This window comes from Oenanthe melanoleuca, chromosome 2 (genome assembly GCF_029582105.1).
Source record: "Oenanthe melanoleuca isolate GR-GAL-2019-014 chromosome 2, OMel1.0, whole genome shotgun sequence".
NCBI classification, from domain to species: Eukaryota; Metazoa; Chordata; class Aves; order Passeriformes; family Muscicapidae; genus Oenanthe; species Oenanthe melanoleuca.
This window is the reverse complement of record NC_079335.1, coordinates 17506430-17650608: the sequence shown is the minus strand read 5'-3', so window position 1 is coordinate 17650608 and position 144179 is coordinate 17506430. Positions and strand designations below refer to the sequence as shown.

At 40.3% G+C, this 144179-nt stretch overlaps 4 protein-coding genes across 8 annotated transcripts in view; 2 read left to right on the top strand and 2 right to left on the bottom strand.

Annotated features, from left to right (window-relative positions):
* Positions 1-34509, bottom strand: part of NUDCD1 (NudC domain containing 1) — a 37396-nt gene extending 2887 nt beyond the window's left edge. Inside the window, exons 1-11 of one of the 2 annotated variants that reach the window (XM_056484257.1) lie at positions 34243-34320; positions 29211-29304; positions 25192-25346; positions 18538-18723; positions 16610-16787; positions 14133-14318; positions 11523-11730; positions 9316-9460; positions 8023-8148; positions 6208-6367; positions 1-4986 (exon numbers count right to left, since the gene is read on the bottom strand). The exon at positions 1-4986 is cut by the window's left edge and continues 2887 nt beyond it. In XM_056484257.1, the coding sequence (XP_056340232.1) occupies positions 4694-4986; positions 6208-6367; positions 8023-8148; positions 9316-9460; positions 11523-11730; positions 14133-14318; positions 16610-16787; positions 18538-18723; positions 25192-25299 (1590 nt within the window). In that variant the 5' untranslated portion in view covers positions 25300-25346; positions 29211-29304; positions 34243-34320 and the 3' untranslated portion in view covers positions 1-4693. Of the gene's footprint in view, positions 4987-6207; positions 6368-8022; positions 8149-9315; positions 9461-11522; positions 11731-14132; positions 14319-16609; positions 16788-18537; positions 18724-25191; positions 25347-29210; positions 29305-34242 lie in introns of both variants that reach the window. The other variant, XM_056484256.1, reaches the window with a different exon arrangement.
* ENY2 (ENY2 transcription and export complex 2 subunit) lies at positions 34493-38928 on the top strand. Of its 2 annotated transcripts, XM_056484259.1 has the most exons (5): positions 34493-34666; positions 34961-35054; positions 36880-36950; positions 37718-37792; positions 38696-38928. In XM_056484259.1, exons 2-5 carry the CDS (start codon positions 34987-34989, stop codon positions 38770-38772), a joined length of 291 nt encoding a protein of 96 aa, XP_056340234.1. In that variant the 5' UTR covers positions 34493-34666; positions 34961-34986; the 3' UTR covers positions 38773-38928. The 2 variants fall into 2 exon arrangements, with proteins under 2 accessions (XP_056340234.1, XP_056340233.1); XM_056484258.1 differs by lacking the exon at positions 34493-34666 and having other exon boundaries at positions 34679-35054.
* Positions 38929-59478: 20550 nt separating this feature from the next.
* On the top strand, positions 59479-76499 carry EBAG9 (estrogen receptor binding site associated antigen 9). Of its 2 annotated transcripts, XM_056484860.1 has the most exons (8): positions 59479-59645; positions 65265-65440; positions 66349-66446; positions 68703-68781; positions 68978-69136; positions 71087-71194; positions 72168-72259; positions 75968-76499. In XM_056484860.1, the coding sequence occupies exons 3-8, from the start codon at positions 66364-66366 to the stop codon at positions 76086-76088; spliced, it is 642 nt and encodes a 213-aa protein (XP_056340835.1). In that variant the 5' UTR covers positions 59479-59645; positions 65265-65440; positions 66349-66363; the 3' UTR covers positions 76089-76499. The 2 variants fall into 2 exon arrangements, with proteins under 2 accessions (XP_056340835.1, XP_056340834.1); XM_056484859.1 differs by lacking the exon at positions 65265-65440.
* A 4753-nt stretch (positions 76500-81252) lies between these two features.
* On the bottom strand, positions 81253-121710 carry SYBU (syntabulin). Of its 2 annotated transcripts, XM_056485104.1 has the most exons (7): positions 121233-121710; positions 120870-121056; positions 108247-108444; positions 88105-88207; positions 85525-85728; positions 84451-84600; positions 81253-83305 (listed from the first exon to the last, which is right to left on the bottom strand). In XM_056485104.1, the coding sequence occupies exons 1-7, from the start codon at positions 121257-121259 to the stop codon at positions 82207-82209; spliced, it is 1968 nt and encodes a 655-aa protein (XP_056341079.1). In that variant the 5' UTR covers positions 121260-121710; the 3' UTR covers positions 81253-82206. The 2 variants fall into 2 exon arrangements, with proteins under 2 accessions (XP_056341079.1, XP_056341080.1); XM_056485105.1 differs by lacking the exons at positions 108247-108444; positions 120870-121056; positions 121233-121710 and adding an exon at positions 89987-90207.
* Between the last annotated feature and the right edge of the window lie 22469 nt (positions 121711-144179).

Here is a 144179-nt window from a genome sequence, read left to right as displayed (position 1 = left end):
ATTCATACAGGTGTGTGCATATACAAATGAAAATTCAAATATATATACACAGTCAAGTCCTGCACATTCAGAATATAACCAATACATTAAGAAATTTATTACTGGAATACACTAGAAAGTGTATATTCATCACAGCATAATGAAAGTCATGTTCTAAAATGATTAATTTTTTATTTGCTTTCCTGTGTTTTTTTCCTGAGAATTCCTTGCAACTGACATTAGATTGCAAAAATGCATTATAATGGTTTATAGGGGATATTTTGCATAGAGCATTAGATTGGTAAAGACTATGTCAAGTATTTTCCAGGTCTGCATCTGAAACTGTTAATTAGATCTATTTTAATCCATATCCAGCTACCACTTCATGACAAAGATCTTTGTGTAAAAAAAGTTTCTCAGAAGAACCTTAAACCTTTTATAAAGGAAATACCATTACTCCAGCAAACACTTCTCCAAGAAAAAGGGACTTTATCTTGAGTTTGAAATTATTGCAATAGTATTGACAAAAAGGTTTGCTTGATGCTTGTCTCTTCTATGCCAAAGATGTCAAGTAATCTTTAGACCTTGCTGAGTTTTATCCATAGCACAAATAAACTTGTATTGCATAGGGAGCAGGGGAAACAAATCCAATCAGATTTCCAGAAATGTGTTAAAAATGGCACGTACGACTGACAGCACAAAATTTTAAACCAAAATTTTTATTACATGGCTAATATGTGATTGACTGCAGGCTTCAAGTTCATCTAATCTGCATAATGAGAATAGAAAACATAAATTTACAGGAGGCAAGGAAATGAAAAAAGTTTTAGCGGCTCATTATTGAAACAAAGCACAAAAAATTGAAATAAAATATAAGCTTTAACCTTATTTGTTACTCTCATAGGATCTGTTGTTTCATTAATGAAGAGCCACTTTTTGGCAAAGGACATTCACACAGACAAAATCCTCTTTTCCTGCAAAAAAGCACCCCTGTTGAGGTAGGGGGAGAGGAAGGAAGGACAGATCTCTCTCTTGCCTTTAGAAGGGCTTGTCCAGTTCATTTGGGCTTTGCACACAAAGCCACAGGATCAGAGGCACAGTGTGCACTTTAACACAAGAACACAGCTGGATATTTATCAACCTCCTCCAGTAACTACCTCTGTAAGTTTGTGTTGGCAGAAATGGAACATTAGCAAGGGGATTTCAGAGATAGACAAGGAGTGCAATAGTGCATGTCATGGCAACAGCACTGGCCCTGCAGTACAGACACCTGCTAGAACTTTGTCCTAGCAGAAAACACTTTAACACAAGTTTTATTTTAAGGAATTTCTTATTTCTATTTTTCTCTTTTATTTCAGTAGCATAGGAAGGCTATACATTTGAAATTAATATAAATCCTTTGAAATAATCTTAAAATTTTAACATTTTTCCGATTTATTTACACTTGTAGAAGAATACATTATGCATTCCAAACATGCAGTCAGGGAAAGCACTGAAAAATAATACTAAAATCAAATAATGCAGTAACAGCCAAGTAAGCCAGTAATAGTCAAATATTTCCTCAGAAATTCTGTAAACAGATTGTGATTGGGATCTCTCAGGAAGAACTGTCTGAAAAAGTAAGATTTCAAGAACCAAAATCCTAGAAAAATTGAGGCATGGTTGTCAGAAAACCATCTTTTAAATATCCATATTTTATACCTTGTATAAGCCTATGAGGATATGCTGAACAAATGAGCCTTAAGAATAAATGAATACAGAAATGGAAATACTCATAGGGAGTGTCTCCTAGTGGCTTGCAGCCATTTAATTATTATAGAACATTTGGAAAGGAACCTTAAAGGTCATCTAGCTCCAACCCCACTGCCATGGGCAGGGACACCTTGCACTAAATCAAGTTGCTCAAAGCCTCATCCAGTCTGGTGCTGAATTTCAAGGGATAGGACATCCACAACTTCTCTGGGCAGCTTTGTCCTGTGCCTCACCACTCATACAGTAAATAATTTCATCCAGTATCTAATCTAAACATCCTCTCTTTCAGTTTAAAGCCATTATCCCTTGTCCTACCACTACATGTCCTTGCCCAAAACTCCTCTCCAACACTCTTGCAGGCCCCCTTTATGTACTAGGAGCCTGCTCCAAGGTCTCCCAAAGACTTCTTTCCCAGGCTGAACAACCCCCACGTCTCACAGCCAAGGTGCCCCAGCCCTCTGATGATCCTCATGTCCCTCCTCTGGGCTTGCTCCAACTGGCCCATGTCTCTGTTATGCTGGAGTCCTCAGAGCTGGATGCACTTCTCCAGGTGGCTCTCACCAGAGCAGAGCAGAGGGGCAGAATCACCTCTCTGGCCACGTATTTGACACGATGCAGCCCAGGAAATGTTTGGGTTTCTGGGCTGCAAGTGCACATTGCTGGTCCATGTCCATCCTCTCATCCACGAGCACCCCCAAGTCCTTTTTTCCAGGGCTGCTCTCAATCCATTCTCTGTCCAGCCTGCTTTTGTGCCTGGGATTGCCCTGCCTCAGGTGCACAGTAGCTTGCTGTGCAACAGCACTCCAAGTTCCTCAAGGTAAAAAACAATTTAAATAATATCATTGACTCTCACAGAAGCAAAATAAGAGAGACACTACTTGATACATTGTTCCTGGGAACCATGATTACAGACAGATGAATAACATGGAAAAGGGATGAAGCTTTTCCCTCTGTTATTTCAGATTTCAGTTTCAGATGCAAACAAGACCTCTCTTGAAACAGACACACATTTGGAATGTGAGCTCTAGCCATTGCATATTGTAATACCTTTGAAGAGGTAACCATTTTGCTTTGTTTCCTCTGTTGCAGGAGACAGCAGAGCATGTTCCAGACATGTAACTCACAACAAGAAGAATTTGACAAAGAACAGCTGAATTTCTCATTTATATTGAAGCTGCCTGCAGTAGACCAGAGGTGACAAAAACATATTGACTGTGACTCCTTTACTCTTTCATTGCTCCATTTCCCAAAAACTACATTCTTAAATCTGTGTCTCCAAAGATTAAACCCCAGGTTACTTAGTAATATTCATATACATCTAAAAGCACGTATAGGACCTCTGCAGGAATTCTACCACCTTGTTTGACATTGGGCAACAAATAAAATTTAGATGCAGAACAGTCATGTTATGGTAATACATTCCCTGAGCTTTTCCAAAAAGCATTTTCAAGACAGTTTTAAAAGGACAGAATGAAAAGAGGTTTACAAATCCAGTCTGTTTTAACTTACCCAAGTAAAAGCAAAGAAAAGCTTTTCAATATTGGATTTACAATATAATCCTGCTGTGAGGAGAAGGAAAATCAAGTCCCTGGAAAAGCTTCTGCATTTGGAGGATTTTTGCAAGCCACAACTGCTTGCCTCCCTCTTGCTATTTAATCAGTTCACTGGTACAAATCTGGAGAATTTACAGGAGAGTCAAAACAATCACAACTAAAGAAACACTGTTCTCTGAATTCTTACAGAGTTCTGAAATAATATTGGTAGGGGTATGCAAACTAAAAGGCTGCCTGTATTTGTATCTCTCAGTACTTTGATGACAGCAGCTTTCTTGCCAGTACACAACATATTAGGCATTTTGCTATGGATTTGTAAGCCAACCATGAAAAAAGCCCAACCCAGGGTGGAGTTGTCACAACTGACTCTTTGGTTTCAATGTATTGACAATGCAATTTAAAATAAGAAACAAATCTTCAGATACAACTCAATTAACCACACCAGTTTGTTAAACCAAAGCATCCTCATTGGCCTGAGCACTCTTACATTGCACATATACCACGTTTTGACTTAGGCATCACAGACAGAACAGTTAAGTGACAGAGCAGCATTTGCAGTGGCACCTGAGGCAGAACCTCTGAGTGTCCCATTCCAGGTTACAATACTGGTGCTTTCTCTGTCAGCCGCTGTCTCATTGTAAATGAGTCACTTGAAATCAAGTACAAAGTCAAGTGAAAATGGTGCAACTGAGCATGACAAGACCTTAAGTAACAGCACTCTATGTGTAACTGCCAGCTATATATTGACCCTTATTTTCTTCTGGAAAAAGCTACTAAAGAGTATTCTAGAAATGTGAACTGATTTTACTGCAAGTATAAATAAGTCCCAAACCAATAATTTACAATATGCATAAACAGTAAAATTGCTCCACTTAATTTCCTGTATAAGAAATATAATACCCCATTCATTTCACTCACATTTCACTCAAAACTACTGAATGTCAAAATATCAAATCAGTTTTTTGGTCAACAGTATTTGAACTGGAGATTTGTTTTCTTTATGATACAGTTACTTTCCACATTGTAACTCTTTCTGTGACTACTTTTTTCATAGGTTAACAGTGAAAACAGTAGTGAATTCTCAAAACTCAGAAATATAGCAAATAAAGTCACTTGGAAAAAGCAATGCATAAATCTATTCATCTATGCAATAGCAGCATCTGACAATTACTTTGACAGAGATGTTAATTCAGAAGACATTTTCTCATAGCTCTGAAAAACTTACTTCCATGGCAGGAAAGTAAAAAAATTCACTTTCTTAAAGAAAAAATCCAATGAAGAAATTTGATTCCCTTGTAAAACATCCCCTTTTTGATTTTCAACAAATTGTACTGAACCTGTCAGATTGTCTACCTATTCACTTCTATAACAAATTGTTAACACAAACTACAGCAGAGCACACTGAATAATTAATTTCCAGAGTTCACCTTTATTAAAAACAAGGTTTTTGTTGTGAGAACAAATAATCTCTCACTAGTAGCTTGAAAGCCTAAGATAGGATCATTGGCTTCCAGGGTTGCTACCAGCTGCTTAGCAACCTGTCCTACTTGTCTTCCTTCCTTCCTGTTGTACAGAACTGTGGCCAGAGGAGTCGGCTGGCGATAGATGAAAACGCGTCGCAGGCACTCGCAAAGAGCAGCGTAGGAGTAATCTGGAGCACAAGCCATGAACTTCTTGTCTTGCTTTGATGCTTGGACATAACCTGTATAGCCCAAAACCAAATAGAAGGGATAAGTAATACACGAGTTTTAACAGAACTTTAAGTGACAGATAAAAAAACAAGCTTAACTTAAAAAATAATATGCAATTTGTAACCTAAACAAAAAAACCGCAAAACAAACAGCAACAACAACCAACAAAGCAAAAAAACCCAACATCAACAAAAAAGAACCCCAAACCATCAAAGCACTCTTATTACATAAGCCAGTACTTTCTGAAGGGATGCATTAACCAGTTTAATACCAATATACAGTTCTCGTGTACCTCATCTAACTAGTGTTTTGGATACAGACGTACAAGATACTCTCCCCACATCTGGCTCCTTTCTGCCTCACAAGAGCTTTAATTTTCTCAGATGGATCATAACGCCACAGACATAGTCCATATGGGCAACCTTGGCCCAATATTAGTGGTCTAAGTAGAATAAATCTCTTCTCTCTCCTCATCTCCCAGTGTGTTATTACATTTAAAAATTAGGATTTCTGAGCCTATCTAATCTAGAACAAGCACTTGAAACTTGTCTTCTGTTTAGAACTGACTAAAAAAAAAACGAGTTACTTTTTAACACACTGTAATTTCTTTTAAAATTAACTCAGAAGGAAAAAAAACACCTCTCTTTTCCACTTTAGTTACTGGACTCTAGTATCAAATGGATTCATTTCAGACTGATTTCCTTTCACACTTCTGTAAAGAGAATTGAGATAAAATCATTGCAAAGTGATCTTTCTGCAAGGTTATTTGCTTCACTTCCATTGAAAAACGCATGCCAATGGTTATCACATGGGCCAACAACACAGGAAAAATCTAAAGGTCATTTATTAAAATACCTTACCATAAGATTACACACACATAGACATATAATCAATTAACTGAAGCTATTGCCCTGAAGCTATGATGTCTGTGTGAGTGTTAAGGTGGTGATTATGCTTTTCAGTCTCTAACTCAAAGTCACTTATCCAAGGAACTCTCCTTTTTACTATGCAGTTCTGTGCTTACATTCTATACAAGGTCTGAAAAAGCTTGTTTTCCTCCAAGGGCATAAACATTTTATTTCTACATTCTCTCATTTCTAAAATTAAGCTATCATGCTGCTATCAACAGAATTATAATAACTTTCAATTCAGATTTCAGTAAATGAAATATCAACATGAGCCAAACCAGAACTATTCAGATAGAAAAGTCTCAGAGGTGTGAGACTTCTTACCTAAAGCATTAAAAGTTGCAATATGTTCCCACATATTCTCTGGTTGGTCAGAGTGAGGCTGCCAGAGAAGAGCATCAACATCATGCCTCAGGCAAAAGCATGGCATTTCTTTGGGATTCACAACAACTGAGAAAAGATACTGATTGCTTCCAAGATTAATCTGAAAACAAAACAAATACAGAATATTGATTCAAAGCACAAACAGCAGATTCTGTTACACATACTGCCAAAGTTAGATGATCAACAGTTTTATGTTTGTTACTTGACAAAACGTTTGAATACATTAAGCTGATCCCACTGATGAATACACCAATACACCACAGGTGCCTTACATATTTCAAGGAGATGCAATTAAGTTTGTTAGAGTAATTATTCAGAGAAACATTATGTCCACTACACAAGCAAATGAGAATGTGTTTTGTGCAGGAATTGTTTTCTAGGATAGATCCTAACCAACAATTTCTCATGTTAGGGAAAGATTCTAAGTAATCACATCTGGTTTTCTGCAGGGCTAACAGGGAAGGAAATGCTGTCCCTCTAAGGTAAAAACTGGCAAGCACTGAAACAAGGATTAGCTGGAATATTAAAATTATGAAATGTCAAGATTTTTTCACAATCAAGTAGTTATGAAATTTCAGATTAGCACACTCTTCAATAAAAATGTTTGTAGGAGTTATGGATAAAAAGCCTCATTCTAAAGGAAAAAGGCCCCATAATTGCTAACAAGAAACCCCAAACAACTTGAAAGAAAAACTAAATCAAAGTGAAAATATATTCCTGTATGCTGAAAAATATACTGAAATATTCATATTTCTACATACTCTAATAAGGAACAAAACCACAAGTTCACAAGAGGCTGAAATTAATATTTCCTACCCACAGTAACTGTCCTTTGACCATAATGCTTTAAACACATTAACCTTTGAATCACTTTTATGCCACCCATTTTAAGAACTCTTTACAAGCACCCTGCAGTTCAAACTTGCTCCACAATGTCTTGCTGCCAGCTAGAAAGTGATCCCACGAGCTCATGTTCCTCCTCATCTGTGAAATGTCTCTGGGGCATTTCTTACCCTTCAGTGTGAGAAGTAGTAGTTTAGGCTGAGTTATTTAGAACTTTATCCAGTCTAGCCTTGAAAATCTCAAGGACAGAGGCTGCACAACTTACTAGGCAACCCAAGCCATGCTACAACCACGCTGTAGTTTTTGCTTTCATCCAATTACAAAAAAACCCCAAAACCCCCCACAACAACGAGTTAATCTGTAATGTTTTCATATGATTTTGTTGTTTCCAGCTCTAGGCAACAGCTCAGATCAAATCTTAACTTACTGTTAGTCAGGGTTGCTTACAACCCAGACCAAGCCCACTATTGAAGCATTTTGCCCCCAATCTGTTATTTTCAATGTGACTGACAAAGAAGCATTATCTATGCTCCAGCTTCTTAGTAAAAAAGGTCAGGTTTCTACCAGGCTGTCTGAAAGTTTGCTTTTTCTTCAGTAATTTAAGTAATTTAAAGAAATTTATGCCACTGAAAAAGACCCTTTTCTCATAATTACTTTGATATAACTTAGTTTTTTCAAATGGCTCACTTGAGAAAGTATATGTATTTTTAAAAATCAGAACAAAAGGAGCTTTGTTTTTATATTAAAATGATATTGAAGGACACTTATGGATTGACAATTTCTATTGCTACTATGATTTGATATCATGGGAAACATTTATGTGATTTCAACAGTCTACAGATTTTTTTAACAGAGGTCAAATTCCAAACAAAAATGTTTTAAAGTATTTCTGTACTAATTTGCAGTACTTACTATATGAGTGACTTTCATGGTATTGCCATCAAATCTACACAAGCTTGCTCCATCTTCAAGAAAAGCATCACATTCTTCTAACTCTTGAGCATTACAAGGTGGGTTTTCCTTTTCGGGGTTTGGATTCTGAAAAAAAAACCAAACTACACTGAAAACCAAAACTACTAAAACAATATATGAATAAAAAAACCAAAACAAAACAACAACCAAAGAGCAATTGAACATGAAGAATTACTTGCATATCAATTTATATTGAAAAATTAAGCTATTACGTAGTTACTTAAATTAATAGAACGATTTCTGCAGTAGAGGACAGCAGAAGTGGTAGGTCCAATAAAATCAATTTCAGTTTGAGGAAAGGTACATAAGCCACCAAAACATGGACAATAAATTCCCTTCTCTAAGTAGCAAAAGCATAAGCAGCTCTAAATACAAGATACATTTTAGTTTTGCTAATAATAACTTTAATTTATCAAAATCTATTTAAAATTAATGAAAACTTATGATTAAAAATCATCACATTAAGCTTAGTATGAAGTAAAAAAGAAAAGAAATTTGAAGCTCCAAATAAATCTATGGTCAAAAGATATAGCACAATATCTTGTTCACAAATACTGAGGGAGAGAGGAAAGAAATCAATCTGGAGCACTAAATAGAATTTATTTTAATAACACATTTCAGCCTTATTAAAAACAAAGTAATAATCCAAATCAAAGATATCAAAAGCCACAGGGAGGCACACTTTACAAGTTTCAAATGAGATGCCATTTTCGAATTAAACCAAGTATCAAGCAAATAGCAGCTAAAAATCACAAAACAAAAATGCCAGAAAGTTCATCAGTATTGTTTTCAGTTTCAAACATGTCATTTACACTCATTCTGTAGGTCAAGTACAGTACCCCTAGGAAGACAGTATAAAAGTTTTGCTAACCTGTTGATAAACAAGAAACAGACCTCTTTCATCCACATTTCAAAATCATTTAATTAACTGCTTTGAAACAAACTGGCACATCCCAAATGGTGGAATGAAGTTTATTTTCACTGTTAAATCAGGCTTCTGTTTGTTGCACAGACACCATCATACAGGTTAAATTCAGTCCCTCCTGAAGATAGTTTTACTGTTCAAAGTACATGCACAACTCAAGTGCCATTAGTTTGTTACAGTTTCAATTAAAAATGAATGAATAGTAAATTAACTGATGAGCTGGGTCAGTGCAGTGCACATTAGGGTATCAAGAAAAGACAACATGCAAAAGTACAAGAATTATAAATGTTTGATTCTTGACTCTTTACCATTACTTCAGAGGTAAGATGCATCAGGCTTTCAGCTATTTCAGAGCACTGGGAAGGGTCCATAATGAATTCCCCTCTTGTGTCACCAACAATTAGCTCTGGCCACCGGGATCCCTCATTTTTCTTAATCAGAGAAATTTCCAAACTCAAATGCAAAGAGAAGACAAAGAGTAGCACATGAAAACACTACATCCATTTGTCTGATTCATCAAAAACCTCTAAATGTAGGTAAGAGCACTTCTCTTCAAACTGAATTAACAATGAGAATCACAGAAACTATTAGCATTCAAATTATAAAATAAACTAGCCTAACAAAAATATTCTGAAGAAAAACAGACTAAGGATGTTATTTCTAACACACAAACCTCAGGATTTTCAATGTAAGTGTAGTTTACCCTGAAGCAGTCTCATTAAAGTATTTCAAATAGGAGGAAATCACTTGTAAAGCAATCTATACAAAGACTCAAAATTTTGCTACAGAGGTTTATTTGAAACATAAGTATCAGTTCTTAGGACTGCTTAAGTGTGCCCTACCTCTATATAAAATCTGGGACAAAAATATTTGTATTTTATAGACCTTATAAATACTATATCAATTAATGATGTATATTATCTATCTAAAATCATACTCAGAAGAGATAATATTTCCATAACAGGCTAAGAAAAACCCAAAAACAACAAAGAGAACTCAGTATAATCACTAAACTATTAGGAATAACTAAATGAGCAAATGAAAAATAAGACACAGCCCAATGCACCAACATAGTAATTCCATATAAATACAGTGTTGGATAAATACATAGATATAATGATAAAACTGAAGTCAATTTTATTATACTCACTTTTTAGATACACTTACAGGTTCTCCAGCAATGACAGCTGTAGTGCTCCTGACAGAAAACCCTCTAAGTTACTAATTACTGCACCATAGCTCCAACTTTAGTGAACTCTGAATCTGTATCTAAAGCAATTTCACTGGTATTAGGAACAGAATACTCTTACAGAAGACATTTGGAGCAAATTTTTGACTTTTAATCAATAGATTTATAGTTGTGCTGCAGTATGAACATTAAGAACTGGGTGCAACTTATTACACTGAAATATGAAATTACTCTTTCTCATTAAAGCAGAAGCCTGAGATTCATGCAATAACACTCACTTGAATGAGTTATAAAAAAATCAAGTTATTCAGATGAATTATTTTTCAGCATGATACCTAAAAACCAACCACCCCACACATTTTAATCACAGTCAAATTTTAATATACAGTAATAGTTTAATCTATATAAAAATATTAGTCCCTATATTTTTTTTTTTTTTATAATTACTGTCCTTTACAGTTAACCTTTTGGAAACTGCAAAAAGCCACCCTTATGACAACTTGAAGGGTAGCCTTTGTTTTAGATAAACAGCTATGAGCTGTTGAGTGGATCACCTGGTGGTGTACATGTTTCTTCCTGAGTTTATTAAAGCTGTGAATATCTCTGAGACAACCAGAGTGGGTAAGTGAATACATGACTCAGCCCAGGCAGAGTATGGAAACTAGACAATGCAAAAAGAAAAATCTGACTGTGTTTTAGGGAGCTCTGAACTGTTGCTTTGCACCCTCTCCATTCTTTCATATTTTTATTTCAGAATGAGAAAAGCATCTAAAAGTTACTTCTGAAATAAAAGCAGGAACATTTCTATTTGAGGTCTACAGTATGTTAAGTTCACACAGACTCATTTTCTGCAATGCACATTATATATAATTTTTTAGGAAAATATATTAAGGAATTTATAAGTCAAGCCTAAAGAATTTCCGTTGTATTATTACTATAATGTTTGTTTGTGGAAAGTAGAAGAGAAACTAACACAAACAACAAGGTACATTCAATAATCATAATCAATCTTGAAACAAAGTAAAAAAAAATAACTGTTGAACTAATTAAGTTTACTCTTCTTACAAATGTATGTTAAACATTTTGATATTGGGAGGGTTTTTTTCCTGGAAAATAGCTGCAAAAGGGATTATTTTCACAATTAGATAAAGAAACAGTACTGAGACAGCAAAAGCCAGTGAACTATTTTCAGGAGAGGAGACATTCTTATAAGAAGAGACATGGAGTGTAGCATTAAATGAGACCATCCCAGAAGGGCCAGAAGTCAGATGAAGTCAGATGAAATCAGTTCCTATAAATAAAAAAACTAAAAAATAGATGCAATACCTTTTGTCCTCCCTAATTACCCATGTGCAGCTTTCATGGTCCACAGATGAATAGAGTTTTCCTTCCATCAAAGGAGGCTGGTCTTTTAGTGTAACACATATATTATCAGGGGAAAACCGTATTTTTATGTCATCTTTCGTGATGTCTTGAGGCAGGTGAACTGTTATGGTCACATCATCTTCAGTCTGCTGCCAGTAGTACAGAGGGTCTGCAATTGGAAACATGCAGCAAAACACTAAGTTATAAGGATTACTGGATTCCACAGCATTCAGTACTGAGACATCTGGAGTTTTCCAGAAGTTTTTAAAGAGTTGAAATTAACTTTTACGCTGAACAATTTACACAAAATATATTCTGATAATAAAATGGAGAAACACCTTTTTAGTAATCAAATTCATTTGTGTCCCTCATTTGAAAAGTAATTTATATTCATGTCTATACTCAAATATGCTGATAGATATTACAATAGGCATTATTACTCTTAAGTTTATTGTACCATTATGAAATTTGAATGCAAAATGTACTTAAAACAATTAAATATTAATGATTAATAATTAGGTTGAGGAGACATTAGGGGCAGTATGCTGAGGTGCTTGAGCACATCCAGAGAAGACAACAAGCCTGGTGAGGGGTGTGGAACACAAAGCCTGTGAGGAACAGCTGAGGGAGCTGGGGGTGCTTAGTCTGGAGAAAAGGAGACTCAGGGATGACCTTATCACTCTCTACAGCTCCCTGAAAGGTGGTTGTAGCCAGGTGGGGGTTGGTGTCTTTCTCCAGGTAGTAACTGACAGAATGAGAGGATCCAGTCTTAAGCTGCACCAAGGGAAATACAGGTTGGATATTATAAAAAGTTTTTTACAGAAAGGGTGATGAAGTGCTGGAATGGTCTGCCTGGGAAGGTGGTGGAGTCACCATCGCTGGATGTGTTTAAAAAAAGACTGGATGTGGCACTCAGTGCCATGGTTTAGTTGATGTTAGGGCATGGATTGGACTTAAAGGTCTCTTCCAACCTAGTGATTCTCTGATAGGCTACTGCATGCTAGAAGTACATGCCATTCAGAGATGTGTACACTTTTTTTTATATATTTTGCCAGAAGCTATGCTGACTACTCAACAGACATGATTTTATAAGACTAAGCAGCCTTAATCTGCCTCAGCTAATGGAGATGAAATAAAACTGCTTGCCCAGAGGCAGTGATTGACTTTTTCTACTGTGTCTAGAATCCGTCTGGTTATTAAACTGCTAGAAGAAATGGCCTTTTAAGAGAAATGTTTATATAAAAGGAAGGCTATGACAGCATGGGTGGGTAAGGCACAGAAAATAGAAATACAGATGAATATATTTTCTAAGGAGCAATAGTGTACAAGTTACCTCTCTGTTCTGAGAAAAAGTAAAGTATGGGGTCCCCTAGAAAGCTCTCAAGTTGTCACAATCCAATCCAAGATTCTACAGATCAAAGCCTCACACCAGCAACTGTGACTCTGGAAGGACTCTTGCACTGTTGCCCCTTGCCACAACTGCCCTGGGTGCAATGGGTCAGTCACAGGTGCTAGAATTATACTTCCCCAGAAACTATTACTATCTAAGACATGGCAGCCTTCAAAATTCTAAAAACTCTATCTGATATTAAGAGTCCATTATGCCTGCAATTTTATATAACTGTGCAAATAAAACTAGAGCCTACATAAGATTTAGCAAAAGGCAACTGGTGCTCAGTTATGGTGCTCAGTGCACTGAAGAATTCCTTTACCTCTAGATTTATATGTACAGTCTATTCTTAATAAAATTACATGTAAAATATCACAGTCATCACAGTGTTTAACACTAACACATTCCAGAAATTTGATCCTTTTGTATTATTTTTCAAATAGATTTTCACACTATTGACAAATATTGTGCTACTATCCTTCAGTTAGAATTTGTTCACTAAGCAATACCTCATATGCAGAAACAGAAATCAAACATGAAATAATCCAACATAATTATATAAACATAGACATTACAGAGCTTAGTGATACTTAGGGATAAACAACTCTATTAATAGGTTTTTACATACTTAGTTTTGTTTTGATTGCAAAGAAAAAAAAAGTATGACTGCATTTTGTTGAAGTTTTTCTCAACTTTTCCACTTGAGAAAAGAGAATATTTTACAGGAGACTCGTTCTTACAAACCAACCACTTAAATTTTAGAAAGGCAGGAATAAATTACATATCAAAAAGCTTAGTAATGAATAACAGTTAGAGGAGGTCAATGCCCCTCTCCCATCTAGGAAGACTGTTTTTTTAATTTGAGTATTTCAGACAGATGTCTAAATTTAGACATTAGCAATCCAACTTATACAAAAACTTATTATAAGTCTGCAAAATATCCTTTTTCTTAAGACAAGAAAATTCTTTAAGTATATCATATCCAAAAAAAGGCACCTAATATAGGTTTATGCACAATACAACTTCCAACAGTAAATGCAAACAAACAAAAGACAATCTGTCCACAAGATAGATATTACAATATTTACTGCTAGAGTTTCCAAACAGATGCAAAACTAACAAGATATGTCTCAAGTCAAAGAAGAAAGCAGCCTATCATGACCTGTCAGACTAAGTCTTACCTTTCTTTTCATTTGATACTTTTGCATCATCATTTTCTTCTAATTCGTCACTTTCACTTTGCATAAATGTGAACGGTTTGTGGGAAACAATCATTAGACCATCCCCACTTGGCTCTATTGCTGCATAATGGGGGACTGATTTTCCTTGCAAAACTCTCCTTTTAATGATTTCGTATCCATGATCACCTATAAAATAAATTAAAAAAAAAAAAAGTATTTCCAGAAGACAAATTCTTACCTAAGGAACTCATTACATTTAAAATATAGTGCAATCCTACCTGTTAAATCCTAAAAGTTTGGTTAATGAAAGAAAACCAACTTTGAAAGGGTATGCCTTTGTTACAGTCCTCTGAAATATCATGGAAGGTATTAAAACACCTAACCACTGCCCCCATTCTGATTTATTTTCATGCTTCCATTATTTTGTTCTTTGGTAACACAATAGTGGTGCGCGTGATCCCTTTGTCCAGTCTGCCAAACAGGGCAGAGATCTCACATTTCATGATGTCAAGAGACATAACCATGTTTTAAGGCTTTGCTGTGATGAAGCACAGATTTTGGTAATTTAAGAAATGGCTTGTTGATAAACTACTTACTTTTACTAAAATTCAGAGACAGAGTTTCAAGGAAATGCAAGCAACAGCAATTGACTACTGATGAAAGAGATAGCAAAGTATTGTAATTCCTCAAAACAGCTTTTATCTTTGAGACTGGTTCATATGTCAGTCTGATTTGTGAGATGTTTGTTTAAATGAAATCAAAATTTATTTCTCTCTTCATAATTAAAGACTGCTTTGAATTTTGTTATTTGCATCTCTACTGACAGTAATTACACAAATTTTCTGTTTCCTGGAAATGCTGGAGAACTGGCAAGTCTTTTAAAAAGATTTTTAAATCCACTTTTAGGGATTCCAAGAATATTTGTTGTAAGTTATAAAACCCATAATGTAAAAAGAGTTTTTTATGGAAGTGTACAGTATTAAAAAATAGAATAAAAGTCTGTGTTGGTGCTCTCATGAGTAGCAGTCTTCAGCTTTAGATTGGCAGTTACTAATTTAGTATTTCATATAAGTTGTTTAGTTTTCTTATAAGTTGATTTTAGTTTTTCTTAATTTACAAGCAGTAATGTTCAGAGGTTTCTTCCTCTATTTGAGCTGGCCACAAAAGCCTAATGTAGCTGGTCTCATGTGTCTGAGAAATATTTCCATCATCCAAGGTTTCAGCAGCAAAAAGCATAACTAAAGCCACTGAGGGCAACACAGCTGGTGAAAGGGCTGGAAAGAAAGTCATAACAAGACTAGGTGAGGACTGCAGGCTTGTGTAGATTGGAGAAAATGAGGCTGAGGGGCAACCTCATTGCTGTCTACAGTCTGCTTAGGGAAGGGAAGTGGAGATGGAAATGCTGAGCTCCTCTTGGTATCCAGTAACAGGACACGTAGGAATGGCTCAAAGCTGCACCAGATGAAGTTCAGACTGGACATTAGGACTGGACATTTTTCCTGAGAGGGTGGTTAAACACTGGAATGGGCTTCCTAGAGAACTATTCTATGCTATCCTATCCATACTGTATATGGAGGTGATGGAAGAACATTTGGCTAGTAACATCATAGTATGCCTCAACTGCTTCAGTTCAACTAGTTAAAGATCTTGTTTCTATCAGGATCAAAATTTTATTTCTTGGAACATAATGAGCAAGTCATTCCAAGAAGTTCTATTAATTTAATCCACACATTCTTTAAATCAGGCATTGATGCATGGGGTCTTGTATCTTCTATGTAGATCATGATATTTAATGTACACATATGTGACCATATCAAATATATAAAGTATCATTTGTCAAACTTTATTAGGATAAAATATTAATTAGTATTAATTATATTAATTAATATTAATTATATTAATTAAATAATATATTTTCAATGTGTTGGTCTAAAATTAATGGAATAACTTCATACTCTTATTGCAGAAAAACCTAGAATATGCAGTATTTACTTTTTATGCTACAGGTCTTACATTTATCTTATACTACTTCCAATCCCACTTCCATTAATTGGAAGCTAAAAAAAACAACAAAAAGAACATAACTAAAGACCCATATCCAGCTCTACAATATTTTAAAAAATATAACAGACATTAGTTAGAAATAATTCTGTATAACCTCGATTTTACAAGACCAAGCTAAACAGAAATTGCATTTCATAACATTCAAGTAAAGTGCTATCTTGTTTTCAAATTATCTTAATGACACAAGCACAAAACTTTAGTTCTTCCTGTTTTCTAAATATCTGCCAAAATTTAGGTTTATAACCAAAAACTTGATCTCAAAATATAAGAAAAAGCTACCTATGTAAAATCTAGGCTGTGGAAAAGAAATATCAGAATGTGTGGAAAAATAACTTCTAAGACAAAGCATAAAAACCATGATTTTTATTTTTTTTAAACATCACTCTCCAGTAATATAAACGTAAAACACTTACCCTCTCTTCCTGCAATCGTAACCCATTCCAAGGTAACATGAAATCCACTTCCTTTTGTGTCCAGTTCATCTTTTTCTACCCTAAGCAGCAGCACAGCTAGTGAATGTGTATCAGATTTTACAAATGAAACACTGTGTGCTACAATAAATGGACTTCCTAGTTCTTCATTAAACACAATCTAGAACACAAAAATGTAATAAAAAGTCAGAGAGTTAAAGCTGGAAGCCTTACTCTTTTACAAAAAGCAAGGAAGGGTTTCAGTGAATGTCAAATCAGTAACAGTTTGTCTCCCACAAATCTCTCTGCCAATATGAACACACAAATGTCACACATTTCTGGTTCCTCCTGTGGATATCAAGCTACAGTACTGAAATGCTTTTAAACATTATTGTTTATATTATACAATCATTATAAGAGTCCATTAAACAAAGCACAGAGATCCCCAAACCTGTCTGCATTGTGGCTGTTTAGCACTGCAATAAATAGATGTACAGCAACTGATGAGAACAACAGGGTCCACAAACACTGCCTGTCAACTGGGGAAACAGTCTCAAGATGAAAATGAAGGCATTTTGCCAAGGCCTTCACTAGTTCTCTAGACACTCCAATATTCTGAAAATCTTTGTAGACCTTAACTTATGCAAACAAGAGGACACAAAGGTCCAAAGCATCACTATCAGTTGTTCAATCATCAAACATGCCATTATTCAGCTTTGCAAAGAGATCTCATTTTCTTCCTCCATGAAGTAAGAAACAAAAAGCTGTAATGCAATGAAGGAGAATAATATTTATGTTTAGGAGAAGCTAGGGTTAGAAGTTCTTGAATTTTTATTTATGTACGTGGATTGGGAAAGTCCATCCAATATTTGGATATCACTAGGTAGGCAGAATACATAACTAATACATAACTATTACTGTCATACTGAAAGGCTAATAAGCACCACTGTGAATATAAAATGTCATTAATTATGAACTTAAAGTTATAAAATTCATTAATGGATGAAAATTTATATTATATGAAAATTATTTCATTAATTTCATACAGAGGGACTCCATATCTTATAGCATGAGACGTCTGCTACCTATAGCTGGAAGTTTTAATTCTAAAAACCATGTATTCCAGCTTTTTCAAAAAGTACTCATTCAGCAATAAAACAAATATAAAAACAAATTTATCTGAACAACAGAGAAGAAAAAAAAACATTATTTGCTAGAAGATTAACACCTGAAAATGAAAAAACAAATAAATTAAAAGAAAAGAATAAATTACAAAGAATTCAAGCTGCAGTGGTTGAATGAGTATAGACTTAGCCCAGCTGTTGTTAGTGAAACCTGATAGTTTGAGGATTTATAGGGCTGTGATATTAACACAAATCCAAACCACTGGATGCTCTACATACTCAACAAGTCAATTTAATGGTGACACAATCTCATACATAAATCTTGTATTTTCATGACACTATAATAACAATAAATAACAATTTCAACGTAACTTATTTACGTGTCAGCATTGTCATACAGAAGAGAATAAAAACCAGATGGTATTTATTACCAAGCATCTATAAACAGGATGATCAATTTCCTTTCCTGAACTCTCAAAAGATGTAGAGAAAGGAGCTAATTCATCATGTTGAAATCTTCCACTACAGTATATACACCTACATTTCTGCCAATACTAAAACATCTGTGGTTTCTTAGGCAACTACCCTCTAATAAAGAAAATAGATGCAAAATGTGGGCACTTTTTACCAGATTCATCTTTCATAAACAAAGAGGAACTAACCACAGAACATGAGACTCACAGCTTCAGGTAGAAACGTAGCAATTATATTTGCTGTGTCCAAGCAGGATATGCCATTATTAAAGCAGTCAGATCACTCTGATAGGGATATATGTACAACTCCTAAATTCATCATTGCAGGACTTACCTCCCACTTCTCAGAGGCACTGTTTCCACGCTTGCCTGATTTAATTAAATACAGTCTTCCTGTACCATCAGAAAGGGTAACCCACGTGGAGGATGAGAAATGCATTGAGGCACAAAGGCGATTATCACATGCAGTCAAGTCTGTAGGCAGCCTGAACACTTCTCTTGGCTTTTGTAGAGCAGTGTCCTATAAACAAACAATCATGAACTAAGACTTTATGAAGTATTTATTAATTTCAGTAAATATTACAGGCAAATTAAGAATGATAAACCTCAGTAGCAATGTACCAGTTTTGTGTATCATTCAGCATATTTGGAAAAAAGTGAGTAGCAAGCATAATTCCCACATATGTGGAAAAGGTGGTGGAAATTAATCAAACTGGTTTCTATGAGTGTTTCCTAACTGATATTTCAGCACTTTTTTCTGCAATTTTAAGTAGTAATGATATTTTGCATTAGAAAAGGCTTTTATTTTCCCCTAGCACTCCTATATAATAATCACTTTCCTCAAATAATTCTAGTCCCAGGGAAAATGTGGAGACTTAAAAAGAAATAAAAGCCACTCAAAAAACTCACCTGTTAATTTAAAAGAATTTTAGCTTATTCTGTTACACAACTGGCAAATACAATTTTTCATCTTTCTTGTAGTGCTCACTTTTTTCAGTAAGTTAAGAGAAGTAACACCTACAATTAGCTGGTAAAGAAAAGCTGTGCTAATTCATATCACATTTTCAAATAACTTTTCTATCACATTATAATTATACTATGGAATTAAATCCAGCTGGCCAGGCACTAATGGTGTTCCCCAGGTCTCAGTACTGAGTCCAGTCCTGTCTAACATTTTTATCAATCATCTGGATGAGGGATTTGAGGGTACCCCCAGCCAGTTTGCAAAAGCTGGGCAGGAGTGCTGATCTGCTGGAGGGTAGGAAGGCTCTGCAGAGGTGTCTGGACAAGCCGGATTGATGGACCAAGGCCAACAGTATGAGGTCCAATATGGAAAAGTGCTGGGCCCTGCCCTTGGGTCACAACCCCAGGCAGCACCACAGGCTGGGCACAGAGTGGCTGGAAAGCTGCCCAGTGGAAAAGGACCAGGAGTGCTGGTCAACATACATATATGTATATATATATATAATATATGAAACAAAATTAGACACAATGGGTTTCATAGGTATTTTACAAGCTAATGTAAGTGAAAGAATGAAAACATTCAAGATTAAAACTGTGTCTCGTTACAGATCTCGAATATTCGGCCACAAATCATATAAACATCTCATCCTTCTATTTTTACTCAAACAGTAGCTTGGGGAGCATAATCTACTTCTAGCAAAACAAACTTATTCATTCTGCTCTGTGAAATAAGGCAGTCAAAAATATACATAAAAAGGACTGTCTCCAAAAGAGTCCTTTGCACTTGGGCATGTGAATGCAATACAGAGAGAGCAAACTGTGCATGCCAAGCATGCAGTGGCCTCATTTATTGAGAATCCCACCTTTGAGGGCATTTCAAAACCTTCCTATTTTCCAGATGTTAGTAAAATCAGATGTGCATTTAACACATGCTAAAAGGTAAGCGAGAGAAATTGCATTTGGGTAAGTACCATTTGAATAAGCAACAGCAAAAAAGACCAGATAACAAACAGATAGCCTGCTTGCCTGTTGGGCCTACTCAAATTCATACTAGAGATTACTGTCTGCTACAAGAAGATTATGAAACCTGCAATGGAAAATTCACAAAATTTTAATTATTAGAAGCGTTCAGGGTCATTTCTGGAGTTAGCTGTATCACTACATCCCTTGGACTACTCTGCTAATTTATAACACATTGAGAAGGGGAGAATGAAAGATTTAAAAGGAAAAAAAACCCCAAAAAAACCAAACCCATAACCCAAACAAATATCACACAATCACTAGATACAATGAATTTTGGCTTCCTCATATTTTATTTAATTTTTAGATTTCACTGAAAGGCATTTTTTCCCTACAAAGTAGGATCGTTTTCCATTGTAACTAGCAATGATTACTGAGCCTACCAAAAAAAGTCTTACCATGGCAAGAGGAAGCATCAATCCTCTTAACAGTGACTTGCAGGGGTATACTATATAACATTACAGAAGACCACACTTTTGTGAGCCTTCAAGTAAATTTTAACAGTAAGCTCCAAATAGTTTCAGATGCAATTAAAATAAAAAAGTATCAACTACTTAATTTTCTGAAGCTCACACCAGATTTATCCCCATTGAGCAGGAATTTCAGAACTCGATCTCCTGAAAAAATGAAAAATTATCTTTACCACAAAGCCTTTCTTTCAATAGGTAAGAAAGGAAATTATCTTATTCACAACCTTTCTGTTCACTGATTTAACTGTAGGCAGTTACTACAACAGTCTCCCATCTCATTCTGACAATGGAAAGGATGGACTTCCTTGAAGATGAAACAAAACCTCCTGTCAATCCCCTTGTGTGAGATTATCTTTTTGACTGACTGTTTCTTTGTTCACCAGGTGGTTAACTGGGTTAATAGTAACTCCCTGCTTTAGAAGCAAGAGGGGATGGTGAGAGTCTGTAGTCCTGTATTATACCAGCAAGAACTGGCTGAAACAACTCAGCCCTGCTCAGGCATTGGTCAGCACTGGTGAGCAACTGTATTGTCCATCACTTTTTTCCCTGTTTTATTTCTCTCTCCTTTCACTATTGTTATTATTTTGTTGTTATTATTATTGAATTTTGTTTTATATAAATTGTTAAAAGGTTCTTATCTCAACCTGTGGGTTTTACCTTTTCTAGTTCTCCTTACCATCCTACTGGGATGGAGGAGCAGCAGTGAGCAAGTAGCTGCATTGTACTTAGTTGTCAGCTGGGGTTTAATGACAATACTGTACAAATATGAGATAGTTCATAAAAGACTTATTTTTTTCAAGGAAATAACAGGGAATGAGAAAGGAATAAAGGAATAAAAAAGAAAGAAAAAAAAAAAAGTTATATGCCAATTCCCATAAAGTAGACATAAAAATACAAGACTACATTTTTATGAAAAATCAAAACACCTAGGTGTTTGACATATCTCTTTAACTGAAAAAAAGTCCTTACCCAGCATTCTGAATAACAAAGAGACAATTATTTAAAACCCTGAAACACAACACTGAAAGATTTTGTTGTTCTCTATCTGCTTTCTTATTCTAACTTGTTTCAAATAGAATTTCCACATTGTATCTGGTGACACTATCAGTTGTTCTGAATACAAGTTAACTGAAAGTTACAGAAACAGTATTCCATAGCTAATTCTTATGGGAAATTAAAAGATGAAAATACATATACCATTAAGGATTTTAATTAAGTGTGAGAAGAGTTCCTATTGCCACAATTTTTCAATTGATTATCTGAGAATAAAAAGAAACCAAGTTGTCTTTGCAAGAAGAGTTTAAGATGAAGAAACCAAGTCCAACTCCTAAGAGAGAAAACTGTTTTGCAGCTATATTTGAATGCTACAAACACTGAGAAATCAACAAAGTTGAGTCAGATGCAAAAAAAGTGACCAACTAAAAAATCTCAAGTCAGTAAACCCATCACTGTCCTCCCTACCCTCTGGATGTTTAAAGCAGAGTATTGATTGCTGCTGGCATACTGAATGAAAAAAGTCCAACAGCTGTAAAAGGAGAAGGTTAAAGCTATTATACAGTATTTCCAGCCAAGTCAGAGTAACAATTTCATCAATCTGGTATAAAAAGCCCACCTGAAGACTCATCCATCAACACAGAAGTACTGCTTGTGTTGATCACTTTTCTTTTTTCAACTACGTGTGATTTTGAGCAAGTGGCAAGATGTTATATGCACTTCTTTTCCTTCACAGATAACATCTTTTTAAACACCTAAGTTGCAAGGATAATTCAAGATATATGGATAACCAACATACTGTCATATTAGAATCAAAGCTGCTACCAAAATAAGAAATAAAAATAGAAATCATGATGCATTAGAAAGCCTACGTGTGTTCTTTCACTCTGATTTCAGGATGAACACATTACCCTGTTCCATCTTCTGTTTTAAAAAAGAATGACATTAATTTTAATTGTAAGCTGTACTTAGCCAAAACCAATCTTATTTTTAATATACATTTGACTGATATATGACTGGGCACATTTGTAATGAGACACCTTGTTGATGTTTCTGAACACACATTCCTTTTTATTCATATTCAAACGTGTTTCCTTTGCAAAACAGCACAGTATCATGTACTAGGACACAAGATGGTGCCTATTTATTTCACAGTTTAAGCAGTTTTATTTCCCCCAAAAACTTGTGACCAGATATTAGTCAAATGCCATTATCTTGAAATAGATCTTAGGGAAGAATATTTCTTGTGTCAATTTATAGCCTGTTGTAAAATCCTTTATCTGCTAAGAAATAAATTGACACACATAGTGCCCTCCTAATAAAGGAATGTATTGGGTGTCTGTGTTGTGCAGGCAGAGGGGACCTGCAGGGTGGCCTCAGTGAGGAGGGGCCAGGGGCCAGGGCTGCCCCCTGCACACACAGCCACGTCCAGCTGGCTCCACCGGGCTCACTGGAGAGAGCTGAGCTTGTCAGCTAGGACAGTGGTATGCAACAGTTTGCCTGCAGCCCCTGGAGCAGTCCATGGAAAAGCAGGCTGTCCTGAAACCCACAGAGGACAGATATCCACACTGTTGCCCATGGAAATGGAGCAAGTTTCCATACAAGCTTTGTGTGACTTTCTTTCTTATCATCCTACTAGTTCTAATTGGCAATATATTAAATTGTTTCCCCAAAGGCAAGTCTGTTTTGCCCACCATGGTAACTGGTAAGTGATCTCCCTGGTTTTATGCTCATCCACAAGCTTTTCTGTCATTCTTTCTTGCCATCGTGTTAAATAGGGGGAGTGAGAGAATTTGGGTGGGCATTCAGCAGCAAGCCAGGGTTAACCAACCCCAAGGATAAAACAAAAAATTAGATTGTGACAAGCAACTGTTAAGAGAAGGCTTTCTTTTACATGTTTCCACTAGGAATCCAGATGATCTCAAAAGTTTTGGAAGAAGTCCTAGAAGATTATTTTGTCACAGTAAGAGTCTGCCAGAGTCTCCAACTGCTATTACTGTGAAAAGCAAAGGAACTGTTCTCACCCTATCATCCTCTGGAAACTTGTATTTCCTGAAAATCTAAAACTACAATTTCAGAATTTTTCTTAGTTTAGTCCTGACCTAGTAATTTCTGTCCCCAGCACCTTGCACAGGCTAAGCAACATGTTCTCAAAAACTTACACAAAACCCTGTGCTTTCTTTTGTCTGACAAGGTTACGAGTCCAACTCTCTGGTAGTATGACAATGGATATTTTCCTTTCCACAGTCTTTTCTTCCTTAATGCCCAAGCACAACAATTGTATGTGCCAGAAACATGGTTCCCTTCCCTCTCTGAAATGTCCTGAACCATGTCCTTCCCTCTCTGAAATGAAGTATAGTTTTTAAAGGAAACTAAAGCATGCATTAAAATGGCTAAAAAGAAATACAAAGTTTGATTACTTAGGACCACCAGTATAAAGCAGAAATTTCAGACTTGCCTTAACTTGCTTACACTATTTCAAGTTCCCTCATGGCCACCAGCATCTTTTTGCCTCCAACAAATGATGTCTAGATTAAGCATTTCTAAATCTAACATATATATACAATGACTGGGTTTTCAAGTTAGCAAACAAACATCAAGTAATGTCAGAGAGAAAGAGAAAAGCAACTAGAAAAGAAGCATCTTCCCTTCTCTTCAACTTGCTGTCATGTCCATCTTGCCCAGAATGGAAGTAGATGTAACACTATGTAGAAGCCTAAAGAAAAGAGCTAATGTAGTCAGAGGTTGTGGACTCAACCAAGGTTTGCTGGTAAAACACACTGTGAGAAAGAACAGGATATGGCTGGAGATGGGAGCCACACAGAGGTAGGACAAACCTGGGACAAACACGTTTTCTGGGATAAACATCCTTGTTCTGGCTCCTAGAGGTAAGCACAGCACAGTACAGCACACATATAGGAATAATGTGGAGAAGTGGATGTGGACATGGACTGCAGGGGGGAGATCAAGACCACCAGAAATGCCCTAAGCCCTCCAACCCATTTCCAGAAGGGACTGGAAGAACAAACTGCACATGATAACTGACTTGTATAGAAAGTGAGTCACTTATTTTATAAGTGGAGAAAGTGACCCATGAGCAGGTACCCCCACCAATCCCACGCAGCACCTCCAGGACTCTGAATATCCCATCAGACCACTGCTGTGTGCTTGTACTTGCAAGTCAGGGCCTAACATTTCAATTTCCATGCCAAATGCTTAACTAAAAAAAAACTCTGTAAGCTTTTGTGGCGTTTGCTGTTCCTTTTGTCACAAGCATCTTCAACTCCTGAGTGCTCCTGTCTCCTTAAGGGTGGGATGCCACACACTATTGCAACACTTATGCAATATTATTAACACAAAGAAGTCATAAACCTCTTAAAATCCTTTTATTCATCCTGGACAAATGCATTTTTTGACCAACCTATCTTCCTGGCAATAGCTTCATCCAGTTTTTGCATTTGGATCCTACTTCAAATATTTTCTATCTCATCTGCTCCCATCTTTTTCAATTCAGTGGTTTAAATAAAAGATTTTATTCTTACCAGAGTCACTGACAGATTCATAACCCTTCCAAACTGATCAACATAGTAGACATTATCCTGGTACCAGGAATCAATGTGAAGATAATTATACATGCCAAAAGCACGCATGTGGTCAAGGGTATATTGATCATCACGAAGCTGCACTTCTGCTACAGCTGGAGGGAAAAGAAAAAGACTATTTTAACAATTATTTATTTACAGTTTAGTAATTTAAAATTCAAACTAATAATTTAAAAATAGTTCTTCCATTTCTTTCCATAGGTATGCTTTATTTAAATAAAAATACATTATTTATACATAGTTTAAAATTTCACCATAAACTCGGAAAGCAAGCCATCTGCCCTAAAGGCCACTGAAGTAGTTTGCTTTGATTACCTCATCACCATTACCATTTACAGTGGCCTATTGTGGTGGGTTTCCCCTGGCTGGGTGCCAGATGCCCACTAAAGCCATTCTGTCACTTCCCTCCTCAGCTGGACAGGGGAGAGAAAACATAAGGCTCATGAGGGAGGATGAGCAAAGGAGAGATTGCTCACCCTATTACTGTCACAGGCAAAACAGCCTCAACCTGGGGAAATTAGCTTAATTTACTGCCAATCAGACCAGGGTAATGAGAAATAAAAACAAATCTTAAAACACATTCCCCCCAACCCTCTCTTCTTCCAGGGCTCAACTTCACTCCCACTGGTCACTCCCTCCCCACCTCTCCAGTGGCACAGGAGACAGGGAATGGAGGTTGAGGTCTGTTCATCACACCCCTCTGCTTCTCCTTCCTCCTCATTCTCTTCCACTGTTCCAGTCCCTTCCACAGGAGACAATCCTTCACAAGCTTCTCTAAGGTGAGCTCTTTTCACAGGCTGCAGTTCTTCACAAACTGCTCCAGAGTGGCTCCCCTTCCACAGGTCACAGTCCTTCAGGAAGGACTGCACAAGGGTGAGTGCCCAGTGGGGTCACAAGTCTTGCCAGCAAACCTGCTGTGGTGTGGCCTCCTCTCCCCATGAGTTCATCCTACCTGGAGCCTTCTCCAGCATGGGCTCTCCATGCCATCACAGCCTCAGCCAGGGGCATCCACCTGCCCCAGCATGGGCTCTCCATGCCATCACAGCCTCAGCCAGGGGCATCCACCTGCCCCAGCATGGGCTCTCCATGCCATCACAGCCTCAGCCAAGTGCAGGCACCTGCTCCTGGGTCCTTCACAGGCTGCAGGTGGATCTCTGCTCCCCTACGGCCCTCCATGGGCTGCAGGGGAACAACGTGTCTCACCATGGTCTTCATCACAGGCTGCAGGAGACTCTGCTCTGGCACCAGGAGCACCTCCTTCCACCTCTTCCTCACTGACCTTGGTGTCTGCAGAGTGGTTTCTCTCTCACAGTCTCATTCCTCCCTCTGGCTGCAGTTCTTGTGCAGCAGCTTTTTACACTTTTCCAATGTATTGGAAAATACAGAGATGCTACCACCATGGCTGATGGGCTCAGCCTTGGCCAGCACTGTTGGGTCCATCTCGGAGCCGGCTGGCTCTGCCAGTCATGGGGGAAGCTTCCAGCAGCTTCTCACAGAAACCGTCCCTTGGAGCCCTCCTGCTACCAAAACCTTGCCATGCAAACCCAATACACCTCTACCCTATCCCTCACTAGCATGTCTTGAGGTCCAGTTTATCCATAACCGTCACACATGAAACACACATCTACACACATGCAACAATGTCAAACCTACTTTGTATTACAGTAAGGGAAAAAAGATCTGCTCTACAGTAACTCTTGGAAAACAGCAGCCAAAAGAAATATTCCATAACTACATGGATTTCATAGTCTTAAATTCTGAACTACTCCACCAACACTCGCAAGGCAAAAGATTAAAATAGTACAGAGCAGAATTAGTTCACAGTAATTACAAAATAAAAAGCAAAAATAAAAGCACAAAACAAAATAACAACAAAAATCAAAAGCAAACAAATAACGCCCCCACCATGTTCCTAGCACTCTCACTGAGGCTGAAATTTCCAGAAATGTCCAAGATACCAAGAATTTCAGACTAAGTTTTTCTGATTGAAAGAGACTGCAAAGAATGGCTGTACACTAGAATGACTACCTTCTTCAAGGGAAGAAGCATGCTACCTACAGTCATTCACTTGAACAAGATTTTTTCAACTACAAAACATCTACTCACTACCAGTAATCAGAACTGGATTATCTGTCAAAGACTAATGAGGTTTTTATTTAAATTAGGTGCACTTTTTTTTCCTCTTCTGTATCTATACAGAGATGAAGCGACTGTAGTTGAAACACCTCAAAATACATTAGCAGAGGTCTAGTTCATCCTTCTGTAAATAGTCTCAGGTAGATAAGAACTCCATTTCATTCTCCAGTACAGTGAACCCAGGATTCTTAGCTTTCCAGCAGGGAACTTATCTTGAACTTCACACAAGAAAAATCCTTTATAAAGTTACAAGAAAATTCTGTCAGTCCATGATGATTAGCACTCAAGCCCAGAGTATGGGGAAAACACATCAAGGCTAATCCTTCTCACAGCTGCAGTTCAGAGTTAGTGTAGTTCCTAATCTCTCAACTTCTACTTTCTTCCCTTTTCTGTTCAGAAACAGAGCAAATCTATTTCCAGTATTTCACTTCCATCCCACCCCATAATAGGGACCATACACAACTCTCTACAGCAGCACTCAGACCTCTTGTTCTTCTTTAGCATCTTCTTAAACCCTACTGCAGCAGCAGTTTATTGTGCCAGAACACCAATTCCTGCAAAGAGCAGTTCATTTGGCAGTGCCATCAGTGCCACTGCACAGCTGTCACAAACTCAACAACCAGCCAATCACTATATGTTTCAGAACAGACCCCAGTAGAGACACTGGCTATTAACAAAGAAGTGGCTTTAGGGAACTTTGCAAGATTATACACAATGCTTGCAAAATGACAGCATAATTAGCAATTAGTCTCCTAATCACTGTTGATATTTGCAAACCAGCAGTTTTAATTCCACCCAGATCAAATCATCATTCATATTCACCACAAAGGAGAGATTTCCATATCTCTGCAATTAATAAATTACTGTTCCACAAGTAATAGCCCTTCTAAACAAGCTATCAACACAGAATATCAACAAAGGAGTGAGAAGAAAATACACCTGTCTTAATGGTAAGGACTGCTACCCATTCCAATTCCTACTTTAATTAATTAGAATATTTTACTGTAAAAAAAATAAGACTATACTGTGAAAATGCATTTTAAAGCTGTTTGTGTAACCAAGCTTTATCACAGAGATATTTTTCCTAACACAACAAAAGATTACATGAATGTTGTGTAAACAATTAAAGACCAAACCAAATATAATCCAGAATAATTACTTTCAGTGAAACCAAGCACATATTATCTACTTCCTCTATGGCTGATCCTATGAAATTAGAATATACATGTAGAAACAAAACATGTAAAGATTTTTTAGCACAAAAAATCTGAAATGGTAAGGCTTCCTTTACTTCTCTCTTCCCATTCTCCTAATTATGTTGCTCTTAGTCAGAACTGTAACTAAACAAAAAGTCTAAATACTCCGGACTAGATAACTCCTAAAGCAAATGTACAACTTTTTATGAAAATTCCTGGAAAAATAAACTATTGATTAGCTGATTGTAAGATGATAAACTTTATAAAATCTGGAAGAACATGAATTCTCTGTCCTTGAGTTTCCTAGACTGTAGTTCTGATAACCTCTAAATAATAAAAGGGGTCAAGAATAGATCCAAATCCCTTGTATTATTGCAATATGTAATAAATACCACAAAAACAGAAGTCATAAACTATACAATTTATGGGTGATTTTAAACTAGGAAATCTGACAAATGTGTACTATCTTGTCATGATGAGGTAGCCAACTGCTTTCAGAACATATCATACACACGTGTAGCTCTGCCAAGATGAAGCAATTAAAGAACCTATTCCATTCTCCATTAATTGAAACCCATACTGTGACCAAGTGAAATCTGTGCACAACTTCCATCTGCTATCACATACCATGTGCTTAGATAGTTTACAGAAGATCCTACACTAGGGTGAAATTCATTCCTCCTTTTCTACAGCCTTCAAGATTCAAGGTTTCTTGATGGTCCTTTGAAAAAAAGAGAAAACCAATAGAGCTGAGTACAAAAAAATAAAGGAGAAAAGAGAAAATAAACAGAGACTTTTAGTAAAGTAAATTCAGAGAAAGGCAAATTAATATAAATGGAGAAGAAGAAATACTTCAATCAGATCATCACCTTATTCAGTCTCACAGTTACACAGTTTTATGAGTTTTTATTTGGTTGTTCAGTTGGTATTTTTTTCTGGTTTGTTGCTGTTTGGTTTGTTTTGTATTAGCATTTTTAATTTTTTTCCTGTTTTTTTAAGTTTTTTAAAAAGAGTCAGACTAATTCACCAGTCTCCATGGATTCACTAGGCTGTTTGAGTTCAATTAAGAAGCAGCAGTCAATGCCAGCTATTAAACAGAGCAATATGTGGTCTCTTTCAGATTTCTGATAAATACACCTGCACCATAACAACCCAGAAACATTGATTTATACACTATTATTCATACTAGAAAAGAAAGCAAGTATACAGAACGTATAAACTAAATCTCAGCTTTCAATATTATTTCTCAACAACCCTAGTTAGATAGGGCATTTTGGACCAGTTTAAAGAAAACTATGCTACTTTTCAAGAATTGCATTTACCTCTACCAGTTCCATGCTTTAAAGTAATAATTTGACTCAAAATAGTTTAAACATAATTAAAGAAAAGATTTGCACTCACAATGCTTTACTTAAAAGCAAAAGCACTAAATACAAAGTAATTCATAAGAATCAACAGAAGTAACACATTCTTAACCTGTTACTTACATCTGCCACCAGATACTATGAAGCAGAACCAGGGTGAAAAAAAGAGAAAGGGGAAAAAAGGGTGATGAACAGCCCCCGAACAGCCCCTTCATTTTTAGATGTTTTCCTGAATACACCAAAGCAACTTTACAAAACTGCAAATTATACCAGCATATTTTTTGGCATCAAATATTATTTGCTTGTACATCATGCCTTGTTTTGCAATGCCACCCAGTGGAAGTAATTTTGTATTACAGATACACTGGTCTATTAGTGCAAGAGATTATTTATTTTCTACTATCAGCATTCAAAGATCCTTCTAATCCTACATTAATGCTTTTTCTTTTATTTATAAAAACCATGTTTCTATTGTTAAAGGCAGCATCTCGTTGTTGTTGAGCAAACATTTGCCTGAGACCTAAACTTCTAACTAAACTAAACTATGAATTACAGCTGCAAATGTCTGACAAAGCTCATACGTTACTTTAAACATTTTTTTTAATACTTAATTTTTCAAATGCAAATGGAAAATGCAAATGAAAATCTCTGTAAATGCTTGAAACATACTGGTGCCTTTTGCTCCACAACATGTTTTCCTGCAGCACTACTAATGAGCAACTTTTCACTGAAGCAGACCTCCTAAACAGCATGCATTACCACCATTTTTCAAAAAAAGTGATAGAATTCCTAAATGCAGGTGATCAAAGGAATGCATTCTCTGCATATTGTCCTGGCTTGCACCAGCAGCTCCACCTTTGAGCAAATGTCCATTCTGCCTTCCAGCTGTAGCTATCCTGAAAAGCATCCACTACTACATTATAGATGCAACAGTCCTACCAAACAGACAAGATAGAGAGGAAAGGGATCAGGGACATCTACAGCTGAATGAATTCTAAACCTCTGGAAAGGGAAAGGAATTATGAGACATCTAACAAGTAAAGGTCTGGGTCCTTTAAAAATGTTGTGCAACTTGGTTCCTTGCTGGAGACAAGGATTCACCCCACAATCTCTGCTTTGGACTCTGCTGATGTCAGATTAGGGCAGAAGAGAGAACTACAAACAAGATGCTCATTTACCCCTCCTAAACGTTTGGTGATCTAAAAAAAAAAAGGCATTACAAAACTCAATGCAAAGGACATATTTGAAAATAAGTTATGGAAAAAAACTAAAAAAAGTAAGAAAAAAGACAAAATTTACAATGAAGAGCTAGAAATTAAAAGCATAATAACTCCTTACTAGTTGTAATATATTACCAGGAGGAGAGATGAGAAAACAAATGACTGTGAGAGTTTAGCATTAACTAGGCCAGAACAGGTTGCAATAAGGAAGAAATAAAAGAAGAACATGCAAATCATAGTATTTAAAAGAGAAGGGATAGCATTGGACTTCCCCTATTCTTCAATATGACCATACATTTTAAGAAATTTTTTAGAAAATAATTTTCTATTACAGATCTAATAAAAAAAAAATTTCTTAAAATGTATATCTTTGTCAGTCACACATCTGACCACAGCAAATTCTTGGCAACCATAGTCAACAAGCTGAAGGCATATTAGAACTGAACACTTCAGATGAGTTTTACATGATGGTCAGAAAATGTCCTCAGGAACATGACAAACACCACAAGTTGTCACACAGCACCACATGCTGCTATCCACCTGCTCCAGGGGCAGAAGACTGCATCAATCCCACAGGGCAATTTTTTTTGTCATTTTATTTTACAGCTAGTAGCGAAATTCATGAAAATAGGTAAATATAAAAACAGCAATAGAAATATTGAGAGAGGATTAGATACTCTAAAGTTCACTATGCAAGTTTGTAATAACACTGCATAAACAATTCAACTACAGGTGAGTTAAAATTCAGTTCTACTTAAGAACAAGCACTTTTTTCACTTTTTTCTTTTTATTGCCATGTATTCCAAGCACTCTAAAACTCACATATTCATCTTAACTGCCACCAAATTTGGGATGCCACACAGGCAGAACTACAAATCTCAGGTCATTTGAGACAAACACTTACTAAATCTTTTTCTGTAATACAAAAAAATCAACCACCTTTTTACATTAATCTTCCAGATTCTATTATGGTATTTTTGCAAACGGTTGTGAATAAAATCAGAAATAATTATATTGACAGTGTTCCTAAACATTTGACTTTTTTTTAGCTATTGTACTCAGTCCCATTTTAAGGAAATGAAATCAAATTCTTCACGCAGTGACAAATACTGATTTAATAACCCAAAAACTACCAAGCTCTTCATCATGTTCTAGAGGCTTTGAATCTGCACACAAGTGTGCTGGAAAGCAGAAGTTCTTGGCCTTCCCACACAATACTGTTTCTTCTCCCACGTAGTAATTTGAAAAAGCCACAGCCTACACACCATCCACAGTCTCTACAACTCAACCCATTAGTCCTGTACAACACAAAAATCAAGTTTTGGAAGGATACCCTAAATCTAATACATATGTAGACCACTGACACTGGGAAATACAGAAGTCAGGTACAGAACACCTCTGCACTGTGAGTAAACTGCCTTGAAGGACACAAAAGAAAACCAGCAAGGAAAAAGAGACAGCTGTATGGCAGAAGAGCAAGCTGCAATCAAAACATCTGGAAGACAGATGTAATGCCTGATACATTTCCTATTATTAATTCCAAAACACAAGAACAACAATAAAAGGTTTCCACTCTCCAGAAGACCAGTATCTATATCTATATATGTGCACACAGAACAGAGTAAGTGAGTTAGCATTAGTGAGTCCATAGGACAGCTGAGTAAGTTAGACTGAAATGAGTCAGGGTCTTTGTGCTGTGGGAAGTGAAAGAAAAGAACACAGTCACACATATCAATCCTCTGTAACTATAAGGTAAAATATCTGAATGGACAAGAACTAAGTAAATCCATCTCTCCATTAGCAACTCCACTGTTCGCTGTATTTTAATGAAGATCTGTAATCCTCACCTGCACAAATGACTAAGAACCACGAAGATTGCTTTACCATAGGCAGAACAGCAAATAAGAGACAAACCAAGGGAGAGCGCCAATGCTACACTGTTGCTATCTCTGACACAACTGCTGCACTCCTAACAGCATCCACTCACTGTATTTGGGCTGCCTTTTGAAAAGTGACACCTAAAGCAGTCTTACAGGAAAAGTGTTACTCTCCTTACATTTCCCAGTTCTACCACAGGCACACTCACAGACTCATTTACTTAAGCTTCAATACAAAATTTATCTAAAAACTTCCTTCCTACTGCTGACAACTCAGCATGGCAAACATACCTTTCTGATCTGCTATGAATACAATATGTTCTACACAAAACTAAGGTTACATGTAATGGGTAACTCTGTAGACAGGTATATCGTTCAGTAAATATATAGAGACAGAGATTAGTCCACACAAACTGTGTTTACTGTCTCAGCTTTAGAAAGAAAACCAAACTAATTCATCCACCTGACAAACAGACCTGAATTTCACAAATCAGTAAATGTAGAGTGTTGAGATATTTCAGGGCATGGCTAAGATTGCAGGCACATATCCAAAAGGACTTTGTGGTAATGTGCTCCTCAGTGAATTAGCCTGTTAATGGACCGTCATCTCAAATACTAATGATGCTTGGCAGAGGAAGCAGGGCATGGAATGCACGGCATGAAGATGCACCTCTGAACTGAGGGCAGAATAAGAAAGAAAACCAGCTAATTTGGTGAAGTTTGTATGGGATGGTAATTTCACATGTATTTCCCTAAACCACACGTGCTCCGTTCACGCTCCGCTTTGAACTGCCTTGCTGGTCATCTGGCCTCACACTGCCTGCACAAACAAGACCAGATTTAGGATTTAGGACACAGGTTTCCTTGCTCATTTAGGAACGAAGCGCACCAGGAGCAGGCAGCTACAAGGCACGGGTGTGACATGTCAGAGACCTCGGGCCACCAGGGATCCACCTGGCGGGAGGATGAGGACGCCCCTGGCCAAGCGCAGCAAATCCAGCGAGAACAGGCGAGCCGGAGCGCTCGGCCCCTGAGCCCCCGCCGCTCGGGTCGGGCTGAGCCCAGCTCGGGGCCCTGCACCGACAGCCCTGCCCGGCCATGCAGCACCGCGGGGTCCGAAGGGGAACGCGGGACCCGTCCCACCCGCGCTGCCCGGGATGCCCGGCGGGAGCGGCCCCGCGCCGCGCCCGCTCCTCACCCGCGTCCAGCCCCAGCTGGTAGCAGGCCAGCGGCTCCAGCGACAGCTTGTATCCCTCGAACTTGGGGTCCAGCAGCAGGCGCTTGGCCTGCAGGGAGCAGTGCGCGGCGCCCGCCATCCCGCGGCTCCGCGAAAACTTCGGGAAGCGCCGGCAACTCCGCGGGCCCCGGGGAACGCGCGGCAGCGCCCGCGGAGCACCACGGGAAGAGGGTGCGCGGGCGCCCGGCGGCCGCAGTGCATGCTGGGAGCCGTAGTCCGGGCCCGCAGGCAGCCGTGCTCCCGGGGCGCGCCGGGAGCTGTAGTCGCCGAGGCCGGACTACGTTTCCCGGCGGCGCCCGCGCCCCGAAGCGGTGGGGCGGGCGCGTGGCGCGTCCTGCGGGCGGCTCCGCCTCTGCTGCGCGGACCGGCGGGGCTGCGGCGGGCGGTGAGCCGGGGCCCGCGGGGAGCGAACCGGCCGGGCCTGCGCCGCCGGGCCCTCGCTCCGGGGCGGGCCGAGCGCCGGGGGCGCCGGGCGGGAGGGCCGGGCTGCGGAGAGGCCGCGGCCGCTGGGGTTGGGCCGTGCCCGGTGGGTGCCGAGCCGAGCTCGTCTCTGAGCCCGTCACACACCGGTGCTCCGGCCATTGACCGCGGGGATCTGTCAGCGGACACAACACTGACTGGTTTTTTTGTTGAGTGAATGGCACCAGCACTTGTCGAAACTCTGCTTTGCTCTGTGTAGGTTTGTGGAAAACGTAGATTTCCAAAATGAATAAAGATGCGCAGATGAGAGCAACCATTAACCAAAAGCTAATAGAAACAGGAGAGCGAGAACGGTAAGTTGACTTCCTCCTCCATGTCGGTGAGAGTTTGATGTTTAAGTACATCAAACCTGCACTACACCTAGAACTAAAGTAAACTCAATAAAGTAAACTCAGCTCTAAATTCTTTAAATGCTTGCACGTGAAAGTATCGAATGCTATATAAACTATTTTTAAATGCCTTTTGAACAGTTTTATTTAGTTTTCCAATTTAAAAGAGATAATGAGGAAATAAAGGAGGCACTAATTGGCTTATGAACTCTAAAGTTTTCTCTTAGGTAGTTATTTTGTGTTGGAATGCCCTAGATTCACCTAAGAATCAGTGTTCCATGCAATTTGTTGCAGTTAAATCTTGTTGTTTCCTGATAAGGAGAATGAAACAAAACTTCCCTTTTTGCTTTTAAGGTTTCTAGCTTTTTTGTTAGGTGAAGCAATACATAGTAGAATACGTAAAGCAACACTTGTGCAAGTCATTGTAGAGATCCCAATAAAGGCAAACAAGTAAATTGCACAATGTTTTTGGCCTGTTCTTGTCTCTTTAATCTGTTTTATTGTCCTTATATTTACATATCACTAAGAGTGCTTATGACATTTCCCTCCTCATGGTTTCACTGTGCTTGCAACACCATGCACCAAAAGCTCTATTTCCTTCATTTTTAAAGGCCTGTATGAAGGAAATTTTTTTTCCCTGGGTCATGGCCTAACCTTATACCTGGTGCAACCTTTTGTAGCCTGACATGGTATCTCTGCTCTACATCTTTCCCGGTTGTGATCATCCCCTTGGAGATTGCATAGAGCTTCAGCAAAGCAAGCAATTTCTTGAAATGGTATTGAGATCTATTTTACGCTAATTTAGGAATAGGAAGTGTTTTATCAAGATGTCAAAAGCTGTCTTATAAACAGGCTTTATCAGAGCTATTCTGTGATCAGAGGCAGAGCACTTGGATTTCTTGAACTGAGAAATATCCAGAGGCAGCCAATTTCATCTGTATTCTTACTCTGCTTTTTTGTCATTAGTTCATCTGTCCTTTACACAATTCACTGAGTAAAGGGATTAGACCTACACTGTTCAGCCTCTTGCTACAATCCTTTCATTCATAAAAACAGGGGTTTGCTAGAGCTATTTATGATAGTACCAGATAAGCAGGCTTGCTAGCTAATGGAGAAAATATATTAAAGTTATTTATCTTAGCTTACTTTCATTTTCCATTCTTCTGGTTTTTAGTACTAATTTTCACTTTTTTAGCTATCTTTCAATATTCTCTTTTGATATATGGAGCAGATGCTTCATTGTGGCAAATTGTTATGTCTTTCTAATGCCTGAATCCTTGTTGCTTGAGATTACATAGCTAACCTTGCTTAGGAAGATAAGATATAGGATCCTTCATTTTCACCCAGAATGAGGTAACATGTAACTGGGAGATAAACATGCAGTTGAGCAGTGCAGAATTCTTCCAGAAAGGTGAGGGAGAAGGTTTTATTTATTTTAAAGACTTTGTATCAGGTGAAATACTCCAACTTTGAAAGTTTGCATACATCTGCTACCAGAGTAGACTCTGTTTGAGTAGTTCAAGGGCCTCTAACTTTTTCTTTAGGCTGCAGCATCAACATTGCCTGAAGCAGTTCTGTGAGTTCGCTCTGGAGGTACCAAATCCTCATATCCAACGTGGTAAACTGAAATTGGAGCTCATTTGGCTTTGGATTCACCTGCAGTTCAGCCATTTCTGCTGCTGGTCTGGGAGCTCTTGGGTAGTAATTACAGGATTGGCTTTCGAACTGGAGCATATTTAAGCTGTCAGGAATGTTTGCTGTTCTAACAAGTTTTATATTGTCTTAACAGCCTTAAAGAGTTGCTGAGAGCCAAGTTAATTGAATGTGGCTGGAAGGATCAGTTGAAGGCACATTGCAAAGGTAACAGTGGTCAATTAATTAATTTTCTTTGTAGTCAACTGAGATTCTGGCCAAATAAACGTCCCAGATGAAGGCTTTACTGACAGTTTAAACAAGACCTGGGCAAGAGGAATGTATCCCTGGCAACTTGACATTTATGTTTAAACATGCTACTGAATTGAGATTATTTCTCAGCTTTGACATCTGCATTTTTCAGTAGTGTGCAAGGCACTATAAAAAACAGTTGTTTCAGTACTGATGTGTGTTAAAAATAGCCTTTATTTTGCTATAGATTTATTCCTTTCTCTCTGACATACTTTTTGACTTGGCTGATGTACAGAAATCTTGTTTAAAACAATTGGAAGAATAGTAGGGATTTGCTGTCTGTGCTCTTCTTTATTGTATGTTCCAAAGTGTTTTTTCAGTTGCACCTTTCCTACTACTTGTAAATAATGATAAGTGAGCAACTTGTGAACTGCTTCAACACACCAGTAACAGGCACATCTGGTAATGCTCCGATGAGATAAAACATTTTATTGTTTGTTTTTGAAATATGAGCTGATCAAGATGCATCAGCAGTGACAAGTTCCCATCCTTAAACCTTTGGCTTGAGTGAGAGACTAAAATACACTGTAAAATGCAGTGGGTACTGAGCTAATAACCCATATTTAGGTTCATATTCTCCCATGACTGTGTAGGCAGGTTTTCTCTCTTAAATCACCAGCGCAGGTTTTGTTGTCTTATGAATAGATTGAAAGACTTAAAGTATTGGTCTTGGTCTTCCCTAGATGTCATTAAAGAAAAAGGGTTAGAGCATGTTACCGTTGATGATTTGGTGGCAGAAATCACTCCCAAAGGCAGAGGTAAGAAAATGCAAATGTAGATGGAGTAGTACATCAATAAACATACATACCTCTATTTCATTAATGTTTTGAAAGCACCATCATGAGCTTGCCTGTGTTGGATTCAAGGAAAAGTGTTAATAGCTTAATATTAACCACAAATGAAACATATGAATTTTTATTGTGTAGCAGCCTTCAGATTACTTTTGCAGATTATATTATTTAGTCATGTCTAAATTCATTTATATAATTGACTTAATAGTCCCGAGTCATGTATGCAACACAGATGTTTAAAAATTCCAAATATTTTAATATGGAAAATCAGAACTAACAGTTCTAGTGGAGTGGGAATGGGAAGAGTAAAGGACATAGCATACACATGCCAAAAAAATGAAATCATGCAAGGAAACTGCAGTTGTCTTTATATTGTTCTTCTCGGGCTCTCTAGCAGAGTTCAATATTAATGGTAGAAATTCCATTAAGTTCTAAATAAAAATAGGCCTTCAAAATAGCTTGCTTGATTTATTTACTCAGAGGCCAGGGTTGAGATTTTTTTTGGTCTTAAATTTCTGAAGAAAAAAGGTAGGATAATCACACTTGTTCTGGTATATATCCTGTTTCATGCTGAATAATCCTTTTCCTCAAACTTTCCAATTTTCTGGACTAGGAATAGGCAAAACAACTGATCAGTAACAACATTGTTCACAACAGATCCCAATTTTAGCCTATTTCAAATGGGAAAAATATAGATATGCTATATGAAAATCAAGTATTTTCAGTTACTTTAGGTATTAACAGAATTGTAAGAACAGTAAAAAAATAGAAATGGCTGTGAAAGAACAGAAATGGCTCTTGTAAAATTATGGGTTTAGCATTCTTTTTATTCTGTCTTTTTTCACTTCTTGCTTTCTTATTGTGTTTCAGCTTTGGTACCAGACAGTGTAAAGAAAGAACTCTTGCAAAGAATAAGAACCTTCCTTGCTCAGCATGCCAGTCTTTAACTTTGACATTTATCTGGGATACAGTTTCCTGTATTACATCAATCATGTCACGATTGGAATGCAGTTTACATACTTAAGGAAGAAAAATCATTAAGTTTTCTTCGCACTGTATCAATTGTTTAAACTTGGTGTTATTTTAATAAAAAATTTTGTGGACTCATGGTTCTGAGGTGATTCTCTCTCTCAACAGACTGTAATGTGGTGTCACTTGTTCCAGTTTTTAGTAAGCCATAACTTTATACAATTGTGGAACCTTGCAAGAAAAGAAGCACAGTTAACAAGTATGTTGACCAGAAATGCAGAGAAGTATATAAAAAAGTGTGGATAATGGGATACTGCTGAGCATAGCCTTTCTGATTTTCTCAGCGTAAGCAGGAAAAGTTAAGACTATGTGAAACTGTTGGTGAAATTCCTTTTATATTTCTTTTCTAGAGAATGAATTGTTTGAAGTCTCTGACATGGGTTGCAAGTATTTTCTCAGCAATTCATAAGAAGTTGAATTCTTCAAGAAAAAGGCAGTTGTATCTTTCATCAGTAATTCTTTTCAAATTTACTTTGGGTCGCTATTCTAATTCTGAGCAACTACTGTTTTCTAGCCTTACCCATATTACTGTTATTTTTTTAATGTGAATCTTTGGGGCCTTTTGAAATTGACGTATAGTTCAATAATTTGCCACTGAAAGTCACCTAGCTCGTCTCCTAGCATTTTTAATTCTTGTATCTAGAAGCATAACATCAGCCAGGTCTATACATGTTTACTACAATGTTTAATTTTCCCCATCTTGTATTTGTGGTTTAGAATAGACTATAAAGTGCAGGAGAAGCACAAGCATAAGCAGAAACTGAATGAGCAATAGGATACTGGTGTGATTCGGTGGCTATTGTGAAAAATTAGTGACTCACCATAATAGTCACACTCCTAATTAGAATTCCGTAAAAACTGTCACTTAGAAAGTCACTCCTGTGCCAGTGGGTTGCGCTGTTCCATCACTGCTGCGAGCTCGCAGCTGAGGAGCCGCTCGGGGGCAGCCGCGCCCTGCGCACCGGGAGGGCGGTGAGCGCTCCCGTTCCATCCCAGCGCCTTGAGCTGCGGGACAGAACCGCACACACCGAGTGACCCTCGCTGGAGCACACCGGGAGGGCGGTGAGCGCTCCCGTTCCATCCCAGCGCCGTGGGCTGCGGGACAGAACCGCACACACCGAGTGACCCTCGCTGGAGCGCACCGGGAGGGCGGTGAGCGCTCCCGTTCCATCCCAGCCCCGAGGGCTGCGGGACAGAACCGCACACACCGAGTGACCCTCGCTGGAGCACACGGGGAGGGCGGTGAGCGCTCCCGTTCCATCCCAGCCCCGTGGGCTGCGGGACAGAACCGCACACACCGAGTGACCCTCGCTGGAGCACACGGGGAGGGCGGTGAGCGCTCCCGTTCCATCCCAGCGCCGTGGGCTGCGGGACAGAACCGCACACACCGAGTGACCCTGGCTGGGAGCGCACCGGGAGGGCGGTGAGCGCTCCCGTTCCATCCCAGCGCCTTGGGCTGCGGGACAGAACGGCACACACCGAGTGACCCTCGCTGGGAGCGCACCGGGAGGGCGGTGAGCGCTCCCGTTCCATCCCAGCGCCGTGGGCTGCGGGACAGAACCGCACACACCGAGTGACCCTCGCTGGGAGCGCACCGGGAGGGCGGTGAGCGCTCCCGTTCCATCCCAGCCCCGAGGGCTGCGGGACAGAACCGCAGCACCGAGCGCTCCTCCCGCCGGGACACGCTGCTCTCAGCCCGAGCATCACCTGCGCGGGGCGGGCAGAGCCACAGCGGCAGTGCCGGGCTGAGCGCTCCAGTGCCTGCTCGGACCGGGGAAGAGAGGTCTGGCAACAGCCAAAGGTAAAGTTTGTCAGCAGACAGGAGTTGGTATAAATAGGGTAATACCAACATCAACAACATGTAGCTGGTCATGAACATCTTTTGTCTACAAAAATCAAGTTCCTGCTAAGACTGAAACAACGCTGGAACCAAGATCGTGGATCTGCTGCAGATACTCCTCCTGAGGGCCTTGCCTGTGCTGTTTTAAATCTACTTTCAGAATGTCAGTTTGAGCATATTTGCTGTATGTCATTGCCTTTATGTTGTTAAATAATGGTGGAGGTCAAGAAGTAGACCATTCTTTCACTTTAAGATTCACCATGTTTTTTAAAATGTGTTTTTGCATTTATGGATTAAACCCTGCTAGCAACTCAGCCCCACACAGCTGCTCACTCATTCCCCCCAACACCCAGTGGGATGAGGAAGAGAATTGGAGGAATAAAAGTTAGAAAACTCATGGGTTGAAATAAAGATAGTTTAATAGGTAAGGAAAAAGCATAGCAAAACAAGGAATTCATTCACCACTTCCCATCAGCAGGCAAGTATTCAGATACCTTCAGGAAAGCAGGGCTCCATCCTGCTTAAGTTAGGATGGAAGATAAATGGACCACTCCAAATATCTCCCCTTTGCTTCTCCCTCCAGCTTTATCTGCTGGCCCTCAGTTGGGGTCAGCTATCTTGGGTGGGTCCTCTCCCCACTCCTTATGCATCTCCAGTCCCTTCACTGGTGGGGTGGAGTGAGGAGAAAAGGCTTTGATGATGTGTAAGCACCACTCAGCAGTAATGAAAACACCTCTATCTTAATATTTTGAGCACAAATTGAAAACAGCCCTGTAATAGCTACTATGAAGAATATTAACTCCCTCCCAGCAAAACCAGCACAGTATGTTAATTCAATGTTTGTAACTTTATTTGCTGTATGTTCTATTTGAATTGCACAAATATACAATTATTGTGAGTTCTTCATTCCAGACTTGATACACCCAATGCTAGTACTTGATGGAGTACATTATGTTTCTTCACACAATCTAGCAGAATATATGCTACCTGAGCGTGTTTTATGTACATCAAAGCTGTAAAATATCATCAGTAGTCCTACCCTTTTGTTCTTAGAGTTTTTTGCTAATGTTCTTCAATATTTTGCATATGACTTTAGAGGTCTTTGCTTAATGAATGGCTGCAGCATGCCATGGGCACACAATTAACTTGCTCCAGAGCTTTCAATTGATTTCCTTCACTGTGCTGGCAGAGGGCCAGATTTAAGGTATTCATACACTGAACTGTGGAAGACTTGTCTCATCTGTAAACATTTGAAGTTCCACCTGGAACACGACAGCTGAAGTGGAGTTGCTGTAAGTGCAATGTAGACCTCTGCAGTCAGCTCATACTTGGCACAGAATAAAGACTGAACACTGTACAAATTTTCAGAAAATTGTGCTGACCAATCTGAAGCTAAAGGCTTGACAACATGCTCTTTCACATGCTGCCAAAAATGAGCTATAAAGTTCTGCCCAGACTGGCTTAAAATGCAAGAGTGTTCAGAGACTCTTGCAGAAGGAAGGGGAGAGTGACTGCATTCCAGAGATACACCAGTGGCTCCTGTCTCAGGGCACCTCTGGCTGCTCTTTGATGTCAGCAGCCCAATGCCACTTGTTCCCCATGTGAGTTCTGTTAATCACACCAGTGCAGCCTCCATTAAGTAGAGAGCAGATGAGCAGAGAGCACATTGGACAACATATACAGATCTAAATTAGACTGGAGTGTCCTGGTCAAAGGTATCTCGATGGATCTTCTAAGAGTGAAGTTAGATTTGCAGTGATATCAACAATGAGAGATGGTTTCTTTGTGGCCTCTTTTTTTTTTTTTTTTTTTTTGTTTTAACTGCACGTTTATTCTCAGATGCACAGTCTCAGTTTCTACTCATTTGTTAGAGTATTGAAAATAGCAATATTTAGGATTCAGTCAGAGCATTGTCCTACTGAGATTTGTTTTCCTACACTGAAAAATACGATTTGTGCTTTTAAAGGTTCTGTACCTCTGACATATACAGACAGAGTGATGCATTAACTAATTTTTCTTCAAAATTTCCACATTTTCAATGTCATGAAATGCACTGATTCCTTACAAAGGAAGACAGCACCCAGAACAAAACAGCTGTGAAGTGAGAATTCAGGATTGATGTGAATTACCTCAACTGTGGAAATATATTTTTTTAGCTGACCCAGTGCATATACATTCCAGTAGCTGGTTCAGCTTCATATTTTTGTAGACAAGTCTGCAAAAAATAAAATAGTTTGTAAACAGACATGGAAATAATGGGTTGCATAACAGCTAGAGTAAATTGGTATAGCTCTGGATGTGCACTAATCCAAATTCTATGTGACAGCAAATTGAATAGTTCTACTGCTGTCAATGAAAGGCCAATAGAAAAAAAGTTAGCTTAGCCTACTCCTTAGTCAGATCCTGAGGGGTCTGAGATGCTCAATGAGCTGAAATTTGTTTGATTCTAATTTGTTTGATAATTATTCTTCCATGAACATTTCTCTATATTGACATAGTCCAGTAAAAAAAAGTTACAAACCATTGACATCACCAATTATTTCTGCTGGGATGTCAAAATTATGCTCACATCTTAGATAAAATTATTTTGCTATCATAGGTTTTTCCAATTTTTTCTTTTTGATGGGAGTATTATTTATCTTCTCCCTGTTCCTTCTTCACTCTTATTTACTGCCAGAATGTTGCAGTATGGCCCTTTATCACTTGGAGAACAAGTACATCTGAACTCTTGTTTAAATCCAGTAAGATTCCATCAGTGCTATTAGAAAATATTTGCTGCTTCTCATTTCTCTCTAGAGGGTCCTTTGAGGTGACAGCTCTGCACTATCTCATCCATGCCATCATCTTATAGAATATGTTTAATTGTAGCAATTGTGGCACCTTGTGAGCTTGGCTTTAACTTAGTGATTGAGTTTTCACTGGAGCAATGAAAAACACACAGTGTTTCTACCTGCTGTGTCTCTTTGGCTTTATTTAAATTTCTAAGTATTTGCAATTGAAATCAGAGTTGTGTTCTACTTGGCCTGTTTTTCTCAGCTATTCATTTTCCAAAAAAGAAACAGCTGTGGCTGCAGAGCCAAATGTGTAATGACTGGAGCTCAAAATGATGAAAAACAAATTCCTTTGCTCATAAATAATTTATATTTCACCACCTTAGTGTAATAAATAGGCTAATTGGTATTCTGCTTGGAATAACAAAAAGCCCAATCTCACTTCAGTGTATTTCACATTTACCATGATGCTTTCCACCTGAACAGTATTATTCTTAAAAACGTTTTTTTATTCTTAGCTTTTAACTAGTGATATAGTAACAGATCACAAAACAATGTCCCTCTAAGAAATCCCTGCTAATTTCTGTTTGTTGGAGTCACTAGGAAACAGGTTTCCATTCTTTCCATCACTGATCCTGAGGTAAGATATAAAGCTGCTGTTGATCAAATTTGTGTTTGGCAGGCTGTGGGTGAACACTGACAAGGGCAGAGCAACCTGTCCTCTTCTGCTGCCTGGCTCTCATCCAGGCACTGTCTGTGTACAAAGTCAGCACAGTGCTGGGGTTTGTCTAGTGCTCAGGGCAAAAGCTACACAATTCCCTGGAAAGCACTGACACTGGAAATCATGGGAGAAAACTCAGCATCTGCTTCCAAGGGTTCTTTGAATACATACGAGCAGAGATGAGCAAACACTGATCCCTAGCTTTGTTGCATTGGTGAGTCTGATGCTCACCTTCCAGTTTTGAAAGGAAAAATGGAGTACTGAGAGAGAAAAGGGAATTATTGAGGGCTACCACTGGTAACTAAACTTGAAAAATCTCCCAGTGTTATTCTATTGAAAAGAAAGCTGACACACAATATGGTTGTGATGTGTCATAATCTTCTCAGGGAGAAGAAAGGAAACTAACAGAGAAAGGATTAAAGAGTACATGCAAAATAGAAGTCAGACAAATTCAAATTTAAAAGTGCAATTTCTTAATCACTGGAACAAACAGTGAAGAAGTGTGGTGGATCCTTCATTTTTCAATGCTTTCCTGAGTACATCACGCCTTTAAAGAAGAACTGCTTTAGTCCAGAGTTAATCAAACTTTCTGGAAATACAGTACTCACCTATGCATGCTCCCTAGAGCTGGCAGCAGTTGCTTTGTTTCTCCCAGAAACAGAGAAATGAAATCTGGAATATACACTTTCCACAAAGAGAAATGCTGCTTTAGTTGAACACAAGCATAAGTTGTTAGCCCCAAACACAGGTGCAGCTGGGTGGAATGCATTGTCCTCAGAGGCTACAATGGAAGAGGCAGTAAAAGTCAAGCATTACAAAATCTTTTTTTGTAACCTGGATGGAAAAATTCTGTCTTTAGCTAATCTGTTAACATTTTCATGCACATTTCATTCTGAGGTGAGTTTCTGCTCAAACCCTGGATCAATTTGCTAATATTTCAGTTGTTCAGCTTACATTTTAAAATCTGTTGATGCATATTTTGCAGGAGGAGTTTCATGAAACAGTCAATGGCCAGAAGAGGACTGTTCTTTTGTTGAATGAAGATCAAACAGAGTGTGATCTAAGCCTGGTTTCAGCCTACTGACTGATGTAATGATAAATATAATTTAAAATGCTTCCTTGCTTTCATGAAGTGAACAGGAAAACTTGATAATCACAGAATCACAAAATAAGCTGAGTTGGAAGGGATCCACAAAGATCAGAAAGTCAAAGTCCTAGCTGTGCACAGGACCAACCCAAGAACCACACCCTGTGTCTGAGAGCATGGTCCAAACACTTCTTGAACCCTGTCAGGCTGGTGCTGTGACCACTCCCCTGGGGAGCTGTTGAGTGTCCAGCCACCCTCTGGGTGAAGAACCTTGTCCTGATATCCATTCCAAACCTCCCCTGACACAGCTTCAGGCCATTTCCTTGGGTCCTGCCACTGGTCACCACAGAGCAGGATCAGTGCCTGCCCCTCCTCTCCCCCTCATACAAGGAAGTTGTATAATGAATGAAAGAATATATTTATTTTACTTCCTCATATCCTTTCTTTGGTTGCTCTGTCCTTAAGACTGTGTGTACACGAGGTTACACAGCTATATGCAAAATGAGCTGTCATTTTGTTCCCACATCAAAACTGAGATCTAGTTTCCCAGTCCAAATTTTATTGAGCAGTAAGGTTTGTCTGAAGCTGGCATTGTTTTTAGACAAATTTTGGGAACTCAACACTTCCAACAGCCACTTGGTCTTGGCACACTGTGATGCCTAGAGAGTCTACCTGGAACAAAGGCTAGACAGGGTTAAAGGAATAAAGTGGGTATTTATTAAAAAGGCTTTCAAAGGATACTCCTTGGGCAGTACAAGAGCCTGGCCGAGTATACACCTAAGATAGATTGCATGTCATGCGTTTTCACACTTTTATAAGTTTTAGTCCATTTACATGTTGCAGTTAATTGTCCAACCACAGCTTCAGGTTAGGAAGTCCCATCCTCCCAGACTGCTCTCCTCAATTCACTGTTGTTTACACTTTTTAGACCCAAAACTGCAACAGTGTCCTTGTTTTTCAGGCTGGAAAAGGATAGTTTTGTCCAATAAACTTTGAAGAGAACTTGCTAACACTTTATATGAAGTTCAGAATCACACACTAAGGCAGTACAGAATCTGAAAAATATAAAAGCTTAAACTTAAGGCATCAACTGGTGTTCAGATAAGAATGCAAGTTTTGAAATTTTTGGGGTATAATATAGGTCTTTTTTTGCTGAACTGGTTTGTTTTAAAATGGGAAAAGCAAGGACTCATTATTAATATTTTTCTATTAAGCTCTTTTCCTAACTTCAGAGTAATCCTGCTTGAAATTAGACCATTTGATCTGTCAAAGGGCATAAATTAGAGAAATTTTCATTTTCTAAATTTGTAGAAATTCCTTTAACAAATGCTGAAGTACAAAGAAACAAAGAACAGCTTCATTATTCTCTCCCCTCAAATACCAACCAACCAACAACAACCTAAAACAACCTTTGGAAGAAAATCCTTTGCTTTCCTAAATGCTTTTCCCAATAAAATTTTGTGACATTATGTTTCCATCCTATGCCCTCTCTCCCCTGTTTCCTTGCAAATAATATGCAAATGCAGGCATGCACACACAAACACATCCATATAATTAAATATTTTTACAAAGCAACATGCTAGGTACTCAAGTATTTAGAGGATTTAAATTCAAATGCTAACACGGTGCCAAGGATCCAGTTTCTGATAACTTCAACTTAATGCATTTTTTTTCCTTATAAGAACAAAAGACAGGCTGTGTAAGTCAAGAATGATTACTCAATGGCTGCGTCGGACAGAATGGAAGGAAGATTTTCTGTTTAGTAATGAAGTGATAAATTAGCTGTATAATATAAAAACAGGTCTCATTATTCTCTCCCAAATTTTTAGTTGAGAAATATGAGTAATATTGCAGGGACAAGAAAAAACGGATTTTGGTACCACTCCTACCATGTATTCTGCATATTGACTCATCATATTAAATACAGAAACAGCAGAAGGAGCTGATGCTGTCAGCAGAGAGGAGAACCCAGGATAGTCTCTTCAGGAAATTACTCAGCTCTAGGCTAAAATCACACACTCCTCATCACCTCTGAGATAAAAACAGCCTGCCTGTTTCAACCTGAGGTGGGTATTCCTCTGGGCTGGCTGGGGATTCTGCCTCATAAAATGTGTATAAAATGTGTATTAAAAAAATCAGTGAAATACAACAATAAATGGTCCTGTCAGCTGGCCAGGCTCCAGTATGAAAGCCAGTGCCTCAGACAGAGATGTGTAAAGGAGAGAGAACCCCTGAAACATCCTCAGGGGTGCAATGAAACTGCCCAGTCCAGCAGAAGACCAGATCTATGCAGTTGTCTGAGCTCAGGGAGACCTAAGCAGTTGCTGCTGCTCTTTGGCCCCTTTTGGTCACTGCTTCAAAAAAAGCTACTTGGAGTGTGCTCCATTTCAAAGTGAGAAATATTCTCTTTATATATTATATTCTTGCTAAAAGTCAGTTTGTTGAATTTTCCTATAAAGGCCTCTGACAGAGATCACTGGTCTGGAATTTTCCTCTACAAGGTATATCGAGTCTTAGTGGGAAAGAGGGAAGCAATTTAAGATACACTCACTGGCAGAGGCAGAGGAGAGTGCAGCTCCAGCCAGGAAGACCTTTAGAGAGAAAAGGGGCTTTTGTGACTGCTTGGCTACTTACTTGGGTCATATTTTCACACAGGCTAGGATGCACATTTGCATGAATTTAAGCAAATTATTTAGACAATACTTAGATATTACCCAAAATATATGCTCAGGTATACTACAGAGGAATGGAAAAATGTATCTAACAATGGAACTGCCTCTTCTCATCTGGAGTTTCAAGACATTTTAATGAATAAATTTATAGCAGCAGTGTATAAAATTACTTCTGAATTTTACAGTAAAAACCTGCAATTTTTCTGTAGTTAGAATTATGAAAACTCTACTTTGACCAGAATCAAACACTCATTGAAGGTAAAATTTATTCTGTAAACATAAAACTTGAATTACTACAAAATGCATCAGGAGGGTAATTGAGGAAAGGTACTCTTAGTTAAAAAGCTATTTGTAGCTTTAATAAACCACTTGAGAGAACATACAAACAAATGAAGCACATATCCCATAGGAGGGAGAATTAATATTGAAAGAGAGATTGTATCACTTTTAAAGACAGAATGAGGTTATTCAATAGATATGAACATATCAGGATAATGGAACTATCAAACTTAGAAGTGATGGAAATTGCCATAGATGTAAAAGAAGTGACATTAGCACACTTGCAAATGGTCAGGTAACGTGGTTTAATATGTTTAAGTGTTAATCTGTAAAAGATATTTTAAAAACTAGTTCTTTAACAAACTTAGTTTACTGTAGCAGTACTGCATTCAATATGGCAATGAAATACCCAAAACTTCAGGAGATTTCCTTAGGAAAATTAACTAAGCCAAAGGAATCCAAGTTTCAAACTTCAGAGCTGAGGGTTAATGACGTTTTTGAACAATGAAGTATTTATCCCTGTGAACATTGCTTTTAGAAATTAAGATATATTTATATTATTACTAATTTTGTAATAATTATGTACTAATCTTGCATAATTATGCTTTTAGAGAAGACTTATTTTCCATCAGTGGTCAGCCAATTTCCAGCTCTTTTTCTTGAATGCAACAGCCACACACAGTTCTATTGTGCTTTAGGTGGATAGTGTGGGTGAGCCCTTCTGGCAGTTTTTATATTAAGTGTAGGTGTTTATATGCATATGTTAAAATCCTTCCTTCTCACTGTGGCTTATTCCCTACTGAATATACAGAGTGTAATGCCAAAACCTGGATGTGTTTTCATGTGTTTTCAATAGAAATGTAACTAGCTATCTTTATAACCTGACCTTTCCCAGTGTGCCACACTTGCAGTTTTACTTTTCTGTGTGAATGAAGACAAAGTTTATCTCTCAGTTTCTGCTTTAGATAGAAAGTTATACTGAAAGGCATACCTCTGCTACACAAATGGTTTTGAAATGGTTTTGAAATGGTTTTACAATTAAAACCAGCATTGCATATGTGTTTCTCTTATTGAAGGTGGGTTCTGCAGGCATAAGGGTGTCAATCCTCAACAACATCATAGGAGTGCTGCCCTTAAGCTTGGCCACAACCTGACTTGCTTTGGACTCTGCTGATCCTGGAGCAGTGCAGACTCGCTGGCTTGTCCTCACACCTGCCTCATCACCAAAAGCCTGCCTGGTAGTCTGGACTCTGGGCTGCCCCCTGTAAGAGTCCATCTAAAAACCTCTTGTTTGCTCTCGCCTGAGGCCTAAAGAACTGCAGTTTAAAGGCGCTGGCCAGGGAAGAGAAGAATGCCAAGTGACTGTTCTCAGGTGGTGCCCATTCCAGCCAGGGCCGGTTTGCTCCCACAGGTGTGAGAACAATGAACTGGTCATGGTGCGCTGCTCCTACGCAGGATACTTGCTGCAGGACTGGTCACAAGGACTGTCGGTGTGCCTGGAGCTTGCCATGGTGCGCTGCTCCCACGCAGGCCACTTGCGCCGTGTCCTGTTTCCACCTGTTTCTTGGAGCAACCATCTCCACATACAATAGTGCATAAATCTTCCCCCCTTTTGGCCAGTCACCCGATGCCTTGGAAAAGACTATAAAAGACACCCTCAAACTAAAGACCCCTGAGATCTCCCTGGACATCAACGGACATCTATCGGCTGGTTCCATGAGGATCGTCTGCCCGTCTTGGTAGCTATAATCCCAATCCCCCTCCCTCTCTCTCTCTCTCTATTTCCTGTCCCTCTATCGCATTTGGTTGGCACTAAATAAAAGTGCATTTTTGCAAAAGTAAACTGTTTTTGTCCCCTGCTGTGTCTTTTGCGCTTTGAGATCCCTAAAAGAACCTATCAGGACTCCGCATGTGGTGTGGACCCTGACATTTAATTGGCGTCACGGACAGGATTCCCTGATACTGGAGGAGTTGGGGATTTTCTGTGCACTTTGTACCAGGGGAAGACCTGTGCCAGTTCAGCCGCACCCAGCCTGTCAGAACCGTAAGGACTGAACAGTGTTGGAAAGCAAGGGAGGTGGTATTGGGTTCTTCCCGCAATCTGCACACAGACCCAGGTGGAGAATCAACTCCACTTCAGTTATTGGAGAATTTTTTGTAAAGGATCTCAACTGTGCAAAAGATGGGACTTGTGTTTTTTGTAGTGTATGTGCTGTTGAGCTGCTTGGTGTAGTTGAGGAGAGAACCTCCCAGGCAGTTTTTGGACCCTTAACCCAGGCAGGGAAGAAAGGGATTGTCCTCAGCTAAAGGCTGGGTGTTTGTTGTTTTGTTGTTGACTACTTGGGATCGAGAAGAGACAAGCTGTTCTGTAACAAAGGTATTACCTCCCAAGTAGTGTAGTCTCTTCACCCACTCCAGGGACGAGAAGGGAAACACAGTTTTAGCTGTGCTTTTTGTGTAACTTTAAGCGTGTCTCCCTGAGAGTGGTTTTAGTCCCTTCGTAAAAATGTCTGAAAAGGATAAAGATGCTTTTTATGCTTTGCTAGCTAAGTATAAAGCCAGACCCTCCCAAGGGGGAGAAGATTGGGCATACAGTAACTGGTTTAATTTAGAAAATGTGATTGATAGGATACATTCTTTGCAACATGAAACAAAATTCAAACCGAGCAAGAATAATAAAACCATACTTTGCACAGTTCTAGGTGCTTGTCTCTCAGCAGCTGTGCAAGCTCATTTCAAACGAGTGAGTGAAGAAAAGGCAGTTGTAGACTCTTTGCAAAACTTGGTAGAAGCCTTGCAAAAACAATTAGAACAGGAAGCAAATCACGTAGAAACTTTGCAAAAACAATTAGAGCAGGAAAGAAATCACATAGAAACTTTGCAAAAACAATTAGAGCAGGAAAGAAATCTCAACTATTTGTTGCAGTTCTCCCATGCCTCACAGCATGCAGATACACCTAAGGAGACAGAAGAAAAGGAAACATATCACATAAAGCAGATATACCCCCAGAGAGAATTAGTACACATACAAAATTGTGGGGAAAATTGCTGCTCTAAATTGACACCTCCCATTAAAATGGAATATATTTACCTGAACGAGGAGGATTTTGACCCCCACATAACCTCCAAAGAAATACTGTACACTGCTACTGAATTGGCCAAATTAAAGAAAGAATACTCACGTCTCCCCCAAGAATCTGAGACCGAGTATGTTTTTAGAGTTTCACTCACTGGAGGTGATCAAATTAAATTAAGTGAACAAGAAGCCAGTGGATACTGGGGGCATGGAGTTTTCTTAACAACTGGAAACACTCGTGCTCCATGGTCTCTGACACAGCGTGCAGCCTACTGGGCTGGGGGACTTAGCCCCCTAGAAAGAGGTGATCCTCTAGCCATAACTGGCACCCCAGACCAACTCTTAGAAAATATTCATAAAGCTGCCTGTTTGCAAATGATATATGAACGAAAACTAAACCCTGGCTATGAGTCACCAATGCAATTGCCAGTAAAGCCTGAAATTATGACACCTTTAATTCGGGGTCTCCCTGAATCTCTTAAACTAATAGCAATTTTTCTTCAAAAGACTATAGTGTCTATCACCCCTGTAGACAGGCTTGATAGATTTCTTGGGCAACAACGTTCAAGCAGTCAAACCAGTTCTACTGAAACCTCTGGCTTTACACCTCCTGCGACTCCTGCCCAACCCTCAAGCATGTATACTGAACATAAAGTTTGGACATGGGGGGAAGTCGCAGAGGAATTGATTAATTATAACAGAAAATATGGGCCAAACTTCCAGAAGACAAACCCGAGAAAACTAGAGGGGTCAGACATACTGCCTCCCCTAATGAAAAGCAAGAAAGGGGAAAACCAGTCCATAACAATCTTGTTAGCCGCCAGAAACTCTGGTTGTTAGGACTAAAAAGGGGAGTGCCACGAGAAGTAATGGACGGCTTGCCATATGAGAAATTAGCCAAAATAATTTCCAACTGGTGCTGTCCCAAACCTGTAATACTAAACACATCTAACTTGCAGCCCAGTGCACCCCTTTCACAAGCTTTAAGCAGCAAACCAAAACAACCCTTTTTACAAGCCTTGGGCAATAACCCAAAACTTCCCTTAATGGGAAGTGGAGGCTGACGATTATCACTGCCTGAATTCTAACACAGACCCCCTCACAGCAGCAGTTCCAAACTTAGCTGAATTAATAATATCAATTCAAGAAAAGGCTCATACCTTTATGGCTGTGATTGATGTAAAAGACATGTTTTTTATGATGCCTATACAGCCAGAGGACCTTGCTTTCACATGGGAAGGACAACAATACACATTTACTAGGTTACCCCAAGGGTACCGACACTCTCCCACCTTAGCCCACCATGCTTTAGCCCAAAAGCTAGAAACCATACCCAAACCTGACACTGTAGCTGTGTACCAATACATAGATGATGTATTGATAGGAGGGGAAGAAAAAGAAGAAGTGAGGGATGCGCAATAGAAAATAATTTCCCACCTAGAAAGCCTTGGTTTGCAGATTCCTTCAGAGAAAATACAGAAACCCTCACAAGAAGTCAAATTTTTGGGGATTTTCTGGAAGGGCGGAATGACATGTATCCCACCTGATACTTTAACCTCTTTAGACCAGATTAAAATGCCTAAATCCAGAAAGGAACTCCAACAAGCTTTAGGATTGTTAGTATTTTGGAGAAAACACATTCCACACTTTTCAATTATTGCTAGGCCTCTTTATAATCTGTTAAGAAAGGGGGTGAAATGGGACTGGAGCTCAGCCCAGGAGGAAGCATTACAATTATTGATTTTTGAAGCAACAGCCCATCAGGCCCTAGGCCCTATTCACCCAACAGATCCTTTCCAGGTAGAATGGGGTTTCGTTTCTTCAGGGTTGTCTGTACACATAAGGCAGAGAGGGCCTGAAGGCCCAACAAGACCTGTTAGCTTTTACTCCCGTAGCTTTAAAGATGCTGAAAAAAGATACACAATCTGGGAGAAAGGACTGTTTGTTGTTAGCCTGGCTCTTATAGAAGTAGAAAAAAATCACAAGACAGCAGCCAATTGTATTGAGAGGTCCTTTTAAAGTAATTAAAGCTGTTACCTCTGGGACCCCTCCTCCAGAAGGGGTTGCCCGACGGGCCTCTATGAGAAAATGGTATGCTCAAATAGAACACTACTGTCACATTTTCTCAATCACTGAACGTGCTGTAAAAAATTTGCCAATACAAGAAACAGAGAACTTGAATAGCAGCCAGGAAAAACCAGCTTCAGTAATCAAGGTAGCCCCTCCCTTCTCCCCTGAGCAGACAGCGAATGCTTGGTTTACTTCAGCCAAGAGAGAAGGAAAAGTGTGGAAATATAAAGCTGTAGCCTTACACATTTCCTCCGGTGAGCAGATCATTACAGAAGGGGAAGGCAGTGCCCAAACTGGGGAGCTAATAGCTGTTTGGAGTGTTTTTCAAAAGGAAAAACAAAATACTTCCCTTGTTTGTATTTACACTGATTCTTATGCTGTTTTTAAAGGCTGTACAGAGTGGTTGACCTTTTGGCAACTGAATGATTGGGAAGTTAATAGGATTCCAGTGTGGCAGAAAGAAAAATGGCAAGACATTTTACAAATTGCAAGTCAGGGAAGTTTTGCTGTGGGGTGGGTAGCCTCTCACCAGACAGATGGAAATCCAGCAGGAGAATGGAATAACAGAGCTGATGAATTAGCAAGATTGAGCCCCCTGAAAAGGGAAGAAATTACTGAAGATTGGGAATGCTTGCTGGAGTGGTTACATATAAAAAGACAGCACACAGGTGCAAAAGATTTGTACAAAGAAGCTCATGCTCGAGGTTGGCCTGTTACCAGAGAAATGTGTAAAACTTGTGTATCAGCCTGCGAGCAGTGTCGCAAACGGCTGGAGAGACATCCTTTAGAGGATGACCCTTTACACTTGAGAGGAGAGAAAGGCTCATGGGATGCATGGCAGATAGATTATATTGGTCCCTTTAAGAGATCAGGAGGAAAACATTTTGTGTTAGTGGGAGTTGAGATAATGTCAGGGTTAGTACAGGCCGGGGCCTTCAAAAGGGCTACAGGAGAAAATACTGTTAAAGCATTGCAGATATGGTTTGGGACTTTCCCAAAACCACAAGAAATTCAATCTGATAATAGGTCCCACTTTACTGCTAAAGTAGTGCAAGATTGGGCAAAAAGTGAAGGAATAAAATGGGTTTTCCACACCCCTTACTACCCTCAAGCCAATGGAATCATAGAAAGGACCAGTGGTCTCCTGAAACAGCTTCTGAAACCACAAGAAGAAAACTGGGATGGACGGTTGCCTAAAGCCGTTCAAGGTGTAAATGAAAGATGGGGGGTGAATGGGTGCCCAAAAATCAATGCTTTTTGCCCCAAAGCTCCAACCATAATTCCTTCATTAAAAGGACCTGATAATCCTAAGAATACAGCTCATTATCCTGGACAACCTGTCTTAGTAGACCTCCCTATGGTAGGAGAGGTACCACTTGTGCTGAAAACTCCTTTGAATAAATTTGCATGGGTAGCATCTGATGCTGTGGGAAGACAACACCGGATAAATACCCGTTGGATTATCCCATCATTTTAACACCCTGCCACTAGATGGCAGTTTTTACTGTGTTTATAATTGCAGGTGAACTCCGAGGGACACTTCAAATGACATGAAAGCCAGATAACCATGTTAACATTAATAATACTCCTCTACATCCTACCATACCTGCATGGCCAAAGCCCAGCTGAATGGCCATGGACTCGAGCTGCCATCAGGTACACCAGTGCTCAAGGATCCTGCCCTGGAGGTCGTTGCCCAAACCTAGCGACCGTAGTGTTGCATGACTCAGAGGTATACCATCAAAATGAGTGGGGCTGGGACCGAAAGGACTGGGTCCGGATGCTAACTGGGACAACTGGTGAAAAAATTGAGGTAGGATGCAGAAAGGTAGAAGGATCCTCCCATGAGAAAGCCACCTCCATTGCATTAACTGGAAATCTCTTTGAACCAGACATAACAAGTAGTTTGCACCCCAACATTACAAAGTTTCTTTGTCCCACTACAGCTTGGAAATGCAAAAAGCAAACTCCTTTTTTGTAGTGTTGTCGGCAGGATAATGTTGGTAATTACACCCTAGACCCCAGCACCAACAATGTCGAAATCACCAAGCTCTGTAAGCATGAACCTACCGACTGCTGGTACAATTTTACCTTAACCAAACCAACCTATGTGACATGTAATTGGCAAAATGACCCAACAGATCCGTCAGGCTTACAAGGTCTGACTTACAAGTTCAAAATAAATGCTGTAGCAAAACCTGTGTTAACTGCAGTAATTATACACCCTGGTATGCAGTTTCCCTAGTGCTGGATAGCAAAAATAAAGTTTTTCTTCCCTTTACACTAATACAAGGCTCTGATATTGCCATCTGATGTGAGTTAATTGTTGGAACCCATACACAGTTCTGGTATAGGACCTCATGGCTGTGTTTTACACTGTGAGACTCAAAATCAGAATTGTTGGTTGAACCTAACTGATGTGCAATTCTCTCACAAGGTGATGTGTGGTGAGAACAACACTAAATACTGGGGAGAATTTGATGTCAACGTTGTAATGCCTACAACACCCACTACCCAACCACCGGTTGTGCTGAAGCTAAAGATTTTTGAAATTGGGCCTTACATAATTAAGAAAACTGGACAACAACAAATATTGTTTAATCTGGCGTGGTCCCTTAAACAAGTTAAATTATTGATGCAGAACAATGTTTCAGCCAAAATGTTCACCTTTTTTACAAACTTTGTTTCAGGGGTGGACCACCTGGCAAGAGACATAACCAGTGTTGTGGGAACAGGATTAGGAATTCTAAATAGCATTGATTCAGAGGTATTAATGAACAAATTGGTTGCCACCACCAGAGACCTGACCAAATTGAAACAACCTCTGCAGTCCTCTTTGACAGCCCTGGGGACACAACAGTGGTTATTATCAAACATTTTACCAGATTGGGAAAAGGCAAATGTAAATGATCACAAATTGAAAATTGATGCTCTTGGTGCTGCTCAAAACAACATCTCCCTAGCCCTCAGCTGTGTCCAGGCACAGCTTTGGATGCAAAAGGGAAGGGGAAGAAGGTATTTTCCCTACTGAAATCCGGACAATAATTTGGGACAATGCTAATGATTTTGAAAAGAAGTTCCAGTCCTGGTGGAATTTGGTAAATTTTACCTACAACCCCAGTACAAATACAGCCACAGCCTTTGTGCTGACAATACGCAACACTTCAGTGCATTTGATATACCCCATCATTGTGTTAGGATTGAATCATGATGGAACTATTCTCTATCCTTTCAAGCATAGAGAATGGGCCCGTCAAATTGGTGAGAAATGGCAAACTGTTAATTTGGAATCTTGTGTTGTTCGGGAGCAACAGGGTTTCATTTGTGAAAGCAATGCCATTGTGGCCCAAGACATCTGTTTAGACACAGAGTAAAATATATGTCATTTTGAAATACATCTTGATGAGACTCCTGCAAAAGTGCTGGTGTACATAGGTAATGGATGTGTGTGTGTAAGAACTGCTTGTAACTTAGTGTTTGTAGAAAATGTAGCAGTGAATTTAATGGGCTGTGACTTTTCCTACACGAGCAGTAAAAGTTAGGCCTTTAACAGCAAACTGATTAGAATTGTTTGTTGCTTGTTATGATTGGTATTATTATTGGTTTTAATAATGTTTAGAAAAACAATTGCTTTAATCAATTTTGTTAAACATATTATAATCAATATTGATTTGCTTTAATATTGTTTGAAAGTTATTTTACTGATTTGTTTTAATTTTGATTGTTCAAAAGTTATTTTAGCTAATATGATTGTGATTTGTTTGAAGAATTGTTTTTTAATCAATTTGTTGTGATTATTTTTGCTTTATTATCTTTGTGTCTATTTCTTTCTTTTTCCTTTCCTCTTTCCCTTCTTATCCCTAATTTTTCTGTCCCTGTTTTCCGGGATATGCTACCAATGATGAGTCCTGAAGATGCTACAACGTCACAACCTCACACTGCTGGAGTTCCTCAGCGACGCTCGTTTGTCACAGGGTGGTGTAAGAGTCCATCTAAGAGCCTCTCGTTTGTTCTGCCCAACGACCCTCGCCTGAGGCCTAAAGAACTGCAGTTTAAAGGCGCTGGCCAGGGAAGAGAGGAATGCCAAGTGACTGTTCTCAGGTGGTGCCCATCCCAACCAGGGCCGGTTTGCTCCCACAGGTGTGAGAACAATGAGCTGGTCACGGTGTGCTGCTCCTACGCAGGATACTTGCTGCAGAACTGGTCACAAGGACTGTCGGTGTGCCTGGAGCTTGCCATGGTGCGCTGTTCCCACGCAGGCCACTTGCGCAGCGTCCTGTTTCCACCTGCTTCTTGGAGCAACCATCTCCACATACAATAGTGCATAAATCTTCCCCCCTTTTGGCCAGTCGCCCAACGCCTTGGAAAAGACTGTAATAGACACCCTCAAACTAAAGACCCCCGAGATCTCCCCGGATGGCAACGGACATCTATCGGCTGGTTCAACAAGGATCGTCTGCCCGTCTTGGTAGCTATAATCCCAACCCCTTCTCTCTCTCTCTGTCTCTCTCTCTCTTTTATTTCCTGTCCCTCTATCGCATTTGGTTGGCACTAAATAAAGTGCATTTTTGCAAAAGTAAACTGTTTTTGTCCCCTGCTGTGTCTTTTGCGCTTTGAGATCCCTAAAAGAACCTATCAGGACTCCGCATGTGGTGTGGACCCTGACACCCCCAGATCACGCTGCTCGTGTGGCTGGCAGGGTCCGTGCCCCATGGTCAGCTATAGCATGTTTGGCTCCGTGTCCCTTTGAAGCCTCTTCCTGATGAAGAGTTGTGGAAATGCAGTCACGGTGTCTGTTAGGACATGGGGAAAGGGAAATGAAGGAACTCTCTGTGAGACCAGTGCCTCCTCACAAGAGCCATCCCCTCACTGCCGTAGGGAACACATAGGGAGCACAGCAGCTGGGCAAACCTAGAACAGGACCTCTTTATGGGAAGGTTTAAAGAGCACACAAAGAACTGAGTGCTACAGCTTGGAGTTGAAAGGAGTGCTGTATTAGTGCTGCTCTAGAACTGACTACATTTCCATGGGAGAAAGAGACAAACGTGTTTGTCTTCACCTCGCCTACCGAGTGTAACACAACTGGAGGTTCACAACACCGCTTAAACAGCCATTAAAATGTACAAGCAGCTGGTGAGCAAACTGTGGCCGCGCCGGTCAGAAAGAACTTCAGCAATGTTTGTTTTTCAGTAACATCCAAATTTACAGCTCCTGTCGATCACAGACGAACACATTTATTGCCACGTGTGCAGCAACCCGCCACCTCTAAAGTACAACGCCTTTTTCTCGCAACTCCCCGGAGGGCCAAAGAGGCGGCTCAGAGCTCTCAGCCACTGTGGGAGCAGGAGGGAGGCGGGAGGGAAGCGGGAGGGGCGGGCAGGGCGGCACGGCTGCGCCACAGGCCCGCCGCAGGTATTCGGACCGCCACGTGTGCCCGCCGGCGGAGCGGGGCGGAGCGGGGCGGGGCGGAGCGCACGGCAGGCGGAGCGGATCGGGGCGGAGCGGGGCGGGGCGGAGCGCACGGCAGGCGGAGCGGATCGGGGCGGAGCGCACGGCAGGCGGATCGGAGAGAGCGGGGCGGAGCGGGGCGGGGCGGGGCGGAGCGCACGGCAGGCGGATCGGAGAGAGGCGGGGCGGAGCGCACGGCCGGCGGATCGGAGAGAGGCGGGGCGGAGCGCACGGCCGGCGGATCGGAGAGAGCGGGGCGGAGCGGGGCGGGGCGGAGCGCACGGCAGGCGGATCGGAGAGGGGCGGGGCGGAGCGGAGCGCACGGCAGGCGGAGCGGATCGGAGAGGGGCGGGGCGGAGCGGAGCGCACGGTAGGCGGATCGGAGCGGATCGGATCGGGGCGGAGCGCACGGCAGGCGGAGCGGATCGGGGCGGAGCGGAGCGCACGGCAGGCGGATCGGAGCGGATCGGATCGGGGCGGAGCGCACGGCAGGCGGATCGGATCGGGGCGGGGCGGAGCGCACGGCAGGCGGATCGGAGAGAGGCGGGGCGGAGCGCACGGCCGGCGGATCGGATCGGATCGGGGCGGGGCGGAGCGCACGGCAGGCGGAGCGGATCGGATCGGGGCGGGGCGGAGCGCACGGCAGGCGGAGCGGCCGGAAGGGGCGGGCGCGTCTCCCGGGTGACGGGACCGAGATGGCGGCGCGCGGGGCGGCGGCGCAGCGGCGCGGGCCCGGCTCTGGATGAGGGGCGGCCGGAGGCTGCGGGAGCGGCCGCCTCGGCCCCTGGAGCCCCGCGACCCTCGGCGAGGCCTCCCCGCCGGGGCAGGTGAGCGGGGAGGGTCGGCTCCTGCGCCGCCGGGCGCCGCTTCCGCCTTGCTGGGCAGGGGCCCGGCCTCGGCGCCTTCCCTGCCCGCGCGGTTCTCCGGCCCGCCCGAGCCCGGGCCGCCGCCCCGCGGCCTTCGCCCGGCGGCGGGGCTGCTCGGCCGGCCCGGGACCCGGGGGCGCCGGGCCCGCGGCCTCTGCCCGGCCGGTCCGGGCCCCTTCGGGGCGAAGTGGGGCGGATCTCTTGGGCTGCCAAGAACATGGAGTGGCGGTCCAGTAGATGGGCAGCGTTTGGGGTTTGAGGGGCTTGGCACCCTGTGGGAAAGGGGGAAAGGGCGAGGGCACGCGTCCTGTCAGAGCTTGTAGTGGGAGGGCATTGCTTGGGGTTAAGTACTGTGTACGCTGACGGGCAGATTTAATAATATGTCGTGTGAAAGTTTCTTAGCACACTTTTAAGTACTCAAGAATCTCTAATAGCTCACAGAAAAATTAAGTGTTACTCTCTGGCTTCGGTGCTGTTTTCTAATAATATTCAAGCCTTGGCTGGTCGGTAGAATGGTAGGGCACTGCTTTTTGGTCATGAGTTCACAGTGCCAGAGTTGCATATCTTATGAAAAATGACATAGCTTGCTGCTTTATAGCTGTGTGGAAATGCACATGTGCACTGCAGGGATTTCTTTAGGCCATCTTGTATTGCCATTGTTTATAAATAGCTGTTTCTCTTCAAGACGGGTATTGCAAGATGATTTTGTAGTAGTAACAATGAACGTGTTAATTTATTGTCTCTGGCATTCCATGTAGTTACAGAAAACTTAGGTCCAGGATGGCACATAAGGACTGGCACAGAACTGGGGTCTCATACTCTGGTTCTATGTCTGAGAACTTTAGTTTTGTGAATTAGTGCATTATGTAAAAGACTTGTTGCAAAGGTGAATGAAGTTATGGTGTAGTCTCACAAGACTGCATTGCTTCAAGCTGTGTTCTATATGCTGGTTTTCACAAGACAGTGATATACATATAGGTAAGGAATTGTCAAAGGATAACTGATCATAAACTTTCTATTTTAACTAATACTGCCTTGAAGAGTGGAAGTTATTCTAATTCAAAACAGAAAGCTTCAGGGGTTCACATTAATGAGGCTGTAGCTATATTCAGTTTCTTGGAGAGGAAGGGGTCAGATGTGGTATTACTCCAGAAGTTTCATGGCTCTGAGAGTAATATGTTTAAAAAAGAGTTGAAACTCTGTATGTTATATATAAGAGTACTTGGTGTCTAGAAATAACTCAGGAATTGGCAGCAATCACCAATTTTTGCTGCCCTTAGTTAGAGAGAGACATTCTGCCTTGACTTCCAGTATCTTCTGCAGCTTTTGACAGAATCTCTTTCTGGATTTGAGTACTTTGGATGATTTTACTCTGCCTGTGATTAATGTCAGTGAGCTGTCCCAGCTACTTCAACTGCCTGATTAGGGTATTTGCACTGAAAGTTGGAACATCAGTGTTGAAACTACAGTACCTCTACAAACATCCCACAGTCACTCACCTACAATTAGATAGAGGAGATGCCTCCTGATCTTCCCTTTTGATTCTGCTTCTCTCCCTAATGCCATAATAGAATGGCTTTAAGGTTCAGTGATGCTGTCACTTTATATATCTATTTATTAAACTTGGTAGTCAAGAAAGGATTTTTTCCCTCCACACACACGTGTTCCCAGTATTATTTTTCTGTGTAAAATAAACCAAGAAACCAAACAAATCAACCAGGAAAAAGGCAGTGGAACCTCTCATCAGGCTACAGAGTCATGGTCTTTGAAATGCAGGAAGTGCTGGTTTTGTCTTTTAGTACCTGACTGAAAGCTGTTCTTGAATCATTACGTTGTCTTTTTTAAAATACAAAGTGTCTTTATACATCTATAACATTCACGATTTGGAGGAAGGTTTGTGTGCTTGAAATCATGTTTTTTATCTCTATCTACTAATCTTAATAAAATTCCATCTCCCTCTATACCTACTTCTGATCTTTGATTGACTGTTCACTTATGTGGAACTTCATACAAGATCAATTTTTAAGAGATTCTGTCCTTACCACTGAAATGTTGCTAAGGTTTTATCAGCCTTTCCAGATAACACAGAAGCACTGCTGAACCGGTATGGATTTTTGGTCCTGACCAATGTAAACACTCAAGGTCGTGGTAGTTTTTTATAGTAGAAAATGAACTTCTTGTTTTGCTTTAGGAGAGTAAAGTTTTTTGGTTTTTTTTGTATCCTTATGTAAATTAGAGGGGAGCCTTTCGGTTTCAGACAAATTATTTTAGGCATCATCGTCTGGTTATTTAGCTGTGTTTAATATAGGCTAAAATCACTGATTCCAAGGTGTGTTTGTGTTTACATTCCAGAGTCACAAGTGAGCTGATGTGAAAGAAAGCTGATGTGACAGTAAAAGATGAGTTCATTAGGAGAAAACAGGTTTCTAAAATAATTTCGGTGCCCCAAAGTGACTTTATTTTAGAATTGTCTCTGACTGTAGAAATCCTGTTTAAGTGATATTTGTGTGTACAGTTAGGTTATGAAAGAGGAAGTGTTTCTCCAGGTGCCAGTGTGCTTATTGTACAATGATAAACAGTGAGAGTCTTGCTTATTGCACCATAGTTGAGTAACAGTCCACCTGCAGGTAGACTATGCTGGCTGCTGTCACTGAAGTCAGAGGTGCCAGGAGCTTTAATGAGGCCATTGTTGCAAGCTGTAAGCAAAGTAAAACTGTTCAGTTAAATTCTGACCTTTACCTCCCTTCATTCTGTTTCCTTTATGAGTTTCTAAAATGTTGAAGTTTCCTCAATCTTGTTACTTGGCTCTAAAGTGTTTAACATCTTGTGGCTGTTGTCTGTTAGTCCTTTCTGTGCTCATATTCCCTGTGAACACCTGTTGTGACATTTTACCAGTGCAAGGCAGTATGAGATGCACAAGTCAAACTCCAGCTAAATTTGATGTCTGTTACAAAATTGCTGAGTTGACCATGGGTGTTAAATTAAGATTCATGTGTTGATTTTTTGCTTGTTTATATCTGTTGTAATGGAAGTTCATTTGACCCTAAGTCTCATAAATGTAAGAAAGCAATTCCAGTAGTGGGAGAAGGAAATCTATCCTGTGTTATGAATGGGAAGCTGAGGCATGAAGTGTAATATGCAGAAAGATGTACCAGGCTGGCAGACAACTCTTACCAGATTTTCTGAATTTTAGTCCAGTGTTTCACATTTACCTCTGTTAAGAAATGTTTTAGGATTTTTGATGTAGCATTGCAACTTTGCATTATGTCTGTCATCCTGTGTTATAATTGACTGCTGGTACAGTCATAGTTCCTTTTGGGATCGTTTATCAAGGAAAGGCTTAAGAAAAGAAAGACACAATGTTGTGGCCTGTCATTTGGCATTACACTGTTCAGTATTTTTTCCAGGGAGAAAGAGAAGATACATGTCTGTGCTTCTTTCCAGTGTCTGAGAAAGATGGACAACAAAAGGATGAACACCTTGTTTCACTTAACAAGTTTAGTATAATGGTATCATGTGAATTAAATTTGCAGTGGACTGAGGAAAGTTAAGGTTCTGTGTACATCTATATTCATACAACTACTTCCAAATATAAAATGGTTTTCCTTGAGAAATTTAATTAACATAAAAAAAACTCCCAGAAGAACCCACCCCCAAAAGGCACCAAACAAAACTCAAAACCTTTAGCAAACCTTTAACTTTCCAGGTAGTGCTCTTCTTAAACCAACAATGCACATGTTTCAAGTGCTGTTTCAAACAAAGGGAAAAATACTTATCCTTACCTTGAGACAATAATTGTTTCAAGATAATAATTTAATTTAATTTAATTTATAAAAAATAATATTAATTAAATTTATACATATATGCTGTTTTGAATCATAAATATCAGTATAAAAGTCAGATACATAGGGGAAAGTTCTTTTTAAAGGTAAGTGATTGCTAGCATTAGTATGGCTGGCTGATAGCATATTGTTGACAAAGCTCTGGTTGTGCATTTGGCAGTTTATAGTGTATGGAGCTTAACTGGGAAGACTGCAATGAGTGCTCAGAAAACAGTGGGTGAAACAGTGCTTACTGTATTAAATCATAGAGTCATTAAAGTTGGAAAAGACCTCCAAGATCATCAAGTCCAGCCTTTGAAAGGCTTAATTGTAGCTCAGCTGAAATGAAATGCAGCTCTATCACAAATATATTAACTGGCCATAGGTGTCTCATTGTAACTCTGAAATCTTTGCCTGACACATGGAAAGTGGAGAGGTTCAAGTTACCTGAGTGTCATGGGGAATAATGATAGCTATTGAACTCTGCCAAATGGGACTTCACTGTTGTTGAGTTAGTCCACTGGCACTGCAAGCCAGAGTTCTTGTGGATTATGTTTTTTTCGGTAAACTTTATATTGGGAGCTCAATACAGTATGCAATTTGATATATGAAAAAGTAGAGATGAGTTGAAAACTGGGCTCATTTATATGTACACATATAAATATATATATTGGTAACTGACACAGCTGAACATTGTTCTGCTTTTAGTTTTGCACTTATTAATGTTCTTAGTTCCTTGACTTTAGGCATAAACAATATTGAGTCTGCAAAGGTTTTTGGTAACTTCCTGAAAAAACCTTCTCAGTCAATAGTTAAGAGTTTTTAAAATTTAGGGTCTGTCTGTACTGTCCAGTTAGATGGCCTGAACAAGGGAAAAGAGCTTTACTCTTGCTAATACTGAGTACTGTTCTACTCCTTCCCTCCTGCCTGCCAAGCTGATAAAAGAGTGGATTCTGGTGGAGTGGAGTGAGCTTCCTTTCAAAAAATACGTACCTTTATAATCATTTCAGCAGATCACATGCTCTTCATGCCTCAAATCCCAAGCAGAGTTTCTAGCATTTTCTTTTACCAATTCAGTTTTGGTTTGCAATAATTTCTACCTTTAGGATAGAAAACTTTCCATCTTATTAGTGTTCACTCTTTTTCACTAACTTCTATTATTTCCTAATAATTCAAATTCTTGACTGATGCATTCTTCTGTCATCTAGACATTGTCAACATTTCTCATTCTGAAAGGGAAGGAAGAGCTTGAGCATAATATGAAATGACAATCCAGTCTTTTAAGCTAAAAGCTAAATATGTGGGACAATGTCTGTTCTTGCTTCTTTGTGGGAACTGACTGCTTTCTAATTCTGTTAGATGAAAAGCTAATCCAACCTGGTATAAAGTTCTCTACATAAAATTTTAAGTCTCCCATGGAATGAAATAAAATAGCACAAATGTTGAAGTCGAGGTGATAGGTGTCCTATGAAGCCTTTCTCCTGAGCTACATCTCAGTAGTGCAGTCTGTAATTTTGTGGGTACTGCTGACTTAAGCCTTCCATTTTGCAGTAAAAGTTAGCCCTGCTTGTTTAATAGCCCCTGTATGATTTTTCAGTAGCAGCAAGTCCTGTTCTGAGCAATATGTAAAGCAATATTTCCAGTACTATATTGCTATTGTTTAATAGTAGTTACGTTGTCTATGAGCACCAGTAAAAATACATCTATGCTCCGTGAAGCTCACAAATCCCATTATGTACCTTTTTAATAAAATCCTCAGGACAGTGTTGGAGCAGCCTACCTAATGATCCACCTTCCTGACTCTTCCTAACTTAAAGCCTGGAATATAAAAAGTGATTTAAATGCCATAGCATATTTGAAATCAACATGTCCTTCCATGGAATACTCATGGCCTGAGGAAAATGTCACAGGGCTGCCTTCTCTTCTCACCAGGAGGTATGTTAAACTTGCAACAGAAAATGTTGTTACAAGTATAGATGTGTATAATGAGAAGTTGTTTGTGATGCCTAACCTCTTATTCTTTACTCTGAAATGTTCACCTATGGAAGAGAAAAGGGGTCTTGAATTCCAGCAGATTTTTCTGAGTCAGCCTGTAGCTATTCAAGGTGGTGTGTTGGAAAGATGTGATGAATATAAATTCTCTAGATTATCAAATTGTCACTTAAAAATAGCTACAAACAGGAGTGGCTTCTGCCAAAGATGAATTTTTTATTTTCTGTGTTTGCTATCATGATTCAGTCAGGCATAGAAGTATCAATAGCTCTGTGGATTAGCTGGTGCAGTAGTTCATACAGGATGAACACTCTTTCTTCGATGATTTTTCAGTGAGACTAGTTCTAAAATAAGCAATATTTGTTCTCGTCATACATTTCCATCAAAATGGGAGGTAAATTTAAACAGCTAATTTTGGCGTTGCACTTAATGACTAAATCTATAATTTGTATATGCAAGACATGCTCAAGCAAGCAAGAGCTTCTTTCTGATGATTATTCTGTTTTGCACTGCCAGTGTTCAGTGCCACTGGTAGTGTCTTAAACACATCAGCTGCACAGGCACTGCAAATGATTGCCTGTGCTTCTGCTTTAAGAGTGTCTTTAACTGTGACTTTCCTGTGATTTTGTGCTGTTTCTTTAAAGGCCATATATATTAGATACTTGTGTTATTTACATCAGTGAAATATTCAGTAGTAGGCAGGTAGCATCTTTGCTGCAGGTACCTGCTCTCTTTCCTTGCATTAATACAGCTTCATGGAATGCTCCTAGCTTAGTAGCAACTAAGGTAATTGGCTTTAAGTAATGTATAAAGATGTGTAATCCTCTGCATCTAACTTTTTTCTTTTACAGGAAGGGTTTCTTACCATGGCCGTAACACAGTTTCGACTCTTTAAAGTCTGTACTTGCCTGGCAGCAGTGCTTTCTTTCATTAAAAAGTTAATATGCAGGTAAACAATTTAATTTGGTATTTAATTTGGTTACCTTTTCTTTTTCAATTTTTCAATTACAGATTCTTGTACTTCTGCCCTTCCCCCAGCACCCAGCCACACTTTTACCAGTTCTGATTTTACTAATTGCAAAATAATCAACACAGATGAAAACTAAATCAAATTAATTCTTTAATTTGTGTATTTGTTCAGTTGTTTCTTTGCTGAATAACGGTTAGTTGAAGAAATGAAAATTTAACATCTTTCACATAAGCAAGTCACTGGATCACATTAATTCAGACCACTAACTGCAGATGTTTCTTCTATTCACTGTCAGCTGCAAACTGTAGTTTGATAATTTTTTTCCTGTAGTGAACCCCTTCATATAATTATGCCTAATAACCAGCAAATATGATTTAATTAAACATGCATTTTAATTCAATGGATATGTGCTACTACTTACTTAGATTAAATAGTTCACAGTAGGTTTTCATTTGACCAAGTGCCTGTAGGGATTGTGCAACTTTCTAGGCAGCATAGAGCTTACGTATAATACTAGTCCTTTCTTTAGTTAAACCTTTTCTTGATAAGCAGCAGACTGCCTAAATCCAGTTTTCAGGAAATAAAAACATGCAAGTATAAAAAGAGATTAAACTTCCTTCCATTTAAAATCTCTAGTTCTCTCCAACTGAGAAATCTAGATGCTGCTTATTAGTAAGGAGAAACAAATCCAATAATTCTTGAGGCATTTGGCATTCAGAGCAGTGATCAGTATCTAATAATGGCTGTGAAGCAGCTGTTCCTATAAGCATCTTGTTCCCTTCCTAGAAGAAGTGGAGATCTGTACCTTCCTTGGTGCTGCTCTGTGTACCAAATTCTTTCTAGTGTTGTGTAACACAAACTTTTTCTTTCTACCTTCAGCCTTCTTGCTGTAACCATTTTGACTTGATTCATGTTTGTCATGAGCCACTTGCTAACCTTCTAGATCATACAGAGAAAGTCAGTGCAGAATAGTATTAAATGTAAATAAATGTAAATAGCATTTAGGATGTATGTTGTAGAGGTCTGAAGGAGGATGTTTCCAAGCTTGGGTTTCTTTAGAGATGTCGAAAAAATCTCGTCAACCAGAAGTTCCTAATGTGTTCGAGGGAAAGGTGTTTTCACCTTCCTTTACCCCTAAACTCTGTTGCTTTTCAACTTAAAGGAACAGTTTATAAAGAGAGTAGAGTTAATGAAATAAAACTTGGAAAATTTTATTATAGCACTTGACCTTTCTGAAGGAGGAATATTTGGTCTAGAGTAGAAAAAATATATCTAGTCACTTACCAGCATACAGTAGAGGTGATGTTACAAGCAAGTTAGCTAGTCAGTTGGTAGTATGTTCTCTAATACTAAAACTAATGGACAGAAACTAGAAATTGAAGTTTCCCAGTTTATTCTCATCAGTAGTAAGAAAAAAACATTATATTTTCCAAGCTACATATGGTCAATTACACGAGTGCTTTGCTGTAGGAGCTTACATTCTTTGGAAAAAACCTAAGTGTGAGCCTGAATTGCATCTGATGTGTTGTAAAGTGTTAAATACAGTGAATGTCAGCTAGGAATATTTTAATTATTCCAATCTTTGAGTGTTGCCATGAAGTAAATATCTAGGTGGTGTATTTACAATGCATTAGTGTTGTTTTCAATTAAAATTATTCTGTATAGTTGCTGAAAGTGCATTGAAAGTAGAAGCATGAATTGAGTTAAAGCTGTTGACTTGCATAAACTCATACTACCTCTGTTTAGACTTTGAAGAAAAAAGAGCTTTAGAGGAGCTTTCAAATCAAGCAGCTCAGAAAGCTATTTGTTAGATATCGCTTAAAATTTAAAACAAATAGAAAAAAATCTCATTTTACAGTAGAAAGTTGGTTCTTTGGCAAATATAGATCACTAGTGCTTGTTTCATAAGCACTGACAATCTAAAAATTGTGACTGAATTATGCAGATGAGTTGGTCCATTTTCATATTTCTCTGAAGTATTTCTCCTCTTTCACTGCAATTGGAAAAGTAAATTGCACTTTGATATTCTTGTGAACACAACTTTGAATTTATGATGGAATTCCTTTGCTTAGCAGTCTTTTACTGACAGAAGGTAATACAAAAGTAATTAAAGCACTAGATGTTTTAGCCATGACTATTTTCAGTAGTGTTGTTCTCAGACTTCCTGTTTTGTTTTTTTTTAAACTTAGTGCTTATGTTTTCAGAGCTTGGAGGAATCCTACATTTTTTTTTCAGGTCTGGAAGAGGGCGAAAGTTAAGTGGAGACCAAATAACATTGCCAACCACAGTGGATTATTCATCTGTTCCTAAGCAGGTAATTGTTAAAATGCTAGGTGACTTAATCCCTTAACAGGGTGATTATACAAGTCCTACAGTATATATATATATCCAAGAACAATATAATACTATTATATATGTGATACAATATTAAGTATATATTTTAGCAAGATATAAAAAGACAAGTATTTACCTGCAGATAATATTAACTTGTAATATATTCTTATATTCAGCCTGAAGTAGAAGACTGGTCTTCATGGGATGAAGATGCACCTACAAGTGTGAAGATTGAAGGTGGCAATGGTAATGTGGCTGCTCAGCAAAATTCTTTGGAACAAGTGGAACCTGATTATTTCAAAGATATGGCACCAACTATAAGAAAAACTCAAAAAGTAAGTATTACACTTTCAACTATATCTATGTAGGGTTTTCCTTGCTTTAAAATAAAAGCAAGTAAATAAAAGCAAGTAAATTGGCAACTTACAGAAGGTGCTGTTGGTAAATGAGAGTAGATACTGGTGCATAGTTTATCATGTTCAGTGTTAAGATCTTTGAGATCTTAACAAATGTGATGCTATCACATGTTTACGTCTTTAGTCTTCAAGTTACTGGAAACTTGTGAATAGTTTCATACTCTAAAAGTTCTGGGAAGTATAATGTGTGAACCCTTTAGTCATTTGTGCTCATATTCTTATTTGATCAAAGACCTGCCATGCCTTGCTCTACTGAAGTCTGAGGGAGCAGCCCTGCTGTTTCAGAAAACAATGGTTATTTGTTTCACCAAGTTATAATGGAGAGGCTGGAATTAGGGAAGTGATATTCCAAAACAGCTTGTTCCTCAAATATCCATTTTTACAATGGAGACAAGATGGGAGGGCTTCTCTACAGGAGCATCAAGATTGTAAATAAACACTGATTAAAATCTGGTGATAGCAGGTTTTGTTTTTATGTGCAAATCTTTCAGGTGGGTACTGTAAGTACTTGGAGTTGACTGGAAAATCCTCACAAGTACTGGAATAGGTTACCAGAGAAGAGGTGCAGCCTCCATCTCTGGAAGTTTTTAAACCCCAAGTGGATAAGCCCTAAGTACTTTCATCAGCTTTAAGAGTGATAGTGGTTGGAGGAAAAAGCTGGATTACAAACCTTCCTGAGGTCCCCTGCAACCTGAATCATCCTGTGAACTGAAGGGGATATTGGTGTCAGCTTTCTGTACATTCAGGATCTGCACTATCCTAAATTCTAAGTTCTTCTAAGGATTTTGATCTCCCAAAATCTGAGGAGCAGAAGAGGACTAGGGAGAGGTAGATTTCTCCTTTATATCTATTGACATTTTTGCCTGATAGAATGAACTTCAGGTTCAGAACAAAATTGGGGAAGAGTCCATGCTGTTTGAGTATAGTATACTGGATTTAGTTTAAATTTATCTCTAGGGATGACTGCAGGCACTGTAGAGAACATCCCTGTTAACTTGGCCAAGTTAACATTCAGTATGAATTTGTGTTTATTTCCACTGAATTTGAGGTATTGTCTACTCATGTTGTCTCTCATCTATACTCACCTATTTGGAAATAGAACCTCAGTCAAATAACAGTCTGTCATTGCTCAATAGGATTGTGTAGTTCTCTTTCTGTTCTTGGATTGGTGCTAGCATACAGGCAGTGGCACTGTGGATCTGCCTTGGTAGGAAGCAGCAGAGACTCAAAGAAGGCTAAAAATTTGTGACTTGAGGTCAAGACAAATGAGGATACATGATCTTGGCAACTGTTTTGGGAAAAGCAGTTTCTCAGCCAAACCAGTACAGAGCTTTACTAGTTGTTGTTGACAGAATTTGCACCTATTGAAACTGCATGGATATGTTATTGGAGTAGTTGAGAGAACTGAGACTACAGTGTAGTACAACTGTGCAGACAGCACTGTCCTCAAAAGTAGTACCTTAAAGTGACCTGTCACAGAAGCAGGATTTCTTCAAGCAATATATCACATAATTGGTAGCTTTTATGAGTACTGGGAGGTATGGCTATTTGATATGTGATTCTTTGTGCCAGTTCTCTATCTTGATACAGTCACATATTTCTATGTGACTAAAGAAAAAGCTAGTGGGGGAAGGAGGGTTTTTTGGGTTTTTTGTTGGTTTTTTTTGCTTGGTTTTTTTTTTTTTTTTTTTTGCATTTAGCATCTTTCCCTTGTAAGTTCATTTGGCTGTGCAGCTTTCAGAACCAGACCAGGTTTAAGGGACAGAGATGTTAAGTACTGTACACTCAGTACTCATTATATTATCACCAAGGAGTCTGTGCAGTGCTTTGATTTAACACTGTTTTGTTGCTTTGTTTTAATATTTTCAGATAGTTGTTAAAAAACGAGAGCCTTTAAATTTTGGGATTCCAGAGGGAAACACAGGATTCTCTAGCAGATTAGCAGCTACACAAGATATTCCTTTTATTCACCAATCTGTAAGTATGCTCTAAGTGTTTATCTTGTATTTGTCAGTTAAATGATGTGCTGTAGGGGAAGGAATAGTCTGCCTAAGGTGTGCATTTTGGGGAGTAAGAGGAATAGCTGTGGAATAATTGAAATTGTTTTAAAATTGAGAGGAGAGTGAAGTAATTCAACATGTTCTGCTGAGAAACTTGATAGATCAGTGATAAAAAGGTAAGAAGCTTCCAAATATTCACATGATTGCAAATCTACTAAAGCAATGAACTATAAGTTTTGGATTTTACTAACAAAAGACTAGAAGGCTTTTTTGAGAGTATAAGTAAATAATAAAGCCTTTGCTTTATTATCTTGGACCCATTTTAACTGCTTCTCCTTTCCTTTCTGTAAGGATTGTGATGTAGCAGTCTCCTAATATTTGCTTCTTAGCCTTTGAAAAAATTGTCCAGTTGCCAGCAGATGTTCTCCCTCCCTTCCGCTTTGCCTTTTTTAACATTGCTTCTACTTTGATTAACATTGTGCACAAAAGGGTACAGAATGGTTATACCACCTCCTTGTACTGTCCTTTATGAAAATAGTTCAGGAAAAGACTTTCACTGAGTAAAAGTGTCACTCAACTGATACTGGACACAAAAAACAGGTGGATGTACATGTTGGTTTGTCCATGCAGCTGCCAGAAGTCTGTTACATCTACTCATATAATCTGCTCAATTTATCTTCCTTTTGCTAGAAATGCACTCCACTATTTCCTTCCCTCCTTTGTCCAAAAAACCCTTTGGCAACTGAAAAAATTCAATATTATAGCAGAGAAAAAAGCATGGACAATAAGATAAGAAGCGCTGCCATACTTCAAATATTTCTGTCAGTCTGAAACATTAAGGTTAAAAATAAACGTTAAGGAAGCTTTGCTGTCATCCAGGAGCCACTCTGGCAGTCACAACACCAGTGTTCTAATTTTTCCATGTGCTTAGAACATCTCTTTTGTTTCAGCCTGAACTGGGAGACCTGGATACTTGGCAAGAAAACACAAATGCCTGGGAAGAAGAGGAAGATGCTGCTTGGCAGGCAGAAGAAGTTCTTAGGTAATTGAAATTACTTTAACACTGTGTAAAGGTTTTACATGTAAAAGAATCACCTTTCTGGTAAGAACCAAGAATTGTTAAACACCTCTTAAGACAAATTATTTTTATGTATCTAATTTCTGTGTAACTGGTATTCACCAGAAGACATTTTGGATCTAATTAATTTAGTAGATGACATAGTAGGGGAAATCTGAAAAATCACTGGAACAACACATTGACACAAGCGCATGCAGGCGCTAAAAAATCCCCACCCCAATAATTTATTATGTTTAGATCACATTACTTAAGTAAAATACCCACTTGATGTCCTTATAAAAAGGACATAACCATGTGCGTAAGGTAAAAGAAGGTGAAGTGTTAAGTGTATGCTTGGAATCCCTGTAGGAGCTAGGCTTTTCTGACTTAACTAAACTAGCTGATAAGGCTGGATGTAAAATCAGTGTCTTGCACAAAGTCAGTGTGAATACTTCAGCCATTCAGTTTGTGTTCTTTTTTTTCTTTAAGGGGTATGGAGGTTATAGAGATGCAAATCCAGTTTAAGTTAATTATACACAATGATTTGAACTAGTGACTTACAGTTGTATCTAATTTATTGCTTGCTACATCATCAGGTAACCAGCCTCAGATAACTTTAGCTTCCTAGGCTGTTGTAATTCTTCTCACTGAATCAACTATGTGACTTCCATGGTCCACCAGTGATAATATGAAAGAAAGATGTGACATATTCAAAAATCATTGTAAGGAAAATAAGTGTTGTAGGGAAAAGAAAAGGATTCTGATCAAGTTATTTTAATGTTTTGAAAAATTAACTTTTTCAATCTGTGAAATAAGACAAGAAGGAATTTACCAGCTCACTTTCAATGCACTAATCATGAGAGTTGATTCAATTTATTATCTCTGTCAGTCTTGCTCTGCAGCAACTTATCATGTGAGAATAGGGTTATAATGCAAATACTTTTGTAGACTTCATGTGTACAGTCTGGTCAGAACCTTGCTTGTCTTTTTTTTTTTTTTCTTAAAACTTCATTACTATTTCAGGTCTTGTACCGAAGTACAAGCTTTGTGACATGAATGATGTACTTTTGGGCTGGTTTTGTTCCATGGATAGTACTTTTTCCTATAAAGAATATCAGTAGACTCAGTAAGATCTTTAATAGCTAGAGTGCAGGCTGCTGAGACTTAAATGAAAGACAAAAAGACTTATTTTTCTTTTCTAAGTGAGAAATGAAACTGCTACTTTTGCTAGCTGTGGAGGCTGTGTTGGAGCAGGGGTTTTTCATATATGAATTAGCAACCAAAAATTATCTGATGTACATATATATGCCAGTTTATTCATGGAGTATAAAATTTGTGCAGTGAGTATTTCCGGGATGGTCAAAGTTGTATTTTTGCCTACTGTTTTAGGTTCATGCTCTAGAATATTTAGGAAGAGAGATCTCTGATGATAGTGGGATTTCTGAAAAGCTTTAATTTTTCAAAGTGTCATGGTATTTGGTTGAACCTATCCTAAAGATTTCAGCCTATCATCTCTACCGTTGAAAGGGTTCAACTCAAATGGATATTTCTCATAGGATTTCTTTTTAGCCTCTATAACCTATCAAACTGCAGTTGTTATAGAGCAGATGTGTGCTTAAATATTTCCAGTAGATAGAACATGATCAGAACTCCAGCTGTCTAGGCTTACAACTTGCCCAGCTATGGCTGACTACCTCAGTACAGCTGGTCATTATGTAAGCTGTATCCCAGCTGGGTGAAATGAAATCTTTGTTTTATTCATGACAAAATAAGAATGTTTGTCTGTAAATGAGTGAAGTCTGGCTGATTTTTAGCAAGATTGATAGAAAATCCCTTCTGGGTTTAGTTTCTCCTGCAGTATACATTGCTGGTCTTTAACATCTGACATTTAAACATAAAACTTAAGTGTAATACTAGACAGGCCTGGCTCTGATTTCAACAGAGTGTAGTAAGGAAGTGGTATGGAGTCTCTTTTTAATGGTGGAAGTTGGTCTGCAAAACGATCTGAAGATCCTGTGGCCACTCTGGTGACCTAATGTATAAGTGTAACACATGAAAGAAGCTTGTATAATATTTCATACTGCTAAACAGAGGACAGAGTCCTCCTAACGTTCCAGAGTGTTAATGCTGACTATATTCCAGTGGTGCTTTTTGAGAATGAAATGAGTGTGCAGAAAAAGTAAGGGTCTCCCTTAGCCTGCTGTGTCTGGTACCTGTTGGTGCTGAGTAAGACCAGATTTTTTGAGTAGTAATGGAATGCTGATCAGTCATGCAGAAATGGGCTGTGTCCTGCTAATTAGCAGTGAAGACTGTTTCCTGTGTCTTCTCTGGTGAGTTCATGAATAAGCTAACAGTTGAAATGAGCACATATAGTAAGTCAGATGCTCCCTGGAATTAAGGGATGCAGAAAGACAGTGCTGAAGTGCCTGACAGTGCTATCAGAGCCTGAGAAATTCCTGTAGTCTCTTTTTTCCCCCATTTTCCAGCAGGTTATGGGCTGTGATGCAGTGAAATTTTCCAGTTAGTGATGAGTTAGTGTAGTGGATGATAAATTGCATTTTCAGTTGAGTTAGTTGGAACTTAGTTTCTTCTGCAAATTTTAGATACCTATCTGCAACTTCAGACTTTATATTACCAGTGAAGTTTTTATCCCAGTGGAAGCAGTTAAGCTCACACATTTTTAGTAGCAGCTCTTGTTTGTGTTTTTGTTGGCCAGTTGCTGTGTCTGAGGCAGGGTGGAGGTCTCTCTCTGTGCAGAGCTGAGTGCAGGTTCCCAGACAGCAGAGGGCGTGGAACTGCTGCTGTGTGCAGGAGCTCTGTGTCCTGCGGGTCATCCCTGGGAAAGAAACAGCAGCTGCCCTGATCCCTCCCTTCAGAATTGCCCATGAACAACCATGTAACCAGTAACACCATGTGGCTTTTTGCAACTTTGCTGTCTCTATAAATGGCTGGTGTGAATAGCACTTCTTCCCTTCTGCATCAGTTCAGATATGTGGAAACTATAAAAATCTGCCACTGTAATGTGGCAAATATTATTACTCTGCGTATTGCTAGACTGACAGCTCTGTCTGCTGTCAGGTAGAATGCACAATAAGGGGTGACAATCTCAAAGAAACCCCCAAAACAGCAAAAATTCAGAACTTTTGAGCTACTCCTGAAAGCATTAGATAGGTTTTTAGTTTTTGCTCTAGGCTGTACAAGTGTCCTGTACTCTCACTGATTCACTTCCTCTGAATCTTTGAGAAGCTAGTGGCTTTTAAATTGCAGAATAATTGAACAAATATTACTGCCTAAATCTAGATTGGATTGGGTTGGATATTATGAAAAGGTTCTTCACCTGAGGGTGATCACTGAAACAGGCTTGCCAGGCAAGTAGTCACAACACCAAGCCTGCCAGAGCTGTTCAAACAACCTGTCAGGCATATGTTGTGATTCATGGGGATGGCCCTGTGCAGGCCAGGAGTTAAACTTTGATGATCCTTGTGGGCCCCAGCTCAAAATATTCTACAATTCTAGATTAACCTGATGAAAGGACTTCATCAGAGTAAAAGAATGACCATTCTGAGCCTAATGACAATAGACTGAAGCTCTGTTTTTATTAGTTATAATAATGTATATATTGACAAGAACTTAAGGTATGACCATGCTGAAAATTGTCTGTTATTTAGCAATTCATGTTTTCTATAATTACAGACAACAGAAGATAGCAGAAAGGGAAAAAAGAGCAGCAGAACAACAGCGAAAGAAAATGGAGAAAGAGGCACAAAGGCTAATGAAAAAGGAACAGAACAAAATTGGTGTAAAACTGTCCTAACAGAAACCACACAGCAATGGCAGTGCCAGTGAAAAGAGGATTTCAGCTCCACAACATATGTATTGGTATTGATTCAACAATTTATAGGACTTCAACACACTGCTTGGTTTCAATGCATTCTTCAGGTCATCTTGGAAGCCAGGATTTTCCCAAAATATCTTGAACTACTAGTATGTAGTTCTTGAAGGAGAAAAGCCTCACAGAAAATCATGCCTTGATGGAATGTTTCCTGCAATAGTTCTTTTCCAGCACCCTTCTTTGCAGCAAAAGTGATTGACAAGGATGTTGATTGAAAAACACTCTTAATGAACAGCTCAAGCCGAGAGAAAAGAATGTAAATATTGAGTGGTGGGAAATCTACCTGTAATGTCTGTGCTTACCTGAAACATGTAATTAAACAGTTTTAAAGAACCCTTTGCTTCCTGCCTGATAAAAAAGTCTGCTTTTGCTCATTATCAAAGTATTTGTAAACACTTGAAAGTTTTCCATGGGAGATCATATTGACCTGTGTAGAAGAAAATAACTTATTATTGATGACCTGCGACTCAAAATGTGCTCCTGGTGGGTTATGCAGCTGAACACTGAAAATAGATTTCTTGTCACTTTGTCACTTGCAGCTTCCTATGCTCCCATTTACATGTGACACTGCAATGACTACCAGCAGTGGCACAGTGGCATCACTACACAGGAGTGTGGTCCACCTTTTCTACAAAGGCTGACTTGAATGTAAGGGAACATTTTAATTACTTACTTGTATTGGTAAATTTGTATTTCTAGCAGAAATTCTTATATTTCCTACAGATAGGAATCCTCACAGCTTACAGTTGTTGCATAGTTAGTGTAATTGAGAAAAAAAACCTCATGTCTTCCTGCTAATAAAGCTAGTGTGAAAATTCTCAGTTCAGTTACAAGCACTTTTCAAACTCCATTTTTTGCACACTTACTTTCTGTGTTTACTTTGAGGTGTGAATGGTAAATGTGCAGTTGAAGGCAACAGTACTTCAATGAAGAAGTTCAATGTCTGCTGGAAAGAGGTGGATGGGAGGAGGGGGAGGTCTGTGTGCTTCCAATGTCCAGCCCAGTGCTTCAGTGAATGCTTTTTCCAGTTTCTGTTGTGTGGGTGCTATTATCCCTGATTCATGGATGGATTTGTTACCTTATGACAGATGAGAGATATCAGCACATTTTGCATGTGGGACTTGCTTCCTGTTCATCCAGGGGACTGCACAGGAAGTGTCAGTTTTAAGAGAATGTGAAGGGGAGGGAGGGGCATGTGACTAGGTCTTTCCTGCCTACAAAAATAGAATTTGTAACTAAGTTCTAGTAGGTTCTGGCACAAGTTTTGCTTAGAGTATAAGTAATTGAGAAGACAATAAGAATTAATTTTAGTGGCTTCAGTCACAGAAGCTTTAAAAAATGTTAGGTATACTTGTCATATAGGTTAAAATCTTGCACAAGTCAACTGATTTGACAGCAGTTTTCAGGTGTTAAATTTTAAAATATATTTTGAAAGTCAACACTGCCATGCCTGTTTTCTGCACAACTGTTCTGGCTGGAGTAGAATGGATTACTTCAAGTGCAGACTTCAGTGCAGCAGTATGGCAAGCAAATCTGCTCCTACTACACATCTCCAACATATTTGACTAGGGATGGGAGATGAGAAAGTTTATGAATAAGGTTTAATAACAATTTGTGTTTGTCCTTTTAACAGCACTCAAGAAGCAAGGAGGTACCAGCCACAATTCATTCTCTATTGCTGACACAGGACAAGGAAACGTCTACTGACTGTTTCAAGTGAAATCTGTTGAAAGCTATGTCTCATTTTTTAGAAAACTAGTGATTATTGTTGCTATTTTTGTGACAATATAAAATAGATGTAAATCAATACTATTTATTGTAAATAACAACAGGTGGGCCAGTTACAAAGTTGCAAAGCCCCTGAATACATCATGAAAACACATTTGATCTTTGAGCCTTCAGCTATTTTAAAAACCCTTGAGTTCTGCCACCTTCCCAGTTCTTGGGAGTCCTTCTGCATTGCTTTTCCCTCCTGCTCTGTACTGCTTTGCTGGTCTTCCATCTACCTGCCAAACTTCAGCACAGCTGCTCTAGAGATTCATCTCTGTCCTGTGCTGACATGGGGCCAGTAGGGAGGACACTGCTCTTGGAGGAAGTCTCTTCAGTGCTGATAACCCATGCATTATTACCAGTTTTGTCTTTTTTCTCTGCTCTTTTTTCTTTCCTCTTTCCTATATCTTGATTTTTATTCTTGATAAATATGAAAACACTTTTGCTAAACTTACTGAGGCTGCTGCTCTGATGCTACTTTTTCTTGGTCTGAGTTTCTTGAGGATCCTGTATGCCCCTGTGTGCACTTCTTGTCTTTCCTTCCTGCTGCCATATGCTCCTCGATTTCTCTTTCATATTTTGGTTGTTGGCTGTGTGCTATTTTTTTTCTCCTTTTTTGGCTGAACGCTGGACCCGATTGCTTTCACTGATACTCTTGACTGTGGAGGATTGACCTGCCAGGATAACTGAAAAATCATCCTTTCCTTGTCTGTGCTGTAGTTGTTCATGCTTGCTGGGTCCTGTGTTCATTTGTCTGAAGGGTTTTGGAGCAAAATACTCCTTCTATAGGGCATATGTAAAATGGTGCTATATATGTTCCTGGAGTTTGAGATTAAGAGAGTTGATTTGCAGGGAAAGGAAAGAGAAATGTACAATTATAAGTTAGGAACAGCCTAGGACATAAGCAAGGGTGAGAAGAGGCAACAGGCAGAAATTCCACCTCAACGTGAGGGAGAACTTCTTTACTGTGCAGTTGAATGTGCACTGGAACAGATGGCCCAGAGAGGTTGTAGTCTCCCTCCCTAAAGATATTCAAGAACTGCCTGGATGCAATCCTGTGCCATGTGCTCTGGGATGACCCTGCTTGAGTGGGGAGGTTTGACCAGATGACCCACCCCTTAGAACCTGAAGCATTCTGTGATTCTGTGGAGGATAGAGATAAATCTGGTGGGAAGGCAGTCAAAGGCCTGAGCCTCAACATGTTCAGCAGCAGGGCATGTTGGGTACCTCTTAAGCTGAATATGAAAGAAAGGCTTTTTTGTTCCTGGATTAGAAATAAAAAGTCTAATGGGATTATGTACGTGCATCCCTTCAACCCAGTAAGGAGCTGACTTGGTTCCTGTGCCATAAACCCAAATTCAAGTATCCCCTGTATAACCACAGTGTATGAGCTGCATGTCCTCCTCACCTGCGTGTTTTGAGAATAAGATTTGCAGTGGCATACGGGTATGGGTATGAACGTTTTCTAAACTAAAAATAAAAAAGGATGGGAGTTTTTATTGAACTGTTTGGAGGCTGATGTCCTCCCCTAGCTGTCTACAGTACCAGTGAGATTCAGTGAGACATGGTTAAGACTGAAGTGTAATATTAGAGGGAAAAAGCTAAGTTAGTATGTTTGGAGCAGCAACTGGCATATCCTGGATTGTGGAACAAAGACCAAAGTCTGGGACTGGTGAGTTGCAGTAATTCAGGTGTGTTCTACCAAAGAGCTGTCTATGTCCTTGCAGTATGGAAGAGGAAAGGCAGAGGCTTAGAAGCAAACTGAATTTGGACAGAGATCAGAGCAAAGGCTTTTATCAGGAATGTGATCGGAATGCTGTCACCTTTTGCTGAGCTTAGTAGTCAATGCTTTATGAGAGTTGAACTGACTGAAGAATCTTAAAGGCAGAAAGAAACTTTGACATTGTTCTAGTTATGAGATCAGCCTACCAGCATCTTAAACATGTAGTTTCTGCCGCTTTGTTGCTTCTTGCTGCAAAAACCCCCCACATCATCACCTGTGAATGTATCTAGAACTGACGATCACTTTTCCCTCTAAATTATGGTGCATTGCACTGTCACTCAAAGCAAAGATCACTTAAACAATAATGGCTGTGAAAGAAAAATCCAGCGTTGTAATGAACTTGGTAACATCAGCATGAAATACTTCTGTCTCGGCCCTGCACAGACATATTTTGAGGTAGGAGTAAAATTTTCTGTAAAGTGTTTCAGTCCCAAGAATTCAGGAATTATGAAATTCCATAGTTGTGTAAAATTTGTATTAATAATACCTCCAACGAGTAATTTTGGCCCTAGTGTCCCTGTAATTTAAGAGCTTTTGAAAGTGACATTTGAGCAGTAGGCATTGCAGCAGTACCACAAGGCAAGCCAGATGGCTGCAAGCATGCAAGGTGGGGGAGCACAGATATGAAGTTATGGCAATGCAAGCAAGATGCTCTCATGCCCATCTCTGTTAGATGGGGATTATATCACTTCAAATGATCTGTTAGAGTTCTCTTCCTTGATGTAATGCTTAATGAAGCCTCTGGAATCTCTACTGCAAACACAAAATAATTCATCATGCAGGCTTCACAGGGACATGAAAGTTGTGCGAGTCACCTCTGTATGCATCAATATCACCCTCTTGAGTGTTGCAAATGCTCCCCACACCCAGCCAATTATACTTATTGTTGCTTATAACTTCCTTCCCAAAAGCTGCAGAGCAATACATGGCACTCTCAGGCTTCCCCAGATCCCTTCTTCTCTGGATCACACAAGGAAATACTATACTTGTTTTGCTGAAGGGGAAAACAGGAGGCCAGTGATGTTTAAATGGGCCAGAGGTGGGGTTGAAAGCTTGGGTGGAGCCATACAAACCCACCCTTTTGCATGTTGGGTAGCATTGCTGTCCTCTGGTCTATCCACAGACCTTAGGTTTTGGACATGGAGAATTCATGTTCTGATGGTCACTGTATGCATGCACACTGAGACCACATGACTGTCAGATGGGTTAAATGCCAGAAATACAGGTATTGTTCTGGGATTGCAGTGCTGAGGAGTTACAGGTTTCCAGATGAGTGCATTGGGTTAAAGATTAGGTCACTTCCATCTGTGAATGCCGTGTGAGGCAGCAGAGTGAGTTGTGTGTGAACTGCAGCCCAGCTGGAGCCTTTAATCAGCCTGGTGAGTGCTTGGAACTGGACTCAGGTTTTCTCAGACTAATTCTGTTCTCCTGGAACAGTACCAATAAGTACCTCCCCTAGCTCATCCTGTACCTGACAGCTCAGCTAGAAGGGGGTATATTTTTATAACTTTCTACAGTAAAACACTCACAACGTTTGACATTTCTATCATGCTTTACTGAACTTGTGATTATAAAGGTATTTTACAATAAAGCAATTAAATAAACAATAAGTTAAAACACAATACATTTATACATAGTATTTCAAAGGGCTCAAAAGACTATGGGGTTTCAATACATAAAGACTTTAAAACAACATTAAGAGTCAAAGTGTATCCACGCCTATACTTATCGTTGTAACAAGTGTTAGGACTCCCAACAATGTACATTTTTGGTTACAGTCCCTGTATGCGCACAAGACCAGTGAAATGCTCAAGCAATTGCACAGTTGAGAAGAGCACTACATGAGACAGGCACAAACGATGTGCTGGAAGCTGCCTGGGGAACACGGGTTTTACCTCTAACTTGAACTGACACTTGGGACAACAAATGGAAAGCGCTAGCATGCTTTCTGGAGCTCAGGTGTGATACCCTAGGGGAAGGTTAGTGCTGTCTAGAGAAACACCCCACCCTTCTCTGGCCGTTTGTTCCCTCGTGCATCTCGCACTACCCTTGAGCCAGTGCAGTGTGCTTGTACATTTGCTCAGTGAACCATCCAGGGAGAGTGGCTGAGCTTAATCCTGGCTCAGCAGTGGAACATGAAAGAGCACTCAGCTCGAATTCCTGATTTCCCTGGTTATGTTCACTGTGCAGATGTGCTGGCACCAGAAAGTCACCAGCATAGGGGAGGAACATGGTGCCTCTGAGCAGGAGGACTATTTCTGTAAACAGCAGTACTGTTAAAAACATCTTGTGGAATTACGAGGTTGAGCTTATTTGTTTTTTTCTATTTTGAAACAAGGAACATGTTTCTGAACTGTTTTATAGTGCAAATCAAATAGTCAAAAGCAAATGATGGACTCTGCCAGAATATACAGTAACCTTTCATGATCTATCTCATCCCTCTTTCTCTCTGCCTCAGCCAGCTGGTGCCCAGGGACAGAGCAGACTTTAGGTTTTGATAGTGAAGGGTGTTCGGCGTAAGGAGTGCAGGGCCACCAGGCAGCAACCACGAAGCAATGCTCCAATATTGTAAATAGGATCTGTTCCTCCTCTCTGAGTACTCAAAGCCCACACAATAGTTGGTACAACAGGGGCTGCTACAGCCAGAAGATCCCCGAGGAGACTGCTGCTCCAGTATCTCCTCTTCACTCCTGTATTAACATACTCAAAGGCTTCATCATCATGAGTTTCTGTAAAATCAAGTTCTTTCATGAAACGGTTTTCATTAACTCTGTGCTCCACCTTCCTGCATGGAGACTCCATAGGAGACAAAAGGATGGCAGAGTTGGGATCACTTGGAGTTAAGTCCACTATGATACCAGAATCACTGAAGCTTCCAAGAGAAAATTCACCCAATTCCTTCAGTGAAGAAGGTGGGCTTAGAGGACAGGTGTCTTGAGCCCTGAAGATGTTTTGAATGAGCTGCTCCACATCTAAGCTATATGGCACCACATCAGTCTGGATGGCCTGTTCCACTGTCGTGTTGCTTTCTTCTTCTTCCTGACAATAAGTTAGTTTTCCATCCAGAAAGATTTCAAGCATCTCTTTATTTACAGCAGCACTGAAGGGAGCTGGATCACTCAACCCAGAGGTTGTGGTGGTCAAACTCTCTCCAGATGAGTCAGTCCCGTTAGCTCTGTCCTCACCAAGATGCAGATCACTGTCTGCCACCTCCTGCAGACCTTGGTCCTCTGTGATGGGGCAGTCTGGCAGGGTGGCACACAAAGCTAACAGCTTCCCCTCTGAGTCGCTCGTGTACTCCAGGCACTGCTCATCCCTCACAGAGTGGTTCTGAGCCATCTCCATGCTCTGCAGCAGAGATTCCAGTTTCTTGTTTTGAATGTTTATGTCTATGAAGTATTTCTGAATTTTTTTGTCTTTCTCAGCCAAGCTGTTTTTCATGCTTTCAATAACCTGCTTGAGTTGTTTAATTTCGCTCCTTGCTTCCTTTAAGGCCAGCTCTGCCTCCACACGATTGCACTCTTCCTCAATCCAGTCTTCCCTCATCCGTCCCAGCTGAGCTTTGAGCTCTTCTATTTCTGTTTCCCTGTGGCAAAATAAAAATGATGTAACACTCATGCTGACTGCTCAAAAGCCAACATGAGGCCCACCACCCAGCAATGGCTCTGCTGCTGAGATGCTCCAAGAAGGAAGCAAATTTCTCCACGTGCCATTTGTGACCTCTGAGAGAGCCAAGATTTGCCAGCTGGTTGCTAATGAGAGTCACTGACCTCCCCACAAAACCAGCAGCCTTGTGGGCTGTGCCATGGTCCTGGATGATTTGAGGCACAAGTGATGGCCTCTAGGTCAGGTCTAACCAGTGCAGTGCTTAAAATCTCCCCTATTGCCTGGCCCTGGAGGAAATGGGAAACAGCTGCTGGGATGCATCCCCAGTGCCTGCCAGCAGCTTGTCACGTACTGCCAGAGCCAGTGCTGGCCTCAGCCAGCCAGGGACTCAGGCTGCAGCCACAGGGCTGCCTCTCCCCACCACGGAGCCAGAGGCTGCTGCAAGCACAGGGGGAGCAAGGGGGGAGAGGGGACTCCTGTGTCAGCTCCAGGCCTTGCAGAAGCAGAGGAAGAGCGCAGGGTCCCTGGAGCTCTGTCTGGGGCTCCATTCAAACACCCCTTTGTGGTTGTCTGTGCTGGAGAGCCAGCTCTCAAAGTGCAGTTTTGGTAAAAGACACATCTGTGGCTGCATAATGCACATTGTCACTTCTTTGCTCAGCATCCATACAAAGGGCTATTGTGAAAAATTCAGTATACAAGTGACAAAACCACAAATGGGCACAGTGATTTGGGTATGAACTTTCACTGGGGAGGAGGGGGACATTTGCAGTCCTGCTTCACTGAGAGAGGTAGAAAAGGACATTAACACATGCTGCCAGGTATAAATTGTTCTATGTATAAAAGGTCTCAATCTAAATCAGACTTGTAAAAAGTTGTCCTTTTAAAGTATTCTATTGTCAAAGTTCCAAAAAAAAAAAAGAGACAGCTATATTTATAAATAAACTCATTCTTTTGCATCCCCTTAGTACACTCTGAAACCTGAAATACTACAAACAACCTAATCAGATTAATACTTTCAAATTTCTAATGGAAACTTTATTGGTCAAGAAATAAGTAAAACCACTCAGGATTCCCACCCATAAATGCTGCCAAATAAATCTTGCTGGTTTCTGATGTGTGGTTTACCTTTCTTTAAGTTTGCTTTCAGATTCCTTCAGCTTGGTTTTCAAGTGCCGTACTGCCACTTCTTTCTGCTGCAGAGGGGTCAGATACTGCTCTGGATTTTGTGGCTTAATGCTGTGATTGTCACCACAAGAATTGTATCTCCCTGATCGCCTGAAAAACCCAAAACAAACCATCACATAACATCACTGTTCCAGTTCTTAAGTCCTGGCAGAATGAGAAACATCTCATTGAGTGATAAATCCAAAGCTTGACTCATCTGGGGCTCCTCAGTGTCCACACAAGTTACTTCACCTTGTGAATCAAAGTACTGAGGGAACAGCTGATTTGTAGCTACAGTGCAAAATTTACTATTTATTGTGCTTGGCTTCAGTGTCATTACATCAAATGAGACTTTTAAAATACCTGGCCAAATGGGTGGTGTGCCCAAGAACAGGCAGGGCAAGGGCACCCATCTACAGACAGCCAGGCACTGCAGCCCAAGGAGTCAGTTCAGCCCCACACAGGAGTTATAAAGCTGAGCACACTGAAATCTGCACTCATCCTGTCCAGCTCTGGGTGTGCTAAGTTGCCTGGGAGAGAGGGCAGCAGCAGCAGCAGCATGGGGCCACTTCTTCTCTGCAGCTGCCAGGTATCTGTGCTCTTTCCTGTACAGGAAACTGCACTCCTTAGGGAGGTGCCTAAGGCTAGGCAGGGTGAATTTTCGCCCAAGTGTATCATGTTTCCTACACTACCCCACCCAACTCTCTTCAAAGAGAAAAGAACCCTACAACAAATGAAGCAGTAAATCCTCATGAGAACTGATGGCATGAGAATGCATGAAACAGCCTGCCTTGGAGTGAAAACCAACTGCAGAGAACTTTGACTTAAAGTAGACTTGAATTTTACAGTGCTGAAACATTACATGGTATTTTACATGGTGTGGAGAACCTTGCCAACCAAGTCATCTATTCGAGGCCTCACAACTATGGTGAGCTGCAAGATGACCTGCACAGCAACTCCTACAGCTGATCCCACACTACAGAGCAGACAGGGTGCCAATGTACCCAACACCAGGAGGCTGAAACACAGACTTGCCTCATCACTGGACTGCTGTCACTTCCTTTGTATGAGCCCGAGTTGCTGCTGCTGGCTGAAGAAGCCCTGTAACTCTGATGGATGTTGGCAGGACTCAGATGGTTTTTGCACAGTGTTGATGAAGTGTCCTTTCCATGTGAAGCAGGTGGACTGGCTCCAGACTTGTAGGATAAGGATCCATTATTCCGACCATAAGGACCACGACTGGAGAAGAACCAAAATGGTGAAAGCATTATCCTCATCACACAGCCCATTATGTGTCTTATTGTACACACAAAGTTCTCTAAACCATAAACCAGAGAGATAACTGTGAGTGGTGGAAAGAAATAAAGTTCTGACACGATCAGCTCTCATGTTCTTTCTCTGGCAGGGGGCTCTCAGCCTGAATTACGTGTTCTAAGGAAATCTCAGCCATTTTACATCTCTCTGTGAACAGCACAGTTCCCAGTAACTCCATCAGATCATCCCCATTCCCTGAATCTTTGACTCTGTTAAGTAGAGAGGCCTGTGGTCTGGACTGTTGCCAAGAGAACCACACTGCAGCTTTCCCTGGCCAGGCCTGCAGAGTGGAGCCTGTGCAGGGAGGGTTTCTCTAAGATGCTTTCATGCTCCTCGGCAAGCAGCCCGAGGGATCACAGCGTGCAGAGAAAACAGATTTTGTTTGGGCCACTGTTCCTTCCTGCCTTTGGCATACTGGGTGCTTCATCTGTCATGGTCAGCTATTCATTCACTTCCATACAGTTTGAACCCCATGGAGAGCAGGCTCAAGTAGTATTAAAAGAGACAAAGGAAAGCATAGCCTTTTCTTTTATTCTTCCAGATTTTCTCATACATATTTACCTTTCTTTTCCCATTCTTTATTAAAGAATCTGTTAACTGTGTGTGCTTGAAAGCAATTGGTATTCTCCCTGCCTGACAGCTGCCCAGGGGCTGGAGTGCTGGGGGATGAGTGCTTCCTGGGATGTGTCCCTCTCCTGCTCACTTGGTCTGTCATTCTACACTACTGCACTGCTATCTTCATTCTCCCAAAGTTCTTCTTCTAAATGGTAATGAAAGGGCAGGTTAAAAATAAAATAAAATTTAAAAACCCAAACAAAAAATACCAGAAAAAGGCAAGCCCGGCCAGCAAAAGAGAAGGCTCCATAAAAAAATCAAATACCACAGAACTGTGAAGCAACATCTCTTCTTTAAATTGTTTCACTTGGTTTTTTCCCTTCTGTGCAAATGGAACAGTTTATAAGGAACAGATGGTTGAGTGGCTGCTGAACCTTCATCACACTGCTGCGGTTTGGGTGATTTTGTAATTATTTTACAATGAAGTACAGGACTGTGGTTTGTGACAACACTGAAGTGTTTCATAGCAAGTAAAGTCAAACAGTTAAAAAAAGAACATATTGCAAAGGAGATATCTCTTTCCACTTCACACAATGTATCATCAGCTCTGGTGTGTGGCAGAACTTGCAGAGACTGTGCTTAACACAGCAGCCCATCAGAAGGAGCCTTATTACAGAGAACTTCTGTCCAATGCAGCATGTCACTGTGCTCTAGTTTAAAGCTGTATTACAATGCACACTAATGTATGAAATGATACAGAATCTTACTGAAATTAAGGTGATTTTAGGACTCTGTATTATACTCAGTACCATGTTTTTCCCATAGCCAGGAACTTTACTAGCTAGAGGTAACCTAGAGGGAACTTCAGTGGAGTTTATTTTTCTAAGTCTCATGATACAGATAGGAAAGCACCCTCAAAGGCTCACTCTGACAACCTCTGTACACACTGTGACCTTCACACGCCTGTGTGAGTGACTCAGGGTATCCTGCTGCTGCTCCCAGCCTGCCTGCCAGCCCTTCCACAGAAAAACAGGCAGGAAACCAGTCCTGTCAATTCCAACTCCTTCCTCCTGCTCCACAAAATGGAACCAGCAGGGATTGCGTGGGCAGAACACAACGTGCACTGCTCCATCCCAATGCCCCTGTATTTCAGGCTGTCTGAATTTGCAATTCACATACAGCAGGGAGAAGTCTTACAGAAATCTTTCAGGAGACGTTCACTTAGACAGATGACTGTGATTTTTTTTTTATTTTTTTAATTGCCTATAGGCTGGGAAAGAGTGTTTCAGAAAAAAAAGATACAACAACATCAAAGGCAATACTGTCTCATTCTTACAACAATAAGATAATGCTCTGGAAAGGTGTAAGCTGAGCTGAAAATTTATGACAGAGATAAAACAAAGCGTTAAGACCAAAACCAAAAGGTTTAGGTTAACTGGTTAGAAATACTGCTGTTAACTAACATATCCAGCTCTCTCTCTCCTCCAGCCAATGTCTTTTCTGCCTTACCTGATTCTATTTCCCATACTTGCCATAAATAAACAAAACAAACCCCAACAGTGGCTGATCTGGCATGCTAACAATTCTTGTGCACTGAATACAGCATTTTTTTTCTTTCTTATATTGCATTTCTCACCAGTGTGCTACCCAAAATCCTTGTGTTAAGCTGATTGTTTTAAAATGCAAGACCTTACACAGTAGTCTATTTTTGCACTGGAAATATTCAGGAAAAATTGCTTTGCTTACTTGCGAGAAAAAGAAGATCTCTTGCTTCCAGCAGCCGACATATGGACTTCAGGTGCTGAAATACTGCCCGTGCTGCTGGAGGAGCTAAAATCAGCTTCACTGCCTGGAAAGGAAAAGGGAAGAGTGAAAACATGATGGAAATTATAACTCAAAGATTGTTTTCAAAATAACAGTGAATCACAAGCATCCTTCCTTTGTCTGTTCTGGGTGAATTTCAGCATGGATTTTCAAACATCCCTGAGGACAAGAGCTGGATTTGTTCCAGATTTTCAACATTGCTTCAGAACTGGCACATCAACAAGAGAAGAAAAAAACATTTGGACACAAAATCCTCACACTACAGAAGCCATTTCAGGTCTCAGACAGGAACACTTGTGACAACCTGTTTGCTCTCTCACAGCCATGGATAGATGAATGAGGCTGCTCATGTGCTCCTTCAGGAGCACAGTGACTAGGAACACAGCACTGCAACTAGATATTTCTCATGCTTTAAACCATACAGAAACACTGCTCACTACTTCTGTTTTGTTTTCTGAGATTACATAAATGCACAGATATATATATATATAGGTATAAACCTGTAAAGGCTAATGGTATATCTATATATTTACACGCATATGCAGGTTTTCGTGTGGTACAGAAGCATAGTGAGGCAGTCTAATAACCTTAAAATAATCTAGTAATCACATGTAGGTCCCAAGAGCTTCTCAAGTACCAAGTAATCTGTCTGATTACTGATTTTCTACAGATCATAGCTTTTATTTCACAAGCTCTGGCACATACAAGGAAAATTGCTCTCATTTTGATAAGGTCAGTAGTAGATAGATGTACTAAGAAATTTTATCCTCTAGAAAAAAAACACACCAAAGCTACAATTTTTTTTTTCCCAATCTGTCAATCCAGTGGCAAGTGTCCTGTGCCATACCCAGGTCCCATGCTGTAGAGCCACAATAATGAATGGTGACTTTAGCTGAGGGTATGGAAATAACTCTCCAACATCCTTCAAGCAGCTGACAAAGGGGAGCATTTCTCACCTGGGAATTTTTGGGTGTCATCCAATGGATCCCCAAGCCCCAAGCCAGCTGCAGACTTGCCATTTTTGCTATCTTTTCCATACAGGGGAGATGCAGCTGCAGCCACCATCATCCCTCAATTGCAGCTAGACCTTCTAGTCCTCCATCTCTTTAAACGCTTCACTGAGCTGATGGTGAAGGATGCATCTTTCCCCCTGAACACCTGAGACTGGGAAAGGGCTTTGTCAGAGCCTGGCTTCATAGCCTTAAATAGGCTGATATAGCCAGCAACCTTTCTTACCACATGGCAACACTTAGCAACTGGCCTTAGGATAAGGTGTGATTTGATTTAACCCAATACTTTCCTTACCTCATGACATCTGAGACCAGTACATTTCTCTTGTGCCTCTGCATCAGCCCAGGATACTCCCCAGCCCAGTTTTAAAGTGCTCAGACACAAAGCTTAGGTCTTCAAAAGGAGATGCCAGGGATCCAGCTCTAGCACCTCTAAGCAGCTCCATACCCAGTACAACACCCTGATAATCAGACCCAAGCCACCACAGCCATAACCAGATCAGAGCTGCGTGCAAATTTGCAAGGGGAGGGAAGGAAAGCAGCAAAGCCACTTGGTTTCACAGAGTATTTACATCATGTTTGCAGATGTAAATGTGAGTGAACCTCTCCTTGGGGAAACAAAATTATCATGGGACATGATGTTCAAAAATGCAACAGAGTTTTCCTGATAAACAAAATATCCCCAGCTACAAGACTAACGTACACTCCAAATAATCTCTTGGTATCACACTACACCCAAAACTACTTTTCTAAACGAGACCCAAGCAGGTGAACACGTCACACAGATGTCATACCTCTGGTGTTCAGGTCCCCCAAACATTCCTGAGCTCCCAAGGCAGCAGCTTTCCCAAGGCAGGTGCTGGCTGTGGCGCAGAGAGCAGGAGCCCTAGCCAAGGTTCATCTCTGGGTAAGCAGATCACATCATAATCAGATCTCACTATCGGAAGCATTGCCGAGCAGCAAGGCTTAACAATCGTCTCTGCCTGACCTGCCTGGCTTGGAGCACCAAGAGCTGCAGGGCTGGGCACTGCAGGCAAGAGCCAGCAGAGCCTGCAAACACAACCCTGCCATCAGCAGAGCCTTCTGAAAGACTGAGCTGCATCTGAGACCAGAACTGTGTCTGCAAAGCATGAACTAACCTCTCTGGCCCCAGTTCTAATAACAGCTATACACAAGCTTAACACTTAGCACAGGAGACTACTTATGTTTAAAATTAGGCATGTGGCTATTTATAGGATCTTTGAGAACATTTTATAAGTTAAAGGGGTCACTGCTAGCAATGGTTCCAAGTGTATAAATGATGTTCAAGCCAGTTTTGTGTGTAGCAGAGCTTGACAGCAATGTCATTAGGAGACCTTAAAAAATCTTCTTCCATTTGGTAGACATCTCGGAGCAAAATAACATGGCATCTATCCATAAAATATCCATTGCAACATATTCTCCTGGGTAGGCATGACTTCTGCCTTACAAATATCTTACAAAACATGAAACTCCTTGTCTAGAAGCAGTGCAGGCAGGAGTTGAACACAGCGTCTCATTCTCTAATGCCATTCTCCAGGCTGACAGCTTCCTAAGGATGCCTGTTGACTATTTTTGTCATTGTGACTATGTAATGACAAAAGCTCATACATGAAAGCCCCAGGACAGCCCATTAATTTAGTGCGAGCTATGAAAGAGACTGACATTTCTCAACCCCACATTCCTTTGTCCTAACTGGCTGCAACACTTGTTCAGCTCCAATCACAGACTTTCCTCTTAAAAGGACTGCCTTGCTAACCCCTTCCTGCAAAAGATGCTTCATGCTGAGTCACCAGCATCAGCAGCGTGGCATTTGGAGCTCACTCGTGCATATTCCTCCAGGCAGCAGCCGTCAGAGCCCCAGCCCGTGGGGCCAGCCCGGTGTCCGTGCAGGAGAGCCCGTCCTGTCCCCGGCTCGCCCCGCCTGGCAGCGAGCAGCACGCCCACGGCTCGGGAGCGCAAATCCGCACAGCTCTGACTGATCGGCATTGCTCTGCACAGCTCTGCACTGTTCTGCATTGCTCTGCACAGATCTGCACTGTTCTGCATTGCTCTGCACAGATCTGCACAGCTCTGCACTGCTCTGCATTGCTCTGCACTGCTCTGCACTGATCTGTACAGCTCTGCACTGCTCTGCACTGCTCTGCACTGCTCTGCACTGTTCTGCATTGCTCTGCACTGCTCTGCACTGATCTGTACAGCTCTGCACTGCTCTGCATTGCTCTGCACTGTTCTGCATTGCTCTGCACTGATCTGCACAGCTCTGCACTGCTCTGCACTGATCTGCACTGCTCGGCACTGTTCTACATTGCTCTGCACAGATCTGCACAGCTCTGCACTGCTCTGCACTGATCTGCACTGCTCTGCACAGCTCTGCACTGATCTGCACTGCTCGGCACTGTTCTACATTGCTCTGCACAGATCTGCACAGCTCTGCACTGCTCTGCACTGATCTGCACTGCTCTGCACTGCTCTGCACTGTTCTGCATTGCTCTGCACTGATCTGCACAGCTCTGCACTGCTCTGCACTGATCTGCACTGCTCGGCACTGTTCTACATTGCTCTGCACAGATCTGCACAGCTCTGCACTGCTCTGCACTGATCTGCACTGCTCTGCACAGCTCTGCACTGCTCTGCACAGCTCTGCCCTTCTCTGCATTGCTCTGCACTGATCTGCACAGCTCTGCACTGCTCTGCACTGATCTGCACTGCTCTGCACTGATCTGCACTGCTCTGCACAGCTCTGCACTGATCTGCACAGCTCTGCACTGCTCTGCACTGATCTGCACAGCTCTGCACTGCTCTGCACTGATCTGCACTGCTCTGCACTGATCTGCACTGATCTGCACAGCTCTGCATTGATCTGCACAGCTCTGCACTGATCTGATCTGTACAGCTCTGCACAGTTCTGCACTGCTCTGCACTGCTCTGCACTGATCTGCACAGCTCTGCACTGATCTGCACAGCTCTGCACTGTTCTGCACAGCTCTGCACTGCTCATCAAAGCTCTGCCCTGCTCGGCACAGCTCTGCACTGTCCTGCACCACTCTGTACTGCTCTGCACTGCTTTGCACTTCCCTGTGCTGCTCTGCACAGCTCGGCACTGCTCTTTAGAGGGAGGAGCAGCAGAGCATGGCCAAGGAAGTGCTGTCACATTTTCCAGTTTGCTCTTTGCCGGGAATGGGTGTCTGAGGAGCCAGAGTCCTGCAGAGCCCGGCGCTGCCCCTGCACTTGACCGCCCTGCGGCACCGAGCTGGGAGCGCTCTGCGGCATCGCCCCGACAGCATCGCGACAGCCACGGGGAGGGCGACAGCGAGGGACCCGAGGGAGCCCTGCCAGCTGCTGTGCTGCTGTCACGGGCACAGACACACGCGGGTGGCATCTGCCACCGCAGCCCGGGCAGCTCACACCCCCTGTCGCTGCACGGGAATCAGCCGGGACACTCAGCAATGTCTCAAGGGCAGGTTTCCCACCCCGCACACGATGCAATTACAGATTCGGGGGCGGACTGAGGAGCGGGAGAAGGTGCGGGGCCGGAACGCCTCCAGCTGGCACTGCCCGTGTTTATCCCCCCGGCAGGGCACATCCCGGGCGGGGAGCAGCCTCACCTGGAACTGCCTCTGCCTCTGCACCGCCTCCGGCAAAGGGCAAGGACACAGCACAGCACAGCTGCTGGATCGCACACTGCTCTCACTCCTCTGACAGAACAGATCAGGTATATTGGGATACCTGTACATGAACTGCTGTTAGGATACTGCTGGGAGCCAAGAAAGCCCTTTCTCAAGCTGCTCAATGACAATAAATTATAACAATGATTAAACACCTGCTGGAGACGTGATGTTTTGCAGAAAGCATGTTTTCAAAGAGGTGTTGCCTTATTGGACCAATAAGTCTTTTCTATTCTGTTATACACATACTACCCTATATAAGTGTAGTGTTTCTTTAAATAAAGCTCTCTCTCTTTCTGATTCTCCAATACATGAAGAACTATGTTGCATTACCCTTTTCACCGCCTAAAATGCAACAATAAACCACAGAGCTTAGCTATCTTCTGACTCCATAAACACGACCTCTTTATATGTATATCACTCTTGAAGCAGGTTTTGCATATAGCCAGTAAAACAGAGCTGTAAATAAAACAGTGCTGACAGAAACAGCTTGTCCTCAAAATGTAAAGCACTTTAATTTGCTGAGCTTTCTTGCCTTCAAAAGCATTCTGTTATACAGCAAAGTGACCAAAATATGCATACATATTAACCACTTTGGTGAAGCTACTTGAGGAATAAGTGGTATGCTGTCTCTCTAGATAGCTTGATTTAGAGACCCCAGGGGTAGAGCTTGGGCCTGACTGAAAAAATATCCAACAAAGTCACTAGAAGCTGCTGGAAAAGTGGAGAGAATTCAGTTGTAATAATGAAAGGACCTGTATTTTTAAGAGATTTGCTTCAATTTATCTTGAGAGCTTTAACTCACAGCTACATCTCTAGCTCCAATATTTAATAGCATAAGCAGTATGCTTATGCTTATGCCTGGAAGCACTAATGCTGTTTTAATTTTTCTATTTAATATGGGGTTGTTTCTGCAAGATAGATTTTGCACACCACAAAGGATAGGCAACCACACTGCTCACATACACTGACAAATGTAAAAGAAAAAATAAGCTGCAAAGAAGCAGTGAAATCTTGCTTTAACATTTCAGGCTTTTCTTCAGATAATACCCTTAAAATGACCCATTTTGAAGGCAAAGTCTCCTAGTGGGAAATGTGCTAAATTCAAACTGTCAAGACCATAGATGACAGTGGGTTTTGGCTCCAGTCCCTGGCTTTTGACTTACTACTTTTTTGAGTTAGGATTATTGTATGGGAGACTCTTATTTTGGACTTAACTATTACATTTCACACTCAACAGTAACTGGGTAAAAGCAGATGTAACCTTGATTGCAAGGAACAGGCCACAGCTCTCCTCCATGTGGAATGCAGTTATCTTTGGGTGCAGAAGCTGCTCCCACATGCTCTGCCTCTGCCTGTGTCACTCTCTCCACCATAATGAGGTCTAACGTCAGGGGAGGAAGCTGAGGACACCCAGTAGCTTGCATTGGTTCAGGAACTCTTAGAGCAGTGTAGATTTGAGCTGCTTTGGTCTAAAGAGGGCACTGGACTCAGACCTTTTCCTCAAGCTCTGACTACTCAGGTGTGACACAGCACAGACTGGCAGCATTAGCAGTGCCCACATTTCAGAGGAATGAACCTGCTGGATGCCTGCACTCACAGGATGGACTGGCTCTGGTCTGGAGGTTCACAGTGAACCCAAGGCATGCCCGTGGGCACACCCAGGACTGCAGGCAGGTGACTAAGTCTGGGAGATGCCAGTCCCTCTGGTATCTCTTGTGAGCATGTCTGGGATGACTTTAGTACCTAATCATCCCTCTGCTTTTTAGTCATCAAACTCACATTTGTGAGTTGTGCTCCATGAATAATGGCAAGAAACTGGGTGCAGCAATGTCTGACTCCTGAATCCTAAGGGCACCAACAGGCACCCCTCCCCTATCCCACTGCCCTGGCCAACGAGGGAAGCCACCACTCCCCCACTCCTGGTGGACATCCACCCAATGCTCCACAGTGCTCCCTCAGCAGGCAGGTCTGTGGTCACATTTCAGCTGAGTGCTTGGCCAGTAACACCTGGGAACTTGGGCAGCTGGCAGAGACACAGTCACAGGGGTTGTGGAGCAAACTCTGGGTGTGGGTCTCCATAAATTGTTCAAACGTGTTGGGCAAGAAGACTTCCAGCTCAAAACCAGACAGACTTTTGGGAAGGACTGCAACAAAGATCCTGATGCCCTGTGTTTGGATCTAAATGCAATTTTAGAAATGTTTATTTATGTTGATTTACACTCATTTTTCTTGCTTATTCTTTTTACTTTGAAAGAAGGATTGTTATCAAATAATTAATCTCATTAAGCAGTTTTCTGATCTAAGTACTATAGTTTTAGTAGTAATCTGAAGCACACTAATGCAAATTATAAGCATTATAGATCTCAGCATGAATAGATAATGTGACTTATGTATTCTGTGAAACCACAATCAATCAAGCTCTTCTCTCAAAACACAGTCACTACAAAATAATTACTGACATTGGCTGGGAGCCATCATGCATATTCTGCATATCACTATGATCCGGGCTTGTGTTTTTCTTAATTGTTTCTAATTCACTGACTTGTAGAGAAGCCAAAAACGGATGTTGGAACAGACAAAGAGCATTACAAGTTGCATTTTTTTTGCTGCTTTATGTATTTTTAAGGATAGTTTTCATACAGAAGTCAGCCTGACCCAATTATTTTTTTGTGATTCTATATGAGCTTGAGCCATTCTAACAACACCTTAAAAACTACTCCCATAATTTCACTCTTCTCAGCTTGAAGTGACCTTTGTCAGGGGGAACATATGCTCATGGAGCAGAAGGGAACAGTCTGGGGAACTTATCTTCATGTTCAAACAAAAAGGCTCTTTGTTATCAGAGACAGAAGGATGCTGCCTTTCTACACCAACCTCAATACAAACATTGAGACTGGAGGTTCAAAAATTACACTGAGAGTTGTATAACATAATGCTAACTTGCATTTGACAGTTTTATAAATTATATCTTTAATACACCTAAGGATTTTTTTAAGCAGCCAGGCAGTATCACCTCAGGGGATGTTTTTATGTACCAGGCAATACTATTTGGTCTGTTTGAAGGGAAATGGATAGGCTGGTCAGAAGTATTTTTAGGAACTGGAAAATGTCATCTTTGGCAGGAATAACAGGAGTACACAGAGAGGCAGCAAACTTCATCAGAGTCTGGGAAAAGATCCCAGCCCTCCTGTCACGTTGGTGGCAGAAGTTTAACAAAGGCTTTCAGAGGCCCCTTCAACACATCTCCTAAATCTGGTTCCTGTGTGCAAGGAGGAGAGAAGCTGTCTGGGGCACAGCAAGGAGCTGCACACACCCAGGGGCACAGGGTATCTGCAAGTGCATGAAATTGCATGCAAAACCTGATTCAAGTGAAAGCTTTTGCACAGTCACCCTTAATATAAGACATATGGTTTTCATTTTAATGTGCATAAAACATTTTAAATCAGTTTGACATGTTTTCAACAGGCAAGGGAAAAACACTGGAAGGAGAAATATATCTGGGAGGTAACTGGTGAAACAACCCTGCAATCCCAGGATGAAAAGCAAAATTTGTCATACACTAATCAAATATTTACTGTAACACACATGTTGAAACTATTACAAAAAACATTACAAAATGAAGTTCAAGTGCCATCTATTGAAAATAACAGCAAAACCTTAGCCAGTTGGTTGCATAAACTGTATTTTTCACAGCAACAAATCCAAGGTAGGTCTGAGGCCAGAGCATTTCAAGTCATGACTGCCATCATTTGCTGCTTGTTTTCACTCTTACTGTTAAGAAGCAAAAATGACAGACAAGAAGTCTGTGCTTTTTCAGCTTATGAATCCTTGCAGGTTTGTGGTAAGCTGTACTCCACCAGCTCTAGCAAACAGACACAGCCTGCCCAGATTTCAAAAGCCAACAGCTTCCTGTTATTTACAGAATCCAAGAAAGGGGGAACACAGACCTGTAATGAAGTGCCTCAGCATGGAAGCAAGACAATGTAATACTAATAAATTATGAAACAAACCTGGCAGAATTTTCATTTCTTTCAAATACATTTTATGTAATGGTGTATATAAAATACACTATTACAAAGCAGGCTTGCTATATATATATATATATTTTATGCCACATTAAAGGCAGTAGATTTCAGACTCCTTGGGGAAGCAATGCCCACTTTGCAGTGGCTGGGGCTGAATGTACAAAACGAGTCTCCAGCTCCTGGGTGAGTTATGGGAATTTTGGAACTGGTGCTCTCTCTAGCTGCTCTCAAGTGGGAACCACCTCCCACCAGTCTCACTCAGCAGAGCTTCTCAGCTCTGCCAGACTTGTTCCTGTGCTTGCCTAGAAGCAGGTCAGCCTAAAGATGATGAACAGTTTGGTGCCTCTTTTGAAAGACCTGGGTGGGTGTTTCACACTACACCACCAAAATCAGGATCCACACAAAACAAGCCCACTGACAGCTCTTTTGTGCTGCCTGCTTTACTGGGGAAAGAAAGGCTCCACCTGGGTTCTTAGGGCTTAGCTTTGAACTGGGAGGATGCTGCACATGATCTCCCCATCACACCCAGCAACACAGCAGCCAGCAATAAGAACCTGATGAAGAGATGAGGTCCCATCCCTGTGGCTTGTCATTCTCCAGCTCCTCCAAAAAACACCCAGTTTGGAATGCCCATCTTCATTAACCCCTGCTACATGGGTGAAATCCATCCAGGCCTGGATTTCCCACAGCCCCCACCTCCACTGGGAAACTCCACTCTGTACAACAAGCTGAGAAAATTATTCTCTGCAATCTGAAGTTTTAGCAGAGTTGGGCTACTTCTATCTAGCTGTTCTGGCTGCTGGGTTTTGTTTTGTACATTGTTATTTATTGTGGTTTCTTTACTGGAACAGGGATTGGACATGCATTTTTCCTTTCTCCTAGGCTTTTCCCAAGCCCAGAATTCTTAACTTCAAGGGAGAACCAAAACAGAGTGAAGACATCTAAAGCACAGCTTCATTAGGATTTAGATATCTAGGTACATGAAAGCAAGTAAAATACCACTGCTTAAATAGGTCAGATGTTTAAAATGACACCACTATCTGCAAAGATCTGGTAAGTTGTTTATGCTTGACCTTCCACTTCTGAGCCCACTCACCACCCACTCAACAATGTCTTTATACAACAGTGAAATCAAATAAGTGAGATTTGCATGACTAAAATAAAGACATTCCCTTAGATTTCCATTCCTATGCATAAATACAGATATATAAACACAAGGAATATATAGACTTATCCACTCAATACTGCTCAAAAGTATTTGAAGTAATGACTCTGAGGGGAAAAATCTTTTAGGTAGTAATTTGGTTACCAAAAAAAAAAAAAAAACCAGATCAGAGAACACTGAAAATATTTATGATTTGAAGTCAAACATGGCCAGAAAAATGGAAAATCAGATTTTTCTACTTTCTGTTTTAAATAATGTTTTAATTATGAAAACTAACAAATTATTTTCTTCTTTTAAAAATGGGGTAAAACATAAAAATAAAACCCCCCAAAATTCAAAATATTTTAGATTGAATATGACCTTTGTTCAATTTGAAACAAAGATTTTCTTTAATGTTTTGATTTGGCAGCAATCCCCAGATCAATTGTTTGCATAGCTCTGCTTCGAACATAGTAAGATGTCAGACATAAAAGCAATAGGGGATGAAAAGAAAAATAGAAAAGGAAATAATCTATCAACTCCTGAGTAAACACTGCTCAGAAAACACTTTAAATCCCATGATTCTCATTAAAAAGGCATTAATAACCTGGAGAAATTCCAAAAAAGGTCAACAATAATGATAACAGCATTACAGGGCACTATTTATGAAGGGAGATTAAGGGAATGCAATTTGTTTATTCTAAGATAAAAATGCATACTAACAACACAGTTTATCATGGGAGGAGGAATACAGCTGGAAAACTGTAAAGAAAACTATGTACCAGCACCACAGGGTTCTGGTTGTGATGCATGTTATTTTATGAAAAATTACTTGAAGTAAAAACTCACAATGAGTGGGAGTTATGCATAGTAAAATATTTCTGGAATAGGTTCAGAATACTTTAACCAGGGAAAGTTAGGAAGCTATTTTAAACATTGGCATAAATAATACAGATTGTAATTTAAAAGCAGAGGACAAAAAAAATTCCTAAGGGAAGATCCATAATGGACTCTTTCGTCTGCACAGCATTTCATCTGTGAAGGGGGCTGAAACCCACAGAAACAACCACAAGGCACAGAAAACTCACTGCAGTGAATACACAAATTTCAAATGTTCTATGTTGACCTCACACACATTTTAAAACAAATACTTAAGAGGGTGCAGTGTGTATAGCACTGGTTTCTCCTTTCTGGCTCAAATGCCACTCTGGATTAGCAAAGGAGAAAAAAAACCCAAACAAACCTGCCTGAATATACAGAAAGGATTTTATTGTTTTTACTGAAGATCACAGCTATTGCCATCTTCAATGCCTGCCTCTAAACCCCAGGGCCCTTCCTATGCCAGCCCCAGCTGTCCTTTCCTGATGCAGGAGCACGTCCCCCAGCCCCAGGAGACCTTGGTTTCTATCAAAAGGCATTTGGGTCTAAATGATGTATTGTGTGGCAGGGACCTCATCCTGTGCAGCATCCCAGGCACTCCCTGCAAAGCCCCACATCCCAAATATCCATATCCCCTGCTTTGCAGTCAGAGCAGTGTCTCTCTCGTGGACCAAGGTTAACTGGAGCTGCAGGAATCCTCGGCCACCATCTCCCTGCCACCGTGGCTGTCCCACTTTCTGTGGGTCTGGAGCAGCACCAGGGCAATTAATGGGCCAGGCAGAGAGACAAAAGAGTTACCACGTGCCTGCAGGGAACTCAGCTCCCAACCCCAGTACAAGAGTAACTAAATTAAAGTGGAGCAGCTTCCCTGGGAGCAGACACCTGCACCCCCTCAGCCTGCCCAGCAGCTCTGCTTTAGGGCACTCCTCTCCTTCCTCTCCCCCAAAAACACACACAGAGGTCTAAATCTTCTTTTCTATTTACTGAACTAAGCAACAAGAACATCCTTTTATTTATTTCTTTTATTTTCTGTAAGGAAGGAGAATGTAACTGCAGAATTTTGCCCAAGGTCCTGAATTGCAGGTGGCCTGTGCCCAGAGCTGGGCAGGTCACCATGTAGAACATGTGGGACTCTCAGCTTTTACTTGCCAATTTCTCCTTTACAACTTGTTGGCTTCTTTCTTGGATCCTCTATTTTTGCTGTGGCATCTGGGCACTTGCTAAGATGTTAAGCCTGAGTCTTCTGAACAAAGAAATATGTCCTGAGAGGCCACAGCCTACCCACTGATTGCCTATGTCTCTACTAAGCAACATCTAAAATAATTTTTTAGAAAGGGCTAGACTATAAAATTTGTGATACAGAATTAAAAGATGGTTTTTCTATGCCACTTTAACAGAAATTTGTAGCTTTGTCTTAAATATTATGAAACACTTTGAAGTTGAAGCACTACTTGTAGTTTTTGTTTTGCTTATTTATGTTGATAAGAGAAGTTTGGGTACGTGAACATGTTCTTCCACATAAATTCAAGAAAATTTGTTTAAATTAAAAGTTTAAATCTAAAATACACATAAATCTAAACTTAAAACCTACTGCTATGCTAATAATTTTTACTTAACTTTCTAAGCATCTTTTGCTTAAAATATTTATATTCTGGTTATATTCCAGTATTATTTTTCAGATGTTACAGAGCACTTACTTCACTTCAGTGGGATTTAGTTAGCTTTAGGACTTTAGTTAGTCCTAAAAATATTTAATTTCTGTGACTTCATAGTGCAAAATGTGATTCAGAATCTCCCTTTGCAATGCCAAGCAGCTTGGGCAGCAGTGCTCACAAAGAGGACAAATGGAGAGTGCCTAAGCTTATCAGGGATGAACAGAAGAGGAGAAAGCATCTAATTAGAGCTACTTGAAGGTCCATGTGTGCTCTTTAAGCACAAACACAACTGAATGTCTAAGAACTTCCCTTTCCATTAAAAAAAGAAAGAAGCCAAAAAAAAAAAGAAAGAAAGAAAAGACTGTGGTTGACTTCAATAAGAGCCAACAGCAGAAGTGTCAGAGGCCTGATGAGGACACAGGAGATTTAGGTAGCATTTATCTGACTAAACATGGGAGTCCCTCATGTCTGAGTCAACCTTTGTCCCATTCTCAGACAACATCATCAGTGAATCCTAAAGTAAATGCTTTAATATTTGGTCAGAAAGATTACACACCAGATACAGAGGATTCATTTGTTCTACCTCCTTTAAAACAAAACAAGACCTTAGTGCACTCATGCAGGCAAAGATAATTAGTCCCTACACTACAAATTGGAAATTGAAGTTAGATAAATTAGGGGCCATCCCTGCTCTATTCATCTTGGATGAAGAGCATGAATTCACATGTCACTCACCTCCAAAACAGCTCCTGTAACCCCTAGAAGGGAAGTGGATTCACCTGTTAAAGCTGTTTAAAGCTGTGTCCCTTGAGCAATGGAACCAGTCACTTGGACCAGAGTCAGACCCCAGCTGCTGCTGAAGGCTGTCTAAGGAGACAACTTAATTCAAACTTCACTTCTTCTGAATCACAAAAGGTGGGGATTGATGCCAGACAGAGGAGCTCCAACCAATGGGATCTACTGGCTCTGCTGGGTCCAGAACTAGAAGGAAATGTTCAAAGGGGCCATAAGAATCTGGATATCCCAGAGTATGAGGGGGAGGCTGGGTTTGCAAATGCCAGACCCTCAGCAGCACCACCCCCACTACCATCCCCCAAACCCCACAGGCTTCCAGACCTCACTGACTGCTACAACCCCCAAACCTCTGCAGGGCGATGTCCACAAGCTCTGAGGATGCCATGGGCTGGAATCCAGACACTGTCCCCACTCCTGGAGGGTGAGATGTGCATGTGCATCCCTCCCAGAGCACATCCTGCTCCTCTGGGACCTGCCTAAATAACTCCCTGTGCTGGCAGGTGAGGCAAGCAAATCTGCACAGCTCCATAGCAACAGATATGACATTAAAGCAGTAAAATATGCAGGAGGACTCAGTGCATACAGAATTATTATCCAGAAACATTTTTTTATTTAGAAAATCAGTAGTAGTACTTTTTGTGGATGCAAAGTGAAAGGTGAGGAGAAAGAAGCAAAAGTAACTGAGGAAAACAAATAGGGTCAAAAACTGTCACAACTGTATTTATTAGATTCTGTATTAGAAAAGGTCTCAGAAACTTTAGTGTCACAAATGAAATTATGAAATACACATATTAGAAAGGGAGAAGAGTGTGACTGAAGCTGTACAGGGAACAAATGTTTCATATGGTTGGATTTGAATGTCAGGATGGTTATAATGGCTGCTATCAGGTGAGGGATGGAAGTATTCAAAGCATGTGCTTACATCTGAGAAAGATGCTTCCTTCCTTTTTATTGCCAAGGTGATGTTTTAAAAAACAGATAAAGAGCCTTTCAGAAGCACAAGTAATTGACCACTGCATCTGCTCTTTGCCAAATATGAAGTGGCTTAAAGATATAATTCTAAAGTTAATGCCCTTCTCATCTGGTTTAAGTTACTCAGGGAACCTGGGCTTTTGCTCTTCCTCTTTTCACTTGCAACCTCCTCTGTACCTGTTAGAGAATCTATGCTCTACACTTATCAATAAACATCATCAGATCAAGAGATTCCTTGCTATTAATTCAAGTAATTTAAGGGAAGAATTAATGGTCAGTCATAGGCAAGGTGTTCCATCATTTGGTATCAACTCAATTCACTTGGTCAGTCTCCAGAACCTTTTTTTTTTTTCTATGACCAATTATTGAAAGTACACTGAACCTGGTGCAGCTCATTTCCTAATTTCAGCACTCCTATACATGGGACACCAGCCACATATCTAGGCAATTGAATATTCCTAGGAATGGAAGCATGAATTTCCCAAGCATACCATTCAGGAATGCTTATCACTGGTTGCAGGATGGGAATATGGTGTTCACTGATTAAATACTGCATTTGTAACCAGGTTAAATGTTATTTGACACATCCTTGTTCTAAATTATCCCTCCCCCAGAAAAGGGGCAGTCTTGGAATGTGGGTTATGAGGTGCTGTTAAATAAGTTACAGCAAAAAACAGACACCAGTCTCATTGCTCTTACCTGTGAGGGATGGAATGAAGAATGCCAATTTGTTTTAAGGATAAGTCAAGGCACTTTGCTATCTCCAAATACAGGTTTTCCATTGGCTTTGGTTTGGTTTTTTATTCAAACAAAGTGTGACTTTGTGTTATAATACACAATACACCATCAGCATTTTAAGAATGTTTCAACATAATAGGTAGATGTCCTAGCTAGTAGTTAAAAAGATTCATGAATTTCTTTGTGTGCCATAGGAATTGTTCAAGCTAGCACATTCTGTGACTTGGTTTTTGTATTCTGTACTGCTGCTCCTGAACAACAGGGACAACAGATCTATTATTTTCCAACTGCTTGCAGAAATTTGGTACAGAGAATAAAAAGTCATGCAAATACCAGATACAATGTTCTTGGATAAATGTGCTGATAAAACATGTCTTTCTAATGTTTTATCATATTTTCCAAGATAAAACAAAGTCCTGTCATTGCAAACTGATGCAATCAGAAGGAAGATCTTGACAGTGAAATCAATTTCCAGAATTACCTGTAAGACAATCCTCTCACAGAACTTACACACTAATTCATGTTTTCCAGTTGAAGCACAAACACACACATACATCAGTCAGACACTGCTATTCCCACAGTGTCAGACTGAAATGATTTCACCAAAGACCTGTAAAATAATACAGCCAGGCAACCTAAATCAAAACCTTTATGTTTTGTTTCTAAAATAACCAAAGTGACTGCCTTTAGAAAACAGACAGATATGGAAGTAAAGTAGCAATATGGATTAATTTATCTGCTAAATTTATACTAATGGATTAGCTAGTTACTGCTCCTTGCTTTCACATGGGAAATAAATTCCTGGACATTCAATGTCCCAGGAATCTAATCCTCACTCACCAGATAATTAAAAAAATTAATGAAAAACCTCAAACTTCAGGAAAAGCATTACATTTTAACAGCTAGATATTGTTAACAGATAAAACATATTTTGCAGCTAACACTTGCATTTCTTCTCTGATCTGTTTGGCTTATTTAAGTTCTAGTCTTAATATTTCCAGTTGTCTAGGGTAATTTTCCTTGCCTCCTTTTTGATCACCATCAGCTCCAACACTGACTAAAAAAAACACTTGCACCTATTGAATACTCACAACCAAATGAGGGCAATACATTCTGCTCCACCTGCCTCTCCTAAACTCCTAATAGTCCTAAACCCTTCAAAGATTAATCTGTATAGACTGGGACATCCTATCCCAAGGCTCATTTATGGTGACTTAATAAATTCACTGGGAAAATGTAGGAAACTCATATTGAGTACAAGATTACTTTGCCTTGTACTTACTATTTTTTAGAGAACATTTTTAGTTGAGTGGTGGTTGTTAAAAGATTTTTTTTTCAATATACCTTCGTTTTTAGGAACTTAAGAGGCCAAGAAAGGGCAGGAATTGTGCCTTGCAACTACTTAACTACAGATCTGGCTGATGCACCATTTAAAGGACAAAAAAAGTCCAGCAACACAGGATTACAGAATTGCTGGGAGGTAAAAGGGACCTTTTGAAGCCACCCAGCCCAATTCCCCACTCAAGCAAGTCTAGCTGGAACAGGCTGTCCAGGACCATATCCAGTTCATGTGTGCCAGTGCCTGACCACAGACAAAAAAAGTGTCCAGAGGGAATTTCATGTTTTTCAATTTGTGCTCATTCCCTTATGTTCCAACAAATGTAGGTGCTCTGTGTGGTGGAAGCCTCTGAGATTTTCCCACTAATCTGAACAGAAAAAAGTTTTAATGTCCAAACTCCCAGGGGTGACCCTTCTTGGAACATAATCCATAGCAGTTCAATGACATTGAAATCCAAAATATTGCTATTTTAGCCAGATTCAGTAATAAATGGCCAGATGTTTTATTAGCAGTGAAAAAACCCAAACCCTTTTTGCACAGCCCTCTACTACCTGGAGTGTTTATTATTGTAGCAAGATGTCAATGACAGCCAGTCCTTGCAAGGCTTGGGAGCTGGCCCTAACTGGGCTCACCTTTTGTGCAATGGTGTTTACACCTCTATTCTGCAGGATCCTGAGCATGCTAAAAGGTTTGGGACATGCTAAAAGGTTTGGGACAGGCTAAATGTTTTTTTGCTTAGATCTTAATAATTTCATGTAAAACTTCAGCAATTCCACGGGCTCTAGGAAACTGGTCCAACAGCAAATGTTCAGTGAACTGTCCCAAATGTGCCTGTAACACCAAAAGCAAGACCAGAACTTTACAGAAATGCTGAACACAGCTGATCAGAGGCCCTTCTCAAATTCTGATGTTCACAGAGATTTAAATGCATGTCTGTGTTAGTTTAAACATGCAAGACTTTTCAAAGCTGACACAACTTCTGCTAAAGATTCTTCTCTTTATCCATGTCTTTGAAAGAGGCAGATTTTTAATCCTTTCACTAAGTGTTCTGATGGAAGTCAAAAAAGAAGATGAGAAATACTGCTAAATGAAGCAAAACAATTCCCACAGTTCTCCACAGGATGTGAACATGAACTACAGGAATTCAGGAGGGATCTTTCTAGGAGGGCTACACAGGAATGTGAGCATGTAGGAGTGCTTATGGTCCTGTTTATTCAATTACAAAAACTGTAGGATTCAGCACAGCATCTTGATACAAAACTAAGACCAATGTTAATTAAGCCTTTTTGTGAGGGCATTTTCTGCAGCACATTTTGTATTGCTTTTAATATTATAAAAATGAATCACATTTAAAAGAAGGACCAACTTCTAGAATCCAGAAATTAAAAGGCTTCTAACTATCTCTGAGAGTGGATGTTCTATTACCTTCCTTAATGTTCCTGTTCTCTCCATCCTTCCCTGGGAAAGCAGGCACAAGTTTTAAGCCAAATTCACTTCTACACTGCTGTGATTTGGATTTAATGCACAATAAAAACCATTTTCATGTCTCTCAAATGAATAATTTCTCCATGATTATAAATATTTTATAGGTTTAGCAAGAACATTCCAGGACTCTGCATGGTTCTCTATGCAAACTACATAAAATATGAATGATAGCCAAATCTATTTTGTTAATACTTCAAGAGGTGAAGATGGCTTAGATTCACATAACAAGGCCTTAGGCTGAGAGAAAAAAAAGCTGTGTGCATTTTGTATTTTGAAGTACATAAAAGAAAGATGAAGTGATGTTACTAGAGAAGCAGAAAAGTATCAGAGCTTGGGAACAGCTCAAAACATCCCAGGGTTCATTCTCAGTGCTGTCCCTTTCTGACATTTCCTGAATTATCTAAATATTTGTGTAAGTGTTTCTTCTGAGATTCAGCATGTTCCAATGAAACAATACTGGAAACAGACAGATTTCAGCAACATGACAGGAATTTTGAAGGTGCAGAGTGATTGACATACTTGTTTAAAAAAATGTAGTGCAGGATTGGTAAAAAATAGTGGAAGGCTGGATTTTTGTCTCTCATATCTGACTTCTGCTATGTGGTCATTGTCACAATCCATTTCAGATTAATATGAAGTAGATATAATCTCTATAAATCAAGAAGGGCTTTTGGTAAAGAGAAAATTACACACAATTTCTTTTATATATGACAAGGACACGTTGCTGTTATTCTCCTCCATCTCCCACTTCCCTTCTACTGATCCCTGGTCACTCTCTGTGTGTTTTGCTACATGGTGATTCCTCCTCTCTGCACAGTGGCTACATCTCCTCAAGTGAGTCATCAGAAATTAATGTGCAAGTAGGTCATGGGGAAGAGACCTGAAGCCATGGGATGAGATGGCAATGGAAGAAAATCCTATTAACCCCTGTGGCCAACACTGAGGAAAATGAGCCCCAGCTGTCCCCTGGTGTCCATGTCTGACACATCCCTCACTTGTGTCAGCTCTCACCCTATGACATAACTTGGAATAGCTTTCCACTAAAAAAGTGTGAGATATTTGGCAGGAGGGACTCAGAAGTACTCTGTAAAACAGACCTGGTTGGTGAATACTGCAAAAGGTGAATAACTTCATATTATAAAGCAATTTAAAAATAAAACTGAAAACAGTCAGTTAGTTTATTGAAAAAGGTGCATAACTCTTCTCCATGAGTACAGGACTCCTCATTAGAAAAAAACTTCTGCATTCATTATTCACATTTTGCTAAGTGACATTCATATTCACAAACAAAATGTTTTTGGTAGCCACAGCTGTAGGTTTGACTGTCATACACCACATTCACTGCAAACCTTGTAAAAAATATTACCTATCACCCAATATGCACAGCAGTGGGAGACTGGGAACACTCAAGTAACACGGTGCTATGAAATGAGCCAAAGAACTTGCAGGGATAGTGGTAAATCAGATTTAATAAACTCTTCCAATGATGGAGCCAGTGAAGAGATTTTGCAACAGATGTTCCACTGTTTCTGGATTAAACATGGTGCTAGCAAATCTGAGCTGGCTTCTCCTGGAAGTATCTAAATTGATTCCAGAGGTGAAATGATTCTGGAAACAATATAGTCAGGAGGTACCTGAGCTCATAAACCATGTCAGTTCTGAAGCTCTGTAAAGGGCCAACTCTGTCTCCATGATTAACCAAACAGCAGCACAAATATCCTGACCATTTGTAATGAAGAGCTGCATCAAATGATATAAAATATTTTATATCTACTCACTAAAATTACAGGAACCAAAGGCACATCTGGGTATTTAGATTTGGTGCTGATGTAGCTGTTGGTCTGAGGTGCCCCATCAGCCCAAGGCACTGGGAGATAACTCTTGATTCAGCCACTGCAGTACAGGTCCAAACCTGCCCAGCTCCCACACACAGGCTGCCTGTCCCCTTGCCTTGGTCTCACAGCCTGTATCCCCAGAGCTATCAGAGCCTGGCAGCACAAGGTTTAGGCAGGACTTTTTTCTTATATTAAGAGTAGTTTATCTTTGGGCACTGAAATATGTGTACTATTACTATGAAACAGAATAAAATCCATTTCAGCTATTTGACATCACCATCGAGCCTCATAAAAGAAAGTGAAGATGTCAGTTGATTTTATTTCCATGAAAAAGACAGTAACAACAGTGTTTTCATATCTTTCAGGTGGCTCTACAGAAAGAAGCCAACTATTTCATTTATTATCAGCATTAGTGGTAACACAGTATGTATGCAGACACCTGTAAATATACCAGCCAAGTAGAAAATGTAATTAAGGAAATGAAAGGAATTTACTCACCAGGCTTTACAAGGCTTGTCTTTGTCTCCTTCTTGTATCGAGCCAGCTGTGTGTTCCCTTCACTCATTGACCCTGGACTGAATTTCTTCCTGGAGAAGTCTCCATCACTACCAGTGCAAAAACTGATGGGACTGTTTCCAGCATCAGAAGGAGTCTTAACTGGAGATACTGACTGGCTACTAGGACAGCCAGTGTCATCTGAAGAGAAAAGGGAAAACATCAACATTTCTAACTAATGACTACATGAAAGTCAGCAGAATAAAAGAAACAGTGTTTGAACAACAACTCTTTACAGTAAGTGATATGTACAACCTTGGCTCTGAATCTGGTGAGAAGCTATTTGTTTCACCCATTTTGTGAAGAAATCTTGAATACCTTATGGCAAGCTCAAAGGGCAAGTACTTGTTTTACTCAGTCTGGCAAAATACAAAATCAGGGACTACATAATGAAAATCCCTATCTATGATGATTTCCTTTAGCAAGGTAAGGGAATATTGCAGCATGAAGATACACACAAGGCACAAATGTTGTGTAGTGCACACTGGCTGCACAGCAAGTAAGGGCAACATGCTCTCCTTCAAGAAATGTTCCCATATCTGAATAACAAGACAACAACCTACAGCCCACATGCACAAAGTCAGGAATTTCATGTAACTGGAATTAACAGATGTTCCTCAAAATTGGCTTTCCTTTAAAAGCAACCACGATAATTGAACTTTTCCATTCTTGACAAGTGACTGGGTTTGAAGAGAGTGAGTTATACCCAGCCTGCCTTTGTCTAAAGCTGAATTCCTCTGAGGGCACACCAGCACTCCAGGGCATCAGCAGCCACCCTGGGAACAGATCCAGGTTCCTGACCTCCAGGGATACAAAAACTCCAGCTCTTAACATCTGAATGCAAAGCAGTTATTTTGAATGAAATTCACATATCAAACCCCAGCTGCATCTAATCATGTTCCATGTAATCTGGAGTAATTGGAGTTCCCCTAAAAGTCATGATGGTTTAATTGATACATAACAAAACCAAACACACCACTCTGACTCTCCTGGAGAAATCTAATTGTTCTTTCCCATGACAAAACAAAAGCTGCCATCTGAATTATGCCATTGCACTCTTCTGATGCATCATCTCTAGCTAACATGAAACCCAAAGAAGTTCCTGCAACTGAGCCATAGAATTTGCATGACTGTTTTGCACTCACCTCTTCCACCCAGTTCACAATGTAGGTCAAGGCTCATTTTGCACTGGGCTGTGCATTGGGCATATTGATTTAAAAGTCAGAGTGTGACTGTGTTCATGAGGCAGAAGGGACTTCCCAAATCTATCTGACACCTTTCTGCTCACCCCCCTCCACAGGAACAAACAACTTTAGCTTTTGCTTAGCTATTGCTCCCTCAATACAGCAGAAAAACTTCATCCTTTCATGTGATCCAGTTTTCCCTCATGCCTGGGCAGTTGTTCTACCCTCACTCACCTGCTCCAAGTTCTGCATCCCATTTCTCCATGTCCTGCCTTCAGCCCCAGCAAGGCAGCCCCAGGTGCTGCTGTCCAGGGCAAGCTGCATGCCTTAGGGGCAGGAGCAGCCTGAGGTGCTGCTCCCAGACCTCTGCCAAGTGCCAGGCAGATGCCAAGCCAAGGGCCAGCCCAGCCTACTGCCAGCAGCACGTCCCAGGGCACAAAGGGCAGTAACACTGCAAAGCACCCAACACAGCTTCATCACATTTAATTCTTTCAAATCATCCCCATTAAGCCAAAAAATATCTCTTTTTGCCATCTTGCTGCTGCCTTCTGCAACTCAGAATTAGTTCCTAGCAAAATAACAGAAAAGAGAAAACTGATAATAAGCTTTCCAGCCTGTCCCTACATTTATCCTGACTAAGGGCAAGATTGGTGCCCACATGGCTTTAGTTTACCTCTCATCCTTTCCATTCCCATCACCATCACAATATAACTCAACACAAAGAAGAGAAAATGTGGCAATTTCCTCCCAGATCAGTATCTTTCTCTTTCTCCAACATCTGGAGTCTCTTCTGCAGGCAGAGTGAACATTACCTGCAGGACAGTGGATCAGCACCACTGAGTGAGCTCCTGAATTGCATTTAAGCAGCTGCTTTAGCTATGTGCAAAGCATGCTCTCTTTAGAAGCACACAAATATTTACAATCAAATATATTCAGAAATAAGTGACAGCTTGCACAGTTTGTTTTTAATTATGAGCTTTCCACTTAGATGTTTCTGTATGTGGCATTAGTTTCCAAACTTTATGTTAGAACATAAAAATCCTCACACAAACAAAAACCCCCTCAAAACAAACAAAAAAAACCAACCCAACAACAAAACCCAAGCAAACTCCCCTTCCCAAACCTCCCACCCAAAACCATAATAAACTATTTACCTCATCTCTCTACCAATGCAGTTACAGCAATACCTGCACAGGTGCTGCAGACCTCACAGATCTGTTTTATGTGGGAGAATTTATGTAGAAGTAACTCCCAAAGCTATAGAGATGCAGCCTGGAAGAACCACAGGAGCTGATAAAATAAAATTTTACACAATGAAAGAATTAAACTAAACTGTTAAAAACTGGGGCATTAAAAACCCCAAATGTGCAAAATTCCTACAATTAGGAAAAAGGTAGCTAAAGAATATATGCTAAAACAGCACAAAAATGTTTCATTTACCACCCCCCAACATTGCCTGTGATATCACTCTGGTGACACTGTACCATCAGATTATGTCATATCTACATATCTTTGTTTTACTGTTAAGAACTTCAGCTTTCAGTGCATCAGGGCATTTAAAAAAAGCACTAATGAGCCTGGCACAGAGAATAGCTTTTCTCTACTCATACCTCTGATAACCTTTAGATACACCAATAACAGGTGAGCACTCCCACTCCAGGTACAGTAAATGAATGATTTTATTGTATTCCCTCTCCTCTGATAGTTTATTTTTTAATGTAATGTAGAACTCATAATCCTTCTACTACTATCATCCAGAAACATGAACAAAATTATAAATTTTCCAGAACTAGGGCAAGCTGTAGAGGAAGATTTTTCTGCGTCAGCCTTTTGAATAATCAAAATATTTGCTGCCACAGGATGGAAGAGCTGCCTATGAAACACTGGTGTCACCATCAGAGCAAGCACAGCTCTGCTGTACATTGGGGGATCCACCCAAGCCACAACTCACCCTCCTGGCACAGGGAAAAGTCCTGGTGAAGACTGAGATGCTCTGTAGCTGCTTAGTGCCAGCCAAATTGCCTGCACTCACCTTCATCCTTCCTGCTGTCAACCTAAACAGGCTGTTTATTTGTATTTAGTATGCAGGTGAACTCCCCAGAGGAGAGCAGCAGAGCACCCTGAGGTGGAGCTGATTCCCCTGCACGTCCAGGCAGCCTGACCACAATCCCTGCTCACTGCTCCCCACCTGCCAGCAGGATGTGACAGTGGCACAGCCTGTTCAGCATCTCCCCAGACCTGCAGCTCCTCCTAAACCCTGCTGGAAACTCTGAAGGGAGGAAGTGGAGACATCCACCTGCCCAGAAATGGGCCAAAATCAGGCATCTCTCTCAAAAAAAGTGAGTAACAGGAGCAGATGAGCTCACAATGGGATTCACTTTCTGACATGATGTGCACAGTTTCCAGCAAGGATTCAACCCTGTAACTCAACAGAGTTTTGCCCCAGTTAGAACTTCAGACCTAGACTCCTCAGAAACAGAGACAGACCTGGCTTACCCTCTAAGGCACAGCAGCATCAGGAAGACAAAAAAGGGAAAGCAGGTAAATAGTGCTGTGAAAGCCTGTACTTCTGATCTTGCCTGAATTTACTTGCACAAGAGGAAAAATCACATGAATTTATAACACACAACTCCCATTGCTTTCTTTCATAGTGTCTTTTTATTTCACAGGGGCCTCCTAGGAACATTCTGGGAGTATGCTTTTCCTTTGAACATCAGCTGGATTTCATCACTTGAAATTCTATGTCCAAGCCCTCTCCCAGATCAGACATGCCTGCCAAGTTCCAGAGCCAAGCATGGGATAGTGTCTCCTCAAACTAACCACCAGGAAAGTTGCTCACAGCACTCTGACATTTGCATGCCCTGACTAACCTTTAAACAGCAAAGTCAAAATATAAAAAACAGTATTAAATATAATAATAATAATGTGAACAATTGACAAAAATACTGTTCTTGTAGACTTTTAGGCTATATGTTAAGATATGATGATTTTCTCAGCACAGATATCTTAGAAGATTCACTAGAACATGCCTTAAGAACCTTCTTTAAAAAAATACTGATTTTTCCCTAAAGGCTTCAAGGAACTTTGAATATACAATCTCCTTATATAACACATCTAAACAATTAATGATGCTCTCACTGAGGAGGCACTGACTTTTTACTTTCAGTCCCAGCTGCCAGATTGAGTCAGGCACTCCTGTGACACTGAATGATCCAGTTCCTGCTGATCCCTATTTCACCACCCAACATCTGCCTCCTCCTGAGGGTCCCTTCACCAGAGTTCAGGCTGCACATAGTCTGAATTCCCACCATGAAATGCGGATTTTACAATTAAACATGTGACTCTAATGAAATTTTAAATGTTCAGTGTACCAAGACAAAACCAATTTCCTGCTTTTTCCTGATGGTTACATTTCCATTCAGCCCAGGATCTGTCAGTCTGGGTAGCCACAGCTCTGCCAGGAAGGTGCACTGCAAGCTGGCAGTGAGGGTACCACAAAGGGAAATTTCTCAGGGAAATCTCCCAGTCTGCTTGTCACAGGTAAGAAGTGGGAATATTCTCCTCAGCTCCTGATTGTACTAAAAACTCATTTTTACTGAGGCCATTCCAGTATGTGATTGTATGTACTCTGTAAGTTTAATAATTTGCTAGTAACAATTTGTCACTTGCAAATCACACAAGACTGTAGAAAAAAAAATTTATTAACTTTGCCAAAGGTAGAATCCTATAAATGCTACTAGTTTTGGTCCTTTTGATCAATTTGAAAGTATATTCTTAACTATTTTGAAGGCCTGTTTGGCTTGCTATTTAAGATTTCTCAGAATATGATGTATTTGTGAAGCAAGTCTCCTAGCAAAAGTCAAACACAGAAAAGCAGAGCTGAAGCACAAGGACAGTACAGCAGTGTCAGGAAAACAAAGGAGGCCTACTTATGCAAAATCCTGCCATGCAAATAATTTCCACATTTAATCTCCGTGTCTCTGCAGGCAAAACTTGAATTAACTGTGCTCCATTTTGCTGGTGAACAAAGGCTGGCTAGCAGCTCCACACTCCCTGAGGTCACCTCCAGAGGCTGTGCAGGCTCTTGTCCTTGAAGGGTTTCTAGACTGACACACAAACACATGGCTGCTGGCATGGGCTGGGAACAGTCCAGCTTCAAAAATGGGGCTGGATGAAATGATCTCCACAGGTACCTACAACCTACATGCTTTTCTTTTTGCAAGATATTCCCCATCTGGAAAACACCTGCTGTACACAGTCCATCTTTCAAGCTAGAACTTTTGCAATGTCTATGTGATGGTCATAAAACCTAACCCAGTAAAATCATGACTAAACATCTTCAACTGGATCACCAATGTACAGACAACTTGTACACCTGCCCCTCTGAGCTGGCTTCTGCCTGGCCACCAAGAGCTGGAAATTTAGTGTGAGAGCTGCTCACTGACTTTGGTGAGAGACCCTCTCTGCTCAGCCACAGCATGGCAGGAATGCTGACAGGCTCAGACTATACAGAAGAGGACAGAGGAAGGTGAAAAAAGATGGACTGACCTGCTCCTAAGCTTGGGCATCCTTTGCAATGCAGGATTTCACATCAACATGTCTTTAAAGGCATCTGCTCTTCATGTCTGACTGTACAATTGCTAAGTCATACTGAAGGAGCTAATTTTAATTGATTTTGGCAGCAAATCTACTAATACTCCTTCTACATGAACATTTCAGTAACAAAAAGGACTGATATGAGCTCTGCCAAAACATATAAAAAAGGAGGACTATATAATTGTGGCTTACTGGCTTTGTCATTGCATTTATAGCCTCACTAATGGTGTATTGCAGAAGAGAAGCACAAGAGCTCACTAGTGAAAATACCAATAAAAATAGTACTGTTACTAGGAGAGCTGTGGTCAGGAATAGCACAGCTCCCTGAGTTTCATTATCACATCACAGAAAACATCTGGACAAAGGGGTTGAAGGTGATAAAAGACTGAAAAATCGATTTGAATATTTAATAGAAAAAATTTTACTAAATGTAAGGACAGGAAAGCATCTAAAAACAAAGACCAATAAGAGTCATTTCTGTTTGGTATGAGTTTAATCAATTTAGTAGACCTCACTACTCTTTTCTGAGGACAACAGCTGGAGGTGGAACCACTGCTGCTACCTCTGGTGGGAAAGCATTGACTACATCCAATATAAGAAATACTGTGCATTTAATATTAACATTAGGTAAAATATATGTGTACATATAGATGGGTTTCTGTGGTGTTTTATGTAGTTTATTCCATTATGCAGCAAAGAAAGACATCAGAAATATTCTTTCCAGTTTTGAAGGTACCATTTTTGGAAATAAAATCTTCACTGGACCTAAATTTGCACCTATTCCTCAAATGGTGCAACATGTTATACTCATTTGGCCTCATACAGCTTTACCTCCATGGCTTACAGCATGTAACTGTGACCCTCACAGCTTCAGAAGGTTGCCCTGCTCACCTTCTCATGGAAAGAAATAACATATATTTTATCTATTCTTGTTTTAAGCATATTTTTCTTTTCTTTTAACTATCCTCAAGCCCACAGCAGCACTTAGCAGCACCATAAAATCTAGTCACATACACTTCAAAACACTGAAAAATTTATGGATATATACTAATCCTATAAATGTTGGGCTAAAATATGTAATGTTGAATTTCTCTTAAAACATCAAGATTCTCTTTTAACACAAAATAAATCCAAGACTTCTCATTAAAGTTTCATTCCTGCTACAAGTTGTGATTCTCTTCAGAGTGTATGACAGTATTCAACTCAATAGAAAGCTGCATGAGAAACACTAAAAAATAATAGTATTGGATGATGCACTTGTGGTGGAGGAAATACTGGATATTGTTTAGAATTCAGCCCACAGTACACAACAAGCTACAACTGAAAGGGCAGTAGAAAGGCTGAGGTGTAATAGAAAGGGTGACTGCTCTCAGGACACCATGCAAAATGTTCCAGAGAGAATGGGAACTGTCCTACTGACCCCAGCAGGTCTGGGTTGGGTTTTAAAGGTTCACAGTACTGACAGACACATGAAAAGGTGATAAAAAAACATCCAAAAGGTCAAATATTTGGGCTTCCAGATGTTGCTGTGTGGCAAGATGAACAAAAGGATTGTTACTTAGGGGAATAAACACTGAAGTTGAAAGGGAAGGCCAAAAACTGGGGAATGAGCAGACTTTGCTCTTTAGTACCTAGGGACTTTTCTTATTTCCAGGTTTGGAACAGGTCTCTGTGCCACAGAAACAGAACTGGTGGCTCATAATATGAAGCAATAATAAATTATTGCATGTAAGCTGATCCAGCAGGAAATTCTCTAGGGAAGCAGCAGTGAGAAAAGGAAGCATGTCACCAGTGTCACCCTCATGAAAAAGGCCATATGTGTACTTTTGAAAGCAAATTTTGTTTCAATGTTTTTGTAAATTAGTATCACAGTCATCACTGAACTGCCTTACAAAGTGCTGCAAACAGAAGTGCTAGAAAAGACCTCCAGAAGTCTGGAAAAAAGGGCAAAATTACTGTGGAAAAGCATAGCATAAAAGACTGCAGGAAACAGAATCTAACTTTCAGTATCACATATTTGAGAACTTTTAAGCATGTTTCTTTGAATCATGAACTCAGAGTAAAAATCAAACACATAAACCAGTAAAGAACTATTTAAACAAAACATTTTTTTTTTTAAAACAAGGAACAAGAAGAATGAGAGAGCTCTCTGTTTCCATAGTAATACATATATATACATACAAACAACAAAATAATAAGAGCAATTACTTTCAGTAATTTAAACTAGCTGTCTGGCCTCAATCTGTTGACATGTTAAATACAAAAAATTTCATTTTCTGTATCTATTTCTACTCAGGAATATACATTTCAGTACACATACTTATTTAATGTAGTCTCCAAGGCTAGCTGCTTTATAAAGCAATCTGCTTCAATGCTCTAACATAGAAATTACTTACTGGAGTGCAAGAAGGTACAGCTTTTTTCTTCAGTAATGGTTGTACAACCTCTCCTTCTTGTCTGTGGCAAGCAAAATGGGATGTGCATTCACATGGACTTAATAAGCCTGCCTAAAGCCTACATGCTTTTTTGGGCACACACTGTGAACTCAGCTCCAGCATCACCAATAGCTGGGCCAATTGCAAATAATCTGTGACCAAGGGGAGTGTGCACAGGAGCAGGTGAGGACGGAATGGCAACACTGAGATTCCTGCTGCAGCACCCACACCCCAGGCTTACAGGGCAGCCACATTTACTGTGCCACACATGCAAAGGACAAGATTTAAATACAATCTTTACCCCAGAAAAGAACAAGTTATGAAACAAGGATTGAATTCAAATATGAACTTGAAATTTTAAAGAAAAAGCAAAAATGGAGCTTCAGCTCCTATTTTTGAAGACTCTGTTGGAGTGAGTCACAGCCATTGATGTACAGAGATGCTACTGGTTTCCAATAGCTCGTAGGACTACTCAGTCTAATTAAAAAGGTGATTTACAGCTAAGCCCAAGAAAAGAGGAACTGTTTGATATGGCTATTAACCAAGTCCTATGGCTCAAAAATTCCTTTGCTGAACTAATTATTAAATGTACAAGTGCTTCCTGCAAAGCTGCATCTTGGTTACCAAAGCTTCACTGCATTCCCTGAAGAAATTCTGGCAGCTGGCATCCTAGAAAAGGCTGAAAGAGAACTTGAGCATTGTTGTAAAGGTACCATGTAACAAGTCATTTCATACAGAGAAATTTAAAAGCTGAGCTATTCAAAAACCAAAAGTAGAAAAGGAAGTATATCCCGGACTAAATTCCTTTTTAAAAGAAAAACTGAATACACTTGGTGAGCTTAGCACAGGCTGACTTCAAACCAAGGCCATGTACCCAAAACCAAGGACAGTGCTCCGCCCAAAGTGTCACATTTCTTACAAAGCAAACACCAGCTGCCATGACCAAAGGCCCAGCAGCTGCTCCTCCATGGATCCATCAGCAGGAGGCTGGTTGAGATGCTCTGGATCACGTCCTCTGACAAGGTAAGTGCATGCAGCCACTTGGAAGCCAAGAGCATGCTTAGGAGAGAAACACACATGACACAGGCAAATGCTCAGTAGCAGCTGATTCCCACAAAGCTGCTGGGAGAGTTTTTCCATCACTTGACATCGTATGAGTTCTGTGGCCAGCACTGAAGCTGAAGAAGAGAAGTGCTCCCACATCAAATGCAAACCAGGACCCAACCAGGACCCCAGATGCTCTAAGGTTTTAAGAAAGGGTTGTGCATGGTGAATGCAGATACAAAAGCTCAGCTTGCCTACACAACACCCAGACAGCATCCACATTCACTTGGCAGAAACAAAGAATATTAAAAACACACTTTGTCAGGAATATCACAGATATGACAAACACTCTCACTGTGTTTCATACAGACTTACAAAACAAAACTGACATAAAGTCAACTGCAAATAATTGACCAACGTGATCAAGTGAGGCTCTGATTCACTCAAACAAGACAAAGAGGGAGCTGATCATGCAAATTTAAACCTATCATGGCCAGAACTAACAACTTCTTCAAAAGAAACTAAGCATTACTAAAGCTGTCTCTTTTCTGCTGCCAAGAGATTTTTTTTTCTGTTACCACCACACTTGCAGCACTGCCATGGCTCCCAAAACCAACATTAATAATACCTACAAAATTTACCCTCATTTAGAGACAAGGAACTCCAAGCCTTCACTAAGGCACTAAGACCAGCGTAAGCACACAGGAAAAATGGATATCAGAAGCTCTAGGGAATCAAGCAGAAAATACATATTTAATGGATGAGGGGAAAAATAATTTCTACTGGGGAAAAAGAAACGTACAGATCATAACTACTTGGTATCAATAATAATGGAAGAAAGGTAGAGAACAACTTGACAAGAGAAGGTAAAGAGGAAAAGAATTATTCCAGGGATCAATTCATACTATCTGAGTTATCAAAAACATTTTGGGGTTTAATGCTCTAAAGAAATTACAAAGGAGACATTTATCCAAATGCTCACCAAGTTTCTCATACTGCTACACTAGTGCTCCCATCTGCTCTCATCTTCCAAATGTACCACTTGCTAATTTTAAATACCCTTTTTGCACATGCTATTTCTCAACTAAGAGGAAGCACCAGGAGAGGCAGGTTAGGGGCTGTGACCCCTCCACTCACCTCTCCACACATCTGTTCACCATCCCCTCCCCAGATCAGGAATCAGCAGCCACCTGCTGCCCCTGGGGGATTTCACTCTAAATCAGACAAATGAGGATAAAGAAGGTTCATAAGTGGAAGACAGGAAAGAGATGTCAGAGAATGAGGAAATCAAGTCAGTGGCTGTTGCCATACCTACATCCCAGTGAAAAACCCTTCAAACCTAGCAATAACTGGACCAGGGTCTGGGATGGAGGACAGTGCCTTGGCTGACCCATGGCTGTGTGAGGCCTGAAGACTCAGAGCAGCAAACCACACAGTGTGCACCTGCATGGGTGCTGCAGGCAGCTTTAGAAACACAAAGCTCTCAGATGGAGAAAAAAAAAATCAAACTAAATCAATGCAGCATGCATGAAATAATAAAAGATGAATACAATAAATAAAAGAGATGAGCAATTGTGCTTCAGATGCAGGGTAAGAGACCAGCATTGCATCTCTTTCACCTCTGTGAAAGTGCCTTAAAACTGCCAAGCCATGGGGTCAGACACACCCAGAGCAAACACAACGTGCTGCTGGGACTCAGGACAGCAAGGGTATGTGACAGTGGCAGCTACTTGTTGAGTAGATCTGAAGAGCAGGGTACCAACCCAAAAGATTAAAAAAATGTCAGTGATCAAGATGAAAGGCCTGTCAACACAGAAGGAAAAAAATCAGGATGAAAAGCAGCCATTTGGGAGAGATCATAAAAATAACGTATTTCTAGAAAGCTTCAAAAGATTTTATTTCTTGGAACAGGCAAACTCAAGCAGGTAAGGTGGAGGGACTAAAAAGGCATGGGAAAAAGACTCCAGCATTCTTACAATCTTATGATGTTTGTTTAATGCTCTGCATTGTTCATTAAACAATAACCAAATAGATCATTCTACTGAGCCTGAATTGCAAAATCTGGCAAAGCTAGACTCAAACATGGATATTGTATTTCTCATCTAAGAAAACTTGTACACTGTGTTCAATACACCATTTTTCATGAGAGGAGTTAAAAAAGTAACAATAATCTAATCCACTGTAGTGAAGACCAAGATAAATAAGAGCATTCCTCTCTATTCCCAGGAACACCTCCGGTAACTGAAAATATTTATGAACTAAAAGAAAGGAAGCTCTTCTGATACTATTACAAAATAGCTTCTTATAACTCAGATTTTTAAATAGAGAATCACAGAATCATAGAAACATTTAGGTTGTAAAGACCTCTAAAGCCATTGAGTCCAACCACTAACCTAGCACTTCCAATTCCACCTCTGAAAATGTTATGCTTTCCAAAAAACTGACCATTGAAAACAAATTTCTCCACAGCAAAAACACCTTTAAATTACCACAGGCATATAGAGTCCAAGGTGTTCATAATGTGACCCTCAATTTTGTTATTCAAGTGCATTAATGTCATTTACAGTGAAGAGTTTAATTGAATTAAAAAAAATTATTCACCACTAGTAGGCATCTGAGTCTTTCATTACCAGTTGAGGCATTTAAATTGGGCTAAATTCTACACAGGGCAAATATTTAACACAAAATAATCAGTTTTCAAGGTCCCTCATATAATATTTTGAAGAGCAAATGACATTTTTTTGTTTTACAGTTGGAGAGCAATAATTTGCTTCTGATCAATCACCCATCCACTGCCCTCTCTGTAGAGAAGCCATCATGCCCAACTCATGTCTGGCGACACACAAGACAGAATTCTGAAACAAACAAAACTTATTTCAATATGACAGTGAAGACTTCACCTGCATATTCTTTTCCAATTCATGGAGATCACTGTCAAAAAACCAAAAGGAACTGCACCCTTAATATCAACTCCCCTGTTTTACTGACTTTTGATTTAAGGGCTTTTCAAAACGCCTTAATACCACACTGCGGATGTTTAGGCAAACCTTTCTCTTTAAAGCAACGCTTCGGCCGCAATAAAACCGCCAACTTTTTTAGCAGTGGATAGCAGAAACTCGAAATGGAAACATCTGGTGTCACTTACGGACACATATTAAAAGAACAGATACTAGATTTCCGTGGAAAAATCAATGGTTGCCCTTCTCCATGGGTACACGGCTCGATGGAGCCCGACGCGCGGATGTGCGGCCGGGATGCAGCGCAGCCCGGGGCGGCCGTGCGGGCACGCCGGGGGTCTCTGCGGTACCTGAGCAGAAGCTGTTGCTGCTGATGGTCCTGCCGGAGCCCGCGGAGGAACTGGGCGGGTTGAATTCCCGGCTCTCCTCTTCCGAAAAGGGCGATTCGGAAGCGGGAGACACCTTCTGCTGCGGCCGAAGGACCAAGCGGGGGATGCGGCTGCGGGACACCTCCCTTTCCAGCTGCGCCCTCTGCTCCTGCTCGGGAAGGGACACCCCGTCAGGCACCTCTCGGATGTGCCCTCCTCCTTCCATCATCGAGGCAGGGCAGGCAAATCCCGGCCCCTCCGCCTCCCCAGGGCGGGGGCAGGACGCGATTTGCCTGCCCTGCTTCTGCTCGCTCCCCGCCGCGCCGTCCATCCCCGGCTGCTCACCTTGCTGCTCTCCCGCAGGGGCCCCATCGCTCCTCAGTCACGGCGCCGCCGGCAGCGGGCACCGGGCATGGGCGGCGGGGATGGGCTGAGCGGGGCTGGGCTGAGCGGGGCTTCGCTGAGCGGGGATGCGCTGAGCGGGCTGGGCTGAGCGGGGATGCGCCGAGCGGGGATGCGCCGAGCGGGGCTTCGCTGAGCGGGGATGCGCCGAGCGGGGCTGCGCTGAGCGGGGATGCGCCGAGCGGGGATGCGCCGAGCGGGGCTTCGCTGAGCGGGGCTGCGCTGAGCGGGGCTGCGCTGCCGCTGCGGCTCTGGCTGTGCCAGTGCCTGTGGCTCAGGCTGTGGCTGTGCCAGTGGCTCTGGCTCAGGCTGTGGCTCGGGCTCCGGCTGTGGCTCCGGCTGTCGCTGCGGCGCTGGGGGTGGCGTTGCCCGGCCCGGCCCCGCCGCCGCTCCCCGCCCCGACACGTGGTGCCGCCGCAGCGCCCGCGCCGCCCGCCCCGCTCGGGCTGGGGCTGGGGAGGTGCCGGGAAGGTGCGGGGAAGGTGCGGGGCTGGGGCAGGTGCCGGGAAGGTGCGGGGCTGGGGCTGGGGCTGGGGCTGGGGCAGGTGCCGGGAAGGTGCGGGGAAGGTGCGGGGAAGGTGCGGGGCTGGGGCAGGTGCCGGGAAGGTGCGGGGCTGGGGCTGGGGCAGGGGCAGGTGCCGGGAAGGTGCGGGGCTGGGGCTGGGGCAGGTGCGGGGAAGGTGCGGGGCTGGGGCTGGGGCAGGTGCCGGGAAGGTGCGGGGCTGGGGCTCGGCCCCTCGGCACCGCTGCCCGCAGCAGCCCCGCCCGAGCGGGCTGCGCGCATGAGGAAACAGGCGGAGGGCAGGTGATGCCGGGACGGATGCCATGGATGTACAGCCATCCGCTTAGCAAAATGCACCGTCAGATTTCTCTGCTCCTTAGTCATAGAATCACAGACTGTTAGGCGTTTGGGAGGGACCTTAAACATTATCTAGTCCTAACCTCCCCGGCCATGGATTGGGACATTTCCCACCAGACCAGGTTTATCCAGGCTGGTCTTGAGCGCTGTCACGGCTGGAGCATCCACAACCTCCCTAGCAACCTGTTCAAGTGTCTCACCACCCTCACAGTAAAGAATTTCTTCCTAATGTAAAGAACTCCACCCCATTATTTTTCAGTAACATGCATTTATGGGACATGGAGAGAGACAAAAACTTGTTTCTGACAAAAAAACATACTCGATTCTCAGATGATACATTGCATAGCAGATTTAGTAGCAGTATTTTCTCTCTTACCATTCATTGTGGTAATTGTCGTTGACCCTCCTATTGATTAATGCACATGTGGTAACCTTGTTCATCTGCTCCCCAGAGAGGGTCTGCTTAAAGAAACAACCATTAGCAGGACTACAATCTGGGCTTTAAGCATATGCACACTGTGGGTGAAAAGGACTGCTTTTCCACAAAAAGGATGATGAAATTCATCTGAGGTTCCACAGATATGTCTGCTTATAGGACTTCATGAGCTTGCAGAAGTTGTACTTTCAGCAATCATATTTTTGGGCAAAGATTCCCTTTACATTTATCCACAGTTATCTATCCTGGTTTCAGCTGGGATATAGTTAATTTTCCCATGACACCTATAAAAGGTCCCAAATTCTGTTGGGAACTTCTGTTTGCTATTAGACCGTGAATATTAAATACTATCTCAAAATTAATGAAGAGCAAATGTGCCTTTAATGTGTAGTGCAGAGAGCAGAGCATCAGTAACAGGAAAGGTGATGCATTCATCTAGACCTCAAAGAGGAAAGAGGACACTGGTGAGTGCTGACACACTGATTGTTGTGTATCCAGGGTCATAATTACTAATTTATTAACCTGGCATCAGAATTAGATCCATTACTTATGTAGAGCTCCAAGCTATGCTCTGCCAAAAAGATGATACCATCCTTCCTTGGCAGTGACAAGACATCTATAATTCAGAGATGTGAGGTAGTTACAGCTGAAAAAAAACCCTAAAAAACCTGAAAAAACCCTAAAAAACCCTGTAATAAAAATTCTGTGCTTTTAAAATATCTTCTAATCACTGGCATCTACCTTCCTGCCAGAAACGATCAGGAAGAATTCTGGACCTTTCCCTACTGCTCTAAGATGGTTTCCATGGAAAATTGCAGATCACAGATACTAAGCACACAGTTTTTTTCTGTTCAGCAGAGATCAGGGCACCTGAGACCGTGGGCTTCTCCTGCAAGCACGTGTGGGGTGGAAATTTCCCACGTACATTGCAAAGCTGTTGCACCACTAGTAAGAGTAAGGAGAAGCAGCAGCACTGCCATTGCCATAGTAACTCAGCTCCAGAGCTGAGCTGATTCAATTGTCAGAGCCTGTTTTATCTTTTTCCATTCCAAGCTCAAATTTTTGCCTTGCTAAGAAACAAGATATGAGAAGTGAAGTCTTCAGGCTGCCTCAGAATTCATAATGGGATGTGACTGCCTTTGATCTTCTCTCCTCTTGGCGTAGAGATTAATAGCCTTATCATAAATCATAAAACAATCATTAACTTTCAAGCAAACATTTTTTTTCCCCTTACAGTCATGTATATCTTATAAATATTGAGGAATTAAGTTGCTTTTCAGTAATTGATTAATTAATTCACTTTTAAGTCATTAAAATATTTTTACTTTGCACTAGTTAATAGTCAGTACTGGGAGGAACTCATATTTTATATGAATGTGTGATATTACTCTTATTCCTCTCTTATGTCTTTCACAAACCAGCAGGATCTCTGCACTATCTATAAAACTAATTTTATAACCAGAGTGTAACAGAAGAAATCTGTGTTTGCTGGAAAGAAAAAATGTTATGTTTTCATAAGGGCCTCAGAAAACCTACAGAGCAGAGTGTCTTCTTAGCCTTTCCTTGCTTTACTCCTTGCTGACAAACAGCAGCTCTCTGGGAAGCTGCAGAGGGCTGCAGATCCAGCAGAAGCTCCTGGAGCTGCCAGGGGAAGCTGGGCATTGGGCCAGGCCCTGGGGTTAGACCTTGTGCTTTCCTGATGGGGAACAAGGTGGATGGAGCAGTTTTTATTCCAGGCTTTGCTACCAAGTTCTTCATTCTGGTAGGGTGTTCTGCCAGAAGAAAGTTGTGGGGGAGAGATGTGGTGAAATACAGAGGATCACAGAGTACATTTTTCTGCTGCCTCTGAATTTTCTCAGTGGGAGGGGGAATGGGATTCCAATTCAGCAGAGTTTTGCTGGCCAGCAGTTAGCTGTGTCCATCAGCACAGTCACAAGGAACTCACTGCATTGACACTTCCACATCTGAACTGCTGAGAGAAAAGCTTCCCCTGATGTTTTTCTAAGCTTTTTGTGAAATTTGTTTTTCTAGGTTTATTTGTTCCATCTGATGGTACCTTGTTTTGAGACATCCACAAATGCTGCTTTCCAGTTTGCTCTCTTGCAGTGCAGTAGTTCTGCTCATGACCTGCCAGAATAACAGCAGGAAAGCAGTACAGTAAAGGTCTCAATATCCTGTTTAAGTACCCAAATACCTCAGTTCAGAACTGGGCACTTCAGAAGAGTAAGCAAAAACTATAACATACTCTGGAGAGAATCACCTAGAGCTCAGCAGTATGTACAAAAGCACCTTTGCACCATTCCACACAAGTGGTTTATTCATGCTGCCAGCAGAGACCAAGTCTCAACTGCCACCTTCTCTGTGGTATGGCTTTTAATGGTTCTTTCTGTTTCCATGAATTTTCCTTTTCTGTGTAGTAGCTCAGCTTCAGCAAGAAGGCTTCAACTTCTCACTTTTGTTTTGACCAGTTCTTCAGAATGGAAACAAGCAGGACTTGTAGGAAGTCAGAGATAGTAGTCAGCCCACATGTCAAAAGGACTGGTTTTTGTGTGTGTGTGTGTGTGCGTTTGTGTAATAATTAAAATAATTAAAAGGCTGAACAAGGATTCCTGCCTTATGTGAATTTTTGCTCAACAGTCACCTCACACACCTTTGCTATTTTTATGCTGTCATCATTTGGTTGTTGCATATACTTGCAAAATTTGACTTTGTGGAGAAGTGAGGTCAGGTTATCACCCAAAGAATGCTGGTCAAAAACCAGGCTGGCTCATTGCTCAGACCAGGACTGTTCCAAATTTTTATAATACTGAAAGTCCTTGTGGACATTTGGGATGGAAACCAAAGACACATTTTATGATCTTATGTTCATTAGGTGGCTTTCCCACAAAGTTATTTTGGATTGGAGAGTTTTGGTGCCTAAATCTCTCTAGATTCAATTTCATGTCTCTGAGTTTTTCTTTTATGTTTTGGCACTGGGCTTTCACAGGCTGACAAATTGCAGGCATTACCTGTAGTGGCCATAGGCCATGTTTTGGTTTTGAATTACATCACCCTGTGAGGTCAGTGATGAATGAGGCAGAGGGCAGAGCTGGGCCCTGTAATCCCAAGACTATATGATTTCATTAATGCAGGCACATAGCTGATAATGCTTCTGTTGGTGACTTAGAAAGCATCTGTACTTTGCCAGCTGAGACAAGTTTGCTTATCAAATGTGTCAATGCTGTTTTTCTATTCAGATGGGTTGTATAATATCAGCAGATCTCACTCAAACACTTCACAAATGCTTAAAAAGACCAGCTGGAGCTAACCATTTTCATAGCAATACTTTACATTAGAAGTCAGCAGAGAATTACCTGGAAAAATTCTCTCATCTTCTTTCAGAAATACTAACAAATGAGAGAAAGATGAGAAGACTATGAATATCATTATAAGACAGAGAAAACAGAAAAAGGGAAGGATTGCTTCACGTTGGTCTTGGGCAAAATAAGAGAATAATTAATTGTGTCTCTGACAACAAAAGTCACAGGTTAAAAATATAAGTAATAGGTACCAGGGCATCTTTATAGAAGCATATCCTGGAAGGAAGGCTCATTGAAGTGAATAGTAACATTTTAAAACTTACAGCCAAATATGAAGAAAATACATCTGGTACAAATAATAAAGTTCTGCCAACAAGAAGAGAAACTGTTTTGGAAAGCAAATTTGAGAAAAATACTTTGAGTCCTTAGGAGCCAATATCTCAATATGAGTTCTTAGACTTAGACTGTGGCTAAGAGAATGAATTCAGAAGAAGTGGAACATTTAGCTGAAATAGGGGAGGAACCTTGCCTTGTGTACAATGTGTGAGATGTCTTCTGGAACAGTGTGTTCAGTGCTATTGGGAAAGAGTTCAAGGGAAATACTATTTTCTGCAAGACATTTATTTAATCTGACTCCTGATAAGAGTCGTGTGATCTGTTTGCACTAGACAGATCTCTGTCAGTGCTACTCAGTGAAATGCAAGCCAGAGAGCAACCTAAAGCACTGTGCACTCTCAGATGTTTGTGAAGCAGCCTATATATATAGAAAGGACTTGGTCTGACTTCAGGCATCTGAAGTCACTGTGTGAAATTATGAGATATAGAGAGGCAGAGTCATGGCAAGCAGGCACATCTGTGCCTGTGCCCACGTTGGAGATAGAGGTGCAAGGAAGGATCTGTGGCCAGCAACTGCCTGGATTCAATCTTCTCTCCCCAGGGGTCCCAGAGCTCTGCCAAAACTCATGACTCAGCTCTGCCTCGAAACAGTTTGGTAAATACATGAAATTTGGGTTAAAGTGCAGATTTGATCTGCTTTTGAAATAGTGTAAACCCATTTTAAAAAATCTATTTAGAAATTATTTCCATTATTTATTGTAACAGGCATCCCCATCAAAGTCTGTTAGTTTGTAGATGTGTGGTCTAAGTGGCATAGAAATATTCTGTGTTTTAGACTTCAGCTGTGCCTGAGCTGTAACAATAAAATCTGGTATTGTTATTTGGGTCCAATTTTTCATAAAATGGTTGTACATAACAGGACACGTATTTTTATAATCTCTGAGAAGATTACTGCATGGTCCAGTGTGAATGATTAGGAGTGGACTTGTTATGATTCCCAAAATCCAGCTATCTAAGCTCAACAATGGTATCCTACTGCAACAAATGGCTTTTTTATATAATGTCAATTCTATACAGATTTGCAGTAGAGCTTGGGATGCAGCTGTGGTGAGGTCCTGAAAAAGATGATGGTGTGCAGCTATTTCTGATAAATGAGTCCTGGTGTAATCTTCAACTTTAATTGGTTTAGGTTTTGATATGATATTTCTGAAACCTGAATACTCAGGGAAACAGGTTGGTCAGAGACAGACACACACAATGTCTATTACCTTGTTTTGAAAGTTTTTCTGCTTTGGGGTGAGTGTTTACTTTCATCTTGGCTCAGTGGTACCAGCCAAGCATTATTTAAGCTGGAGGATACAGATATGGTGGATCTGAGAGACATTTTTTATATTATCAGAATAAGTGAAAGTAAGTAGTGGTGGTATTCAGCAGTTAATTATTTCTGAGTGCTGCATCTCCTAGAGATCAAGGAAATTATTTGAGTATCTTGCTTTACTTTTCTCAGTACCTTCTGTGTGAAATTATGAGATACATAGAGGCTTATGGTATATAGCACTTGCATTACAGAGTGACAGAAAAAACATTTGATTGGGAATCTGAAGTGCAGCTTCAGATATTTTTAGATATTGGATATTTTTAGTTCTACCTGAAAACAAGGGTAATTTGTTATAGGATTTTTATGACCCCAAAACAGGTGTCTGAGAAGTGTCTGCTCATTTAACTTGCAGACCTAACTGGATTTCTATGTTCTGATGAGTAAAAAAATTATTTCTGATCTACTTTTATTTTGTTCTTGGCATGCAGGTAGAGTCTGACTTTGAATCTTCTTCACTGTGGAAAAGGATGCAGTGAATGTGTGTACCAGAAAATCTCCCAGGAATTGAAGCACACTCTTGTAGAGCTCTTAAGGTGAGCTCAAAATTAGCTGAAGACATTTAATATGTTTAAGAGTATGAACTCTCACTGACCTGGTGTCTAACATGGCTTTTAAGAGCTCTCTTCCTCTAATGCCTTGCCAATTACCTCATGCTTCTGCCAAAATGTAATGATTGGAACCAGTACAATTTTCATCAGTTTATAAAAACACTCACCCAGGAGCAAAAGGCAAAATGAGATGGTGTAGGAGGAGATGGCATCTAGAAGGTCCCCACAGGCTCCTCTGAGCCAGGAAGCTCAGAGCCAAGGGAGATGGGATACAGGAGGGGACAAGCTGTTCTAAGTCCCTGGGAGGCAAACACAAGGCAATGGCGAAAGGATGTCAAGGGGGCACATGTGATCTGAGGCACTGCTGATCAAATAATAATAATATGATTTCCCATACTCCATAAATGAAGCACAAATCCATTTTGACAGCAACTGAAGTAAGAAAACCAGCATAAACTGTGCACAATTTTCAATGTCAGTAGCTGTCCAGCTTCAGGGAAGAGCAGAAACTCTGTAATTTGAGCAATGTAATTTGAGCTCAGGAAAACTAAATTGAATTTAACCATATTTCAGAGGTAACAGCAGAAGAATGGTCAAAGCAGAAGCTTTTTACCTTGGTCCTTTTAAATGGCAACAGTATGAACAATACTTCCCCCCTCCCACCACCACCAAGTAGACTTTAAAAACTAAGAATCTTGCAAAGTCTTTTATCCTAATTTTCTTATCATGCACTCTACTAGTCCTCTGGGGTTACTATAATATTAAGATTTGGGATATGCATGAATTTTTCAGTACTGAGGTTCAGTACTGAACTGTACAAATAAGAATTTATATATGTGTATCTGTAAACTAGTTCATGAGAACTTGAATAGCTCAGAAGAGGAACCAGGAATATGTTTTTTTAATTTATTCAACTGGTGTTATAGTGTTTATATTTTGATCTTATTCTTAGAGCCTGGTCTTGCTTCTACTTCATAGTATTGAAGTATATAAGCCAAGGAGCATAACACAGTTACTGTCCTCCTCCTGCCCTTGTTCCTTTCTGTCTTTACTGACATTCTTGGCTGGACACTTGCCCAGCAGTGATGGGTAACTCTCTAAGAGGTTATACCCAGCAGGGATAGGCACTGTCTAAGAAGATATGGAGGCTGAATTGTGAACAGGGATAAGGCCTTTTAATTTATTTTTTTAGTATCTATTTCAATGTGATCTTGAACATGGCCTACTTCATATAAAAAATAGATGGTAATATTAATAGCAGTAAATAGTTAAGCTTAATGACCTCAACATCAGAAGGATTATCACTTGGGCTACAAATTCTTAAATAGTCAAATGGAATGATTACTAAATGAATTCAAAATCACTGGTGTAAGGGTTTTGGAGCAGTGTGTTTGTAGTTCACAAACTGCACTAACCTGTGTATGGTTCCTGACAGGTAATTTCTGCATGATAACAGCTGCCCACATAACATGTGAATAAGGTATGTTGTCACCATCCTCTCAGCCCCTCCCAATAAGATAAGTGTGCCATCTGGGGCAATTAAAAGGCAAATGCCTTTTTTTTTTTTTTTTAAATCTAGGCATCTACTTTAGCAATGGCAATATCACATTTTCCACACCTGTCAATAAATAACAGTGAGACTGCTTTGATTCAAAGCCTTGTAAAATTTCTGAGAACATTGAATACATGAAGGGCATGTATAAGAGAGCCTCACTTTAAAAAAAATATATGTTGTAAGGCTGCTGAAGATTTTTAATGTTTATAAATGTCAAGAAGAAGAAATGAGGATTTTAATTGTTATTTTGCATCTGTTTTGATATTTTTATTTACGCTCTAATTTTGTGATTTTATTTCATTTTTCTCTAAAAGAAGACAAGATAACCATGAAAATATTTCCTTGTGATAATGAGTTGTTGACTGTGTCAAACATACTGTTGATTTATAGTGTGGTTATTAAGGTGGAATGCAGTTTGAGAGGCGAGTTATGGGTAGCAGTGCAAGGCTGCATAGCTCCCCTCATCTGTTCCTTGAGACCCAGCTGTGTTTTGCAGGCAGTGCCTTCCCTGTGGCTGCAGCAGTGTGGAGGCAGAGCTGCTGCTGGGAGATGAGCTGGCTCTCTCTGAGCTGCTCCAGGCACCCAGCCAGGGATCCCCAGCTGCACGTCTGACACCCATCCCTCGGCTCCATTTAATTGCTAATTGCAACAAATCCTCCTGGAATTGGGGTGCAGGGGCATCTGTGAGTGTAGGGACAGGAGGGAATCCCGTTGGAGCTGGCTCCACATCCCATTCCCTGGGTGCTGTGCCACCCAGCACATGCATTTCAGCACTCCCTGCTGCAGCACAGAACAGTGTTGGGCAAGCTTAGCTCAGGAAAGATAAGGGATTGGGCTCATATATTTCTGAAATGTGATTGAAACCCACAGTCCCTGAGTACTCATAATTACCAGCACAGCTGAAAGGTTGTGTTCTGCCCTGTAGCTCCTACCAAAAGCAAGGCCTAAGCTTTGAAATCACCTGCTGAGGAATTGCTGTAGGTACAAAGAGGGACTTGAATTAATGCAGTTGCTGCACACTCACTAGTGATAGGAACATTCAAAATCCTTGTTAGTAAAAACATATGTTAAAAATTACCTATTCTACACATTAGTTTTCCTGTTTTCCTTGTATTTTGCTTTCTTAATCTAGATGTTGAGTGGTCAGTGGGCCTTTCAAATTATTTGAGGGGTAACCAGTGCAGATTCAAACTTTCAAAAGTGTTAGTTTTTCCTTTGAAAAGTGTATAGAATGTATGTAAATATTGTGTATGATAGTTTCCATTTATTATTCCATACACCCCTTATTTTTTTCTTGTCATTTTCATGTTAATATAGACATTTTGTGAGACATTTTGAGAGACTGTCATGACTGTTTACTGTGGGTTTGGATTGAGTTTAAGCAGTCAAGAGCATCCACTCAACCCACTCAAAACATCAATCTTGAGTTTTCATGGAAGGCAGATTTAACCCACATCAGTGCACAATGCCACAAATGCAGGATTTTGATGAGAGGAGGATTGCCATTGTGCTCATGGCAAGTCTGCAGGATCTGCCCTCAGATCAGTATTAAAACTGATGTAAGATAACTTAAAATCTTCATAAACAATATTTAAATGACACCCAGTGTTACTTTTTATGGTATCAGTAGAGTTAAAAGAAACATACTTTGAGCCTGGATTCAAGAGGGAACTTGTGACAAAATGAAATATAGCCTGCTGAAACCTACTGTAAGCAAATACCACAAGCTGTGCCAAGCAATTATGTTAGTTTCACATTAAAAGTAATACCAAATAGAAAGAGAGGGCTTGCATATTCATGTCAACACTGTTTTTAAGTGGTACACCCATGAATAAGGCTAGCAATCACCTGGGAAAAAGGCCATTAAACCATAAACTGTTTATACAAATATCCAGCACAGAAATGAGTTTTAAAGACTTGTTTTTTAGTAAGGAAGAAATGGATTCGAGTATCAGAACTGCTTTTTAATACTATTTAGGAATATTAGAAGCACTGTTATTTAAGAATTTAATTTTCATTGCAGTTTAATTACAGATTGGCTCCTCTGATCCTGTATACACATACAGACTAGTTTTTTTCTTTTAATTGTGAGAAGTTATGGTGTAACATCTGCTCTTTTCAACAAAGCAGCAAATAGTGGATTGGTGTTCAGTTCATGCCTGGTACATGGCAACTTTTGAGTTTATAAATGGATTTAGGTGAGGTTATATCTACTTAAAACATCAGGTGAGGGACTTGTGCCAACCCCAACAACTTGTGGTGTAGAATTGTCCAAAGACCCCAAGTTTTGTATGCTATTGCTTGGTGTGGGATCTCATGCTCCTGCCTCAGAGACATGAAGCAATTTCTGATCAGATACTCCAGTGCTTTTGCAAGCAGTGACCTGACCTTGACCTCCAGAGAAATTCCCTTCTCCACTGCAACAGGGCTTCATAATGAGGGGGCATTTTATCTTTAGAGGTTTCCAGAACATGCTGACAACAATTTTGATTTCAGAGCTGAGTTCAACTTTTTTTTTAAAGAATCCCTTGTTTTTGCCAACTGGGAATCTTCACAAAGAGGTTTAGCAATGCTTCAACAGAAATACAGGTTCTTCTTGGTTTTATATCTATATTTTTCAAAGCTTGTGTATTGGTTTATTTGTTGCCCCAATATGTATTGGAAGGCACCTTTCCCTTGGACCTCACAAAACTTCCTTTTCTCAATCTATCATGAATCAAAATTATCTACATATCACTAATCCTACACAGTCTAATCTCACCAAAATTACTGTATTTGGCTATATTTTTTGTATCATTCAGCACATTTTCAGGGTCCTCTAATTCATCTTCTCCCAGGTACTGTACAATTTCTCCTTCCATCTTCTCTCTACTTCAATAGGTAAGAAATATTAGTTCAGAAGTCTGAAGCTTGTTTTAATCTAAGATAGGAACATTTTGGGATTTCAGAAGTTAGATTGTTTTGTGCTTTGTAAGGTGGAAACTTTCACTGGCAGGCCCTCTTTCAATGGCAGGTGACTAATAACATCAGCAGAGGTGGTCTTACTTTTTTCTTCTTCAATTAGAATCTCATATTCTGTAGAAATAGGGAGAGTAATTACATCTCTTACTGGTTTTGCATAGTAATGCTCCTGACTTTTTCACAGTTCTTAGATGATGGGATGCCTTTTCTAATTTTTCTTAATGATCACTTACATCTACTTTTATTGAAGACATTGTGAGTTTTCTCCAGCTTCTTGTTAGAAGCCACTATTCAGTTACAAATAGGACTAGAAAATAATATGAACAGTATGAAGTCATACATGGAATTGGTCCCACTCAGAAAATGCTTTTAGATCAAGAGTGCAACCTCATTCAATATTTAAAATTATGACAATACTAAATAAACCTGAATTCTGTCCTATGAAGAAGTTAAATGGTAATTAATAAGTTTGAGTATTTAGGAAGTTTGCATGGAAGTTGGTTTAGTGCTTCAAATAACAGATTTTTTTTTATCATCATCCTGCAGGTTCCAAATCTTGGCAAATATAATTGTAATAATTATAAATGCCTTTGAAATGTTCTAAGTAGTAAAATGGCATCTTATTCTGTTGCTTCTTATGGGAGTGTTGGAGCAGCATGAGAAAAGCCCTGATTGTGCAGAGGCAGTGGTGTGCATGTGCATCCCCCAGGCTCTGTGGAAGCTCAGGCATGTGCTTATCTGGTGATGCTAGAAATTTTTTTGCTGAATGTAACAAATCATGTTCCTTCCTATCATCAGGCTTTATGTGGTTTGGTTTCCTCCTCTGTTGAAGATATCAAATAATAAATATGTTCTCTAGATGGTGATAAAAATATTCTAGAAGTAAGAATTTCAACTGTACCTATATTGATTCTGGTAGGTACATTTCTAACTTGCTCTTAGAAGTCTCCAGCAATGGTTTCCCTAATCTCCCCACTACATTACTCTTCCACTCTTAGTTATCTTTACTTGGTGTTTGAACTTCCTGTGCTAAAGTGTTAAAATCATTACTTCTTGTCCTGTATTCCACAGCTATGAAGACAGACTGTACTGTTTTTAGCAACTTTTTATGCACATGAATATTTCCCCCTGCTTATCTCAGATCTTCGTTATTCTGTTCGGCGCATGATTCCTTAATTTATTTTCATTTATTCTGTTTAAAACAATCATCTTATTATACTCAGATGATATAACTTGTTAGGATGATTATAAATTCTAACCATTCTTCAAAGCTCTGACAGTCCCATTCAGCTTGGAGTTGTCAGCACATTAACAATATAGTCCTTATTTCATTCTGCAGGCCACTAATGGAAACGTTTGCCAGACTCAGGATGGATCCCTGAGGACTCTACTGAAATACATGTTGCCATTTTTACAATGAAGCATTGATAACTGTCCTCCTGGTATAATTTTGCAGCTGGTTTCACATCTAGTAAAAGATAGTTCCACCTCTATCACATGTCCTTAGTTTGCTTTGAGAATGCACTGTTAGTACAGTGTCACAAGTACTAAAATCAAAATATATGACTTCAGCTGTTTCTCTTACCCACATGTCTGTGACCCTGTCACAAAGGAATTTATATGGGCTTGACATAATTTATTCTTAACTAATCCACACTGACTCTTAGTCATCTCCTTCTCTGCTGCATGCTTACAGATATTTTGTAGAAAAATGCTCGTTTTGGTTCAGACTGGGAGGGGGGAGGAACTGAGATGAGACGGTGACCATAGGTGGCTGTCAGCTGAATAATGTCAGTGGATAACACCAGAGTACAACCTACCTCTCCAGGCTTCACCCTAGATGCCCTCCAGGCTGCAGCAGGGATCCTTGCTGCTGGAGTCAGTGACAGGTTGTGTCTGTGCCAGCCAGCCCTCCTGCCAGGGACTGGTTCCTGGCACATTCATTTGACTCCTTGGGATGCAGCTTCATTCTTCTTAACCTCTTGCATCCCTTTTCAAAACTGAAATCTAGCACAGTTCTCACCAGTGGTAAGCACTTGATTGGCAAGTGATCTTTTTAGTGAAATTAAACTTGGCAGCATGGTTTGTTCATACTCACTGAATGGAAGACTAACAGTTCAACTTTTTCCCTTATGATTGAAGTCCTCCAAATGTCCATTGCATCACTTTTCTTTTTCCCTTGTATGAGAGCAATTTTGTCTTGAAGTTAAAATCTGTTATCTGATCGCCCTTTTACAGTGAATTTTATTGAAGTGTTGGCTCAACTGCTTATTTTCACTAAAATGTGACAGCTTAATAGCTATATTCATCTCACTACATTTTAAAATGACGTCTTGTGTTTTTTTTTCCAGAAAATGAACATGTCAAAGATGAGAACAAATAACATAAACCTTTATATATTTGCATGCATTATGTATAATATATTAAATGTATTTATCTAGGAATAAACTCTATAAAAGTGCTTTTTAAAAATAAAATAATCATCAAAATAAATTTAATGAAGTTGTTTAATTATCCCATACCTCTAGCACAGAAAAAAGGAGACAGTCCCCAGATATTGCTGGCACTTTCCCTCGATGTTGCTTCAAGCAAGTTGCAGCACTGCCAGGCAGGGCATTCTGGGGGAAGGGTGGGTAAAAAAGGTGCCTTAGGTACATTGTAGTTGTTGTTCCATTCCCAGAGCTGTAGACTAAAAGGTGGCCTTGCTGTCTCTTTTCTTCCCTTTTGTGACTGAACCAATGATTTGTAGTCATTGCCTCCAGTTAGGAGTTTGTTCTGCCAACGTGATGCAGACCAGGTGACCCAAGTTCCTCCATCTGAAAACTCAAATGCATTTAAAAATAACCAAGGGTAATTTCAAAAAGCAAAACCAAACCAAAACAAAAAAAAGTCAGAGGGACTTTAGAAAACAGTTTTCCATAAGTGATAGAGTAAATTATTAATTCCAGAAAAAAGTCATTATGCAATTAGCATTAACATTATGGCAAAGAATTCTATTTGCTTTCATGGGTATCACACAGAGGTGTTTCTGCTATTAAGGCTGGAGGACACATATGACTGTAAATGTGGAAGCTTCTGCAAATAATTAAAGCTTGGGAGAAGGGAGCTATAGACTCTCTATGCTTGTCATGAATAGTTGTTAACCTGGATCTTTTGTCTGCCTGAATGTAATGCCATCTTTCATGGTTTTATTCTTTAATTATTACTGCTGTTTGTCAATTGAGGTTAGGGGATCATAGCAACATTTATAGAAGTAGGAACACCATTTACTAGTGCACATGCATCTGAAAATATCAGAAACATTCTGATTTGAAAGGTGAGATAGTGCACTCTTTTATCTAAATACTTCTCACTCCAGGAGACTTCTGTTTCCTAATTCTAGGCTGCAGGCTAAGAAAATTAATAAGTTTGTTTTTTTCAACTTGAACAAACTATTTACTGGATAAGGAGCTTGTTGGATGGCCACAGTTTCAAACTAAAAGAGAGTAGGTTTAGACTGTACTAAAGGAACAAGTTTTTTACTGTGAGGGTGGTGAGGCACTGAACAGGTTCAGAGGAAGGTGTGAATGCCCCATCCATGGATGTGTTCAGGACCAGGCTGGATGGGGCACCCACAATCCACAGAACAATCTGGTCTGGTGGACAGTGTCCCTGCCCATGGCAGGAGGAATAGATGATCTTCAAAGATCATCTATCTAAATCATGATAGATTTTCCAAACCAAATGATTCTATCATTCTGTTGTTCCATGACTTTATACATGACCTTTAAACTGATACATTAGTGAGACATAAATTCAGATTCAACGTTAGAGGATGTTGATTAAATATTTTTCAAATAATAAGCAAATTAGTCTGAACAAAATTCCAGACCTGAAGAGATCTGGATATAATTTGCACTTGTAATATGCCATTTGAAAGGAATAGAGTGGGTACCAAGAAGCTTTAATTAGCAAGGGAACAAACTAAAGAAATGAGATAACAGAAATCATAATAACTTTAATGGACTTTGGTTTGTGTTTTGAGAAGGAAGCTATCCAGGGAGCTGTTTGCAGACTCTGTTCTCAGGCACCCTCTCCTGGCTGGCTCAAGAGAGGCAAAATGGCCTTGGAAAGGGACAGGTCGTTTGGGGATGCAGATCTCAGACTGCATCTACATTTTCAATGGAAAGTTAAAGTGGAAATGAGGTGAACGAGAGAAAAAAAAATAAATTCTGTTTCTTGTAGGTACCATAAGTCTATCTGCAGGATGGGAGAGGGGCTGTGTTTATAATTTGGGAAATGAAATTATGCATTTATATTCTCGGTGCTTGGACACAGACCCAGACCAGCCACCTGCAATATGTGGTGAAGCCACAGTGCTGGAGCTGCAGGAAAATCATTGCAGTGGGTTCAAGCATTCCCACCTCCCCTGTGCCTTCCCAAACAGTGCATCCATGGCTTCCAGTCACTAAGCACAATGTGTCTCAGGGAGCACAGTACAGGGATTTTAGCTGCAGTTCTGGAAGGAGAGGGGCAGTAAAACAAAATCCGTGTCAAAGTTGATTTACTGCCTAACTTGAATAATTTCTTCCAAGTGTGCAAAACGGGGAGAGAAAGAACATTTTCTAACCAGGTAACCACCTAATTCAGTTGCAGATGTAGTGCTAAAGTGCAGTAATTGCATTAGTCTTAAATTTTACTTGATGCAGATGAATGTGTAAGATGTTATGAAATTAGAGACAGGGCTCTTAGTATCAGGCTGTTTTGTGAAAACATTGACATTCTATATTTTAAGAATGTCTCAGATAAATGTTTTTCATGCCTTTAAAGGATTTTGGTAAGGATATTTATACTTAGAGACGTATGCAAGAATAAATGAGTCTTTTCTAACATATATATATATAAATAAATACTTATATAAAAGATTGCATCTAAAAGAAAATACATTTCTAAATTACTATGAAAATGTGAGTGATTTTCAAGGTTTTTGATAGCCATTTTCTCATAGCAATCAGAAGAAGCCAAATGCAAGGCAGCAGTTTATCAGAGATTTGCTATCTTTGATCAGCAGGTGTGTCATGAAGGTGCACAAAGAAACTCCACGTTGATAACAAACTCAGCCACACTTCAGTACACAGCCAGAGCCAAGGCCAAAACTCACACAGGAGCTAACACACATCAGGGTGAGCACAGCAACACCCCAGTGACAATTACAGGTTCAGGGTTGGTGCCAGATGCCAGTCAGGGATGTCAGAACCAAAGAATCATGGAATCTCCAAGGCTGGTAAAAGACATCTCAGATCACCAAGTCCAATCACCAGCCCAGCATTGCCACCATTCTCCCATTAAACCATGCCCTCAAGTGCCATATCCACATGCTTTTCTGGTTATGTTTTCATGTTTCACACGTTTTTTTGAACATTTTCAGGGGTGGTGACTCCACCACTTTCCTAGTCAGCCTGTTGCAATGCTTGGCAACCCTTTTCATGATGGAAGTTTTCCTGATATTTGATCTCAATCTCCCCTGGTGCAACTTGAGGCCATTTCCTCTCATCCTACCACTTGTTACTGGGGAGAAGAGACTGACACCCAACTCATTTTTCAAGTTTTTTCAGAATCATTAAATCAGTCTTCCACTTGGGGTAACAATAGTCATGCACCAGTGTCTCCATAGACATGAATTTGACATAAAATCACACCCCTTGTGCTGTATTAACAATGGGAAAGAAGAATTTTTTTCCCCTAATGCATCAATTTCTACTGTTAAAGAAATTATTACTATCTGAATAAGAACAAAAATTGGTTGGAACTCGTTTATCAGTATTCTTTTCATTTGCCAGCTATTTTTGGGGTTTTAGAGATATGACTTTTTTTGGCAATTGTGCAGGGGAAGAGAAAGTCCCTAAAAGATTTACTTGCTCCAGTGTTAGACAAATGCAACTGTCCAACCTGTGAATCACAGAGGGGTCTGAAGGGACAAAGCCAGTGGCAGTGAACCTCTGCATGAGAACCTTGGCATCCAACATATCTGCCTTTGTGGGCTTCATCAGAGATCCAACCTCTTTGAACTGATGGCTTTTAGTGGGTAAAAGCACTTTTAATTCTTTTAATAGACTCTGAAATAGCCTATGAATTGTGCTAGAAATTTTTGCTGATTAAAATGAATGCAATAATTACTTTTACATGAAGAACAAAGTATAGATAAAGGCAATAATCTTGATAATCTAGGCTGCTGCAAAAATTTCTGCAATATTTAACATTCATTTGCCAAAACATTCAGTTTTGAGATAGTGAATCTACTTTCAACCCAAATTAAATTTAAATAAAAATTGTAATTATATAATTGAATTAATATAATCATAACAGTCAGATTCTATTTTGAGATTTTTAAAACATGAGAATCAGATCTTTCATACTTCCCTTCTAAATTCCACATCTGCATTCAAACCAAATGTACTAACACTTTCCAGAAATACTGCAGAAAAGTAGGTCAGGAAAAAAAGTGCAGTGCTACATTCAATTTTACAGAGTGTAATGGTATTACAGAAGTTTCCAGACCCAATTTTTATACCAAGTTACTGAAGTGGCACTATTTGAGTGACCCAGTCAGCATAGCACCACTGTAGCTGATACAATTTGAATTAACTATTACTATTTAGGCTCTAAAACAATCTCTTTAATAATATTTTCAATTCTATTTTTATTGAGATTTAATGATAAATTGTCTTCCAAATCTTAGTATTCTACAGAATAGTACAATCTCATTTTATATTTATCATATCAGAATGCTAAATTCTTTTATTGTATAAATTATTTTAATGAATATAAAACTAGTTTACCATTCTGCTGCACTTCTTTTATGCAACATGACCCATGCAACCTTTGAAATGCACATAAAAGAATTTATTTCTTTTTGAGGAAAACACAGAATAATGGTTTTGCTGAATATATACTAGGAGTGGATGCTCTGCTAACAGATAGTGGTTATATATGAAAATCATTTGCAATTGCTAATCAATTATTGGTAGAATTTGTATAAAAATCCAAGGGAGATTGGGATCCAAAATGTTTTAAATGATTTAGTTTAGAAAGAGAGAATCTGACGAGAGAAGTAGTGTTTAATATCCATGTGTCTGATGGAATGCTTCTTCAGTATCTAATGTAAGTGACTGGTTGGCCTTTAGGTTTGCCTGTTTGAATGGGGGAAGTACAGAAAATGAACATGAATATAAAAATATGAATTATCCTGTTTCTTTGTCTGTGCTCCAGATTTAGAGTCTCTCAAAGTGTGTTGCTGACACCACCATGGGGAGCCTCTTGGGTAATTACCTATTTTGATTGAGAGCATTATCTTGGATGTGGCAGTACCTCCTTTACCTCAGCTGAGCACAGCCAAGGAAAGGACAACACCTGATAATTCTCAGGTGGTCTCCCCAGCCTATTTCCTATAGCCATTCAAACAGTAGCAAAATATTATTTAGAGCCAGAAAAAGAGTTGCTTGTATGAACAACTCAGCATTATTTTCCAGTATTATTTTCCAAGCTATTTATTGTCTTAAAGAAGATTAAAAACTAAGGGTCAAATTCTTTCCATGAGTAGAGAATGGAACAAATTTGTCCCATTATCTGACAACTTTTCACAGGGGCTCTCAGAGTCTCCTAATGGGTTGTTAGTGGAATTTGAGTAAATTTACCTCTTCTATGCTAATGTTTATTGATGCAATTTTTCTGCATTTTCTTCTGAATACTCAAAATCTTCACAAACACAAATGAAAGGAAAAAGTTTCTTTTGCTATTTTCTGAATCCATGGCATACACAAATGACACATGATATTTATGAATTTACATGTATTCAGCACATCTTAGAGAAAAGCAATTATAATTAGTTTCTTCACAAAAGTGATAATTTTAGTATGGTAATTCCATGAGAAATAGCAAGCTCTAAAGCAAATAACCAGCACTTGTAATCTCACAGCCCATTATCATCAGGTGAATTATCTCTTTAACCACCTTTGTTCCAAGAGGATATATTATGTTGCCAGTGATCTTCTTAGTCATTATACAAAGCAATTTTATTAAGTTCATAATAAATTCCACCTCTGTTCCCTTACACAGTCTGTGTGAAAAATGCAATTACTTTATTCTTGCAATATAGAACCTTTAATAAAGACAAATGTGTAAAGTAAAATATGTCTTTCTCCGTTGTTTTGCAAGCCTTATAACAAATTTTTAATTACAGGCTAATGTATTTGCTATGGAGAGATCAAAAACTAGTGAATTTCTCAACAACTCCATAAGCCTCAAACCTAACGCTGTATTTACTTGTAAAAGCAAAAATAGACTGACTCTAATGAAATCACCATGGCTCAGTTCTAAGCATGTTTTCTAAAGTTGCTCCAGGTGCAATGGAAGGTCATAATTTCACAGCCTGACATGTTGTTCTATTCTACAGTCAGCATAGGCTGAAAATGAGAGAATAGAATCTTCCTGTCAAACCTGTGTGTGTGTGCACAGCTGTACAAAATTACTGTCATGTTCCTTCTTCACAGGGGATGAAGCAAATAATCCATATCCTAAAATTGGTCCTTGAATGTTCCTAATAAAAGAAAGGAGTCAGGCACAAATCTTCTATTATGCAGCAACTAAATTGCATTAATTGAGCTATAGTGATGAGCTCTATGCTTATTTTCATTATAGATGCAAAGACAAAATTATTTCAATTACATCACCCTTCTGCCAGACTAGAAAAGTTCAGCCTGTAATTCAGCAGATAAATTCAAACACTGTTTCAGTTGCCTTCTTGTATGGAATATTTTGTTTGCATTTCCCTTGAATAAATTAAGATACTAAGAATCTCTGTATTAAATTTAACCTTTCTGAAGAGTGAGGATAATTTATGCTTATACACTTATGCACACTGCTTTATTTACTTCATGCCTGTAGAAATTTAAAATTTAATAATGATCTTGAGTGTATAAAAATATTCTGATATTTATAAAATTTGATAAATATAACCAGTAATTCAGTGTATCCCAGATTATTTAATTTATCATAAGCCCTTCCATGCAGAAGGTGTTGTAAGGTGAACTGACACATCAACCAGCTGCTGTACATCCATAGCTTTCCAGCAATTGGCTTTGAAATTGGTTGCTTCTCTCAAATGAATGGAGAAGAGCCTTTCAATCTACAAAGGGTAAGCTTTCTTAAATTATTTCACACTTTTTAGGAGATAAGAGGCCACATGGAAAATTATTGTGGAAAAAATGCTGTATGGTTTCTTATTCTGTGCACCCAAACTCCAAGCGTGGAATTGATGGTAGAGCTGAACAGTATCACAGCCTTCCCTGTGGACTATTGACTGTGAAAGAGAAAATTACTGTGAATTATTAGGGGAATTTAAAGCAAATAAGCATGGCAGATCAGATGGAGCACCTTTCTTAATCCCTAGCCTAGTTATTGCTAGAAGCAATTTTTTTCTGATCTGATTCTGAGAATCACAAGTTCTATCTATAAAATACAGATGGGATAACCTTATTTCATACAATTTCAATGTAACCTTTCCTTAGATCTTCTGAACAGCAAAATTTATATTTTGAGAGATTATTTTATTTCCCAGATGTTAGCTATATCAAGGTATCCATTCCTTATAGCATCCAGAACCAAAAACTTGTTTGTACAGAAGCTCCATATGAACTCTTTATAAGAGTCAGATAGTTCCAGTAAATTTCAAATGAGAGAGTGTGTCTCATTTAGTATATTGGAGTAAAAGCTGACTTCAATATGACTTTATTTATTCTGACTTCAGTAGGGCTAACTGGAGTGCAGCAGAAAGTGAGTGTGGCTCTGTGAAGCACATGGCTGTGGCCATCCTTGGCATAGGGAACTTAAAATATAAATGGGAATAGCAGTTTTCATTTTCCTATGAAGATAGCACAGAAAAGGAAACCTGACTGTTCATGTGTGCAAGCTTATGATAGCAAAAACTAGGGCAGCTGTCTGTGGTGGCATTGCCTACATTTTATTCAAGATCATAGACTCGTCCCATAAAAATTTGTCACTATTCCTTTCCACCCTGCAGCATATTTACTACTTTACATCAAGGGATAAAGAAACATTAATGAGCCTCAGTGTGTACTCTCAGCAGATCAAGTCAGAGAGAACAGCATGTACCTTGAGCTGCTGTTCTGAGCTGAGCACGCTGAGCACCGTGAAGAGCTCAGAATCAAACACAAAATGAGGAGTTTCTGCTTGTGAGCCCTCACCTCCCAAGGAGAACCTGCTGCCTTGGCAGCCAGGCAAAGTTGGGCCTCATGAGTTGAGCACAGTTAATGTTCCCACTTACACATTTTGACATCCTGAGATACTTCGAATTTAATTATTTGATGTTAAATATCATGATTTTGTAAAAAGAAAAGGATAAAAAATTTTACATCATATAGGCAAGACTAGACCAGACTAAACTTGCTCAGTTGAATCATTTACAAGAATCATTAATCCAATTGCCTGACCATTCCAGAGCTGACCAAATGCTTAAGGATATTAAAGGCATTGTCCAAATGCCTCTTGAACAGTGACAGGTATCACAACTACTCTAAGAAGTCTGTTCCTGTTTCTGAGTACCCTCTTGGTAAAGAAATATTTTCTTTATACACTTCAAAACTCAGCAAAATTTACACCCATTTTTTAAAATGTCATACCTTTTCCAATAAATTTTTCACTTCCTGAAAAATTATAAGGCTAAATACTAGTTATCCATATATATATATTTATATGTATAAGTGATCTGCAATCAAATTAATAACTATTGTTTTTCTGTCAGACACTGTATAGTTATGCTGGCTTGTACAACATATCTGTTGTACAATCTGTTTTTCATTCATGTCAAAATGCTACATTGATAAAGACTATTAAAATCATCTAGTGTGAAATTATCTCTAAAGGCTAAAAAATATCAAAAGTAATATTTTAAGGATTATTGTAAATCAGAGATTAAGATTTATGTGTTACTTTTGAGATGAAACATGCTGATTTCTTGATCGCTGTATTATCTTGAGCTATGAACATAAAGAATTTCCAAAATTATTTCCCTCCCACAAGCATTATTTTCTTAATTGTTTCAGTGCTACTTCCTGGAACGAGTCCTGTTGATTTGATTCAGGAGAGCAAGCAGAGCTTGGACCAGCAGTGTCAGTACAATAGGGACAATAAATCTCCTTCACAATTTAAACAAGAAAAGACTTGCCTTTTGAGAAGAGATGAGATAGCACAGCAACAGCTGTGTTCTTAGAGAACCCTGTCTTGGACACACTGCTAAAATACATTTTCCTTTTTGATCTGGATCCAAAAAATAAAGCTGTTTAAATACACTTAGCATGTGGCTGTTGCACCCTTTTCAAACAGAAAATAAAGAGACATGCACCAAGTCCTTATTTGCTGAACTGCACCTTTGTTCTAGGCAGAATGCTAATGGAAAACCTGCTACTTACACTGCTCCTGCTACTTTGCAGAGCAATGATTTGATCTGACAAAGAGCTTCTAG

Bases quoted from the DNA above. Each gene is read 5' to 3' on its own strand.
- EBAG9 (XM_056484859.1), top strand. From the start codon at position 66,364: ATGGCCGTAACACAGTTTCGACTCTTTAAAGTCTGTACTTGCCTGGCA. The intron at 66,447-68,702 runs GTAAACAATTTA...TTTTTTTTTCAG, and splicing joins ATTAAAAAGTTAATATGCAG to GTCTGGAAGAGGGCGAAAGT. The intron at 69,137-71,086 runs GTAAGTATTACA...TAATATTTTCAG, and splicing joins CTATAAGAAAAACTCAAAAA to ATAGTTGTTAAAAAACGAGA.
- SYBU (XM_056485104.1), bottom strand. From the start codon at position 121,259: ATGGGGCCCCTGCGGGAGAGCAGCAAG. The intron at 108,445-120,869 runs GTACCGCAGAGA...TTTTCTCTTCAG, and splicing joins CAGCAACAGCTTCTGCTCAG to ATGACACTGGCTGTCCTAGT. The intron at 83,306-84,450 runs GTAAACCACACA...ATTTTGCCACAG, and splicing joins GAAAGCAAACTTAAAGAAAG to GGAAACAGAAATAGAAGAGC.
- ENY2 (XM_056484259.1), top strand. From the start codon at position 34,987: ATGAATAAAGATGCGCAGATGAGAGCAACCATTAACCAAAAGCTAATA. The intron at 35,055-36,879 runs GTAAGTTGACTT...TTGTCTTAACAG, and splicing joins GAAACAGGAGAGCGAGAACG to CCTTAAAGAGTTGCTGAGAG. The intron at 36,951-37,717 runs GTAACAGTGGTC...GGTCTTCCCTAG, and splicing joins GTTGAAGGCACATTGCAAAG to ATGTCATTAAAGAAAAAGGG.